The sequence below is a fragment of the Bidens hawaiensis genome, unplaced genomic scaffold (assembly GCF_021521415.1).
Source record: "Bidens hawaiensis isolate Kalapana, Puna unplaced genomic scaffold, B.hawaiensis_p1.1 tig00040684_1, whole genome shotgun sequence".
In the NCBI taxonomy this organism is placed as follows: Eukaryota; Viridiplantae; Streptophyta; class Magnoliopsida; order Asterales; family Asteraceae; genus Bidens; species Bidens hawaiensis.
Window position 1 is genome coordinate 6,254 of NW_027505674.1, and position 122,369 is coordinate 128,622.

Sequence of the window (122,369 nt, forward strand, 5' to 3'; positions counted from 1 at the left end):
GCCCTTAAGGACGCTCTTAGTATTGGTGATAGTTTTAGAGGTTTTTTTTATAGATTTGTAAGTATATAATTGACAGCTAACTCTGACCGGACACTAAGGGCTTCATTAGCATTGTAGATAATCTAATCCTATCATAATTTAATCCTATCAGCACCAGTGTGCACTTATCCCACAACTAAGACCTTAACGGGAAATCTATGACAAAAAGGCCAAAAAAAGCTCACATTTATTTGTTGTGTGCAAAGATGAATTAATCATTTTTAGTTTTTTTTAAAGCGAAAATCCACTTTAAAAATATATTGCCTTGAATTCCGGTACAAATTAACCGGATTTCCGTGTTGTCACGATGTCATTCCCAGCTCTTAACCTTATTAATCTTCCATTTCTTTCTCATGCGAGGGCCCAATTGCTTCAAAAACTAATCTTCCTTTGTTCTATTTTTTTTTGTAATTATTTATTTATATTATAATAAATGCAATAATTATGTTTCGTTTCTTTCTGTACGGAAATTTTATTTAAAGTATTTATATTAAACTAGTTTTTATCCCCCGTGTTACGGGGGTTGTTTTATATTGTTTGTTCTAATATTTATTTATTTTTTGAATTTATATTTTTTTATTGTATGAAAGTTAATAATATACTTATGGTTTGATGATAAATTGTTTCACAAATAAATGAGATGTTATAACCCGGTTTAAAAGCTATATGGTTTTGATGAGACGCAAGGCCCGTTTATTTTTTTTACTATAAAATTGGTTTTTTGAATTATAAATAATATTTATGAAAGTTAATAATATACTTATGGTTAAATGAGACCCAAGATCCGTTTATTTTTTTTACTATCAATTGGTTTTTTAATTTAAATAATATATATATATTTTTTAAAATAAATAAGATATTAATTTTTATTATATCCTATTTTATAGGATTTTTACATCAATAATTTGGTGAAAGTAACTTTTAATTTAATGAGATGTTATAACCCGTTTAAGGAATATCTGGGTTTGGTAAGACCCATACCATGAGTTCGGATTAAATGCATGAGAAGCCTCCATTTAAAAATCAAGCAAATCTGATGACTCCAAAAAAATGGAAGCGACCACATCGCGACACATAGGATTTTTATGTTTTCATTTATATATATTATAGATTAATGAATGGTTCTCCTACAATTCAAGATAGATTTTTGAAACATATCATTTTTGTTATTCAAACGGATTATTATTTTATTTTATTTTATTTTCAAAATAATTTTGTGTTATAAAAGGATAGTGTTTTTTTTTTGTCTTAAAAGACTTCTTGTTACGGATATATATTTTTATAAGATCAAGATTTTCTATTTAGATCTACCAAGCAAGTGAAGCTCTTGGTAAAACTTATTGATATTGTACCACACTACTTGTTCATCAAATTGTTAACATTGTCAAGAGAAAAAGTTAATCTTTTATAGTATAAATAATATCTCAATATAATGAAGAAATTGCACCTCATATATACACATTTATAAGTAATGCATTTCACTACTTTTTCTCTTTACCCAATTTCTGAAGTTATGAAGTTTTAGCACAAATCTTGTGTTAATTCTTGTTAAATTATAATTTATAACACACATTGTCTTGTATATACGTAAAAACATAACTTAAAATTGTTCATGAACACTAAATTTCGTGAGATAACCGTATGTTAGTTTTTAATATATATATATATTTATATATATATATATGGTGAGTATTAGTTAAGAACTCCAAAAAAGCTAAGAACTTCTAGGAACTCATAAGAACTAAACAATTTTTAATTTTTTTTCATATATTAACATTGTTTGAGACTAGTTTTACCATATTTATATATAAATTTTTTATTACATATATAAATCACAAGTTTACATATGTGTAAAATTTATGTAATAACAAATTTACATATATGCAAAAAAAAAATTAGATATGTGTAAAAACTAATTTTCATAATTGTAATCGTAAATATATATATATATATATATATAAATAGTGATAAAACTACACTCAAATAACACTAACATACAAAAAAAATTTATAAAAAACGTTAGTTTTTAAGAGTTCCTTCAAATTTTTAAATAATTTAAGGGTTCCGCAATGATACCCATCCTATATATATATATATATATATATATATATATATATAATGAGGGAAAGATGGGCAAATTAAAACATTTGTTTTTAATTAAAATACAAAATTTAATACATAACTTACAACCCAACAAAGCATGTTGAAAAGGACAATATAGTCTTTTAAAGGAAAAATATCACGTGCAATTTCAAATCATTAAACATAGTTACAATTTTGCTCCTTTAACTTTAAGCACACTTTGTAAATTTAAATATTAATTATAACTTTGACCCTTAATCTTTTACCTATATACACTTTTTATTTTCACTTAACCCAACTTTCCCACATAAATTAAACGGTCATAACTTTTTTATACATTATATTTTTTAAAACGGATTGTACCATAAAAACGAGCATTTTATTATCTTTAGTTTGAGTATCATATTGTTATAGTTTTTTTAGTTAAAAAAACAACATTTTACGTATGGGTGTTTGCGGTATGGTTTTAATGGTTTTTAAATTACACTGTGAGCCAAACTCTAAGTAACATTTTTTTGTCGTCGAAAACCGAAACCATCCCGTTGAAAATTGAAATCGACTGGCCAAAAGTTAAAGAAAAAAAATCAATCATTAAATTAAACCAATGTCCGGTTTTCACGGTTTCAAATCGAACAATGGACACACGTAAACTTGTAGTGAGATTACCAAAGTTCGGGTTTCCCGCGCATCACGCGGGCACCCGTCTAGTATATATATATATATGTATATATAATTAGTGAATATACATTAAAATTGTAACGAAACGTGTTGTTTAACACGAGTTTTTTACGAAAGTGAAATGAGAGAAATGAAGTTACAAGATACAAATCTAGACTTGTAGCTCAAGATTTTTCACAAAGGCCTTTGAGGAAACATATTCCCTTATTATGGATGCGATAACCTTTAGATATTTAATCAGCTTAGCAGTCTCTAAAAATTTAGAAATGTGTCTTATGTAAGTTGTCACAACTTACTTGTATGGATCACTAGACAGTGACATATGTAACATTCAGCAATTTTTTAACCCGAAAACCCGACCCGTTAAAAAACCAAACTTATTTTATACTATTTTCAAATAAATTAATTTACTACAATATATAGTTCTTGAAAGATCAATTTATTTTATTATTGTAATTATAGGATGCTTTCTGTAATTTATAAAAGTTAAACTCTATTTACATTATTATTATTATTATTATTCAAACTTTTCCCTATTATGACCTCTAAACTTTCTTATCAAGTTAGGATTTTAATCCTAACTTAACTATAAACACACCCTCCTCTTGCTCATTAATCTTCACTTCTCTTCCTGAAAAAAAACTTTCACGTAAGTTTTAATTTATGTTCTACTTTCCTTTTGTTTTATTGATAACACCTTAACAAGTTCTTGAATTCTTGAATTTTTGTTGTGTTTAATTTATTTTGACTTAAGAACCATAATGATTTTGATGATATATGATCAAACATATTGTATTCATCATACCACAAGTATTTCATAATTTTCCTTCATTAAAATCCATTCCAAAACATCAACAAAATTCTTATTTTCAATGTTTTAGATTTGACAGCAAGAATGGTCTTCAAAGATTGATCCATACATTGGTCATAAAAAACTGAAATGATGCAAGGCCAACCCCTATCATTAACTTTATTGAGTTACGGTTCTAATGACTATTTATTTGTATTTTTATTCTTTCGTATGGTTTCACAATCGTTATTTCAAAATTAGTGCTCATATATGTACTGTAACAACCCTAAAAATAGGACTAGAAATTTTTTTTTTAAGAAGATTTATCGTTAGAGGCTAAGTGTGAAGTTGGTCGAATAGTCGAAGAGAACTGTACATTAATAGGGTTGGCCCAAACCGAGGAGATAATAACTAATTGGCGCGACCCAAGAATTATGTTGAAACCAATAGAGACAGGGGTAAGCCCCATGATAATATCATGTTTTATATCACGGGCTCGACCCAAATTAATCAAATGAAACCGAGAGTCATTTAGCCCGGAAGGAATCGAATCCGATAACTACACAAATTATACGAGTCATTCCATAACTAGTTAATTTTCCTGGGTATCTAAAATATATAATCCAAACATCAAGCAATTTCTTATATTACCGTCCGGTCACCAAACCAAACGAAACAAAGATCGATAAACAAGAATTGTGATATGTATTATCGCCTACATATATAAACTCATGGATTATATATAAAAACATGTTACCTATATAATGTATATATAAAACATATTATTTTAAATGGATCAAAAACAACAAATATTTAAGAAAACAAAAGATATCATCTGATCATCAAATCTCAACCCCCAATCAGTTCCCCGCGTGTTCTTTTGGTCTCCTCTCAAGAGCCACAACCCCTGCCACCAATCCACATCCATCTCCAATTACAATTCATGCAAAGTATCTTTAAAATTCATTGCAATCTAATCCTCTTCCTAATATACAATCTTTAATCAACATAAAACCCATTTACAAACTTTCATCAGAATACTATCTGGTTTCTCTCCGGAGACTGAACCAGCCAAGAACCACAAGGAACCCGACAGCACTAATCTCTGTCCCTCTGTGCTCGTGGATTTAGGGAAAAGAATCCGGGGCGAAGTTTCTGTTTTTGCTCGTTAAACCGTCCATGAATCAGAACCCGATCCTACTCTTGAACCCTAACGTTACCAGGCACTGCAGCTTGTATTCGTTTCTTTTTATGTATCATTCTAAGCTTTAAGCCCGTGTTTTAAACCTGTGAATGAACCAGCTAAATACCTTGATTAACCATGCTCAAAACCAACACAAAACCTTAATCAAAACTGGTTATTACCAACATGTAATTCGAGCAAGAACAAAACTTTTGTCTGCATAAAATCTTAACCAAAAACTCAAGTTTTTGTTTCTTTTTTTTTAACCAAATCAATGGAATGTGAACTAAATCATGTAACTTTGTTAATAATTCCAGAAAATGCGGAGATTATAACCGGTTTGAAGCTGTAAAAATCATATTGAGTGCAGCCCTTTATAACCATAATCAACTTGGAGACTTTCGGTAACTCGTTTAAGTGAAAACTAGTTTAAAGACTAATCCTTTTTAAAACCATTGAACCTCTGAACTTTATCACACATTTTCCAGCAACTAAGTATCATATTTTGTTTGTATAAAAGTATTTTGATGAAGTTAAAATAGTAATATAAAACCGTGCCTTAAAACACCCGCAAACGACACATAAGTGGTTCGTTTGATCAAGAAACGAACCATGCAGTCTAGTTGCTGTTATGATACCGTTTTAATAGTCCCACATATATTATTCTAATGACATATAACCTGACCCGAACTTGTTTGATGTGAAAACATACATTTAAAACCAGATTATGCCCCTAACGGGCCAAAACCGGGTCTGTACGAGTAAACAACAGCCCAATGTAACATTTTTAAAAATTCTTGAAATATTTAAACAACTTATTTTTATGTATTATAGCATGTCCTAATTTGTTTGTTAACCAAAAATGAGTTCTGTTAAAAATTTAACATAAAGGTGCTAACGGGCCCAAACCGAACCGAAGCCGTTGTTAGGGTTCCGAGCACCCTATAACCAATATGAAACATTTAATAAATCATTAATAAGTATTAAAATAGGTCCAAAACTGTTTTGTGGTAAATAAACCGGATTTGAATCAATAAACGTGGCCAAGGGCATTTTTGGAACAAGAGAAAAACCGGTTAATTCTTAAAAACTGAAAATACAAGAATATGTTTTTAGAACAGAAACTTTTGAGTTAAAATGGCCATAAGTAAGTTACAAAATGTTTAACGGTAAGCGGATTTAGAAAAGGGCCCGTTTACAAGTTTAAAATTGTTGTTTCGTTAAAACCGACGAGCGGGCCAGCTTTTAAAGACTAAAAGACTTCAAATATATAAAATGGATATTTTCCAGTATTTATAATTAAAATAATTTATTATTATGTTATAAACCATTATTGATATTTACAACACCCTTTTTATTAAGAAATAGCGTTTAAACGCAAGTGACGTTAAAACCGGCATAACCCGAACAAGCAATTGAAAAATATAAAGCTATGAAGTTTCTAATTTTTAACAGCAAGTATGAGCCAATAAAATCATAATTTTAGTGTTTTACTTAGTTTACAAACACTGTCTAAGCCTTTAACTCGGTTTTTGCCAAAATAAACGTTAAACGAAGGTACGAGGACTAAAACCGTACAACCCAAAAATTTCTGAGATATCAGACCTGAAAATAACTCATTTTTATGATATATATAATTCTGGAAATGACAAGTTTCAGTTACAAAAGTATTCGTTTATTTAAACTATTCTTTCAAGACATTTCGTTAAAAACCGACAACACCATTGATAACCGGTATTGTCAACGTTTGTAAACACAGGACATGGTTGTTTAAATATGTATCATTAGACTTTTGATATCAATGAAATGTATACAAATTCTATGGTCATATGGTAACCCGAAGCCTAACTGAAAACCGAACTTTCCAAAAATAGAAACTTTATCGAAACCGACACATGAACCAAGGTAACTAAAAATCTCGGAAGCTGAATTATATACGTAAACACAAAACATTAATCTTATTAAGTTATTTAGGTACAAACTTCCCATAAAAGAAAACTTTACTCATCAAGAACCAAATACGTTGGAAAACACAGAATTAACTAGCACACAATACCAATAGTGAATTTTACATTGTTTTTCGATAACTTATTGTTGATTAATATATATACTAGGCGTACTTGGTGATTTCTAGCATAGTTCAAGCTCATTGATTATCTTTCATATACATATTGCATACGGACTGAGGTGAGTTTCGTGCTGCCCTTTTTACTTAAACTTTTTTTGGCTTGATACATGCTAGTTTTACATATGGTGTGATGTTTATCAAGATGTGTTTTAGTGCTAAATTTTTGTCCCAACTTTTACACAATCATTAGCCCGAAGGAATGGGCCGAAGGCTTGTATGGGTAGTACTATTTGGGAGACCCCCACGCACAGCGACCCTATGTTGGGTAAACCACACTGAGATCTGCGGATCGTTGCGGCATATAACCTACGTGTTTGATTATTGCTTTTAGCAGGGTGATAATCCGGGAGTGTTTAACTTCTAGTATGAGTTGGGGATACTTATGTTAGTTGCAGGTTTGATTGTGGACTTGATTGATGTGCACCATGCTTTATACTTACATACACGCAAACTTGCGTGCTTTTATAAATGAACTATTTTATATGTATGTGAGCTAAACTCACGAACTCACCAACTTTTTAGTTGACACTTTTTAGCATGTATTCAGGTATCTTGTGGATAGTGATTTGGATTAGCATTGTAAAGAGCATGACTAAAGATAGAGGCGTAAGTCGAGCAAGAACAAAGAAGATTAGATGCCAATGAGATTAGTAGAACCCAACAGGGATTGCAGCAGTGTCAGAGAAGAGAAGAGATAGTTGTGTAGTTACACCTTGTTTTAAATACATAGTACAAACGTTGTAGCTTATCTTTATCAATAAAATTCCGCTGTTCACATTGGTACCAATTTGTCCATAAAACGACTAGCCCCCACGGCAGGGTGTGACATGTACCCTAAGTGAAGACCGGTTATTTTAGCCCATCTTGGGTCCGAATCTAGGCAAACTTTCTAATGAATACTTGTTCTTACATGATAGTTTAGTTGATTGAAGATTTTTATAATTTAGAGAATTTGTTTATATTTTAAAACATTTATGCAATCGGTGGCAGAAATATGTCCAAAACTCATTTTGTTTTCCTTATTTCTTTTCAAATTCTAGTTATCTTATTTTTATACATATCTTTTTCTTTGACCTTTATTTTTTAAACATATGCTAAAGAAGCTCTATTTACTTGTTTAGGGATTATTCATTATGACTCACCCAAGCTTAACCAAGATCTTAATCTTTCAACTCATCAAATTCAAGATGAGTAATTCACACCCATCTTTTTCATCTTTTACTTTTTGGGGGTAACATGCGTACCCAATTTATTAAAAGTTTATTTATTTACATATATACCTCATCAACCATAATTCGATATTATGCGTTTATGGATTTATTGTTCATCGATGACATGCTATATGGTTATGTGTTTATTTTTATTGTTTGGCGATCGGGCCATCCTCATCTAGCACTACTGCACAAATGGGCAAAAGCGATCGAATTTTGCGACCGACCACAATGGTTGCAAAATTAGCGACCGTTATTTGTGACCGAAATCAAAATGGTCGCATGTGACAATCGTCAATTTCAGGTTAACTCCGTTAACGCAACTCCGTCAATTCAAACTTTAGATTATTGAATCTAAACGCAAACCTCATTACATTTAAACTAGGGTTTAAATGACGCTTAACACTTACTACATGTGTAGTAGTCTTTCGGGATTTGCACCGAAACGCAAACGATTGATGAATAAACGAAAAACACTAAAACACTAATTATGTGATAATTATGTGTTAGGATTATGTGTTATGTGATAATATTATTGTCATGTTAATTTAATGTGCAAGTTATGATAGAATGTTCTAGAAAAAGTAATACTTAATGTTAACTTAATGTGCAAGTTATGATAGAATGTTCTAGAAAAAGTAATACTTAGGAGTTGAGGGGCCAAAGTGTAACATATTCCTTTATAAATACATGGTAAACCTAAACCCTAACCTCCTACCTATTCCCCTACTAAAATCGGCAGCCATCCCCTCCCTTTATTTCCTTGAGATCGATTAATACACACACACACAATCAAGATCTTTCAAGTTTGATTGAAGATTAAGGTGCTAGGAAGGTATACACAACTATTCTATGTATCCTCTATGTTTAATTGTTAGTTTTATTGGGTTAATTGTAAACCTTTATGGCTGATTTCTTGGTATTATGATATTCATGTGATTCTTGATTTAATTGATGATGATTGATAACTAGATTTGATATTGTTGCATGATTATTGTTGTCTTTGAGTTTGATATCAAGTAAAACCCTAACTATGTATGTATGGTATGATTGATAGGAGTTATGATGTCTAGAATGTTCTATGAATGATTTGTGATCTATAGATAGTTAAATTGTTGAGTTTGGATGAAAACAGTTTCTGGACAGATTGTGTTGTTGATGATTGAATGACTGTAACGGGATGTAAAAGTGGTAAATGAATGAGATAATTGATACTACAGTAAACTAGGTTGAGTCTAGTTTCTAAAGAATATAAATTTGTAATTTTTGGACGTGTGAAAGTTAACTTTTATGATTTTACAAAAACGTGGTGCAAAGCTGAGTTGTTAGACCTGCTGTTAGGTTGTTTTGTAAATGTTATATCTCGTGATCTACGTGGCCAATTGGGTTGGTTCCACTTCTGGAAGTTGACTTATTGAGTTAGGAACCTAACCCAAGTGGTCTTGCATTTATTGGATTTTTCGTTTAACGGGAATTGCAAATAACATTCTGTTGCGCATGAATCTGACTGATATGAGTTTGCTGTAATGTTTTGGTCATTATAAGAAAAATATGTGGAATAAAAATAAGATAAAATATGTTCTGGAAACCTAAGATATGTATGCTTCTGTGGTGATTTTTGGTGAATTAATTGAGACGTTATGATCGGTGAAATAGTACAATCTTTCAAGTAGAAATTCTGTCATAATGAAACTAACTGCTGAGTTGTGTAAAAATGCATGAAATATGATAGTTTTTGTATATTTGTTATTTTTTTGACCAAAATACCCTTGCGGGGAATAGTTGCTAATTGATTGCCATGAATTGACCAAATTGCCCTTATGGGGAATAATGGTTAGTTAATTTTGTTTGTTGACCAAAATGCCCTTACGGGGATAATTGCTAGTAAAGTATGTTATTAGTACGTGACACGAAAGTAATTGCTCACTCATGTATCGTATCACAATTGTACTTGTTTAAGTCACACACGATTCACAAACGAAACACGAAATCCGTTACGTGCATAGGTATTATGTGCCGAGTCTAGAGACTCGTTAAACGTACCGATACTTAGAAAATCTCTTTGTTATTTAGAACGCTAGAGAGTTTCTACGACGCGCATCACTTGGTGATCTATATCGGGATATTCTTCGCAAACAGTGAGTTTCACTTACCCCGCTCTTTGAACTGTTTTCAAACGTTTTTCACTTGGGGGAGATAACATACTCCGATAAACGTATTTTCTGAGATAAACGCATATTTAAGATTTTGTTATAAATTATATATCACTTGTAAAGGCTAAGCGGCAAACGTAACATTTGAAGTCCCACACATCGGACCGGTTAATATTTGGAATAGCGAGTCACTGTTGAGTAGTACTACTGAGTTTGACAAACCCCACCCGACGCTAAGCTCAACTGGAGGTTGAGTGGGTGTAATTTTGGCTAACACTTACCATGGTCTGGATTGACCTGGTGACGGGCACTTGATAAACAGTCAGCTTCGGTCGCGAACCACTTAGCGATACTTGTTGTATAGATTAGCTACCTATCGATATATAATTTGACATAACACTATCTGGTAATGCAACACTTAAACGTCGTAACGGGGTTACGCAACACTTAAACGTCGTAACGGGGTTACGCAACACTTAAACGTCGTAACGGGGTTACGCAACACTTAAACGTCGTAACGGGGTTACGCAACACTGAAACGCCGTAACGAGGTTACGCAAAACGCTAAACGATTTATCTTATTTAACTTGTGAACTCACCAACCTTGTGTTGACACTTTTAGTATGTTATTCTCAGGTAGCCGAGGCGGGCGCGCGGTTTAGGAGCATGCATTAATTGAAAACATCTTTATTCTGCAAACTTAATTTTAACAGTTACATTTGGTTTTATGTCGTCCTGCGTGACGCAACTTTTGAATTAAGGTTTTACGCTTCCGCACTTATTTACATTTAAACGTTTTTCTTTGGTTTGATTATAACTAATGATTCCGATCCTGCCAGTTCACACCCTCTGACGGTAAAACTCCGTTAGTGGATTTTGAGGGTGTGACATCGCAAAATTTGAAACCAAAACAAAATCGGTTGCCAAATTAGCAACCGAAGCAAAATCGGTCGCAAAATTAGCAACCGAAGTTTTTCGGTCGTAAATCGGTTGCAAATTTGGTGACCGAAATCGTTTCAGTTGCAAATTGGTCATTATGTTTAATAAAATAAAATAAATAATAAATTAAAATTAATTTGGTCGACAAAACGGTCGCAAATTCACCAACCAAAAGTTTTTAGTCGCAAAATTAGCAACCAAAACCAAATCGGTCGCAAAGTTCGCAACTGACTTTTCCGGTCGTTGTATCGGTTGCAAATGTGGCAACCGAACTTGTTTTGGTTGTAAATATGGTCGCTACTTTTAAAATATTCAAAAATAATATAGCAAAAGTTGACAGACGATCGTAAATTTAACGTTTAAAATTGTTCGTTTTCAAAATTAACAACCAATTTTTTTTCGATTGTTAATAAGTAGAAAATGTAGCGATCGAAAATGCTTTGGTTGCAAATATGGTCGCTAGTTTTCTTAAAAATTGTAAAAGTAATAAAGTGAAACTTAATTTGGTCACATAAGAATCGCAAATTTACTAGCCGAAATTTTCAGTCGCAAAGTTAGCATTTAGTTATACTTTAAATTGTTGAAGAAATAAGCAATTTATTTGGATAATCTTTTATATGGATTTTGTAATGTATTTTGATTATATGAATTTTAAATAATTAGTTGCTGTCACGTTAATATTTATAGTGTCTTGGGAGATACTGTGCAATCAGTTGCGCCGCGGCATATTCCGCCGTAGGTTGGGGTGTAACATTTATATGAAAATCCCGAAGGATTTAAACTCCCCGAAGCATTAAGCTTCAAGCTTAAGGAAATATATTCCATCAATGTAACACCGTGAAATTTTCAAGTTCAAAATGTCAATTTTTCAAAGTTAAAGGACTGAAAATGCCAAATTCCAAACCTTAGTGTTTAAAATGAAAATTGTGATTTCTTGTCCTATCGCGATACGCGATGGACAAAAGGATAAGCCCATCGCGTACCGCGATGAGGCTTCTGACACAGCGTGACACGTGTGCCACGTGGCACACGGTGGCACCACCTGCTGCCACGTGTCACCACGTGGCAACACTGCTGCCACGTGTCGCCACGTGGCAGACCTACCCTGTGATTCGACAGACCTATATCGCGATACGCGATAGATCAGCGCAGGGACCCATCGTGTACCGCGATGGGATCCAAAATTTGCCTATAAATAGGAGGCTACGGGTTTAGTCTATCCACACCACATTTCACACATACAACTCTCTCTCTAACCTCTCACTAGAATTCCAAGTTCATATTAACGATTTTCCTCGATAAGCGTGCCCGATATCTCGTTTGTGTACCAACGTTTCCTCGAAGTTCATGCCACCCTCCACCCACACTCAATCAAGAAGGCATTGTTATTATGACGATGAGTCTCGAGAAATGTGCCAACAAGTGTTGAAGATTGGCGTTCAGTGATTTGCGTATCGAGAAAAGTGAAGCGGCGTTGAAGTGTTGCTCGAGTTCCTAGGGTTTCCAATACGCCAATAAGGTTAGACGTAACGACACATCAATATAATATAATATTATATTCAAGGCTTAAGCCTTAAGTCGAGGTTATACTCGATACCTCGATAAAAAAGATATAAACATAACAAAGAAAGGAATAAAATAATAAATGAAAGAATGAATTGTGAATATGTATATATGAGTGTAAGTATATACGTATATTCTTTGTTATGAAAATATTATTTAAGCAATAATGAGTATTCTTAAATAATAAAAGAAAAATAATACATTTCTTAGAGAAGAAGAAACGTCGGGTTTTTATATAAACTAAAGGTTTATAAATTACTTTTAAACTAAAGGTTTTTAAGTAAAAGAAAATGAACTAAAGGTTTATCGAGGTTGAGATATAAAATAAGACTAAAGGTCTTAAGCCGGATTGTGTATCCGACTAATAAATGTTTATACTCGTACTATAGGTGCGAGATAAATAAGGGAAAGACCCTCGGACGGTGAGTGAAGCCGATCCCAAAGCGACAAGGTGAATACGCCCCAAACTTTTATAAACTTGTTTTCAAACGAGTCAAACATGTTATATGAAATTGTTTACAAGGAACTACGTGTTCCTAAAACCGTTATAAATAAGGGTATAAACCTAGCCCTCAGGCTGTGGTATACGTGTGTCTGGATCCTTACATAGGTGGTACTACGCGATGGGCACATCGCACCACCCTTGGTCGTAGGACGCTCTCATTTAAAATAATTATTAATTTAAATGTACCATTAATTTTAACTAAGCACAAACATAATATGATACTTGAGAGGATCATAAATAATGATAATTTTAGCCACATAAATGGTAAATATTAATGGAAGATCTAGGACGTGAAATAATAACAAAGATCACAAAATGAATTATTCTGCAGTTAGGTTAATTTGAAATTGTATAGCCAAGTTATTTGTAATAAAAAAATTGTGTTCAATTAAATTTTAATTATATCTAATATATACTACAAAAAATATCTAATAATTAATAATTAAAAACATTAAAATGCATTCAACATTTACAGTCTGGTCTGGTTTCATATGGCCGATTGCCAGTATAAACCGCGAACAAACCGTTCACTACGTTTTGAAAATTTTGAAACCAACCATCAAACCGAAAGTAAAATAAGAAAAAGAAAAAAGAAGTCAAACCAATGACCGGTTTAAACGATTTCAAGGTTTTCACCGAACCATAGACACTTATATTTGTTACGTGATTAACAGGTTCAAACACCCGCTGCATCGCGCGGGCACCCGTCTAGTTTTACTATTATAAATTTGTTAAAAAAGGTGAGGTTTAATGTAGGAGTGACAAGTGGCAAAACTTGTAGCCCTTTATTAGAGTGTATAGACAGATTTTATACACACACATATATATTTATGTATGTATATATATATCACTTACAGGATCCGAGCTTTTGTTTCCCGCTGGGTAGAAAAGAATTGTGGGGTACCCATCGGCCTGTAAAACACAAGATCCAAAATCATTAAACATGTTTGGAGTAATAATATCAAAAGATTCAAATTTGAGCAAAAGGGACTATACTAACCTTTGCACGGGGATGTTCATTCGTACTTCCATCCATCTTTGCTATTACCAATGAATCAACATCACGTAAATGCATCGCTAGCTTGTTATATGTCGGTTCCAGAGCTTGACAATGCCCACACCATGGTGCATAGATCTGCACAACAATAATAATAATAATAATAATAATAATAATAATAATAATTCATAATCGATGCAAAATAAATTTCTTTTTCAATTTTAAAAGTACCTCTAGTAGAACATCTTTAGATTCATCCAAGACAATTTCATCAAAGTTATTCCCAACTACTATTTTAACATCACCGTCATTCTGTATCATCAACAATGGACCAATAATAAGTCAACTCTTTTAAAAAAAAACTAATAGACAATAATTGAAAAGGGAACAAACAAAATACATGCTCGGGAATGGGATCCGACTTGTACAAAGGTTTAAGCTTGTCTTCCAAAAAGTCCTCACCGAAAACCTTAAGGTTTTCAACGGTTAAATCTTGGTCAAATACAAACTTCCTACCATCATCATTTCTGGTATATCCAATAACCTAGTTAAAACAATCGGTAAATACTTCTATTAATGGTACTTCAATTTGTGAAAAGTGATAAAAAGTTAAAACAGGTGTTACTTGTGGAGCATCTCCTGTAACGCCAAAATAATCTGCAACGGGCTTCCCAACATCTTCGTTATCCATTTGAACATATACAAAAATAAGCTGCCCAATAAATAATGTGATATTACTAAATCTCTCAGGAGTAACTATTTTGATATTTAAATAATTGCTAATTTCAAATACCTTTCCCTTAAATAACTTTGCAGCATCCTCAATGTTTGTGCAACCTTACTTAAACCCTTTGAAGTGGCAAATAACAAAATCTGACAACAAAAAGTACAGTTTATAGCAATATTATGCTGATCAATACATATACTGTAAGTCTGTAACTGTATTTTATACCTGTTTCTTTATTGGGCTTTCAAAGATCAAAGTTCCAGTTTCACTTGAAAAAGTTGTCACCAAGGGAAGTTTGTTTGCAAAAACAAACTCCTTAATTGATGACTTTTCAAATTCACCATCTATATATAAATTAGAAGTTTAGAACCAATGAAAAGATAGAAAAAAACAGATGCCATAAGTGCAGCAATGAGTGAAAAACTGACCATAATGGGTCACTTTCTCAGCATCCTTCTTTAGCAAGACCAAAGCGGGACGTTTAACATCAGGATTTATATGAAGAAGCTTGGCCACATTAGGGTTTACAGTTTGATAAAAGTTGACATCATCATCAAGCCTTGAAGCTGCAACAAGCTCCTCACTTTCTGTACCCTGATAACAGAACAACTCGATATAAAGAATAATATCTTGATTTTGAGGGTCAAAGTCTCAAAGCTAGAAGTGTAACAGTTTGATATCGTTTGTGAAGTATTTCTAGATAGAAAACAAATGTTGCAAGATAATATGGCGGTTATCAGTTATAAATAATACCACCAAAGAGTCAAGGAAGGCCAAAACAACTCTGTCTTCGGATGTAAGAACTTTCTCTGCATCTTCTTCAGTCGTTATGTTGTACACACCAGGTCCAGTTTTCTTCTTGATCCAAGTTACTATAGCATCTCTAGATTATAATACATCAAAAAAACAACTCAAATTCATTGATCATAAACACCACCCATGATTCAGACCATTGAATTAAGGTTGGATTCATAATCTTTTGATATTACAATTAAGCATTCTCCAAATTCTTTGAAAAACCACAGATTTAAGTGTTATGCTACAGCAATAGATGAATTCAGAAACAATATTATTACTCAACATACAAATTTAATGTGATATCTAGGGGTGCAAATGAGCCAAGCCGTTCACAAGCTACTTAAGCTCGGATTGATAAAATGTTCAAGCCTGAGCCTCAAACAAAGCTCGTTTAGTTATCGAGCCCGAGCCTAGCTTTTTCAAGCCTGAACCTAAGCCCCAAAAAGGCTCGTTCAGTTATCGAGCCCGAGCCCCAAAAAGGCCCGTTCAGTTATCAAGCCCGAGCCCCAAAAAGGCCTGTTCAGTTATCGAGCCCGAGCCTCGTATGGGTAGCTCGTTTAGGCTCGTTGAGCCTTGCTTAGTTTTAAGTTTTGCCTCTTTTGAACTTCCACGTATTATTTTTACACTACACAGTCAAGCTCTAGCCGAGGTCTGGCACGCTTAAGGTACTACACGATCTCGAGCCAAGCTTCGGCTCATCTAAGGTTTTCTAAATATATATAAAACGTAATTATAAACGAGCCAAGCCTGAGCTTGAAAAAACAACTCACAAGCCAGCTCTCATAGGTCGAAACAAGCTGAGCTCGGGCTAGGCTCGTTTACATCCAATTAATTATCAACGAATTACAATATAAACTTAACCAATTCAAAACCGATACTAGACAATCGACACTCACTTAGTACGTGGCCCTAAATACGGCTTATGCACACCATCAACAAAAAAACAAAACCGTGGGGAAGCCTTGCACCTCATACGTCTCCGCGAGCTCACTCTCGTCTTGCGCATCCACCTTCGCCAGCACCACGGGCTCGTCTTTCAACTCGGTAGCCGCAGCCGCGTACTCGGGCGCCAACGCCTTACAATGTCCACACCACGGAGCGTAAAACTCCACCATCACGTAACCGTTACTCTCGATGACGTCAGTACAGTTTCCTTCGGTCAAAACGACGACGTCCTTATCATCAATTAACTCGTCTTGTTCTTCTTCGTATTTGTAATCGGACGGTAGTTCGAAGTCGTCTTCGTCGCCGGCGAATTCGTCGGAATCGGGAAGATCTGGATCGGAAGTGTGGTGGTGTGAGGTGTGTGTGTGTTCTGGTTCTTCGAGGAAGCTGAGGTCTTCGTCATCGTCGTCGGAGATGGAGGTGGTGTGTGTAATGAAGTGAGAGAATATGAGGAGTGTTGAAAGACAGAGGACGGTGGATAATCGATTCGCCATTGAAGTTGTTGACTTAAGTATGTTATGTTAGGTTAGAGCGGAAGTAGTAGTTTGTTTATTTAATAAACGAACAAATATAAGCAAAAGATTTGTGTTTGTTTAGTTTTTTTTATACGAATAATCTTCATATTTAAATAAAAGAGTTAACGGTCATTTTTGTCCCCGTGGTTTGCTACTTTCGCCACTTCAATTCAAAATTTGTAATTTTGTCAATTTAGTCCTCATAGTTTTAAATATTAGTCAATTACGTCCCATTCGTCTAACGGCATCCAATTATGCCGTTAGTTTAAGGGTATTTTTGTCTTTCTCTTTTTTATTTTGAGTTGATGGTCATTTTCGTCCATGTGGTTTGATATTTTTGCCACTTCGGTCCAAAGTTTGTAATTTTGTCAATTTAATTCAGTTTGTTTTGTATATAACCCTAGAGAGCATTATCCAAGCCCAAAACAGGTCTGCATTTACTCTGTCGAAAACAGTAATCATACCCCCTCCTCTCGTATTTAGTTTCTAAACGGTTCCTAAACTCTCCCCGTGGTGGAATTCAATGGTAAAGTGGTCAAAGCAATTCCGTGAAACCGAATTGTACGGAAAAAAAAAACTAAAAATCGTTTCTTTGATGAATGCATAATAGTTAGGGTTTAAAGATTAACATATCATAACGAAAATCTGGGTCGTAATCAACTATTATACATTAATCAACGAAACGATTTTTAGTTTTTTTTATACAATTCGGTTTCAGGGAATTACCTTGACCAGTTTACCATTGAATTCCACCATGGAGAAGATTTTAGGAAATGTCTAGAAACTAAATATAAGGAGGGGGTATGATTACTGTTGTCAACAGAGTAAATGCATACCAGTATTTGAGGTTGCTCGATGGTTTTGGGCTTGAATTATGCTCTTTAGGGTTATAAACAAAAAAAAAATAAAAAATAAAAAAACTGAATTAAACTGAACATTAAATTGACAAATTTTCAAACTTTGGACTGAATTGGCAAAAATATCAAACCACAGGGGCTAAGATGACCATTAACTCAAAATTAAAAGGAGAAAGACAAAAATACCCTTAAACTAACGGCATAGCTGGATGTCGTTAGACGGATGGGACGTAATTGGCTAATATTTAAAACTATGAGGACTAAATTGAAAAAATTACAAATTTTGGACTAAAGTGACGAAAGTAGCAAACCACAGGGACAAAAATGGCCATTAACTCTAAATAAAATGATCTAATTATAATACAGAGGTGGGTAAGCGGGCAACTGCGCTAGCACCCCCTTTTGAATGACAAATATGATACTACTGAAAACAAAGTTATAGTTATTTATTTAGTTAAATAAACGAACATGAACACGAACATTAACGGACCCTAATGGACAAATAACCACACAAACATTAATGGGCGGGAATGGACAAACAGACACTAATGAACAAACATACATAAAGGATCACGTATTAATTTCAAAAAGTATAATAATTAGCGGACGTTACTGGATGTTCACAAACATTATTAAACGAACGTGGTCTTCGTCCGTTAAGCTTACCTAACAAAATTTTATTGTTGATGTCTGCCTCATTTATTAAATATACGAATATAAACGAAGTTCTCGTCAAAGAGACGTCTGGTTCGTTTATAACCCTGAATGAATGAGGGGGTTAAATGAAACTTTTCAAAATCTAGAACCTAAATTTGCCCCTTTCTTCTGGTCTCATCTGATTGGATTCCACCACAGCAGCAGCAGCAGCAGGCATGATCAGCATCCTTGCTCAGGTAACCTTCAATTTCCAACCTTTCATTCTTATACAATTACACAAATTCACGTGTCTCTGTATACAGACACATAAATTAATTAACTTTTTGTTGTGGAAATTAATATTATTATTATTATTATTATTGCAGGAGCGTATTCTAGGGGCTGCCCTAGGAACTGTATTCTCCGGCGTTATTGTTTTCGAACAACGCAGAGACATCTACAAGACCATTGCAGCCATCCAACCGCCCAAATCTCAGGTCTCTTTTTTATTATTTCAATTTGTTGTTTACTTTTTGCAAACCCTAATTGTGCCTACCAAATTATCAAATCCGTGTTGCCATCTGCGATTGTTAGTTGATATGATTGGGTATCATAGTTGCCGCGGTTGGTTTAATCGATGTTTACGATTTGAGAATTTTTATAATGCCTTACATCTAGGGCTACAAATGAACCGAAATGGTCAGCGAACAGTTTGTGAACCGTTTGGTATGCTCGTTCGTTTAATAAATGAACGGACTTGACCAATTTATTTTGTTTGTTTAATTAAACCATGGACAGAGGCCGTGTTTGTTGATTTATGTTCGTGAATGTTGGCAGCAGGCTCATTTTAAGGTTTTTATATTATGTATTTTTGTTTAATTGGTTTTAGTTTTCTAAAAGATATGAAATCCTAGTTATGTTAATTATGTTATGTTCGGAAAATTATGGTAAGTACTTATTTGTATTTTGTGGATTTCGCATAATGTTTTGATGAAGAATGCAGATTTTGTTCTAAAATGAATATATGTTCATGAACGTTCGTTTGTGTTTCTTATGCTCATGAACTTCGGTTATGTTCATGAAATTTTGTTTCATTGTTTGTGTCAGTTTATGTTCATGAACATTTGTTTGTGTTCGCCAAGTTTTCATGAACAGCTCACTAACATGTTCATTTCCTTAATGAACCAACACGAACAAGAAATCTTGTTTGGTAAGTGTTTGTGAACAGTTCATGAACAGGTTCGTTTCTTTAAATGAATGTACATGAACAAGGCCTTGTTCGTGTTTGTGAACAGTTCAAGAACAGGTTCGTTTCCTTAAATGAACGAACATGAACAAGGCCTTGTTCGTGTTTGTTCGGTTCGTTTGAAACTCTACTGGCATCTTCATTGCCCTAAGTTGTATATAGCTAATTGTAGCTACAAGTGTTAATACTGATGTCAAATTCTATAATAGAAAATTGGTATTGTAATGGACACCTGGTTATGTACAGTATATGTATATATATATATCTTGTACTTTGGCTAAGTTTTTATATTGAACACAGATTTTAGAGCCTGTTTCAAGGAAGAAAATTGAGTTTGCACATTATTGGAACAAATCAGTGGATCGGGTCTTTGGACCTGCTATTGAGGCTCTGAGCGCTCGTCGCTGGTAAAGATGCGATACTAGTGTTAAACAACCGATTCATGGTGATGTATTACTACCTAACTTTCAACCTAATATTTGCTAATATGCGTGTTTACAGTTTCTTGATCTTGTCTGCTTTGCCATAGTTACTTTTATCAGATTCTCATGTTGTATTGACTTATATTTTACCATCTTTCATTGAGTTTTCAATTTGTAAGTTTTATTCTCAATTATTAAAGATCAAGCATTTTGACTTGTGGGAGTCAAGTTTTATGCCTATGGCTCGTCCCAAATGACACCGTTCAACAATTTGGACGAAATAATTGTGTATGGTTACATGTAAGCCATATGATCTATAAACATGTAGAGTTAAATGTACTATGTAGCGAGTGATATACATCACATATTGTTGCTACCAAAATCAGGTGGTTTGACTGGGAATTCCGGTAGCACCAAAACGAGTGGTCCACTTTCATTGATCATGTAACATAGAGACACCGTTAGTTTTGTCATAGTGATTAGTGAGCACCTAAGAGTTTTCGTTGTAATCAACCTCCAATGAGAGATTAAGAAAATTGAACGTTAATTTGTAAGTAGAAGCGAGTAATTAAGTTAATTTGTGCAAATATTGTACGCTTTCCTCATAGAAACATTTTTCTTCCGTTTCACCTATTCATATTTTTCGTCAAGCTAAGTGCGTCGTGTTTACTTATTTTGTTTGAGGCGTGTTTTTCTTTCTTCATGGGGTGAGGGGCATGAGACTTGTTACCATGCTCATTGTGGGTACCGTTAAGGGACACCGGATCCACTTTTGGGACATGTTTATTTGGGTCTCTAGGATGCCCGACCCACTTCTTGAGTTCTTGGGACAACCCGATCACAACTCGTTAAGCTTCATTTATACTGAACCTAAATTCCTGAATTTCGTATTAGGTTTGTGTAAAAAATGGCAAATGAAACCCAAATTTGCACAAGGAAAATTTGGAAAAAATAAAAATAAATTTATCTACAACTCTACCCATCGTGTATCACATACATTATGATGTCAATTGTGCCGTCTATAAATTCATTTTCTTTCAATTATGCATTGCTTCTGAAAGAACCAAAGTCGTTATTGGTCACTGCTTTGAGTAGAAAGGTAGTAGAACGCAGCTGCCGATGCGTCTAACGATGGTTTGACCCAGACAATCCACTGCAAAACATTTGATTTTCGTAAGAATTTTCCTACTGCAAATACTCAAAATGGAATACAACAAAGAGAACCGGTTCAAGCAAGAAAGTCTCTAGATCAAGAGGCGGGAAAGCTAACCGATATGGATGGGATGTGATTTCTAAATTTTAGAATTTATTTTATTTTACTTAATCTCATGTGATTTTATATCTTGAATTAAAGAAATTTATGTATTTTTATTTTATTTTATTTACTCCATTTTGTGTTTTTAAATATATAAATTTAGCTTTATATTTAAAAAATGAAAAATAAAAGTTTCTCCATGAATAAATATTTATAAATCTTCATAATGCTTTTAACAATGAGTTAGCAAGTCATCATTGGTCAGCCATTTCATTCTCCATACCTTTATAAATTTCCACATAATCCTAAGTCCTAACATCTATACAAAATTAGTATTTCTTAAAATTTCATTATGTAGATTAAAGAATATTGCTCAAGTATATCAAATAATCATTTAAAGATAATAATAAATGGTCATTTATTTGTCCACTTCTTAGTAGTAATCAATACATAAACACAATTACCTTAGAGAATTTCCAGCTCATCCATTATCCCTCTATCTTTAATTTGTCTCAAAAAATTTATCTATTGCATAGTATGAAAAACTACTATTCATCCTTTATAAATTATTATAAGTGTAAAAAATTGAGAAATATAATAAAATAATTATTTGCGAGTAAAATAGATATAAAAATGATGGATGAGTTAAGAAATTTTTTTTAAATGATAGATAATTTTTAAAAATATTACTTTTAGTTAAATTATAGGGTAAAAATGGTGGAGGGGATGCCAGATGTGAATGCTCTTAGGGGTTGTTTGGCAAGTGCTGAGTCATTAAGTGCTGAACCAATAAGAGGTCTGAATGATTAAGAGGGTCTGAGTCAGTAAATGCTGAGCCAGTAAGTGTTGTTTGGCTAGACATCTGAATGAATGTACAGAATGACTATTTTACCCCTCTTAACTATTTTATGCTGAATGAAATATATTTGTTTAGTCAGAGCTCTTAACAACATATTTTAGAAAATTTTGGCATGACTCGTTTGTATAAAGGGTAATCCATACAAAGAACAAAACCTGTTTAATAATCGATAGTTCAAAAATACAGAAAATTCGATAACACATGAGGCCCATCACTAATTACTTAAAGCAACTACGAAATATGCGTCATAACATGTTATATCTTAAACATGACCAAATAGACATAACGCCATTTATAAAAAAAAAATATCACAATTCGCAACTTCGTTGATCCGCTCCGAAGACTTGATCTCCAGCCTCGCATACCATAACTTTACCTAAAGACGCCTTGTTAGTCCACTTGACTCGGTCACTTTAATAAAACAACCACACTGGCTTTACCTACAATTTATAATCACGAAAGATTAGTTAAGATTAGTCATGGATAAGTGAGGACCCATTATTAATTTCAATTGTGCCATTAATAGTGGATATATTAACTATTAAGAGCACCACAATGCATTCCCAAAGCATAACTCCAAAAATGGCTCAATGGCTCAAAGCTCAACAATAAACACAAAACAACTCGCGTGTCAAAGGCTTTCACCGTAGCTGTACTTAACGCCCAATTTTAGTGATGCACTTTCTGTGCAACACCTGTTCACATTGGATTTTGACACTCTTACGACCCAAATTACTTTAACATGATCAAAGGTAAAATATAGTAGACTCGGAAAACTTTTCAACCATATAGAATACACATTTATCCGAGCTACAGTTGATTTTATTGGGCTAAAAAAAACTCAAAATAAGCCGAGCTATATTGAGCTCGAGCCGAACCTCAAACAAAGCTTATTTAGTTATCGCGCCCAACCTCGAGCCTTGTATGGGAAGCACGTTTCCTTTTCAAATTCATTTATTTGGGTCGCAAACATTATCTTAAAACATTTGTAAGTACCTTAATCATACCAAAGACTCCATAATACAGATAAAAACATTGAAGAATGATGAGTACAGGTAGCATCAAAATGAACATGGCACAATTTTCAATTTGGAAGATGATGTTGACAAAAATTGATGAAATCAAATCTTTTTAAAATCACAAGCTGCTGTTGTTATAAATTTGATATGTTTAAGCAAATGATAGCATGATGAGTACACTGTTAGTTTGTTACTTTGTTTCAATAGTTTGATTATTTTTTAAATACACTTTGTGTAACTTAAACCATTTGGCTCGTTCCCACTTCCCATGGTGTTTCCATTTGCGCCCATTTTGAATGTTTACCCACTTGACCCTTTGCCATTCTATTTTTTTCATATGGCTACGGTATGTTTCTATTTGACCAAAATACACTACCTAATGTAAACCATATCAACAACAATCATGCCCGAAATTGAAAATAATTGGAAGACAGAAACTGAACCCTAAAGACAGACAGTTATTATACCTGGAATCTGGTGATCGATCAACAATTTGCCATAGCTATCTTCAAGCCAACATAAATAACCTGTAAATCACCAAAATTAAATATAACTTTTTGAGACAAATACCGAACCTTAAGGACTTGCTAATTTCAATATATATACCTCAAGGTTAAATTTCGTATGCCTGTTTATCACGTCTAAGCAGTTCAGAAATTTCATCGAGCACACTCATATTTATAGGATCTTGATGAAGAGCCTAACATCCATTATCCCTTACATCAATCGAAATGGATTGTTGTAGAAGAAAAGGTTAAATTTCACATCCATTGTTACTTATTATATCCATGATGCTTAACAAACACCCCCTTAGCCTCTTTGGCATAGAGGTGTATAAAGATCAGTCTTTTACAGAGGTGTGACTTCCATGGCTGCAAAAAAGTGTGTAATTTAGGAGTAAAGTTGGAGATCATGTGAGTTGTTCAAAAATATTAAATAAATAACTTCAATGATTTCTTTAATCCATTCAAAATTTCAAATACATGCGAGTAACCTTCAAGTCGGAGACAAATTTAAGTTCCATAAATTTACAAATTTCGTTCTTTATGTATACATCAAATTACAAGTTGGGGTGAGGCACAAATAGTTATGATTTATGGAAACTTTGGTCTCGTGGGTGTCGACTAGTATAAGCACAAAGGGGGCGATTCAGTTGTTTTAATTAGGGCCCATATTTATGTTTATTGGTTCCTAGTTACCAACCCTAATTAATCTCTATATAAACCAAGCTTTGTAATTGTAATTGGTGGTTATGAGCATAATGAAATAAACCTAGTTTTTGCACGTGAATTTTTCCACTGGGTACGCCCTGCTTGCGGTGCGCGCATATAATGTATATATGTGTGAACCCTCGGGTGGGCAAAAGTAAAATTGCACTAATTTTGACGTTATTTTACTAATCTCGTGAAAATAACGTTAAAAGTGGCGGAAGGTTAATCAGGCATCATGTGGTGGCGTTGATAGCCGAAAGACAAGGGCACATGCACCGATCAGCCGGTGTCTCGATGATTGAGTGCTATGTGCCTTATGTCCAAGGCTTGATGCAAAACTACTATCGAGCCGGGGGTCTCACCGGAAGCAGCCTCTCTATCCCTATGGGATAGGGGTAAGGCTGTCTACATCTTACCCTCCTCAGACCCTACCATAGCATTGCTATTGGTGGGATATACTGAGTACGATGATGATGATGATGATGATGATGAATTTTTCCACTGGGACCGAATCACATTAAGGTTCTTGTGTCGTTCATATTTTCTGATTCTGCATGAATAATTGTTTGTGTGTCTTGTGTCGTCGCTTCCGCATTGCTGCCTAACATTAATGTGTATTACAAAGATGATAGTTAATGCATCATTAGTCATTACGTAGGTATTGTTTGTTAAGAGTTTGCTACACATTTGTTAATTTGTATCTATAGTCATAGATTGTAACTATTGTTCCATTTGCTATATGCCTTGTATTGTACAAATTTATCAATTCAATACAATATAGATTAACACACATCATCATTGATCATACACATCCACAATGCCAAAAAGGGAGAAACAGTTACATATTTTTAATATAATAGATTTTATTTATTTATTTATTATATCACAGTTTGATAATACATAAGTATTTACAATGATTGACAATAGAAAAACCAAAATAATATGAAATCACAATAAACATCAGGCTTGACTTTAGAGAATCAATCACTGAGACTCTACATAAACATATATAGCAGCATATGATATGATTTATGTTTTACCTTGGTTCTTCAAAACCTTCACCTCTTTCTTCCCTAATAGTGGCCAGCCTAGGTGGAGAAGACGGTTTCATTTGAGGGACGATTTGCAAAGGTACGGTCTCTGTTGACCTTACCTGCACTGCCCTCATATCATTCAACGTCATCATTTCGGTTGGCATTGTACAATCTCTTTATTGATACTCGGGTATCAAAGAGAAGGTTTAAACCAAACTTTTTGACGTAAAAAGGAAGTAATAGATAACAGGTTTGAAGAATAATGAAAGCATAGGATTGAGTATTTATAGGTGGTATGTGATATTGATGTATTCATGGGAGGTTGGTTATTAACCACCACTTCAATGGATGATTTTGAGAAAAAACTAGGTTTAGATTGTTTGGTTCTGGTTTTTCTATGAAAATTTTCGTTTTTGAACCTTACATTAAAATGTAGTTTTATTGACGGTCTCAATGAAAGCCGTGTGTCAATCAAGAGTGTAGTTAAAAAAGTTGAAAGCTCACTGGAGCATCGGAAGTAGTTTACTAGTTTTAGCTTACCTGCTCGGTTTTAGTTTGTTTTGGCTTGTTTAAGTTGAGCCCAAACTGTAATCTTAATTTTACTCTTTTCTACCCCACAATTTATGGTTCGAAAATGTACACAACTGATAATTCATTTGATCAACTGATAATTCATTTGATGGCGTGTGACCAAGTTTCTTTTTACAATATTTCTTTGATTTAATGGCATAGTATTCAACTGCTCATGTAATTTGTTGAACCTTAGCAGTAAAAAGAAAGAAATGTGTTAACCTTGGCACTATATGTGTTTTATTGAACTTTATTTATTAACTTAATACATTCTACTTTTAGTTTTAAAATGTTTATCTAATACGTAAGATATATGTTGTTAAAAGTTTTAGTACTTTTTAAGAAAATATATAAAAGGTCTATATGGATTAAATTCAATTCGAAATAAGGTTAAGCGATTCCTCTAGTAAAGGCGAGCCAAATGGAAGCAGCCTAAACTGTGAAAACGGGCAATTTATAAACAAAGCCAATTAGTGGAACCAAGAATCCAAGATAGGGTGGCTCAGCTCGCTAGAGAATAACTTGAGTGAATAACTTCATTCCTAGTTTGGATTGGTGAAGTTAAACACAACTTCATACTATAACTTCATTCCTAGTTTGGATTAGAATGACTTAAATAATCTTTCAATTATATGTCACCATAGATTCAAGTAATTAATGTCAAGTACACAACTATAACTACGAATGCAAACAAGAGCTATCAAGCGTGAGCTCAAGCCTTGCATGGAAAGATTGTTTAGGCTCGTCAATCCTTAACAAGCTTGTGAATCTTATGTTTTACCTCTTTTACACTCCTAAGTATTAGTCTCACACCCGCACAGTCAAACTCAAACCAAGGTTTGGCTTTTAAGGTACTATACGAGCTCAGGCTAAACTTACGCCCATTTAAATTTTTTCACAAAATATATTAAACCAAGTAAAACTTATGTAAATTAAATAACAAATAATAAATGAGTCAAACCAAGGATTAAAAAAACAACTAACAAACCGAGCTAGGGCTTTAGAAAAATATCTCAAAACAAGCCGATCTGAGGCTCTCCTAAGTCGAAACAAGCCAAGCTCAAACCTAGTCGAGTTCGGCTCGTTTACACCCTCCAACTATAACTCGTCAAGAATCTAAAATCAAGTTTATGATATAACTTAACGATCAACAAATAGCGCAAATTCACACATCAATGCAGTTCAAAACAAATATACGATAAACCGAAACAAAAAAGTCTTTAAACCATTATCCAGAACCAAACCAAACATCCCAAAACTATAACAAAACCATCACACACACACACACACCTCAATCCTGCGGAACCTCCACATCACCATCAGCAATCTCCTGCTGCAAGTCCTTAGGATCCTTCCCATCAACCGTACACCCAACCGAAACACACGTACCCAATATCTCCTTAACCGTACCCTCCAACCCCTTAGCCATCGACCTAGACCTCATCACCTTAGCAATCTCAATGACGTCATCCAACGATATGTTCCCACTATGTTTAATATTCTTCACCTTCTTCCTATCTCGTTCGGGTTCCTTTAACGCTTTGATCACAAGTGCAGCAGCTGATGGTACCACGGAGACTTTGGCTTGGCGGTTTTGGACGGTGAGTTTGACGGTGACACGTAAGCCTTTCCAGTCTTTGGCGGTTTCTTTTGCGATGTCTTCTCCGATTTTTTTTGGTTACAGGCCAGTGGGCCGATTTTTGGGGCTAAGGAGCTCGCGATGGGTCGAACTTTGGCGGCATTGTTGGTGGTGTTGTTGCAGGTTGGTTAGGGTTTAAGGTGAGGTGAATGAGAGGAAGAAGGTGGGTTAGGGTTTTGATGTGTTTTAGTGTTTTGAAGGGATATGGGCTTTTAGTAAGTGTGTGGGTCTAGTTAAAATGGCCCAAATGGAGACTAGGTTTTAAAATCCAGTTATATTTTGAGTTCGGTAACAATTACTAGTTACTACCATATTTTCTATTTTTAACCTCTTGGATCATGTGAAGTGGACTAATTTTGGAGGTGGAAGCTAGAACAAAAAGCACCCTATATAAGGCTATGTGTAGTGGAGGGGCTATAATTGGGGGCGAATTGTGACACGTGGCGCCCAATCAGCATGGAGTGGAAATTTATTTTTGAGGTGTAATGGTGTAGGGGTTACAAGTTGGGCCCACAGTGTGTTTTTTTATTATTTTCTTTTTAATAAAAACCAATTTATTTAAATAATTAAATAAAAATGCATTAAAATTAAAAAGAAATACAAAAAAAACATAACTAAAAAAAATACACGAATAATAAAAATAAATTATAATAAAAAAACACACCAAAATAAAAATACACATAAAAATTTCTATAAAAAAACTAATTTATTCGTCTTCATCTTCGTCTTCGTCCCCGTCCTCGTCATCGTCCTCCTCCTCGTCTTCATCCTCGTACTCGTCTTCGTCCTCCTCCTCAACGGGACGATTATAAATAGCCGTTACCCAACGGCATTATTATTATATTATTTTCTTTCCTTCTCCACAGCTACAAATATATGCCGCCCTCGCCCCTTTTCGCCCAATTATCGCCCGGGGGGGGCGGTGTTCCTCCAAAAAATCGCCCCTCTTCACCCCTTATTCCCGCCCACTACACACACCCTAAGGGGGCTTTTTGAAGCTCCTTTTACTTCTCGGGTAAAAGTTTGAAAAGTCATAATTTTGTGATTTTTGGAACTTTTACAATTTATATTATTAAAAATCTTGTTTTTTTACTTTTGAGCAAAGTTGAAAAAGTTATAATTTTGTGACTTTTTAAACTTTTACAATTTACATTACTAAAAATCTAGTTTTCTCTACTCAACTTTTCATTACCAAACATCTTATAACCTCCTTTTACTTTTTTTTTAAAGTTAAAAAGGTAAAAATTGACTTTAGAAAAGAATCCCAAACACCCATACAACACCTCCTGGCCCTAAGTTTTGAGCTTAGTTTTGGTTTGGAAGGTTGTGAATACAAGAGGGGTGAGTCTTGTGTGTATGTTTTCTTTTTTTTTTAAATGTGTGTGAGGGGGTGGGGGATCGGTTGTTCATAGTTTCATACATGTGTTTTTTTTTTACTTTTAATCGTATGTTTATATTTAAAAATAAAAAAAATAATAATTATGTAATAATTGAAAGAAGTTTATGGGACATTTTATTAATACATTAGTATACAAAACTAGCATTGCTAACTGAGATGTCACGTATCACAAAACACCCATATATGCTTAGTTACCACAATATTGACTTTTTGATTTACTAGTTTGTAGTTCTAGAGAAAATAAATTTGGTTAGTTAAATTAACGTAGGTGCGACTAGTTGGAAGTAGTTTATAATGATAATTTTATGGCTTTGGCATATTCGGACACTATGGTTTATATTCGGAAATCATTTGAGCCCTATATGACTTGTATAATGCCACACGGATCATAGAGGTGTTGGGTAATGTCAAATGAGGTTGACAAAAGTCTACATGAGTCGTATAACTTGAGGGTAAAGATTCTGAAAAAAATTGAACTAGAATAAGATATTGTCTCGTACCGGCTTATATGAGGTATATAGTTCATCCTAGAAGAACTATACGAGTCATATTAGGCCCATTTGATGTATGTTGCTCACAAGCGAAGAATTATATAAAGCGTATACGGCTTATACGAGGCATATAGGGCCACAAATAGTTATACGAGATATCAGGGTCTACATAACTCGTATAAACTACAAAAATTTATCACTCTAATTTCTTCATACATATGTGAAGAAACACTAAGTGAACCCTGGGCAGATTATAGATAATCTGGGGGTTAAGTAATGTTTCCCACGAGGATGAGGTCTAGCAGAGAAGGTTGTTCTTCAGGGGACCTGCAAAACAGACACCGTAAGCTCGTCACTGAGAAGGGGGGGGTTCCTCCTTGTGACCACCCTCCGGCGTGAGAATCAGACTAGATTGCTCTGAATATAAGTGTATATTAAGAGATTGCTAGATAAGATTGAGATATCAGATGATCCTTACCATTCCAAGGTGTTGGAGTATTTATAGCCGAAGGTAGGTTTCCTAGAAGGTACAGCAGGCTGAATAGTATTCCTGTTCCACCAACAGTGGACTACGCACAGGCCATGCTGGTTGGTGGATAGGCTACGGCCAACAGTAAAGGTCGGCTGTATACTGTTCCTTTACTGCCGGCTACGCACTGTTCCACCAACTGTGGGCTGCGCACGTCCCATCGTAGGGTTGGTGAGTAGGCGGCGGCTAATAGTGACAAACAGTACTAAAGGGTGCTCATCCTCGTATTGTTGTCGGTGAGCTGTCACCCTGTGATTGGTTCATGGGCTGCTCTGGTCAAATTGTCTGTTCCGCCCATACCTTAGTAGGTATAGTACGAAAGACCTTCCAGAAGCATACGGACTGGCTCATTTAGGCGGGAGTATTCCCGCCTTGTTCATTCCTTCATGTGACTACTGAAGTAGCGAATGCCTTGTGCGTGTAGCCTTGCTGTTAGTGCGGGTAGCCTTCCCTGATGGCTTGTATCCGCAGCTGCGGGAACAGGCGGGGTACTTCACCATTGGGAGGCTTTCCCTGCGGGTACAGCTGGCGTACTGCGCGTAAGGTTCTCTGAGCATGGTGGGTCCTGCTGGAGCAGTTGGTCATTGCGCAGACGTCCCTTTTCAAGGTGAGTCTTGCGGGTCCAACTGGGCTCTGCTGGGACCTACCTCTTCAAGTCCCCCCAGTCCAATGTTCTTCTCATGAATTATTAATAAGTGAGGTGAACTTTTGGACTTAGCAAGGGGTTTTTGAAAAGGGTTTAGTTTTTAGGTTTTCCGTGGTGATTCTTCCCGCGGTTTTCCTGATGTCACGCAGAAATTCCCGACTTTTCTGCTTGATCTTTGGGTGTGAAGCGGGTAGGTTTGTAACCTCCTCGTACGTCAGGAGCGTTGAGTCCCACTTGTGGATTCTCCATGGTGTTTTGGTAGTTTTCAACATACTGATCAATTATGCTAAAACCACCAATCCCATCATGGAGTTTCGAACAATATAGTTCTCGACGTTCCCGTCATGCGGGGATGTTACTCCCGTTTCCGCAAGCATGGCCCAGAAGATCCTTCTTGGTTTGAATTCCCTGCAGAGTGCTAAGTATGTGAAGGGTTTTGCCTTGACACTGTACCCGCACTTGTCTTACGGTTACTTTACTTCCAAGGTATTCCTGGCGTCAATTCCCTGCGGGTGCTAAGTATGTGAAGGGTTTTGCCTTAACACTGTACCCGCATCCGTCTTACGGTTACTTGGTTGCCAAGGTAAGGGGTATTTCCCGCTTACTTTTGAATCTTTTTGAATTTTGAATTTTGAAATTCGAAGAGTTGGTGGAAGGATAAGAACAGTCCAATTCTCTGAAACGTCGTGCGACGGTTTCTTCTGACTGTGTCAGGACGTGCAAGAAGTTATGGTGACGTGACAGTACATGGTCATTCCAGACGCTTTTTCAGGCGCGTGGGCGCGATTTTTCGGGCGCGTGGCCGTGAAATTAATGGTATGCGTCCTATCAACAGCTGTTGCCAGCTTGCTTTTTGCCATGTGTCATTGTTTCATTGCACCTTCGATTTCTCTCTCTTCCGCATTAAATGCATCGCATTAATTGCGATTAGTATATAAAGGGGGAGAGGGTTCTTTGTAATCCACACTTTCACTCTTCTCTTCATCTTCTAAGCGATTTTCGGCGAATACTCACCTTTTCAGGCAAGCATTCTCCCGAAATCGTTTTCTTCTTTCTTTTGCAAGATGTCGTCTCGTGATCTCGATTCTACAGCCGATGACAAGAGTACCGCTGGCGAGTGCCAGTGTGCTTTGCCTGGCGATCTGTATCATTACATCGTCAGGAAGTTCATGCTCGAGTCTCTCGAGCCTGAGTTTCCTGAACCCCACCAGACGGTGTATGATGCCCCCAGAGGCAAGATCGGGGTTTATGCTGCATTCTTTGTTTATGGGAATCTTAGGTTCCCATTGACAAAGTTTGTTTACCGTGTCCTTGAGAGGCACGGTGTGCACCTGACCGAGGTGCACCCGATGGCGATTGCCAAGATTCGGCACTTCGAGTGGGTGTGCCGGATTCTGGGCATTGAGCCCTATGTGGACCGCCTGATGACCTTCTATACTTGGAGGTGCATCCAGGGGTGGTACACGTTGATAACCCGGATTAAGGGTTTGAAGATCTGCGCATCCGAGCGCAGTCTTCGCTCGTGGAAGCGGGAGTTCTTCTTCATATCCGCTCGCGCCATCCCCCTTGCCATGAAATTCAAAAATGGGCAAGCACTTCCTAGCCTTCACGCCTCCAACTACGAGGAGGCGGAATGGTTTTCGAAGATATCCCAAGTCCAATCTCCGGTTTACCGGTTTGCGGAGTCCGGGATGGTGATGCTGGGGATGACCCGGGTGTGGAAGGCTGCGGATGCGCATAAGATCCCGATCGTCCTCGAATACGGTTCGAACTCTGTCCCTTACGGTATGCTTTGTTTCTTTTTGTTGATTCTGAATTTCTTCTAACTTTTTTCCTGTTTATTTCAGAGGGGAACGACTTGCAGTCGCTCCTGAACCCGCGGGAGGCTGACGGTCCCGTTCGGATGGGTACTCGCGCTCTAGACGAGAACGAGCTGCCCATCCTAGAACAAACTGCGGATCGGTTCGTGGAGGTCTATCCGCTAGGCCACGAGATCCTTAGCGCCAGGCGGCCAGGTAAGGCGCTATTCGACCCTCGACCCCTCAATGTTGAAACCTCTGCTGGAATTCCTTTAATCGTATGTTCTGATGAGGAATCCGCAGATGGTCCTCCGTTGGTGCGGAAGAAGAAGGCTGCCGGCGGGAAGGGGAAGGAGAAGGTGGCCTCCACTGCCGATCCGGCGCCTCGGTCTGATTCGGAGACCGAGAGCGAAGAGGTGGCGGGGAATCCCGGTGGTGATAAGACCACCGCTCCGGAGGCTGCGACTGTCACCTCCGGAGAGCCCAAGAAGACGACGGTGAGCGGCGCAAAGAGGCCGGCTCCATCGGGTTCGTCCCCGCCTCTCCGTACCTTTCGGCTCAAGAAAACCCGTAAGTACAACTTCCTTTAGCTTTTATCTTCATAGCTTAATATCATTTAACACTTATCTTCTTTGTGCAGGCGTGGATGTTGACGCATTCCAGGGTGGAGTGCAGAGTAGCACCTTCCCGCTAATGACGGTAGGCCCGGTCAGCCTACCTGAGGCGACGACCCAGGCGCCTGCGCCTGCTTCCGCTGGTTCAGTTGCTCACTCCCTTGAGCCGACTGTTCCAGCTGTGATGACGTCACCGCCGGCCGTGAGTGCTATTTTTACCGCATCTTTCACCGAGCCGGCGGTTACTTTTGCTGCGGATTCCGCGGCGACGACAGCGGCGGCTTCTGCCATGCCTCCGTCATCGGCAACGACGGCCGATCCGTCAGGTATGCATGGGGCTTTTCGCCAACCTCTGCCTCCTTCCCATCTGCCTGACCTCTTGGATGGCTTTCCCTTGGGTTCAGGTGATGGGTTTGGCGGCTATCGGCCTGTAATTGACCCTACAGGTGCGTAGGGTTCTTTTGGCCCATTATATATATATTTTTTCTTTATCATCTTTTCCTAACTGCTTTATGTTTTTTGCAGTGTCGGATTCCAATGAAGTGTATGTTCCACGATGGAACATTCGCCGAGGAACAACCCTTCGCACCCCTGTGGAGTGCGTGGAATGGGCTCGTCACGCTGCTCCTAGTGGTGCGTTGGGGGAAGCCATGGCTAGCTACCAGGAGGGTAGGCTAACCAATGAGCATCGGGTTCTCCTGGCCCGGATGCAGCCGCGCGTCGAGCTGCTTTGTCGTGAAAACGACAAGTTAAAAGCAGCTCGCCTTAAAGAAGTGGCTCAGGCGCGGGCTGTCCGGGAGGAGAACCAAAGGCTTTCCGCAGTGGCTGCGGAAAAGGAGAAGGCCTTCAAGGCCCTCGAGGTTGAAGTTCAGGCTCGACTCGAGGCCCGTTCCAAGGCTGCCCAAGCTGTTAATGAACAGCTTCGGCTGGCTAAGGAAACTGCGAGGAACGCAACCGAGAGGGCCACCAAGGCTGAAGCTGTTGCTGAGCCTCTACGCGTGGAGAATGAAGAGCTTAAAGCCAAATTAGAGGCTCTCCAGCAGGCTCATGATGCCTTGGCGATGGAAGACGCCAAAAAGCTCCAGGAGATCTTGGACCAGAGGGGGTGCTTGACCATACTGAGCGGAAGCTAAAGGGCGTCGAAGAGGCTGCGGCTAAAGAAGTGTTGCTTGCCAACCTCAACAAGAGTGAAGCCGAACGCGCCCGTAACGAAGCTCAAGCTGCCCTCCAAGAAGCTCTGGTTGCCAAAGAATGGCTTCTTCGAGAAGCGTTGTCTCAGGTAAGCTTTTCATGTCTTTACGCTTTTCTTTGTAAGTAGAAAGGGTTCTGATACTTGTATATTTTCTTGTAGGTTGTGCATCGGGTCTTCTCAGAGACGTCTTATGACGATGCTATGAGCGCAGCCCTCAACGCTTCTCATGAGGATGGGGAAAAGGCCGGCTTCCTGCTTGGTCTAGGGTTCGTTGAGAAAGGCATCCCGTCTTCCAACTTCCCTTTGTACAATGTTGATACTGAAGCTGTTTACGACCAAGCAGTGAATCAGTATGCCGCCTTCCCGCATCCGGTGGTGGAGAAGGTGAACGAAGTCGCTGCTGCTGATGATGGGCTAGCTATCCTTAAAGCTTTCCTTGAACCACCACGCTCTACTGATGGAGCGGGTCAAAGTGGAAGTGGTCCTGAAGCTTGATTCTGAAGATCCCTTTCCACCATTAGCGTAGATTTTTGCTTTTGTATAGCTCTTTGTAATATTTGAATTTTGATGAAATAAAGATTGTGTTAGTTCTTTGCCTTGTTTATTTTACGCATGTTTTGATCTAACTTAGCAATTCCTTTAGTACTTTGATAAGTTAACTTTTTAACGTGGTAAGTTATAAGTTTGTTTCGCTTCCTCTTTCATGATTGTGCGGGTATGACCGTCACTTACACTTAGTAGGATGGCTTAACTTTACTTATATCTGACCTGCGTGGAAGTTTTTCTCATCTTTTCCTTTGAAATTTTCTAAGTGTTCAGAATAAGTTAACCTTTGAACGTGGTAGATAGGTTGAAGTTTTGCTTCCTTGTTCGTGATTGTGCGGGTAAGACCGTCAATTACACTTACAAGGATGGCTAAACTTTACTTACATCTGACCTGCGTGTAGGTTTTCCTTATTTTTAGCGTTGTGTTTATGCGGGTTTTGCCGTCTTCCACACGTAACGACTTACTTCTTCCCCCCTTTATGCGGTGAATACCGGCACCAGTGTGGGAAGTTCATAAGTATAAAGGTAAGGCTATCAACACATTGTGAAAGGAGAATCATTTCCATTAGAAGTGGCTCTAGGCCTTTTCTTTACAAATTTGGAATTGATCTACATATAACATTTGCGTAATTGAGCTCCATTCCATGTTCTTGGGATGGGAGTGCCATCGAGCCTTTCGAGCCGGTATGCGCCCTTTCCCAGGACTTCTTTGATAATGTATGGCCCTTCCCAGACCGGGGCCAGCTTTCCTGGGCGTTCTTGGTTCGAAGCCTCGTTGTTACGCAGTATGTAGTCTCCTATATTGAAGTTGCAGAGTTTTACCCGCGTGTTGTAGTACTTTTGCATTTGTCGCTTGTAGTTTTCTTCACGCACTGCGGCTAAGTCTCTGCGTTCCTCTGTTAGCATAAGGTCCAACCGTCTTTCCGCATCATTGTCTTCTGGCTGAATCAAGACCCTTGGTGAGGGTAAACCAATTTCGACCGGGACCATGGCTTCAGTGCCATAAGTGAGACTGAACGGGGTTTCTCCCGTACTGGCCTTCTTCAGCGTTCTGTTTGCCCAAAGGACGTGCGGAAGCTCGTCCACCCAGCCTGATCTATGTTCCAAGAGTCTTTTCTTTATGCCTTCGACGATGCTCTTATTTGCTCTTTCCACCTCACCATTACCTTGCGGGTGTGCCACTGAGGTAAAGGTGTGGGTGATTTGAAGTTCTTTCAGCCACTGTTGTAGCTTCCTGTCAGCAAAGTTGGTGCCGTTATCGCTCACCAAATTCTGTGGAAGTCCAAAACGACAAATAATAAATTCCCAAATAAATTTTTTGATATGTTTCGCGGTTGTTTGGGCTAAAGGTTTTGCTTCTATCCACTTGGTGAAGTAGTCGATGGCTACCACTAGGAACTGAACATTTCCTGCTGCTGTAGGAAATGGGCCTGTCACATCGATGGCCCACTTCTGAAATGGCCATGAAGAGGTGACTGGAACAAGTTCATTCTTCGGGCGGTGCGTGTTGGGTGCGTAGAGCTGGCAAGACCTACATTTTCTGATGTATGCCAGCGCATCCGTATGCATCCCCGGCCAAAAGTATCCCGCGTTATTTAGCTTAGCTACAACAGCGCGGGGACCTGCGTGTATTCCACAGATGCCTTCGTGTACTTTCCTTAGGAGGTAGTCAGCATCTTGGTTGTCCACGCATCTCAAAAGTGGGCCAAGAAAGTTACGCCTGTAAAGAATGTCATCGATGAGTTGATAATTCAGTGCTTTACAGCGTAGTTTTCTTGCCTGTGCTTTTGACTCTGGCAGTGTACCTGCCGCAAGGTATTTTATTATTGGTGTCATCCACGTCTCCGTGCCGGTTTGGATGACACAAATTTCCTTGTGCGGGACCGAAGGTGTCTCGAGGAGTTCAATGCGGATATCCTTTCCTAAGTGGGTGAAGGCTAATGATGCAAGCTTGCTTAACGCATCCGCAGATTTGTTTTCACTTCGCTTGACGTGTATGACTTTGCAGTCGTTGAAATCGCGCATAAGGGATTTTGCTTGTGCGAGGTACAGGGCCATTGTGTCGTTCACGGCCGTGTACGTCCCGTTGATTTGATTGGCTACTAACATGGAATCCACGTGGGCTTCCAAGTTTTTTACTCCCATTTTACGCGCAATTCTCAGCCCAGCCAAGAATGCCTCATACTCGGCTTCGTTATTCGTACTTGGGAAATCCAGTCGAATAGCGTAAGTGTATTCTTGGCCTGCTGGGTTGGTTAGTTTCAGCCCTGCGCCTGAACCCTCGTTACTGGCTGCTCCATCAGTGTAGAGTCGCCAGACATCATTGATGTCTTGTGCTGGAGAGGGTTGAGCCTCTTCCTGGCACTCTTTTTCCCGCGATGCAGGCAATTCTGCAATAAAGTCGGCCAGAACCTGACCTTATATGGCTGGTCTTGGCTTATACTTTATCGCGTATTCCCCCAACTCAATTGCCCATTTGGCTAGGCGTCCCGATAACTCGGGTTTGCCTAGAACGTTTGCAAGTTTGAAGTTAGAGAGAATGGTGATTGGGTGACCCTGGAAATATCGTCTTAACCTGCGTGAAGCGTGTATAAGTGCTAAGACTAATTTTTCGAGGGTAGAGTACCGGGTTTCTACGTCTGTTAGGATACGGCTGACATAATAGATTGGTATCTGGATGCCTTTTCGCTCTACTAGCAGGACTGCCCCGGTTGCTCTATCTGTTGCGGAAAGGTATAGGATTAACTCCTCTCCCGCTTTTGGTGCTGTGAGCGTTGGGAGTTCGATCAAGCGTGACCGAATCTCCTGAAAAGCTGCTTCCGCTTCTGGTGTCCAGCGGAAGTGCGTTTTCTTTAAACAGTTTCTCAACGTTGACACGAAGGGAAACGACTTTTCTGCGTGGTTTGCCAAAAAGCGATTAAGTGCCACTAGTCGTCCATTCAGTGTCTGAGCCTGTTTGATGGTAGTAGGTGATTCCATTTTGATAATGGCTTCGACCTTTTCAGGGTTCGCTCTAAAGCCATCTTTAGTGACGATGACCCCCAAGAACTTCCCTTCTTCCATTCCAAAGGCACACTTGCTCGGGTTGAGCTTCATGTTTATCTTCCTGAGCGTGTTGAAAGTCTATTCGATGTCTTTCAACATCGCTTCTGGGTCAGGGCTTTTGATGACCAAGTCATCCATGTAGACTTCCAAGTTCCTCCCAATTTGGGCATGAAACTGGTTGTCCATCAGGCGTTGGTATGTGGACCCGGCATTCTTAAGTCCGAATGGCATCATTTGGTAACAAAATGTGCCATCGGGCGTCCGAAAAGCGGTTTTGTCCTGATCATCAACGGCCATGTGGATTTGTTGGTACCCCTTATACGCGTCCAGGAAGCATTTAAGGCGGAACGGTGCCAACGAGTCCACCTTAAGATCAATTTCGGGTAACGGATAACAATCTTTGGGGCATGCTTTGTTCAAGTCCTTGAAATCTATGCACATGCGCCATTGTTTGTTATTCTTCGGTACCATAACGGGATTTGCAACCCAAGTTTGATATCTACTAACGCGTACGATTCCTGCGTCAAGGAGTTCCTTGACTTGGGTTATACACGCGTTAGTTTGTTCTGGCCCCATTACTCTGCGCTTTTGTACGATCGGCGTAGCAGCCGGATCGCATTTGAGCCTATGCTCTGCCTTACTTCGGGGTACACCAGTCATGTCAGCTGGTGTCCACGCGAAGATGTTAGCGTTTTTTTGTAATAAGCGCTTGAGTAAGGTGCGTGTGGGATCAACAATTGTTGGGCCAATGGTGACGGCCTGGTCAGGGTACTTGCCGTTGAAGGCCCATCTTTCTGGTTCGGTGATGGTTGGTTTAGCCATCTTTGGTTTGGGTTTAGATGAGACAGATGCGATGCATACCTGGGGAATGCCGGTGATCATCGCTACACCCTCAGCTGTTGGCCATCCCATCATGCCGTGGACTGAGGATACCACGGCGTTGAATCTTGCCATCCCGTCTCTCCCGAAGAGGATGTCGTATGTGTGGTGTGGCTTCCTCATCACGACAAAGTCCACATCTTCTGTGCGGGAGTGTTTCCCATCCGTAAGAGTGACGGGGAAAGATAGGATACCCAGGGGGGTGTTTGTGCTGCCATCAAACCCTTCCATCGAGGCGCAGATCGTTTCCAGGCGTTCCTTGTCTTCGTCATCTAGCTTGTCGAAGAACTGCCTGTACATCACCGTTGACGAGGCGCCGTTGTCAGCAAGAGTGCGAGAAGTGATGTAGTGCCCCAGCTGGCTTTTGATGACGATAGGGCCTTCTTTGCTGGGTCCTCCTGGCACTCGCGGGAAGCGCACTTCAGCTTCCTTCCACGCACATGGTTCTGTCGTTCGCCTTTTTCTTCCTCTGATCTTACCATGAACCATGTTGATGCTGATGTCAACGGGCTTTCGTCCGTTGCCTCGGTACCGGTTGTCGTTCCTTCCTCCCTTCTTGATTGATGCCACCAGGTGTGCCAGTCTTCCATCCTTGACGAATGCTTCAATAATATCCTTCAAGGATGTACACTCTTCCGTACTATGACCTTTTGTCCCGTGGAAGTCACAGGATTTACTCTGATCCGCATTAGGTCGTTGCCGGATCATTGGAGCTTTTGGCCATGGTAGCTTTTCAGTGGCAAATATCTCCGTGACGCTTTTGGTAAGTGGCGTCCACCGGTGCTTTTGGCTTGAAGGGTGTGTGTGATTTCTTCCGCCAACAAGAGGGTGAGAGCTGGATGAGGTGTCAAAGTTTACCCTTGACTGCCAGATACCTAGCTTCCTCTTTTTGTTCTGCGGGGCGATCCGAACATTGTTCTCTCTTGTCCTCTGCGTGTAGAGGTGTGTACTATGGGGAAGATCCCTTCCCAGTTGCTTCTCCGTCTCGGCAAAGCGCTTTGCCGCCGTCATGATGGCATCCCATGTTGATGGCATGCCATCCTTACCCGTCAATGTGCGGATAAGCTCTGGGTATTCGGCGCCTTGGATGAAAGCGGCGCGAACAAGATCTTCACTTATGTTGCCGAGACTTAGCTTTTTGGAGTTGAAGCGGGTGATGAAGTCTAGTAAAGATTCATCCTCCTCTCTAACGCAGTTGAGGATCGTCCACTGTTCTTCAGTATATTTCCTCTGCTGGCTGAAGTGCTGGCTGAACTTATTCTGAAAGTCCGCCCAATCATAAATGTGGTGGACCGGCAAACGATCGAACCATGCCCTGGCCGCTCCAACCAGAGTCATCTGGAACATATAACACCACGTGGGTTCCGTCCAATTACTGACGGTTGCCCCCGCAATGAATCTGTTCAAGTGGTCGTCTGGGTCGGACAGACCATCATAAGTGCCAATGTTGGACATTTGTTTGGCACTTCTCGGGGCGATTGCTTCCGCAATGTCCCTTGCGAACTTTGACTTTCCTGCATTTGTAGCAGTTGGTCTAAAGGTTTTGGAGAAGTCACGCGGGTTTCTCTCCGCATTTGTTGGTTTAAAAGCTTCCCCAAAATTCCTTTTCGGTTGGAAGTCCGTTTCCTTACGCTTCCCTTTCGCCTTATGGCGAGGGTTTGCGTCGGTATCGGATTCTTCCCTCTCGTCGTCTGAGTACTCGCATTCACTGTTCATATTGAGATGTTGGCGAGTACTGCCGAATTCGTCAGCCTGTTGAACTGAACGCAGGCGTTCATCCAATTCAGCTTGGAACTCTCTCTGACGTGCTTCGGCCCACGCCTTCACTTGATCTAGTGTTTAGCGAGGGACCCTCGTTCGTTTTTCCAACTGGGCATCAGTGAACCCCAGTGGAATATTTACTGCACTTGCCCCGGCTTGGGTAGCCGGGGTAGTGTTCGTAAGATTTGTATAACCGCCGGTGTTCCCAGTTACTGGGGTTGTGGTCACCGGGGTTTCTTGGTCACTTACTGGTCTTGGGACCGGAGTAACGTTAACCATTTCTTCAGAAACTTTGAAAAAACTAAGAATTCGTTCTAGCTTTATGCACGGATGACGCCAATGAAGAAACACTAAGTGAACCCTGGGCAGATTATAGATAATCTGGGGGTTAAGTAATGTTTCCCACGAGGATGAGGTCTAGCAGAGAAGGTTGTTCTTCAGGGGACCTGCAAAACAGACACCGTAAGCTCGTCACTGAGAAGGGGGGGGGGGTTCCTCCTTGTGACCACCCTCCGGCGTGAGAATCAGACTAGATTGCTCTGAATATAAGTGTATATTAAGAGATTGCTAGATAATATTGAGATATCAGATGATCCTTACCATTCCAAGGTGTTGGAGTATTTATAGCCGAAGGTAGGTTTCCTAGAAGGTACAGCCGGCTGAATAGTATTCCTGTTCCACCAACAGTGGACTACGCACAGGCCATGCTGGTTGGTGGATAGGCTACGGCCAACAGTAAAGGTCGGCTGTATACTGTTCCTTTACTGCCGGCTACGCACTGTTCCACCAACTGTGGGCTGCGCACGTCCCATCGTAGGGTTGGTGAGTAGGCGGCGGCTAATAGTGACAAACAGTACTATAGGGTGCTCCTCCTCGTATTGTTGTCGGTGAGCTGTCACCCTGTGATTGGTTCATGGGCTGCTCTGGTCAAATTGTCTGTTCCGCCCATACCTTAGTAGGTATAGTACGAAAGACCTTCCAGAAGCATACGGACTGGCTCATTTAGGCGGGAGTATTCCCGCCTTGTTCATTCCTTCATGTGACTACTGAAGTAGCGAATGCCTTGTGCGTGTAGCCTTGCTGTTAGTGCGGGTAGCCTTCCCTGATGGCTTGTATCCGCAGCTGCGGGAACAGGCGGGGTACTTCACCATTGGGAGGCTTTCCCTGCGGGTACAGCTGGCGTACTGCGCGTAAGGTTCTCTGAGCATGGTGGGTCCTGCTGGAGCAGTTGGTCATTGCGCAGACGTCCCTATTCAAGGTGAGTCTTGCGGGTCCAACTGGGCTCTGCTGGGACCTACCTCTTCAATATGCAATGCACGTGATGTCTGTACAAGTCGTATGAACGTATAACAACCCTGCATCTTTACCACAATCTAATACAACAAACAAAATTACAACTCACAAGCGAAACCAATGGGTCTGTCCTCACTTGACACTAGTACATGTTCAACTAACGTACATCCCATGTGGAACAATGACCAAAGGCACACGTGTGCTGATCCTTATCCATGTGCTAGAGAAGCAACCAGCACATCCCCGAGTCGCGACAAACTTGATAACCATAAATTGGTCCATAATAACCAATTTACATTTTTACCCCAGTCCACGAATCCAACTTATTTAACCAAGTATGACACGTGCCGTGTTTAAATCAACCAAATTCGGATAAGACTGGAAAACAAATATGTAGGAGACTAGGAACCACTTGACCCACCCAATCACATCACGCCACGTAATATCCAAACACATTCAAACATTGAAGCCTATATATATATATATATAAAAGTATGAAACCACACTAATTAACACGATCTCTTCGATATTATTCATCATTTGTATAAACAAATTTGTTTCAATGGCAGCATCAAAGACTTACTTTGTTAAACCAAACTACCTAGGCGAAATGAACGGTGTTGGTATTATCGGGACCGATTCGCTATTTGAGCTAGACGAATCGGACGTGTGGAACGTGTCCATGGAGTTGCCTAAAACTGTGTCGTCTTCACGGATAACGAAAAGGCCTTCGGTAAAGAAAGGTGAGTCTAAGATACTGAAAGGGAGTGAGGATTATGAAGATAATAATATTAATAATGATAATAAGTCGGTTAATGATCGAATTCCGCCGCATGAGTTGCTGGCGAGGAGGCGAAACGCGTCGTTTTCGGTTCATGAAGGGATCGGGAGGACTTTGAAAGGAAGAGATTTGAGGAGAGTTAGAAACGCAGTGTGGGAAATAACGGGGTTTGAAGATTAGTAACATTTTTCTAATGGTAATAAATATAACGTTATGTACGTGTTAGTTGTTTTTTAACTGTGTTTTAGCTAGCTAGACATGACTTTTAAATTTGTTGAAATAAATACACACGTACCCTTGTTTATTATACGGATTGTATTTGTATAAGGTTTACACACTACTGTTATATTAGTCGCTTTCAGTATAACTGAATGGAAAGCATAATTTTCACAAATGATTTGTATAAATATTCGTATAAACTTATTTAATTTTAAAAAAAAAATTGTATAAGCCTTATTCACATACCATATATGTGATATAGCATGATACGTCAATACCCGTATAATTTATCACTCGTGTGAATGTGGTCTCATTTTTGGAAGAAAAAAAAAGTAAAAAAGTTGGATGTTTGTGTACATAATGAGTTTGATAACTTGGATATTAAGGTACAACGCACATGCTTGAGTTGTTATCATTGCTGAATTGGATCATCAGAGATTCAGTTAAACTTTTTTCATGCATGGTTTGGATGAAACAAGATCAAGAACATGAACAAGTAGTCAAGTACTATGTTGTCCACCCTTTTGATCAATTTGGTTGGAAAAAGCCAAAAGGTTCCACTAAAAATCATGCTTCAACAACACACCTCCAAGGCCCCAACAACCAGTAACATGATAGTGGTCATCTTTGTCTCTTTGACATCATTCAAAGCAAAAATTGTACTAAACTTCAGAACTAAAGTGTGATACTACTCTAGCAAAGATGAGTAAAAGTAATAATAACACATAATGTGTTTTGTGTTTTGTGTGTGAGATAATAATAACAAAAATAACCATACACTAAACCTCTATTTATACTTACCATAATAATCTTCAACCTCTATCTTAACTATATCTATTTGAACTCAAAACTCTAAATTCAATTAACAAGTTGACTCTATATATCAAAAAATATGTTTCACATGTGGAAACAATCAGGATGAATTCCTTCCAAAATACAAGCACTCCCTTGAGGTATAGGTTATCGGGCACGATACACACCAGAAACCCAACACTCCGTTAAGATGTAGCGTCGACATTGTATATAGAAATTCAAAAACTTCGTTAGAGAATTGTCTTTTAGCTCGTAGGCAATGGAGGTCTTCCAACAAGGCCTTTATGTTTTGTAGTTAACTTTTTATTTGAAAAAAAAAATACTTAATAAAAACGGAGATATAAGGACCAAACATGGTACATTGGTACTTTAGACGTGGACATGATGCTCTATAATTTGTGAAGACAAATGTAGATTACGCTACAAGTGGGCCCATATTGACCCAGGCCCAGTAGGACCAACATTGATTGTGGATTTGTGGGTCATCACTACCGGAAAGAAGGCCAGTGCCAAAATCTATGATTAATTAAACGATAAATTAAAATAAAACAAAATTAAAATAGATTCTTTACTCTTTCAATTCACTGTATATGTGTGTATGTTACTATGTTTTACTATAGAGCAAATAATTAGAAGAAGAGGATTACTTATTATTTTCTTTATCAAACTAAATTTTTATGAAAACTAAACCCTGAATAGTAAACTAGTCAGAATACTACAAAGAAAAACAAAACCAAAACTTGACACCCGAAAACATATGAAACGAACTTGAACCACGAACCTAAGAACTAGGTTGTTGTAGCCTTATAGGTGATCATTCTATTTACTATTGTTATGAAGCTGATGGACCTTAACCCAAATGGCTAGCTTTTGTTTTCGGCTTACTGAAATTGGGCCAAATTGCATTCACATTGGGCTGGGTCCAATATCAGGTAGGGGTGTGAATCGTGTTGTGTTGACAGAGTGAATTGTGGAACCCAGCATGACCCATATTTTTATTCTTGACAAAGACTTTAATCATAATCCGCATATACATAGTTTGGGTCAACCATAAGACGACCCGTAAGGCCGTAACCCAAATTTATACTTTTCATCGAGCCCACAAAGTTATCTATTCTATTCTTCAATCTTCATGGGAGCTAATATGAAATTGACAAGACCGCAACGTGTCACCTTGCATTCTCCTTTGTGAACTGGTCATTTGTTTTTAGCCATGTAGATGAATCGAACAAACAAGGACGAAGCTTGTTCATGCTCGTTCGTTCATTTAACTTTTAAGTTTTAACCGAATAAAAGAACGAACAAGAATTGACTTAAATCAAGATTAACATTTTTTTCACCTTTCACTCACATAACACAAATCAAGATTTTGATCATAAAGAGACTCTGATCATTCAAAAAAACCTACTAGGACAAAGTAACATAAATGGGTTTAAAACTAAAACCAATACTAAAACTGTAACAATGTCACATTAACTAGTAACTACTAACTACTACTACCAACCAAAACTGTAACATATGCTAGATCTAAACCATAACACTAATCACCACCAAATGAATATCATTCTTTCCTTCATCTTTGTACAATATCATCACCATTACTCAAAACATCAATCCCGCTTACATGACCGTCTTTTGCCTCATCTCTATCACCTTCCTATGAGAATTCGAGTGCAAAGCCGGAACAAACGTTGGACTTGCAGCCGGACGGTACTCAGGGAAAAGCCTTCCAGACCGGTACCGGACCCCACAAGCATTGCAAAGCGTTTTAGGGCCCATTGGGCCTCCCCTCCATTGTGGGGTTTTGGTAACTCCACAATGTGCACATTTCTTACTCCCCACAACATTCTCGTTTTCAACATTTGGATACAATTTCTTCCGCTTTTTGTCGTTCTTTAAAAGTACTATGAAACCGGACATTAACCATGAATTAAATGTCGGTCTCAAACGTTTGGTTCGAGTTCTCACGGGAATTGAGAGTTCGACTCCAAACGAGACACCATTGTTATTCGAGCTGGTGCTGCGGCTTTCGAGGACTGAATTTGGGCTAGGTGCTTGAAAGGACTGAGTTTTGTTACTCTGCAAAAATGGGCTAATGTTTATACACGGGCCAGATAATTTCAGAACCAATAATATATTGACACGTGTGAAGATACTTACAAGCATAGGATACTCGAGCTCCGTTAAAACCTCGGTAGGTATAGGCCCGAGTTGAGCCCAATCTTCCGCAAAACCATCTCCTTCCAAACCCTCCATCGGTAAATCTAACATATTCAAAATGTCCCAATCCTCATCGCACGCGCTACGATTACTATTATCATTAATATTATCGTTATTATTATTGTTATTATTATAATCGACCGTCACGCCAGAAAAACCAAATTCAGCCTTGCACATTCTCTTATCCTGGAAGAAAAATTAAGTCAGTTTTAATATAACATTAGTTATAAATGTTATATAACAAGCTGTTAACAAAAGTAATAAATTGGTAAAATTGTTACAAAACCAAAATAGGCAAATAGTCAAATGAATACACATATGAAATAATAACAAAGATTTGGACGTGTGTAAATCTTGTACAGTTGTATCTTTATATCATAAGTTGTATCATGTATGTGTCATGGGACAGACATGAGACAACTGTTCCAACAATGATCTTGCCTATTTATTTTAGAAAGTCAACCTTGTCATTTTTTATAAATAACTTTATTGTTACATATTCACCCACTTTTTAAAAACTATTTTTTAGTTGACAGCCCATTATTTCAATCGTGATATACATGAAAAAAAGGAAATACAATTAAATGATTAACAACCATGCGTGTTTTGGTAACCGAATATTTCCAACTTTCTTTTTGAAAAAAACAAATGTGATTTTATTTATTTCTTTTCCTTATATAAAATTTAAAAATAAATGGTTCATTCATTTTCCACACCTCTTTTTTCTTTTTAATGTGAACAAGTGCAAATGCAATCAAGAAAAATAATATAATAATAACAATTATAATAAAAATAATCTTAAACATATTCTAAATATTATTGTATTTTTTATATAAATCAATTATAAAATATAGCGTTTACATTAATAAAGAAGGCAAACAACCCTTTTTGAATTGCAAAATAGTTAATTTATATTAAATATAATAAAATTTATATAATAAATTTAATAATAAAAAAAGCAACAGATTAAATAAGTTAGTTAACACTTCGGAACATTTTAATTAATTAATTAACTAATAATTAATAAAAATGAAATAACCGAATAACATGAAAAAGAAAATACATATGTTAGTACCAACATTTTAATTAATAAAATAAAGATAAAAATAAAAACGCGTGTTTTGGTAACCGAATATTCCCAAACTTTCATTTTTTAAAAAACCAAAACGACGTCGTAAGAGCTTTCTTTTGTTAGCCCGCCGCTAACAAAACTTACCCTAAACACAAAAACCAAACCCTAAACATAAACACACACCTTACCCATAAACCAATATACAACAAAAAAAACCATATAATAATAATAATATAATAAAGAACACTAACCTGTAACTCCATCGACATAACCGTACCATCAAAAGCTTTTTTGTGTCTAGGTGTTATTATTATTATTATTAATAATTTTTTGTTTTTCGAAGGGTGAAGGTTTAAGAGGAAATGAAATGGTGTTGATATTATTTAGGGTGAAGGTGTATGGAAAGGTGCGGTGTAGGTGATAAAAGGAAAAAAGAAACATATATAGGAGGGAACAGGGATGGAGTAAATGTGAAGCGAGTTATTATTAATAATAATAATATTATTTATTAGTTTGCAACAGAAATGAGAAAGTGGGGTCCACCGTCACATGTAACGCCCGGTTCATGGATTGGGTCCCGCGTTGCTTGTCATTCACCGACATATCACGTTTCACACGATTATTGGTTAAACAATAAAACATATATCTTTTCGAATAAGGTTTTTGTTTAAGTTATGCTAATGGTCCCTGCAGTATCTATGTTTACAACTTTCTTGAATTCATTTAGCATATGTGAATTTAGCCAATCGTCATTTTAGTATTTTACACAAGGTGTTAAAAAAACAAAACTCAAAATTCAACCCTAAACCTGTGTTCCTTTATTTTTATTTTCGGGTTTTGACATCTTAACTAGGAGTACAAACGATCCGAGCCGCTAGCGATCTATGAGATGGGATCTCGATAAAAGCTCAAACAGAATCTCAATCTCAAATAAAACTCGTTTACTTATGGAGCCCAAGCCTGATATGGAAAGCTCTTTTTGGATTTCAATGTACTAATTTCACGCTGCACAGCCGATCTAAATGAGAGCTTTGGCTCGTTTAAGGTACTAAACGAGCTCAAGCTAAGCTTAGGCACATTTAAGGTTTTTGACAAAATATATAAAAGTAATTTAAAACACATATAAACTACTTAATAAGTTATATACCAGTCGAGCTCGAGCTCCAACTCTTGTAAGTCAAAACGAGTCGAACTCTAGCCTAGTCAAGCTTGGGTTTGACTCAGCTACACCCATAATAAGGGATTTTCAAACGATTAGAAAAGTAAACTGATGTTTGGGTGAACATGCTACTTCATTGCTCATACGAGAAAACACGATTGACAATCATTTCTACGATTATTTGAAAAAGGTTGTAGTATGAGTTGCTGATGCGTGTTTGAAAAGTTATTTTTTGTTATAAAATACTCCTAATTTTAATGTGTGATTACGCTTCTTTTGACATTCGAAGTATGATTATCCAACATAAATCGTATATAAAAGACGTGTGTTGTTATATTCCTACGTGTTAGAATCTTAAAAAAATGTGTTTATGAAAAAAGCGTTAGATTTCAAAATCTGATGAGGTTCTAAATCAAGAGCTACCAAACTCCAACTCCTAGTTGGACCAACATGAAATAAGTATAATCGAGTTATGAATGAAGTTACGAGGCCCATAAGCAATGGACACAAAAAATATTGACAAATGACAAGACAAATCATGTGGCAAACAAAAATCTCTTGATTAGAGCTCCAATTTCATCCCTAAAATATTTCTCTATTTCTTTTATCTATTATCTAATTAGGCATTTTTTATGGCTTTAATTTGAGTTGTCATTAGCATCTTGTAATTTCAAAAATTTAAGAATATGGCACTAAAAATTTTAAGAATATCTTTTAAATTAAAAAAAAAATCCCCCCGTAAAATGGTTTCAAGCATTCAGTAAATTATTAACTTTTCATGAAAATTCTCTGGTAGGACACAAAACAAAAGAAAAATAAAGTAGAAGAAACAAAGTAACAAACAAGGAGGACCAAACATGTAATATAAAGAAATGACTAAAACCATTTGACGCGTCAAATCAAAGTTGTATTGTCAAAACTGAATCTTATATTATCTAGAACAAATGAACGTGGTACACTAATGTGACTAATACTTTATTATTATAGGCTGTTCATGTGTCCGTACTAGTAATATCATCATCACCAGATTCACCACCAACAAGATGATACATATCATCAAAGAACATGTGTTAGTTAGTTAATAAACTGTATGCTAAGCAATAACATATTCTTTCATAAGTCTAATCAACACCATGTTCTACAACTACTTCTGTATCGCAATAACTTATGATTTGATCATAATTATATTTTAACTTTTGATATTCTTCTTTTCGCATTTACATATAGGTAAATGAAGAAGAGTAACAATATAAACAAGATCAAGTAAAGAAATTCCCATGTAAAACCAATGTTAGCTTTTACTCTCCTGCAAATAATGCAAATTTCATAAGTCAACATAAAAACCCGGTTTTGACTTCTGTTGACCCAAACAGGTATTACAGAAAAGGAAAATTGGACTTCAATAATAGTAACTTTGACTTATTGACCGATAATAATTCATACCAAGACTTTAACTAATGACAATCCTAACTTTCACTTTTTCCAGCTAGAAGCATACAAGTACTGTAATGCGCCTCTAACTGGTAACCATGTATGTAGGGGTAGAATTGGCAATTTGACAGAAAAAGCAGTAAAAAATCCAATATAGAATATTATTTCCAAAGCCGTATGATACGATAATTAACTGATATCAAAATTTAATGTTGGTTCATTAGAACCATATAAACCGATACCCAAAACTCCTATTAAGAGAAAAATAGACCCCCCCCCCCGGCCGTGTACAAAATAAATTTTGTGGCTGAGTAGAGACGTTTCTTTCCTCCCCACATGTCCTAACTTTCACTTTTGTTGCCAAATACAGATTTATACTTGATTTTCACTCGTTTCTCTCACAATAATGATTATGAACGACATGGAGAAATGTATTAGCGAAATCGAGTATAATCAAATGCAAATGGAGTGTAAAATCTGTGAAGATTATGCTATCGGGAATGCTTTTGGCAACAAAAGTGAAAGTTAGGATTATCATTAGTCAAAATGCTAGTTTGGATTATTATTGGCCAATAAGTGAGAGTTTGAATTATTAAAATCCAAATTTCTTAAAAAGGAACTTACAAGCTTGTCAGAAACAACCAACTTTTGCTCCATAACTTGACGTTGTTTTACATATATCTTCTGAGCATGTTTATATAGTTCAACATCCAGACTGTCTAGCAAAGTGATTTTGTTGAGAACCGCTTCAGAAACATGAAGTCGCGCCTGAATTATACAAAATATAACATAAGTTTCATGTCAGTTTAAAAGACATATACAAGAAAGAAATGTAGAAGCATACCTCTTTCGTAAAGTTTGCTGGAGATATTCTTTAAAAAGAATCAACACGCCTTTTTGACTGAGACGATCTTAACTTAGAAACACAAGTCCCATAAATTTCCATAAGTTTTCCAACTGTCATCTAATCATAAACGCCTCTTAGTCAGCGTGTTTTACATTTAGAGTAGTTAAGGATGCAAAGAGAATGAAGTAATGCTACATTTTCAGTTTGTGCTTCATCGTTTAACGTTTTGTTTCCCTGTTCAGCAAGCAAATTAAACTAATGTTAAAACTAATTTTAAATATTTACATTTGAATGTTGCCGTTTTATGAAATTTACCCGTTTTTACTTACTGCTTCAGTGACCGGATTGGAAGCAGCTAACTGTGAAATCACTTGTGAACCGACTAAGTTTGCAAACATTGTAGCAGATTCTTTGTGGTCCTCGGTAAGTCCAACATATAACATGTCATCCAACCTTTTCTGCATCAAAAAGTCAAACGATCAACTCTTAAACTACGGGCCCGTCCGTTAGCCTTTAAAAATTTAATTACCTTTGCAACTTTAAGTACATATTTTCCAAGAGTCTGATGTGTCATGACACAATGGCGAACTTCATGCGCCTCCCGGTTATTAGAATTGTTTGTCAAACCTGCAACCTATTTGCAAGAACATTAAACAAACACAATAAGTTGACCGAGTTTGACCGGTCACCAAAACTTATACCTGGAAAGTTGCACCATTGTGAATGATGTCTAAAGCTACCGGGTGATTAATGTATTCATGTAACGGCATAACAATTTCCTTCATGTTATACGAGTCATTCCCGTAAGTATAAGGCAAACCTTTTATTTTTCTAGCATCCCTCTGTTCATGGTAATGGTAATAAAAAAAGTTACTCATTAGTAAATTCTTAAATAGTAACAAAAAGATTTATAATTTTATACAAACATACCCGAGAAAACAAGTCCTCCATCATCCAAGGAACTAAATACTTCCACGGCCAAATCTCGAGCGTGCTTATAATACGTTTTCTTAAACGCAGACGTGCAGATGTTTTTGATGCTGATGTCATGTTAGGATGCACCAAAAACCGAGCTGCAACTTCTATTGAAAACTCATATGCACTAAATACACGCTCAATCGGACATCTAAGTAACGTTACCACTGATGTTTTCTCCCGGGGCAGTTTGGTCATTATGCTATAGTCATCATGAGTCGCCAATAACCTGCAATTCCGTTTTCTGCACAAAAACATGTAGCTATAAGATTTAAAAACCAAAAAGGTCTAAACTTTTAAATGTATATAAAACATACCGAGGATCAAAATGTAGTTTATCATAAGAACCCGGGCATTCCAGAGAGCTAGTGTAGAGTTTCTTCAAAAAGCTGTATATCAATACATATCTTAATCAAATTACATTGTAATATAATTATACAAAGGCTGATGTATAAAAGGTAAAAAATTTTACCAATACAAATAACTTCGCCCTCCGGTTCTTGGAACATGAAGGAAAAACAACAAATCTTTTAAAATGTGACTATCTTTGGTATCAGAGTGAAGAGATGATGATGCCCATTGCTTGACAGCAGCCGTGCAATGCTCGAAATCAAGAGCGTTTGACGGCGGGTAAACTGAAAGCCAATGAAACAACAGTAATAAAAAATAATAACGATTATCATGACAATTACACATATTTTAATAAACTTTTAAAATAACAACTAATATTAGGGGTATGCATGGTTCGGTTTGGTTATTAGCCTCAACCAAATTAACCAATCGGTTTTCGGTTAATCGGTTCAGTTTATTCGGTTAGTTTGTCGATTTTTGGTTAGGTTTGGTTAATAACGAAAATCGAACTTGGGCTAAAACTTTTACATAGAAATACATGAAATGAAGGTATAAATGCATAAAACAGGCCTTATACAAAAAGTTCAGATTTTTCAGCCCGATTAAACATAAACAGACTAAATTCTAAATTACCAGGCCCTGATTTTTTTGCCGAATTAAACATAAACAAACTAATTACTAAATTACTAGCCCTTTTTTCAGATTTTTTAGGCTCAGCTCCATTCATTAATGTTTTAAAAAAACATGTTATATACAAATATATATTAAAATTGTGCCCCCATCGAACCGTGTCCTAAACGCCTGCCCATAAATGGAGGTATAAATACATGAAACGTAGGTATAAAGCAGATATGAACATACGAATAGTTCGGTTCGGTTCGGTTAAGCTAGGGTACAAAAAAACCGAAAACCGTTTTTCGGTTAATTCAATTAATTTCGGTTCATTTCGTCGGTTTTTGGTTCGGTTATTACTGATTACTCACCCCTAACTAATATACTGATGTTGGAATACCGTATGCCCGAGACACATAATTAGGTTAATGTGGCTAGCCGTGTTTGATCCAAGTCGGGTCATACCCAATAACGAGTTAGACACACACCAATTATATATTTGTTAAGATAAGATCTATAAAACAAATACTGAACACGACACATTCAGAAAATCGGGTTTCTGAATATTTACTTGAAAGTGTTAGATAAATTAATTGGTTAATTTATTTATTCAAATAATTATTATTGGAATGATTATTTAACTATGTATTCTTTTATAAAATGGTTTATAAAAGATGGGGTGTTTATATATTTTATAAAGTATAAAATAAAAAAAAAAAAAATAATAATAAATAAATAAATATATTGGGGCCGGTTTTGGGTGGGCCCCACACCCCATGTCTTGATCAATAATATTGTCATGAAAAGGTTGAGTGTTGACTAAAACAAATACCAAACACCATGTTATGCATGATGGTGTATAATGATGAAAAGGAAAAGAAAAGATCAAGATATATACACTTTCAAGTAAACAAAAAATAACAACTCTTCCTTTCTTTCTTTCTTTCTTGTTTACGGCCAAAAGAAAAAGGAAGGGCTCGGGTCTCGGGTTTTTTCGTGTTCAAGCTTCCTAGCATAGCTCGGTGTGTGTTGGAGGCTCGGGGTATATTCCGTTTGAGGGTTTTCCTTTGAAAGTCTAGCATTCACATCATCATCTTCTTCAACCATCTACTAAACTCTTAAAGGGTTAAGAATGTAAGTGTTTACAAGCTTGATAGTTTAGCTTTTCCGTATCATTTGATCCTTGCTTCGGGTTTCTAGTAAATAGATTATTGGTAATCTTATAACATGAATAAACTAGGTTATTCATGAACATATACATATATAAACACATGGATACATATGTTTAGTTTGTAAATATCACGCTTCCGCCTTAATTGTGACTAGTTAAATGGTTAACTAAGCTTGTTAATTTCATAGAAACCCAACAAATGGCATCAAGAGCCGGGATACGGGAAACTAAGCTTCGGGTTCTCGGTTTTATATTTTTTCCCCTTGAAAGATTTTATACAAAAATTAACATGCATGTTTTTTTTTTTGTATTTAATCTTGTTATTGTTTTTGGCTTTGTTCAAAAAAAAAAAAAAAAAAATTAAAACCGAGTAAATGGGCCGAAGCCCAATTCGGGTGAATTTGGGCCGAAGCCCACTTTAATATGGTTATTGGGCTAACCGGAAATTAAAGGGAAAAACTATATGGGCCGAAGCCCATTTTTGGTTAAATGGGCCGAGCCCATGAGTTTTTTAATTGGGCCGAAGCCCATGTGTTTTGCACATGTGGGCCGAAGCCCATAATCACGTTATTGGGTCAAGCCCAAAATTGGGTTGGGCTAGGCCCGATAAAGCCAAGGGGTTTTGGAACGGGTTCCTAAGACATAACGGGTTATGTTTGAAAATACTAGACCGAGCCGTAGACCAAGTGGATGTTTGTTTGTGGTTGATGTTGTGATTGTAGTTAATTATTCAAGTTTCGGTTTGTAATAATTAATTAGGGGCAATTTTGTAATTTTGTAATTATTTATTCATATGGGTATGTAATAAATAGGTTATTTGTAATATCTTTATTTTATAGAAAAATGTATTAGGACATTTGTTTTGTAAAATAAAGAAGATTGCAAAATTGGAAGTTTGGGCCTAATTGGGCCGGGTATGGTAATAATGGGTCTCACAAGCCCATTAAGGGATTCAAGCCCAAAAGGACCTAAGCCCACCAATTGAGCCCAAATGGAAGCTTATGGAAGCTAAGGCCCAAGTTCAAGCCCAGTGGATCACAACGGGGTTGAAGAAGATGCTCGAAGCATTTGGATGCGGGATCGAGTGGGAGCTACAACATCCATGTGTCATGTGTCCCTTAGGATTGGACCTAAGACACACACTTGTTTCGGCTAACAAGTGTGGTCTAATTTAGTGGCTCATGTCTAGTATAATTGTGTATGCTTGTTAATTGATTGTTTGATTGTGTGGTTGTTAGATATTAGGATATCAACTTCGTCACATAGAATTAATTAACAAAGCATAAAACGGGTTCTAATAATTATCGGTAATTACGTGACACATAGTTTAATAAAATGGATTTATTAACTAGCCGTCTCACGCCCATAATAAAATGGCTTTATTATAAATTAGAATTTTGAAAAATGGTTTCAAAATATCGTGTTACTAAATGCATGTTAGAACATGATTTAAAGTTTTACAACTAGAATTATTAAAACTAAAAATTCCCTTTTAAAATTAAGGATAATAAGTTAAAACACCATCCTTTTGTATAACGCTTAACATATTAGTAAGCTCTTAGTGGGAAAAAGGTCACCTAACCACGTAGAGTAAATTAATATGTTGAGGTAATATTGGCATATAAATGGGAAAAAGGTCACCTAACCGTTTGTATGTTAATATTACAAGTTGATACAAGTAGGACGACTTAAATTAGAACCATGTGAAGAGGGTCACCCAAGCATGGGGTCTAATAGGTGTTGATGGGATAAACATGCCGACACGAAATATGATTTCGAACCGGTCCCATAAACTCTAGAAGTTGCAAAAGGGTTTGCAATTGTTATGAATAACTACCTTGATAAACCGACAATGGGAAAAAGGTCACCTAACCGGAGTCGGGTTTATCGTTGGATTCTAGATTTTAATTATTAATTATATTTGGTATATATAAAAAGGGTATTAATAATTAAAAGGTAAAACACTAAAATGAACTTAATTAAAATTCTGCAGATGGCCGCACACGTCGACGACAACATAATCCCTAACGTCCAAAACGTATCTCTCCGATCTATTCTCGCTAAAGACCGTCTTAACCACAATAACTTTTCGGATTGGTTCCGAAATTTAAGGATTGTTCTAAAACAAGAAAAATTATATCATGTTTTGGAAACACCTATCCCCGAAGAACCGGAAGAGGGAAGTGAGGTCGAATATATGAATTGGGTCAAACTCACGGAAGATTCCATTCAAGTGTCATGCCTCATGTTGGCGACTATGGTTCCCGAAATCCAAAAGGATTTCGAAAACCATAATGCGTACGACATGATTACTCAACTTAAGGAAATGTTCCTTAAGCAATCAAGAGTTGAAAGGTTCGAAACGGTTCGAGCCTTGCATGCATGTAGAATGGATGATAATCAACCAGTTTCAACTTATGTACTTAAGATGAAAAGTTACATTGATCGCCTCGCCAAGCTCAATTGTCCCATCTCAAAAGAGTTAGCAACGGATTTGATCCTTAACTCTTTGTCGAAAAGGTTCGACACTTTCGTATTAAATTATAACATGAACGGGTGGGACAAAACCATTGGAGAACTTCACTCAATGCTTAAAACAGCCGAGGCGAGCATGGGCAAAAGGGTTTTACCCATGTTTGCGATCAATGAAGGTAGATCCAAGAATCGATCTCAACCCAATCTTAAGGCTAAGGTAGCCAAAAGAAAGGGTCCTCCTGTGCATCTTAAGGGTAAGGGCAAATCACCGGTTATGGCAAAGAAACAAAAGGTTATGGAACCGAGGGGTCATAAGGATGATCCTTGTTTTGGTTGTGGGGAGACCGGACACTGGAAACGCAATTGCCCGGTCTACCTAAAAGAGCTAAAAGACAAGAGGAATGCGGCGCATACCTCGGGTAATGTCTTTATGATTAATGTTGAGCTAAATCTTATTTCTTCTAACACATGGGTATTGGATACCGGATGTGGAACTCATATTTGCAATTGGTTGCAGGGGTTCAAAAAGAATGAAGACTTAAAGAAGGGCGAAGTGAATCTTTTCATGGGCAACGGTGCAAGGGTGCACGTGGTCGCTAGAGGAGACTTCACTTTATCGCTTCCAAGTGGTTTGGAAGTTGTTTTGAGAAATGTTTTGTATGCTCCTAGTTTGACTAGGAACATTATTTCTGTGCACCTTCTTAGACAATGTAATTTTGACTTTAAATTTGTAAGATCAGAAATGCATGTATCATCTAATGGTATCTTTTATTTTAAAGCTGTACCAAACAACGGTATTTATGAATTGGTTCATGATAATACCTTAAATAGCTCATTATATCAAACTTCTACTAAAAGACTCAAAAAGGATTTGAGTGATTCCTACATTTGGCATTGTCGCCTTGGACACATAAACAAGAATCGTATAAATACTCTCCAAAAGAAAGGTCTTTTGAAAACAAACGAGTTAGGTTCGTTTGATGAGTGTGAATCTTGTATTCAAGGCAAGATGACCAAAGAGCCTTTCAAAGGTACAAATGAAAGGGCTAAGGATTTGTTAGGTATCATACATACGGATGTATGCGGACCTTTCAAGCCAACTAGTAGGAATAGTGAAAGGTACTTCATTACCTTTACCGACGATTTTAGTCGATATGGGTATGTTTATCTAATGAAACACAAACATGAAGCCTTTGAAATGTTCAAAGAATTTCAAAATGAAGTACAAAATCAGCTCGACCGAACAATCAAGGTACTCCGCTCCGATAGAGGAGGCGAATACCTAAGTGATGCTTTTCAAGGTCATCTTAGAGATTGTGGAATTATTTCACAGCTCACTCCTCCTGGAACTCCTCAACATAACGGAGTATCCGAGAGGAGGAATCGAACACTGTTGGACATGGTTCGATCAATGATGGCATGAAGCTCACTACCGCCATCATTTTGGGGATATGCGCTACTCACAGCGGCTCGTATTTTGAATATGGCCCCGACCAAAAAGGTGGATCGAATACCCTATGAAGTGTGGCATGGAAAGGTTCCATCCTTTTCATATTTAAGGGTATGGGGATGCATAGTTTATGTTAAACGTGACACCCCAAATAAACTTGAGGCTCGATCCATCAGGTGTATCTTCATAGGATACCCAAAGGATGATATAGGATATATATTCTATGATCCTAGTGAACAAAAAGTGTTTGTTTCACGCAAAGGATACTTCTTAGAAACTAGGTTCCTTATGGAAGGACCTAGTGAAAAGAGAGTGGAACTTGAAGAGGTTCAAGAATCACTGGATGATACACAGTTGGTCGATACTAGCTTTCAACACGAGGATGTTGAAGATGATCAAATGGTTGATCATACACACGTTGCTCGCAGATCTAATAGGATTAGTCGACCTCCCAAGAAATATGGATTTCTTGTGGATGATTGCTACTTGGTCGATTCGGATGAACCGATCTCCTACAAAGATGCTATGTCACAACCTGATTGTGACAAGTGGCTTGAAGCCATGAGCGCCGAGATGCAATCCATGCACGATAATCAAGTTTGGGAATTGGTTGATCGTCCACTTAACTCCAAACTGGTTGGATGTAAGTGGGTCTTCAAAAGGAAGACCGATATGCATGGAAATTTAGATACTTACAAAGCACGACTTGTAGCAAAAGGTTTCACGCAAACTCAAGGGATTGATTATGATGAAACCTTCTCGCCGGTCGCGATGCTTAAGTCGATTAGGATATTATTTGCCATTGCAGCTCATTTTGATTATGAGATATGGCAAATGGATGTCAAGACCGCTTTTCTAAATGGATATCTTGAGGAAGATGTCCATATGGTTCAGCCTGAAGGTTTTGTCGATCCATCTAATCCAGATAAAGTTTGTAAGTTAAAGAAATCAATCTACGGGTTGAAACAAGCATCACGGATGTGGAATCATCGTTTTAATAAAGAAATCAAAGCGTTTGGTTTCGTCCAAAACAGTGATGAGGCGTGTGTGTATAAATGGGCTAGTGGGAGTATAATCATTTTCCTTATTTTGTATGTCGATGATATACTTTTATTTGGAAATGATATACCAAGTATGGAAAACGTTAAAGCGTGGTTAAGTAGTCGTTTCTCAATTAAGGATCTTGGAGAAGCGACATATATCTTGGGAATAAAGGTCTATAGGGATAGACAAAGGAAATTGATCGGACTCAATCAAAGTGCGTACATTGATAAAATCCTGAAAAGGTTCAGGATGGAAAACTCTAAGAAAGGTTTGGTACCTATTCCTAGAGGAACCGTGTTAAGCTCATCCCAAAGTCCTAGCTCTAAGGAAGAGCAGGATAGGATGAAGCATGTTCCTTATGCTTCGGCAATAGGATCTATTATGTATGCAATGATGTGCACTAGACCGGACGTCTCGTATGCTTTAAGCATAACGAGTAGATACCAGCACAACCCAGGTGACAGTCATTGGATGGCTGTCAAGAATATATTAAAGTACCTTAGAAGGACTAAGGATATGTTTTTAATATATGGGTCTGGTGAGGAGGAACTCGTCGTAAAGGGTTACGTGGATGCGAGTTTCCAAACTGACCGAGATGATTCTCGATCACAGTCGGGATATGTCTTCATTTTGAATGGAGGCGCTGTCTCTTGGAAGAGTTCGAAGCAGGATGTTGTCGCGTTATCCACTACAGAATCTGAGTACATCGCCGCTTCAATGGCAGCCCAAGAGGCTGCATGGATGAAAAAGTTCATCATGGATCTAGGGATTATCTCTACCATTCAGGAGCCCCTAGAGATATTCTGTGACAATGAGGGTGCTATTGCACAGATCAAGGAGCCTCGTGCTCATCAGAAAACGAGGCACATTGAGCGCAGATTCAACTACATAAGGGATGAAGTTGAAAAGAGAAAGATATGTATTCATAAAGTTCATACCGATCAAAATATTGCGGACCCACTCACGAAGCTCCTCGATAGGCCAAAGCATGAGGGTCATGTTTGTGCATTAGGACTTCGGTATTCTAGTGAGTGGATTTAATCTGTGTTTAGTGTTTGTATAAGAACGAATATAATGGGTATCTCATGAAAATTAATTATGTTTAATTATTCAATGAGTTATGTTCTATATTTGCATGTTTAATCCATGAATGACTTATGTTGTTCTAAACGTCCGTAGTCGATCATGCTTGTGGGAACAGGCATGAAGGTAAGACTATTATGAACTGGGATTGGTTGATATTCATGTGATGAATATAGGGCATAGGTTTGCCACCAAGGTTTATAAATATTTGTGGGATACAAATATTGGACATGATCCGCTCTCAAGGATCACTGCATAGAGTTAGTGCAACTGATCATAAGTAATCCTTGAGTAAAGGCGAGTATTATTGTGTCCTTTGACCTGAGATGCATATTGGATCTGGTTTTTCATCAAGTCTGATAACTTGACTCTCTTCTTTGTTTTTCGGTAACACGATGACGTAAAAGAAAGAGCTCAGATATCATACGAGATGTCAACAAGGATGTATGCAGTCAAGATGGGATTTGTTCCTCTTATGTGTTGAGAGTTTAGATGTCTAAGGCCTGTTAAGTTAAATCATTGAGAGAATGATCACTCTGTGTCTCTTCGATTTAACAGGACATCTAGTAACAAAGGGATATAATGATAAGACTTACCTATATCATATCAAGTATGGACTTGAAGGGGATGATGTTATTGAATGGCACTTAGTCAAACACACTAGTGGTGGTGACCTGTTGTTAGGCGGTATTCACCATTAGCATTAACTTCTTATGAGTCACGTGCAAGTGGGAGATTGTTGGAATACCGTATGCCCGAGACACATAATTAGGTTAATGTGGCTAGCCGTGTTTGATCCAAGTCGGGTCATACCCAATAACGAGTTAGACACACACCAATTATATATTTGTTAAGATAAGATCTATAAAACAAATACTGAACACGACACATTCAGAAAATCGGGTTTCTGAATATTTACTTGAAAGTGTTAGATAAATTAATTGGTTAATTTATTTATTCAAATAATTATTATTGGAATGATTATTTAACTATGTATTCTTTTATAAAATGGTTTATAAAAGATGGGGTGTTTATATATTTTATAAAGTATAAAATAAAAAAAAAAAAAATAATAATAAATAAATAAATATATTGGGGCCGGTTTTGGGTGGGCCCCACACCCCATGTCTTGATCAATAATATTGTCATGAAAAGGTTGAGTGTTGACTAAAACAAATACCAAACACCATGTTATGCATGATGGTGTATAATGATGAAAAGGAAAAGAAAAGATCAAGATATATACACTTTCAAGTAAACAAAAAATAACAACTCTTCCTTTCTTTCTTTCTTTCTTGTTTACGGCCAAAAGAAAAAGGAAGGGCTCGGGTCTCGGGTTTTTTCGTGTTCAAGCTTCCTAGCATAGCTCGGTGTGTGTTGGAGGCTCGGGGTATATTCCGTTTGAGGGTTTTCCTTTGAAAGTCTAGCATTCACATCATCATCTTCTTCAACCATCTACTAAACTCTTAAAGGGTTAAGAATGTAAGTGTTTACAAGCTTGATAGTTTAGCTTTTCCGTATCATTTGATCCTTGCTTCGGGTTTCTAGTAAATAGATTATTGGTAATCTTATAACATGAATAAACTAGGTTATTCATGAACATATACATATATAAACACATGGATACATATGTTTAGTTTGTAAATATCACGCTTCCGCCTTAATTGTGACTAGTTAAATGGTTAACTAAGCTTGTTAATTTCATAGAAACCCAACAACTGATACATACCATTGACAAGAAGCATAAGCAGCAGAGCTAATCTAAGAACATGATCCATTCACTGAACTCCTAATAGTCAATCAGTCAGTCAACTTCAATCCAATTAATTACTGTTAACAAATGGAAATAATTTAATAATAATTAACATTTAGGTTTTATCTGTAAAACTAGGGTTTTTGGTGATTGAATACCTGTATATAAAGTGAAGGATCTCGTGCTGCACAATAACGCCGTCGATTTGCGTACTCCGCCGCAGGAAGCTCAGGTGGCCGGGGAATTATATTCAAATTAAGCTCTCGGATCGTCCAGAACGTTCGATTCTGTCTGAAATATTACTAGTTCCAGCTCGCCGGAGTCAACGGTGGCGGCGAGAGTGATTTAGAGGTTAGGTTAAGATAAATAAACTGTAACGGATCTGAAAGTAACCGATACAGTTTAACTGGCCGGCACGTATTCCGACCGATGGCCCAATGCTACCGATTTAAATAATTTATTATTATTTAAAGGCAGTATTTTTATCATTTTACTCACAATATGTTTTCTTAACCGATTTCACGCTGATTTTAGAATTTGGTTTGGATGTTTCCCTGGAAAACCATACCGTCAGTAGGCACTTAACAATCGTTGTGTCATTACAAGAGCATGACTCTCTGACGTAACACACGATGGGGCTAATACTCAAGTAGCATTGGGATTTGAATTGACAACCTCACATCATATCACTAGGCTACAAGTGAAGGATAGCTGGCAATTAACTAGTCATTAAATTACAAATTACGAGGGTAATAATATGTTCACAACATTGAACTTACACCAATTTTCCCAACCAACTCTTACTTTATTCGATCTTGATTCCACCCGCAAATAGCTAATTATTAATGGTTAAATCAATAATTAAATTAGAAGACCGATGAGATTTGATAATATGTGGATTCGGATTCGATTAGAGTTTGAAGATGTAGCTCGCATTGGGTTTAAAAGGAAGTAGACTAGCTCAAATCGTCGTGATCCATATTGATGCACTCATTAGGTTTAAGTACACTATTAATCAACTAAGCTAATATATATAGTTAGTTAATCATTTACAATCATCCCGTAATAAAACCAATTTTAGTCGACTGTCGACAACTCATGGTTAAATATGATCATACTTTGTAACTTGTACGTTTAAAAAGCTAGCTAGATCAACTGTCAGTATTTTATTTTTCATCGGCAAGAGGTCTCATAACATGTTAACTTGTACAATATGTGGTAAAACAGTAAAATATGATCATACTTTATAACTTGTACAATTTGTATGGAATGGAAAAACAACATAAGCCCAACCATCTATAGTCTCATGCCTTAATTATTAAGCTCATACCATATGAACTTTTGATAGACCAGTGAAAAAAATCAAACAGCCATATTCTACACATTTCAATTATTTTTTTCAATTTTTGTATAATCGAGTGTAGTTTTTTATGATCACCTTTCAGTTTGGACCTATATGCCTATAACACCTTTCAGGTTGAGGATTAAAGAACTCGTATGGTTTAAATAATTGGTTTGCCCAAACAGCCTTAGAGAGATCGAGATGGCTTAAACGACATGCTCCAAGTAGATTCTCTGGAAGCTCGTCTCGTGTGTTTGCCTGCACAAGTTGCATAAATTTTTAATTACTTGAAAACCAAATGTATGTTAGTGTCGAGTTTGGTAAGATTTGGTTTTGAGTTTAAATACCTGTATAACAAATGCGAAATCAATTATTATACTACTGAAACAACTGAAAGTCTTGACGGCTAACCCCCTTGCAAGTGCCGATGAACCAACATCAATATCCATCTACAACAACTTTCAAATGGTTTAAGTTTATAAACAATAAAACATAACTCTAGAGTTGATTTAATAATTTACCTCCAAGTAGTTTTCCCCGCGAATGTAGTTGATTTTTAGGACATGACCGACTAGAGTCGGCCTATGAATAGCATGCCGGAGAATCCATGGTCCCTAAAAAAGAATTTTGTGTGTGTAACAAACCATAAGTTTAATATATGTTTTAGTCTATTTTATCATACAATGATACAATAATGTCTACTCACTTTAGTTACAAGAGGGATGATCTTAAATCTTGAATTCCTAAATGCATCATCTCCTTCTATAAATCTCTCTAGCAAGGGTATATCTTTGATAGGTGTACGCGTTGCATAATAAAAAGCAAGATTATATGTTGTTGAACCCGGGATCTGATTCATCATAACATTCACACAAATATTAATCAAGTCGAGTTTGAAAATTTGAACTACTCTTGTTTTGTTGAACACTTTCTAAGGTTAGTCGAATACGTGTTTTACAAAACATAATTTTTACTTTAACTACTTGGAAGTTAACAACAATGAAAAACTCTGGACGACCATCAGCTGCATATTTCTGAAAAAAAAAATCTAGTGAGTTTCGTAAATTTCAAACCAAGAAACAAAAATTAAGAGACAAACTGATGTGAGCCCAAGTGTAGAAGACTGGGCCATGATGTTTCTGGAGGCCTAAGATCGCACTTCAAAATGGGCTGCACGAAAATGGGCTTAACTTGGGCTATGGGCCTCCGTTTCAGGCGTGCTACCAATCAAAACGACCGTTGGAATGTGGGCTACGTTGTGGTAACCGGCCGTAGGCGGGTTATCCCATTTATTTTTCCAAAATAAACCTTCTAGATACACTTTTGAGGCATTTTTATGTTTTTGTCTACTTTTCGGGTTTTGTTTTAGGCTGTTGTTGGGCCTATGGTTGTTTGTTTCGGCCCAAGCCTATTTTGAATTCTCTATTAATATGTTATGAATGTATTATGACTAATCTTTGATCAGAATTGAATAAAAAACTTTTGGCTTTTCAAATTTCTGCCTTTTGGGTCGAGTTTGGGGGTTTGGGAAGGATCATCACGGGTATTCGTAGAATCAACGTGATTAGCCTTCAATCTCTATTAATACGCTGCATCACAAACCTGAACAATGTTTTCGGGTCTACTAGCAAGATGATCTTCTCGTTTGTCCGATTTTAGCCAGTCAACCGCAACAGTTTGTAGCAATGTATTTTCTGCTACAATCTGGAGGACCAATACAAACATTAACAAATAACAATTTGAACTAAACACATGACTATTTTCTTTTTATTAAAAACATTAGATGAATGCAACATAATTTGACTAACTTTCTTATGGTCTTCAAAAAAGGTTTCGCCCCGAACTTGAAACAAAGACGGTTCTGGTGTCGACCAACTGTTTGGCAGATCACCAATTTGCTCTTCAGGAAGAGAGATTATGTAGTTGTGTGATACACATTCATTCCATACAATTGTGTCAGAATCCGAATAACTCTTTTTCTGCTTTGATAAATTCATATGTTAAAAACCTTTAAATAAAATATGATCAGAAACCTTTAAATAAAATATCAAGTACCATACTATTTACCTGAGAGTATATTCTAGAATTATTATCAGCAGCCCGGTTACCTTCTGATTCGTCATTGTATAAAGGTTCCGGGAAATCAAAGAATTCATCTGACTCATCATCTATTTTACCTTCTGATCCATTATCCTTCTTATGCAGCACACCGTCTTTCTTCAATTCTTGTTCCGGGAATTCAGGTAATAAGTTATCGGCTAAGTTTGTTTTGAAATGTTCTCTCAAAGCTAAAAGTATATGTTTAACTTCTTATAGCAGTTAGGATTAGCGGGTTAACGGGTTGATCCTGGAAATAGTGTGACATAAGAACCTAACCTTAACACAATACGCATGTTCATGGGTTGGTACGAGCACGTCGGTTACCTACAAAAAAGTTTATATTATTTTGTATATTAATACATCAAAACTGGAAATTTACAAAAAATAAAAATGTGTATAAAATAATTATCCCAAATTAATTCTCAGTTTCTAAAAGAAAGTATAAAGTACACAGATCAGCCCGCAAATCAATCAGGGCGACCCGAGTCTGCTTAATATAAACCTAATCCTATGAACGTTTTCGCTATGTTTGTATCGTGTCAGAAATTTGTATCTCTAATATTACACCACCAACAATGGTACATAACAAAACTTTACTCTACGACAATAATTATAAAAATAAAAAAAGATTAAACAAAACATGAGTTGTATAAAAAATAGTTACATTAATTAATTTATTAGTTAGGTGGAATGAGTGCATCTTGAATGATACTCCTAACAGCTTGGGTCATGACTCAACAACCTTTGCCTACCAATAATTCAAGTTAATTTTGACATTGATGTAATCCTCTTAACACACATTTGCACTAAACAAAATCTAGAAAAATAAGACCATACAATACTTCCGATTGGGCCAGAAGATCAAACACAACTCATGTCATTTCTAGTCCAACTAAAAGTATATAAGATTATACAAAAGTATTACCATCTTTACAAAACACCAACCACAAAGGAACTATGCACAAAAACTGACACATTCTCATCATATCGTGGGATTATATGCTACAGTACGGGCTGAACCGGGTCAAAGCGGGTCAATAAACAAACGAAACAATGTACACGGCTTCCTTCCGCTCTATCCCATCTGTTTAAAGTAAGCTTTATCTGCATTTGCAAGCCGATCTTGAAACAACGCCCACTCGCTTTTGCATCTATCTCTTACCCCTTTCCATGGAGCTTCACCGTTCTCAGACTTACCCTGAATTTGTTAAAAAATAATAACAATAATAATATTAATCGATCGCTGTTTAGTATTTCAAACAAAATGATGACTCACCTGGCTACCGAGAGAAGGAACGACTTGATGAATGATCCACTGTGAATCAACAACGCCGATTTTCTCGTGTGCAGGCTGTGAGGTCATAAAGTTGATATTAGTATAAATAATAAGTTACATGACAGGAATATAAAACAGATGATTGACTGATTGACTGACGTTAACGCATCTTCGAAGTGCAAAATCCAAACCCCATCCATGCACCAGATCGTTCTGCAAAAACAAATAAAGTTAATGTTAGAATTATTGTAAATGATAAGATTCGAAGGGTTCTAAGATTCGAACGCATCTTCTACGAGCCAAGCCCGGCTCATGAGCTACTCGAGATAGGCTTGCTAGAAGCTCAAATCAAGTCAAAGTTAAACGAGCTCGATCCTTTAAATAAGCTTGTTTAATAAACGAGCCCAAGCTGAGTTTCAATTATCAAGCTCTTGCAAGCCTAATAATTATATGATTTTCAATTTATGTATTAAATTTATATTTATACAAAACTATTTATTATACATAAAATTATGATAAAATAATCAATCAATCAATCAATCATACCCAGTAAAATCCCACCGACAGCAAAGCTATAGGTAGGGTCTGGGGAGGGTGGGATGTAGGCACACCGTACCTCTATCCAAAGGAATAAAGAGGTGGCTTCCAGAGAGACCCTCGGCTCTAAGTACATGTGTATGAAGCAAAATAAAGGAAATCAAAGTTTAACAGTTATATAAAAACTACTACTAATTATAATAATATTAATAATAAGGTCACAGTTTAACAGCAATATAAAAGCTAATAATAATAATAATAATAATAATAATATTATATGTAAGGGAAATACCATTATGGTATGTGACCTAAATAAGTTAAGTCTAAGCCCTAAGTTATTCAATTCTCTCTACAAATCCTTAACTTTAATTCTACTTCTCCACGAATTCCTATCCTCAACCATGTCCTCGGAGAGGTTTAGGTCTATCAAATCATGCCTAATCCTCTCATCCCAAGTCAATTTAGGTCGTCCTCTACCCCTTCTCCCCTCTATAGTAATGATAAAATAACTAGTAACTAAATAAAATATATTATGTTATATATCATCATCATCGTACTCAGTATATCCCACCAATAGCAAAGCTATGGTAGGGTCTGAGGAGGGTAAGATGTAGACAGCCTTACCTCTACCCCATAGGGATAGAGAGGCTGCTTCCGGTGAGACCCCCGGCTCGATAGTAGTTTTGCATCAAGCCTTGGACATAAGACACATAACATCAACCATCGGGACACCGACCGATTAGTGCATGTACCCTTGTCTTTCGGCTATCAACGCCACCACATGATGCCTGATTAACCTTCCGCCAACGTTATTTTCACAAGATTAGTAAAATAACGTCAAAATTAGTGCAACTTCACTTTTCATATATATTATGTTATATATGAAAAATATATAAAAAATAATTAATTTGTATAAATTAATTAATAATAAATAAACATTAAGCCGAAAAAACGAATCACGAGCTTGAAAAAAAGAATAACGAGCAGAGCTCGAAAAATAAATAACGGGCCTGACGTATTTGTACGGTCTTATTTTTCTTGAAAGAACGAATCACAAACTGAGCTCGAGCTCTCGTATATCAAAATGAGCGGAGCTCAAGCTTGAGCTCTCATGAGTCAAAACGAGCCAAGCTCAAGCCTAGTTGAGCTCGGGCTTGGCTTGTTTACACCCCTATACTTGATATGTATCTTTACCTGAACCATATGCCACACACACCGCCACGCGGACCGAGAGAATACAGGAGCCATAATCTCTACAAATCTGAATAAAACAAGTAAAAATTGTAGTGAAACCAAATTATCATGCATTACAACTCGTGTGTGTGTGTGTGTGTGTATAAAGAGAGAGTACGCTGCACATGGAGGCAAACGAGGATCACTGCACCATCCCGGTTTCTCTTCTGTATCCCTATAAACCAGTAAAGACATATATAACTTAAAGCATGGCCCACATTAAAGAACTATTTCATGAAACATTATACAAATATAAATAACTAAACAATCATAACCTACTTGTGAACTTCCTTATCACCTCTCCGCTTTGTCATTTGCCAAGTTAATCCATTATTAGGTTCAAGACCCGGTTGAGAAATCTCCAAACCATGCTTCTTTATCAACTGAATATACCTAAAACACACACATAATAAATTGAATTCTCAATTTACAATCAAGAAATAAACGACAAAAATACCTGTCTGCGTTAAAGTGTTCAACACCGAGGTCTTCATCCCAAATGAAAATATACTCATACGCTGCTACAACATCAGGATGCAAAAACCTCTTTGCATACCACCTGTTAAAAAAAGTTAGATACAATAAAACCTTAAAAAGTAAAACATGTAAATAACAAGTTTGTTATAACAGAAACTCAACCATACAGTCCATACCACTTGGTTTGTTTCCGAACGCTGATGTGGATTGCCTGCTTTGACCACTCATATTGGTCCCACTCGGTGACTACGCCATCATAGTGAAAAAGCAAGATTTGGAAATCCCCAGAAAACTACAAAGAGTCATATGATCAAACTTTAGTATCCTCAAATAAGTATAAGATTTAATAAAAATGGATATATTTAATATTGTGGAACCTTTTTTATTGATGCATCAATATTGTCCCTTTGACCCCAACCGACAGTGAAAGTCACCAAGTACTTTGGTTTTTTCTTGAAGTCCTGAAAATCCCACATTTTAAAATACAGTTCAAGTTATAAAAATATAAACCGAAGTAAACATAAGAAAGCATACTTCACTAGGTTCGCCCCATAATCTTCTCAAATATAAGTCGGTTTCTGCAACCACAATTCCCGGAGGCAATGTCTCAGCACCCCGAGGATTTGTTGGAACATAAATCTGGTACACAGGCATAATGTAATTAAAGTGCTCAATTAAAAACCAATTTTTCTGACTAATAATTCAAATGGTGACTAAAATCCTTAGAAAATATACCTTAGGTGTATTACTAGAACCAAGATTTTCAGGGAAACTGCGTTCAAGGGCTTTAGAACGGTCCTCACGCATTGTTACATCAAATGGTGAATAAATACTAGAAGGTAAAATAACCTGCAATGATGTTATTACAGTAAATTGAAATTCAAATAAATGGTTTATGTGGTGAAAATATACCCAAGATTCAGAAGTAAACAATAAATGGTTTATGTGGTGAAAATATACCTTGGTGAGAGAGACAGATGGGAAAGAAACACCAATAAAATATCCAACTACAATTCCCATAATTGTGGTTATAATTAGTTTCCCGCCACCATTTGACTTCTTGAAAACACCACTAGATCAAAAATAACAAAAGTGATTACTCAATATGGCTCAAGTGACTCAGCCAAACAAAACTCACATCTTTTTAGAAAAATCAACGAGTGTGATCCAATGTTTAGTGTGTGTGTGTGTATGTGTGTGCGCGCGCGCATCAACTGACCTGCGATACACGCCTTTCATTGTGTTACAAGTGACAAATGCTAAATGTCAATCTCCAGGTAATTATAAGAGCAGCTCCCAATGAGCTTACAAAATCCACCAAAATGCTAGAGGGCTAAATAAAAATTTGGAACACAGGCTAGAATACCTGAAAAGTTGAAACCATGAAAAAATACATATTAAATTCCAGATAGTGTCAATGCATATAACAATTAATTATACAAAACAAGGGATGAATTGTTGGATTTAGTAAAACTAAGTAAACTAAACAAATTGCATTCTTGATGGAGCTAAACAATAAAATGAGCTCTAAGTATTTTATCCTTCATTTTATCCAAGAAAGTATCAGTCATTTTTATTTTTAATTCTCTTTCTTATATTATAAAAGATTTACTGCAATTTCAATTCTTCTCAGGTTTCAAAAGGATGATTATTTTGATATTATATGCATGGGTCCATTACATTTTTGTAGGTTGGGCCAGCATATTGCTCTTTTTCAGGTACCTAACTTGCTCTATAAAGTTGGTAATACTTGGTACAAATTGGAAGTTTTTCATTCAATAATCATTATACACATAGTTATTAAAAGCGACAGGCGCAAAAAAAAGCGAGGGCCTGAGAAAAAAAAAAAGCGCACTTAAATAAAAAAAATTAAAGATATATTGTGTATATGAAAAATAACATTATTCTTTAAATAAAATTAATAAAGGCTATTATATAACATTTAAATCATCTTTTTATTTAAAGGCAACATTTAAATCATCTAATTAGTACCAGAAGTTCTAAAGTAGTCAAGATTCAAATGCAATTCCAAAATTTGAATAACAAAATGTTGAATGTAATTCCTTTGACCTCTCCTAGATCTAAGTTTCAATCGCAGTCCTTGCGTTTCTTTTGCTAGGTTTTTACCTTCTCATGTTCCTGTCCTACACTATGCCGAAGCACTCGCCTAGGAACTAGAAGCCCATTTATTGAGCATCACCTGAAATAATGGACCTAGGTGCAAGAAGCGAGGGCTTTTAATAACTAGGGGTGTGAGTGGTGCGGTTTTGGGCTAAAACCAAACCGAAAACCAAAACTTCGGTTTTTGGTCTTTTAAAATCGTTTGGTTTCGGTTTCGGTTTTTACGGTTTTTGCCATTTGAGCTTGAAAATTTTAGGCCGAAAATAATGAATTTAGGTAGAAATAATTCTGTTAATTGTTAACTAATAGACTATTATACATTTGGCCAAAAGTTTTTGAGTTGCATATTTATTAAATTCTTATAAATTACTTTAAAAAAATAAAAAACTAAAAAAAAGTAAAAATCTAGAAATTAGGTCCGGTTATTTCGGTTTTTATCATAAGCAAAACCAAAACCGAACCGTACCGTTAGTTCGGCTTTTACAAACACAAAAACCAAACCGTCGGTTTTTGTTACGGTTCGGTTTGGATTTTTCGGTTTCGAATCGATTTATTCCTAATTTCCTATTATCAACTATATGATTATACATAAATAAAAAAAACAAATCACTATCCATAAAATAAAATGTAGCAATAAGCATAGGCATAAATTAATCCATTCTATCATTCTCCATATCAGCATTAATTAACATTAACACTAAGCAATAATAAGACATAATAAACTCAGTTTACTATTAGCTCAAACTAGATCCACATCTAAAACGGATCCAAATTCAAATCACACTGATCCAAACTTACAGAATCATAACCATAACTGTATCAATAGATCGATCAAATTCATACGAAATGTGAAAGAAGAACACGTCAGCAAGTCAATTAAGCACAAATTGGTGTACAGTGAAGCATAATAATAATAATCAATTTTGAAAATAAATGAGAAATTAAATTAATTAGGGTTTGCAGATATACTTACAGTATGTTTGTTTGTTTGTTTGTTTCAGGTGAAAGCGACGCCGTTTTCCGGTTCCTGAGAAATCGGTATGAATATGATTATATATCTATGTTTCTATATAATGAGAAGTATTTTGATGTGTTGGTTTTAAATTAAGACAAAAAAAAAGTGAATAATCAGCATGTTCCTATTCGAATATTTATTTAAGATTTTATCAATCAATCAATCAATCAATCATGCCCAGTAAAATCCCACCGACAGCAAAGCTATAAGTAGGGTCTGGGGAGGGTGGGATGTATGCACACCGTACCTCTATCCAAAGGAATAAAGAGGTAGCTTCCAGAGAGACCCTCGGCTCTAAGAACATGTGTATGAAGCAAAATAAAGGAAATCAAAGTTTAACAGTTATATAAAAACTACTACTACTTATAATAATATTAATAATAAGATCACAGTTTAACAGCTATATAAAAGCTAATAATAATTATAATAATAATAATAATAATATATGTAAGGGAAATACCATTATGGTATGTGACCTAAATAAGTTAAGTCTAAGCCTTAAGGTATTCAATTCTCTCTAAAAATCCTTAACTTTAATTCTACTTCTTCACGAATTCCTATCCTCAACCATGTCCTCGGAGAGGTTTAGGTATATCAAATCATGCTTAATCCTCTCATCCCAAGTCAATTTCGGTCGTCCTCTACCCCTCCTCCCCTCTATGGTAATGTTTTCTACGGATCTAACAGGATTCGTCGTCTGTCTTCTCTTTACATGTCCAAACCATCTCAATCTCCACTCTCTTATCTTGTCTGCTATGTTCGCCACCCCTAATCTCTCGCGAAACACATCGTTTCTTATTCGGTCTAGCCTTGTGTGCCCACACATCCAACGTAGCATTCTCATTTCTGCTACCTCCATCTTCCGCACTTGTGCCTTCTTGATGGCCCAACAATCTGTTCCATATAGCATTGCAGGTCTAACTGCCACCCTATAGAATTTTCCCTTTAGTTTAGTCGGGAAACTCTTGTCGCACAATATACCTGTGGCTGCTTTCCATCTACACCATCCTACCTGAACTCGGTGGGTCCCATCACTGTCTAATTCCCCATCGCTCTGTACAAATGATCCTAAATACTTGAACTTCGTTACCTGCGGGACCACCTGCCCTTCAATTGTGATCTGTGCGTCTTCATTGTCGTTTATCCCACCAAAATCACAGTGGAGGTACTCCGTCTTAGATCGGCTAATCTTTAAACCTTTTGTCTCTAAGGTTGTTCGCCACTCCTCAAGCCTCATCTTTAGATCTTGTTTTTTCTCAGCAAGTAACACAATATCGTCTGCGAACATCATGCACCACGGGAGAGTCCCCTGAATCGACTTTGTAACACAATATCGTCTGCGAACATCATGCACCACGGGAGAGTCCCCTGAATCGACTTTGACAACTCATCCAAGACTACTGCAAAAAGGAACGGGCTCAACGCTGACCCCTGGTGAAGACCTACCTCTACAGGAAAGAAATCAGTATCCCCCACTGGCGCACGGACACTTGTTTCACTCCCGGTATACATATCCATAATTATCTCTATGTATTTCCTGGGCACTCTTCTACCCTCCAAGCACTCCCAGAGCACCTGTCGTGGCACACTGTCGTAGGCCTTTTCTAGGTCAATAAACACCATATGTAGATCACGTTTCTTCTCCCTATACTTTTCCATTAATCTTCTTATAAGGTGTATTGCCTTGTGGTGGAACGCCCCGGCATGAAGCCAAATTGGTTGACCGTAACCTGAGTTTCTCGTCTAAGTCTAACCTCAATCACTCTTTCCCATAGCTTCATAGTATGACTTAGTAGTTTGATTCCTCGGTAGTTACCACAACATTGGGCGTCTCCTTTGTTCTTATAGATAGGAACTACAACGCTGCTCCTCCACTGGTCTGGCATCTTACCTGATTTAAGAATACTATTGAACAGAGTAGTTAACCACATGACTCCTTCCTCCCCCAGACACTTCCACACCTCGATGGGTATGTTGTCTGGGCCAACCGCCTTAGACCTTCCCATCCTCCTAAGTGCATCCTTCACCTCTTCTCGTGTGATCCGTCGGCAGTAACAGTTATTCGATTGTTGTCGTTGAAAGTTTGTGTTGTCATGTTCTTCTTGGTAAGCTCTCCCATTGTTAAAAAGATTGTGGAAGTAGGTTTGCCATCTTAGCTTGATGTCCTGCTCCTTGACCAGTACATGCCCATCTGTATCCTTTATGAACTGCACCGGTCCTAGATCTTGCCTTCTACGCTCCCTGGCTTTGGCAATCTTAAACATAGCATGTTCCCCCTCTTTTGTTTCTAGACTTTCATACATCCGTTTAAAGGCCGCCTTCTTTGCTTCCGCCACTGCCTTCTTCGCCTCTATCTTGGCCGTTTTGTAGCTGTCCCTCAATTCCACTCGCTCCTCCTCATTCGTGCACCTCATTAGCTCCCTAAAACATCCTAGTTTGTCCCTTATCTTGTCTTGCACTGCGTCATTCCACCACCAAGACTCCTTATACCCACTTGTCTTTCCTGTTGTGACCCCGAGAGTCTCCTTTGCTACTTGGATGATCTTTGTCTCCATAGCTTCCCATATATGAGTTGAGTCTCCATTTAATCGAGCCCGCGTATGCAGTATGAGTTTATCCTTAAAAAGTAGGAGATTTTCGTCCTTCAAATTTCCCCATCGAATTCTCGGTGTACCTTTCTTCTCTCGAACAGTCAGCTTATTTCTGAAGGCTATATCTGTCACTAGAAGTCGATGTTGAGTCACAACTGCCTCCCCAGGTATGACTTTGCAATCCTTCCACCAACGTCGGTCTTCTTGCCTCATCAAAAGGTAGTCAATTTGCGTGTCGCGTCCGCCACTGCTAAAAGTGATTAAATGAGAATCTTGTTTCCTAAAATAAGAATTTATAATACCTAGGTCATGTGCCACCGCAAACTCTAGAAGATCTGTTCCGGTCTCATTCCTATCACCAAAACCGAAACCCCCATGTACGGCTTGAAAACCATCGTTAGCCTTACCAATGTGTCCATTAAAATCACCTCCTATGCAAATCCTCTCCCCCTAGGTATGCCCCCTACCACTGCGTCTAGGCAATCCCAAAATTCTCTCTTTTCCTGATCCCCTAGGCCTACATGAGGCGCGTAGGCGGAGACTACTGCCACAACTTCCTCTCCTGGTACTAATTTCAACACAATAATCCTGTCATTATGTCTTATCACCTCCACCACACTAGTGTGTATTTCCTTAGCCACTATAAACCCCACTCCATTCCTAGCTCCATCAGACCCCGAGTACCACAACTTATACCCATTACACTCAGCCCCTCTATGTCCTTTTCACTTAGTCTCCTGGAGGCATGCTATCTGAACCCTACGTCTTTTAAGCACATCTACCAATTCTAGCAACTTACCATTTAATGTTCCTACATTCCAAGAAGCCAAACGCAATAAACGCTCCCTATCTTTACTCTTTCCTACACCCCTCGTTTCAATTGATTGATAATCAGAAGGCTGAGGTGTCCACGTTACTGTCTTCTGTCCATCGCTATCTGTTTTTTTTTATTATTCTTTGCTAATGATAAGTGATATCACTATTAAGTTTTGATTAAAAGTTAAAAAGACTTAAAACTATGAGTTCGTTTTGTTTTTCTTCATGACCATTTGTAGTGGATGAAGCTTCTTTGTGGACGTTATGCAACATGTAGCGTTAGGTTAACATAAGACTATAAGAGTTTTTTTTGCTAAAATTGGTGTAATGGATGAGCCATTTCAATCATTGACACATCAATATTTTTTTTAGCTTTTAATAAGAATAAAAATAAATAAAAAATAATTAGATTATAATCTTCTGATATGAATTTTGGAATACAGAGGCTAATTCTTTGGCCCAAAACCACTACAAAGTGAATGGTACTATGACCATTTCGCTATATCTACTCAACTGATCACTAAACAAACACAAGGGTTTTGTAGCTGCTTTTCTACTTCAACTTGTTGCCGGAAAACCTGGGGTGCATACATCCACTTCTACTTTATTCTTCTTTTTCTAAAACCATTTCTTTTATTTATCAAAAAAACATGGTCTAATAAAAAACAAGTGTTGATTATAAGACTTTATAAGACTATGAATAATGACGTATGCCCGTTAAAAGACATTTTTGTCACATCAATGTTAACAGTCAACACTGAATTTTTTAGAAAAATGTGTAAATAATTAATGTTTTTTTAATCGTTACCCAAATTAATTTTTATTTCAATATTATAAATAATATAAAAAGATATGTTTTTATGCCACATTTAATTAACATTTAAAAACATATATTTTCATTAATATTTGAAAATAGAGTATACATATATATATATAGGTATATATATGTAGATCTAGACCCTTAGATTAAAGATCTAGTGGTTGAGATTGGTGGTTTTCAAAATAGCAAATAGTTTCCTATGATCAAGGATTTAGGTCACATAGTTTCCTAACTTTAAATTTTATGCCCTTCCTACTCTTCCTACAAAACTATGTATTTTTATTTTAACCATTTTCTATATATGGATATATATATACACACATAAGTAACAAAAAACTTGAAAATACTTGAAAATGTTGGTAAGTTGGCTTGTATGGTTGTCCCCATCGTAACATTTTGATGATATTGCTTAAGAGATTTTATAAACAATTAAGAAGATTAGAGAATAATATACGTGTGTTGGGGTGAAGTGTGATATATGTGAAGCTCAAAAAGTAAACGTTTAAAATTTGCATGCTCAAAAAAATGACCGTTAATTGTGATGGATTAATTCTTATCCCACGTGGGTTTTCTATTTGACCGTTATTAGCCGTTTGTTTTGTTGAGAATAAGGTGGAGCTGGAATGTTCAACGTGGGATGATTTATTCAAGCTTACCAAGTCTTTAGTTTAAGTTGTTATTTGCTTTTTATGTTTCCTATTATTTGGCTTTCAGTTATTTCTTTTCATGTATTTAAAGGCTATTTGGCCATTATCAATGCAGTAGATTTACGTTCTGTTTTCTAAGTTATAACTACCAAATATCAAATTGCACATCAAAAAGGAAATAATCAATTGTACAAAAATAACCGTTCATTCATTGGTCAATACTATGTTGGTATCGTTATAAAAACGCCATTGACACATAAAGGTGGTACTACTAACATTGAATTCGAAATTCAATGGCAATGATGATTATATAGTTGATAAAGATAATTAGCTTGTTTACCTTGTTTATGAACTATCAAAGTGTTAGTTAATCTCTAACTACATTCACTTCAGTGTAACATCCTACATACCACTTGCACTACCAATATTGTTCAATTGTTCGTTTTGCCCACAATAGATTGTCCGTCTAAGAAGTAGAAACTCACAATTTTTCGTTTAACCCAGTAGAGACTTCAGACTTCCCATAAGGATACTCGCCATGAGCACGCTTAACTGTAGATATTTCATATACGCCACAACCAAGTAAATGTTGGAAAACTTGTATTATAAATTCCAGAAAATAAAACGAAAATAAACGAAACAGTAAACCGGGCTTGTGTTTAACACAATTCCCTTAAACAGATTATCGGTCTGTTCCCACGGTACTCCGGTTTGAAACAGAATCGGTGCTCTACCGGACTCGTACACTTGCCTGAAACAAAATCGGAAATAATATTGCTGCAGAGAAGTAAAAGAAGAAGTGTGTTTGATTTTGGTGTGTCTACAAATGAATAATGGTCATGGTATTTATAACCAAGAGTCATAACCATACAATCAACTCTTAGTTATGACCATTAAAGAATATTAAATAATAATAATAATACTCATCTAATGACCATAATCAAAAAGAATTGAAACTGAAACACAATAATCATAATCATTATGATTATTATTAATGGTATTGACTAGACCAACATACGTTGGACGCGGGCTCGGGTTTTCGGACTTGCATTCGTGTGGGCACGCACGAGTTCGATGAATTTCTAGTCCAGAAACCCAAATTTGCACCCCCCCTGCGCGTGCGTAGAACTTGTGGTAAAACATGTCACAAATAATTCAAATAGGTGTAAGGGCTTCACCTTATAAACCATTCATTATTTTGTGCCCAATCCGATGGGACAAACATTAACAACTTCCACCACTTCCTTCATTCACACACTTAAAACTTCCAACAGTAAATACCTTGTATTTAAATTTTAGATTTAGAGGATAAACCCAAACAAAGTGAGAAAAATTGTCGATTAACACCCGACAATATTTATAATCCGTTAATACATTAGCGGGCTGCTTGTTACGTTTGTTGTTTTATGTTTCTCATTTATTTCCTTGTTGGGTCGCTTAGTACATTAAAACATAGTTTATGGGCCGTTTATATTAAGTTCTAAGATTGGGCCCATTAGATTGATTAATGTGTAATCGGGCTGCTTGTTTGTTTGGGCTGTAGGCCTACAAACAAACCAAATTGGAGAGATGACTTGTGTTTGAATCTAGGGATGAAAGTCTCGATCATGAAAAATTGTAAATTTTTGGTACCGGTATCAGAATGGTACCGGTATTGAAGGTAAAAAATCAAGAAATACCATTATCGGTACCGAAACTTAAAGTATCGGTACCAGTACCGAATTTGCTCATCCCTATGAGTCCCTTTAAATCTTGAAAAGTGTGACAACTAATATAATCGAACAAGCTAACCATGAAAATTAAAAAACCAAACTATCAATAATCATATATTAAATAAATATTCATAAGATTCAAACTTGTTAATATTCTTACATTACTTGTTCACTTAAAACTAATCAAAACCAATTGGAATAAATATACCCAATCTTTTTAAAGCTATAACGAAAACATAAACTTATATTAAAAAAGTTACCTACTCCCATCATTTAAGCACTTTTTATTATTGGATGATGTAGTAATGGGATTAACCATTGATGTTGAAGGACATATTATGAGATACGTTAATCATGTCCACCATTGTCTGTGTTTGGTAACTGTGTATCTCACTTGTCACCTCGGTCGAGTCACCCCTAGTCGTGGGCCGCTGCCACGAGTGCGAGCTCAAGCCCGACAACACATAAGCCCGACCCGAATACTCAAACATAGCACGGTTCACCATTCTCACTTTCATTTCCCTCAACTCAGCCATCAAACCAACAACTAACAAATCACCTCCACGGCCCGACACAGAATCCTCCATCTTTTTTACACAATCTTCCAGTAACGACACTGCTGATGTTAAATTACCACTTTCGGCCATCGTTTGGGCCTCAGCTACCGCCTCAGCGGCCCTAAGCCTATTCTTTTGTCGGTCAACTTCTATTGATACTTTTTGCTATCCCAAAATTTTCTCGGGCCTCGAGATCACCACGTCTTCGTTTCCACCACTCATGACCATTGTTTTCTTTATCGGGTCCACATAAATAACACTAAATTTCACCAATGACATTTCGTTACCCAATTTTTCAACCGGAATATCCATTTCTACGAGAAAATCTCTCTGTTCTTCAGCGAATAAATCGCCAACTTCAATATAACCCAATCTTCTATTATCATCCATACCCGCTTTGTAACTCCCGGCTTTAATAGACCCAAGACGTAACACGGGATGAACACACTCGACTTCAACTCGCAAGTCTTGAACCACAACACTCAAAAGCCCGCCGATACACTGAGCAAAAGCATCTTGTATCACATTCTCGTCTTCTATAAACGAAAACATCCCTCCCGAATGCTCAGCTATAGAGTGTAGCGAACGAGCATCATGATCCACACCAAACCCAAATGTGTGAATGGGTATGCGAGTTTCGCCTTTTTTAACTTGAATAGAAGATAAAATAGCCCGGTAATCAGTGAAGATTCTGTCTTGCCCGTCCGACAACAATATCATGCTACTAACGGGATTCTTGAATTTTCGATCATTCATCACTTCTATAAACGAAAACATCCCTCCCGAATGCTCAGCTATAGAGTGTAGCGAACGAGCATCATGATCCACACCAAACCCAAATGTGTGAATGGGTATGCGAGTTTCGCCTTTTTTAACTTGAATAGAAGATAAAATAGCCCGGTAATCAGTGAAGATTCTGTCTTGCCCGTCCGACAACAATATCATGCTACTAACGGGATTCTTGAATTTTCGATCATTCATCACTTTGGCTCCCTTTACTAGGCCCTCGGTTATATTGGTCCCACCGTCAGCAACCAACGAGTTAATCATTTGTAAAGATTCTTGTTTCCCACTTTCAGTCATACGACGAAGTGGGAAAAGGCGATGAGCTATAGAAGAAATGACTATAACCGAAAGTCGATCACATGGACCGAGATGTTGTACTAAAAAACATATAGCTTGTTTTAGTAACACAATCTTTGTGCCCCCCATGCTACCACTAATATCAAGAATAGTCACTAGATCTATCGACGCACGATTGTTGAGATTTCGTTTAATGACAGGAGCTTTGATATTAATCAAGATACCAAAATCATCAAAGGAAGATGATCTTGCTATTTCAGAGACTTCAGGATATGTTTTCATCTCTATTTCTTCATTAAAATCGGAATCACTAGATAATATGTTGTCCTCTTTCGGGACGACTAGTTCATCATCATCATTAAAGATTGGAGGCTCTACAACTTGGGATAAAAAGTATTCGTTACTACCAGCGTGCAATTGTTGTGGCGGTATACCACCTTGGGACCATGGATTGGAACTTGAACTTGAATTCACACAAGAACCGGGATTCTTTAAGGGGATTTCTTTCCATTTTGCACGACAGACGGGACATACTCGGTTTCCATGTTTTACATTTGATGTAATGCAATGGAAATGGAAGGAATGTGAGCATTCCGCTGTGAAGATTGCGTGGCTGTTGGTTGTTTTCAATCCAAACAAAATTTGTTTAATAAAAATTACAAATTTGGAAATATAGGTATACTAATTTGTAAACATTGGAAAATAATAATGCATTTGATGTATTAAAGATTACGCGTATATTATAGTATGCATCATACTTCAATGATCCTTGTTATCGACATCTTATCGTTAAGGTTTCGTAGTGATGCTTGTTGGTTCACTTTATTCCAAATCTGTTTTTCCTAGAAAAGATTGTACATCTCATGAATGAACATCAATTCGAAGCCTAGTGAAGAAGTAACAATATTTTGACCTCAAATCAAACATGCTTTATACAAAATACAAAAACCTTTTTTATATGATTTTTTGATATTGAACAATTAAGTACTGATCTTTTGAAAGTTAAATAGAATATCACTTAAGATCGATCAAGATCACGCAAGTTGTTAATCACTTTCGCGTAATGACTAGATGTCTTTCGGGCCAACTAGTGTTAAAAGTTATTATTCTTAGTGATAAGAAAACTAGAAGCTTTTTAAAGTGAAGAACATTAAGCAAATGATGTTCCATCAAGGAACTAAAGAAAAGCATATGCATCATATAGTCAAAAGCTAAAGAATTTATACTCTTTTCAAAGATAAACTTACTTTCATCATCTATTCATCTTTATGCTTCACAAGTACTAAAGCCAAAAAGTCTTAATTCAAGTATGAAAAAGAGACAGGTAGGTTTTGTGTGTGAAAGTGAAGGTGTTGACCAAACAATTGTTCTATATCCATCAATAAGGCTATGCGTAGTGAAATGGCTACAGATTGGGGAATTTTGCGCCATGTGACGCCCAGTTAGCAAGGGGTGAGAATTTGTTTTTGGGGTGTAATGGTGTAGGGGCTACAATAGTAATATAATAATAATATATATATACATATATATATATATATATCTTACACACATATATATATATAATAATATATATATATATATATATGCAAATGACAGAGACATGAGGGCGAGAAGAACTCCCCGCCCCCGCCCCTTTTCGCCCATTTATCGCCTGGGGGGGCGGTGTTCGCGCCCTTCTCGCCCCATTTCGCCCATACTCGAGCCCCACTACACTCGGCCTAAGTACTATATATTAATTTTATGATTTTATCAATACTAGTAGCAAATTTAAACCAGTATGTAACTTAAATAAAAAATTGTTGTACATGTAAAAATTGATGTGAAAGAAGATAACCTTAAAGGGTCCATCACACCATTAAGATTTAAAAACTACATGATAAAAAAAACAAAACATCACTATCTACATGTGACATCCCCACCATATGATGTACAAGTAAAGATTTATCATAAGTCATAACCACAATAACCAGCCACTAGTAAAGAATCTCTTAATCACAATAAAATATTGTAATAATTAATCAAACAACTAACATAATCTTTTTTTTTTTTAATTGAAATTTTACTCGTACTATACTTTTACACCGATAACTCTATATGATAAAATCATACATAACAAGGGAAACTAGATTCAAAAGTACCTCTGACGAAGATATAACGCCAGATTTGGACACCTAGATACCGGAAGACAAAGAAGTCGGAGTGGTCGCCTTTCGACGAAGAACGTCTGAGCTTCTTGGCAGCGACTCGGCGTCGTAGGTTGTTTTAAACACGTCAATGCATGTGCTTAGCCCTAGAGCAAGCTTCATCTTCCTCCATTTACTTTCACCTCCCATGATTTGAATGATACAAGTTATAAAACAAATCTTATATTTATAGAATAATATTATGATGAGAAGAATGGACAGATCTTAAATGTTAAGAAACATTCTTATTCTTGATCAAGATTTGATGAATGAAAATAAGGTGATTGCTTTGAACTTATATATATAGTAAAAGGGGTGAGAGGAAAACCACTTTTATGGGCAATCTTCTGTCACCAAATAATTAATTTAATTATGCATTTAATAATTTTAACAATTATATTGTATTAACTTTTTGTAACTTGTATCGAATTTGACTAATTAATAACTGTTCAAAAGTCAAAACAATATTGGCAACTTGATTTTTTAACAAAATTTAGTAACTTTTATGAATAAGTAACAAACCTAGCTAACATTTTGTGTCTTCTGATACTAATCTTGTAACAAAATTTGTAAACAATTAGTTTATTAAAATATACCTAGTCACTAGGGGTGCAAACGAGCCGAGCTGCTAGTGAGCTACTCGAGATCGGCTCGATCGAAACGAGCTTAAACGAGCTCGAGCCTAAAAGAAAGCTTGTTTAATAAACGATCCCGAGCTTCACTTATCGAGCTAGAACCGGCTCGCGAGCCTAAACGAGCCTCTCATATATATATATATATATATATATATATTATAAATAGATATATAAATATATACATATATATTTATGAATTATTAATTGATATATAATTTTATGAAAAAAAAAATAACATATATTATTTTATATACAAAGTTATAATGAAAACAAAAACTACGTAACGAGCCGAGCTCGAGCTTTATAAATAAAGAATAAAACGAGTCGAGCTCGATCTCCTTATAAGTTAAACGAGCTGAGCTCGAGCCTGGTTAAGCTCGGGCTCCACCGGCTCCTTTGCACCCCTACTAGTGGTCACGAAGTTGCTAGGAAGTTATACTCAAACATGTTAATCATGAAAATAAAAAACCAAACTATCACTTATCTGATAATAAACAAATGTTCATAAGATTCAAACTTATTAATATCCTTACATTACCAATCAAATCCAATTGGAACAAATATACTTAAACTTTGTAAAACTAAAATGAAAACATAAACTTAAATTAACAAGCATACTTTCTCATATCATCTAAGCACTTTTTTTGTTATTACTTATTAGGATTAACTGTTGATGTTGAAGGACTCAGGTTAATACTCATTGTATTAGATACATTAATCATATCCACCATTGTCCATGTTTGGTAAGTTGTTATCTCACTTGTCACCTCGGTCAAGTCACCCCTAGCCGTGGCCCGCTGCCACGAGTGTGAGCTCAACCCGGACAACATATAAGCCCGACCCGTATGCTCATACATTCTACGGTTCACTATTCTCTCTTTCATTTCCCTCAGTTCCGCCATCAAACCGATAACTAACCGATCACTACCCGACACAGAATCCGCAAGCTTTTTACGGCATTCTTCAAGTAACGACCCTGCCGACGTTAAATTACCACTTTCAGCCAGCGTTCGGGCCTCGGCCATCGCCTTGGCAGCCCTAAACCTGTTCCTCTGACGGTCAACTTCTAACTATACTTTCTGGTCCCCCAAAATTTTCTCGGGCCTCGAGATCACCACGTCTTCGTTTCCATCACTCATGACCATTGTTTTCTTTATCGGGTCCGTATAAGTAACTTTAAATTTCACCAATGACATTTCGTTACCCGATTCTTCACCCGGAATATCCATTTCCACGAGAAAATCTCTCTGTTCTTCAGTGTATGAATCGCCAACTTCAATATAACCCGATCTTTTATCATCATCCATACCCGCTATGTAACTCCCGGCTTTAATACACCCAAGATGTAACACGGGATGAACACATTCGACTTCAACACGCAAGTCTTGAACCACAACGCTCAAAAGCCCACCGATACACTGAGCAAAAGCATCTTGTATCACATTCTCGTCTTCTATAAACGAAAACATCCCTCCGGAACGCTCAGCTATATAATGTAACGCACGCGCATCATGATTCACACCAAACCCAAACGTATGAACCGGTACGTGAGATTCAGTTTTAAACCCGGCCTTTTGAAGGCGGGCACTAGTGTAACACGGGTCTTGCCCGTCCGACAACAATATCATACTACTAACGGGATTCTTGAACTTGCGATCGCTCATCACTTTGGCCCCCTTTCTTAAGCCCTCGGTTATAAACGTCCCACGGTCAACAACCAACGAGTTAATCATTCGTAAAGCTTCTTGTTTCCCAGTTTCGGTCATACAACGAAGTGGGAAAAGGCGACGAGCTATGGAAGAAAACGCTATAACCGAAAGTCGGTCACAAGGGCCAAGATGTTGTACTAAAAACCCCATTGCTTGTTTTAGTAACGCAATCTTTGAACCCGTCATGCTGCTACTAATATCAATCACGGTTACCAGATCAATCGACGCACGATTGTTGAGATTTCGTTTAATGACGGGAGCTTTGATATTAATTAAGATGCCGAAATTATCAAAGGAAGTTGATCTTGCAATTGCTGAGACTTCAGGATATGTTTTCATTTCTATTTCTTCATTAAAATCAGAATCACTAGATAATATGTTTTCTTCTTTCGGGACGACTAGTTCATCATCATCATTAAAGATGGGAGGTTCTTGAACTCGGTATAATAAGTTAGCATTAGGGCGTGCTAAATGTGGCGGAACTGGTGTACCAACTGGGAAAACCATTGTATAATCATCTTGTTGGGACCATGGATTGGAATTTGAGCTTGAAGTCACACAAGAACCGGGATTCTTTAAGGGGATTTCTTTCCATTTTGCACGACAGATGGGACATGCTCGGTTTCCATGTTTTCCATTTGATGTAATGCAATGGAAATGGAAGGAATGTGAGCATTCCGCGGTGAAGATTGCTTGGCTGTTGCTTGTCTTCATTGGCATCAAGCATATTGCACAAAATTGCTGCAATCCAAACAAAAATTCTTTATTATTTATTAAAAGTTAGAAATTTCAAAATATAGGTATACTAATAATGCACACTTTGTTGATCCTTATTATCGACATGTCATCGTTAATAGATTTCCTTAATGAACTCTCAACACGATTGTGTTTTCGATTACAACATGTTTAATATTTAGTTTTATAAAGTGTTGCCATAGTTTACTTAGAAAAGAGTGTATATCTCATGAATGAACATGAGTTTGAAGCCAAGTGAATTTTTACTTCAAATCAAACATTTTGTTTCCAAAATACAATTAAACTATTGATCTTTTGAAAGTTAGATAGAACCCGATCTATGCATCCCGGTTTAAATATATTTAACCACAACTTTGTTAGACAATGTGAAAAAATTATCATGTAAAATCAAGATCACGTAAGTTGCGAATCAGTTCGGCCTTATGACTAGACGTCTTTCGGGTACGTGGCCAACTAGTATTAAAGGTTATTCTAACAGATTAAAAACTAGGAACATTTTAAAGTAAAGATCAATAAGCACATGATGTTCCAAGCATATGCATCATATGTATGAAAAGAATTAGGAATCAATAAGAGAAAGCTAAAGAATTTATACTATTTCAAAGATAAACTTACTTTCATCAAGTTCATGTTTCACAAGTAATTAAAGTCAAAAAGTATTAATTCAATTATGAAAAAGAAAAAGAGAGGTTTTGTAAGTGAAATTAAAAGTGTTGACCAAAAAAATACACTTTACCAGTTTACCTTGGAAGTAAAACTGTCAATCTATAAACATATATTAATTTTGTCAATATTAAAAGAGTTGACCAAACCAGTGTGTGACTTAAATAAAAAAATGTTGTCAAAAACCAACAAAGATTGATGTGAAAGAAGATAAACCTTAAAGGGTCCATCAAACCATTAAGATTTGAAAACTATATCACAACAAAAAAAATGACATCGCTATCTACATATGACTCTATCCCCACCCATATAATGTTATACATGTAAAGATCTATTATCATCACAATAAGAATCACATTAAAAAAATGTAACAATAACCTAATCAATTGACCCAATAATTTTTATGTTACTCATACTCTACTTTTACACCGATGATTCTACACGACAAAATCATATATAACTAGGAAAGTGAAACTATATTAAAAAGGATAAAATACGTCAGTCGACGAAGACATAACTTCGGATTTGGACACAAGGAGACCGGAAGACGAAGGAGTTGAAGTGGTCGCCTTTCGACGACAAACACCCGAGCTTCTCGCCAATGGTTCGTCTTCGTCGTCGGATGTTTTCAACACATCAATGCATGTGTTAAACCCTAGAACAAGCTTCATCTTCCTCCATGTACTTTCACCTCCCATGATTTGAATGATACAAATTATAAAACAAATCTTATATTTATAGAATAATAATATTATTATGAGACAGATCTTAAGCGGAAAAACTAATTGGTGTATACAAACATATATTCTTGATGAAGATTTGATGATTATAGTTTCCTTAAATATTTGTGTGTTGGTTTAGGAACCAATTGCTTAGAACATATATAGTAGATGAGAAATCTTCTGTGTACCAGATAAATCAATTTGATTTAATTATGCATTTAATATTTTAGCAATTATATTGTATTAACTTTTAAGATTGTAACTTGTAAGTATCGAATTTGACTAATTAATAACTCTTCAAAAGTCAAAACAATATATTGACTACTAAAAATGTTGATATTTTAATATAAAGTTTATATGCTTTAATTAAAATCTAGATTTGTTCGTACAATCAAAGTTTATCTGTTTTAATTAAATACATTGGTCATTGGACGATCAGTTAATTATTTGTATTTCTAATTAGAATAGTCAACCCAAATCAACCTATTTGAAATGCTTTGATTCAAGATTGTCACCTCTAAATATACCCGAGCTTCCAACCCGATTAATTGAAACCAAGGTTGCAAAAGTCGCTATGCGGACTCTAGGCAGTTGACTGAGGAGTTAGGTGTACTCGGAGTACTCGGGGAGTACTCGAAAATTGTAAATATAAAGAAAATTATTTTTTGAATATTATATGCATGTCAAATATCATTATTTTACTAATATTTTTAACAAAATAAATGAATATCAATATAAATAAGATAAATACAATTTTAAATAATAAGTTTTTCTAAAATTTGCTAATCATTAATTAAAAAAAAGTGATATTATTTTTTAAATATTATAGAAATATGAATTATACTTTTAAGTCAAAATTTGCCCAAGTTGTCCGACTAGATGTGATTCTGGTTGAGGTTGACCACATTTGATCAATTATTAGTAACTAGGCGGAGTTAAAGAAACTTCACTCGGCGTCATATCTTATAGCGAGTACTCAGAGAGTACCGGCCTTGTAGAACTACTTTTACAACATAGATTGAAACTGAAGTTCGTTTACGGTTATGGTAAATAAAATCCCGTAACTTAAGCTAGTACTTATGTTATGGTTAATGGTAAATACCGAACCAATTTATGTTTGAATTATGAGATTCATGCTAGCTATATTACTAAAATCTTACTTGAGTTTAAAAAGTGTGTGCATTGTTGCTTTGTGCTTACATAACAAGATTGCATATAACGCTTTTGTGTATATATGAAAACATTATTTCATATAAAAAGTAACACACTTTATTTGGTAGTCAAAACTAGTGAAATGGAATCATGACTATTCATGCTAGTTTAAATTTACGAAACATAAAAAGTAAATCTTCACCTAATTTACAACTTTGACAATTTGATACCACTAATTAAAATCATTAACATATATATAAAATATGTCTAAAAAGGTAATAGTATTTTCATATATTATTTCGTCTATTCTTCTAATATGTACATTAAATGCTAGAGGTTATAATAGAGTAACTCAGTAGCACCACGAGTGTATAAACTACCAAATTTTATAAATTGTTCTTGTGATTGTAAAGTCAGCAACATAACACATGCATATATAAATATAAGTAGACTTTACCATATGAAATTTAATATTGCGTTCTTTTTTTATTTCTTTCTGTCTAACTATTTTTTTAACTTTTTTGTTCTGTCTAACTATTTTGTTAACGGCCAGTTATATAAAAACTAGCAAGAAGTTAGAAAATAGAAAAAAGTTAATTACATAACAATGAGAGGATTTTTAATTCACTTTGACCAACTGACATAACAAGCTCGATCACTATTACTTAGCCACCAACACGAGTAATTGATATAATATAATCTATGATGACATTTTTCCTCCATTTTTCTGGCTAAAAAAATGACATCATTCCTTTATCTCCAAATGACCCACCAAGAATTGCCATGAATAAGCTTTCTCTTCTAGCTAGAAGCGGAGACCGAAAGTCAGAAACAGACCAATTTAAAATTTCTGATTTTGAAAGAGTCTGAATGGACGGTAAATCTAGTAATTTCGTAATAGCAACCCCACACTGTATGCAATCTCAGAATCTCATAGTCGCCAAAAACAAATGGCTGACGACACATCAATTCCCCGGCTCACCAAATTTGTTTTTTTATTAACTATTAAACCCGCCTACAACTACCGACATTGGTATATTAAAATTTCATGTGATATTATTGCTTAACAAATTTGTTGAAAAACAAAATCTAGTGGATTTATTACCAAGACACTTACAACTTCAACATGTGATATTAGGTTGTGCTACAGTACTTAATGAACTCAAGTGGTGTGATACTCTAGAGAGAAATACGCGTTACACCTTTCGCTTTTGCTTTAAGGCATATTTTGGCAACAATTCTTACAATACAATTTTTTTCGAATATAATAATAAAAAAAACTCAGTCTTTCTTCAAGTGCGTTAAGTTTGCCTTATAAGACATAATCTTTATATAATGAACATCCATTCGAAGAGATGTTATAAATAATTGTTCAGAAATGTCATTGATATTAAATAAATAAGTTTTAGTTATTTGATGAGACATCTTTCCAGGAAAATACTTAATAATTACCTCTCAACTTTTTTTTTTTGAACATTCAATCTTTCCTCCTACTATTTACATTATACCGCCAATGCCAGGACTCGAACCCTGGACCTCTCACCAAAAGGCCAAAGCCTTTACCATCCCACCAAAGTGGTGATGGCATTACCTCTCAACTTAATAATATAATTCTTTACCTTTTTCTATTTAGGGAAATTGTTGAAAATGAAAAGAGTCAAGTCTTATACTAAATTAAGAAAGGAGGAAAATTGGTCGGTCAAAGCACTCAAAACCAAGATAGAGCCAGCTTATCTTAACAATAATTTCCTTGTAAAGAAGAAGCAAAATAATACGCAATACCACGCAAAAATATCAGTCAAATTACTATTTTTGAAGTTTTCTTCTTAATATAAATTTATTCCAACTTTGAAATATGAATAATTTTACAATAAATAGTAAATATTGACTCAATGATATTTTTAACGGATGGTTATACGTACACCATTTATTTTATGCTAACCAAATCCTTATTGATTTTAAAGATCTATAGGGCTATATGTCTGTATATAACGAATAGTCTATACGTCCGTATACATGGAGCGTGCAAAACAAATCATCAAGAGCTATACTCACTTATACAAGGAAACCTCCGACTCTATAAACATATAAAAGAAGTTACCAATAGCCTATACAAGGAAATGTCAAGACCTATACACATATACACGTGAAGCGTTTGATGTAACAAAAATGAGGTGTACATCTAGTAAAAACCAATTTTAGGTGTTCCTTTAACATCACCCTACTTAATTTTGTGATAATATCGCTTTCAGGCCATGTGATATATTCATGTCCCTTAACTTTACATTGGCGTCATATTACTCACTTTACTCCATTTTACTCAACCTCACATAAAAGAAATTGTTTTACCTTGCATAACCCGACTCATTTAATTTAAGAACAATACATAAATTATTGTGTGTGAGTGTATTGTAGAGAGTTTTAAAGTTCGTTAACACTCTAACACAACTTGTCTTTAACGCTCTGCAACCCATGAGGAAAGTGGTGTCACACTTGTTAATATTTGCTAATTTAGCTTTAACGCCCAAAACGTTAATTAAAGTATACCCTAAGGCCTTATGAATTTAAATTTAACTAACAATAGTCTTAAAAACATGTTTATTGTTAAGAGCATGTGACCTACCATTTAAAAAAAACTAGTAGAGTGCCCGCGCGATGCGACGGCGGCGACAATTTACAATGTTGTAATCATTGGACATCCAATCTTCAATCGAAGTTTATGAGGCGGAAACCACTAACATTTAGTTAGTTTAGGAACTCGGTCGGATAAAAGTTGAGGTTATCGCCCTCAACTTCGTAGAAACTAAAATAAACCTTTCTTTAACTTAAAAATTGTCGATCATTTGATATTAATAAACTTTTGGTATATATTGATACGTGGATAATTTTGTGATTCCACAACTAAATAGAAGTTTATGTGTAGATTGAGTTTATTTTATTCTAATGGTTTTGAAATTGAATTATATAATTGGGTGGGTTGGGTTTGAAATTTCATAGCTGATAATGTAAAATAAAACAAGGGTGTTTATAAACATTTTATAGGTTTCTAGTTGCATAACTAAGTTGTACTTTAATGCTTCATTGACTTGTACATTATAATCTACAAATCGGTTTTGCAATTTTTTTATATCGAAACGTCGATAAAAATAAACACGCCATAAGGTTGGTTCGGTTTTTTTTAAGAACGTTATATATTTAAAAATACAGACGAAAGCAAAAAAAAATGAAAGTTTGTCATTTTTTTTGATAAAGATGAGGGGTAGTATGTGTAAACATTTCTAGATATTACAAAACTTAACAAAAGTTTAAGGGTATATAGTGTAAGTTTTATGGGGTATATATTGTAAATATAGAATCACAATTAGAAGTTACGGTTAGGGTTTAGGGTTAGGGTTAGTGATTGGTGTAAAGTCAAAAATGCCCTTATTTATTTAAATTTTATACATTTGAAACCTGTACATGTTGCAATATAGATTGAACCTCTTAAAATTTAAGAGGTCCCTAACTTTTATATTATATATAGTATAGATTAACTAAACTAATTTTATTTTTGGAAATTTCTTGAAACTACTTTTTATTTGTCAGACTTCATATGCGCTTAATTATCTAGTTGTCACGTTTGTATTTTAACATAAATAATTTTGCAAACGTTTAATTAATTATTTAAGAAAATATAAATCTAGTTTAAAAAGATTTAAACGATAACAAATAATATATTGGTCCCATTATAGACAAAAGCAATGATTTAGAAGTAGTTTAAGACGTGTGAATTTGTCGATTTCAAAAAGTATCGCATTTGATGGCCTGTATAGATGAAAAGAAACAAGGGTTGAAGTCGTTGGTATGGTCAGCATCATGAGATATCATCAAATGTGACCTCACCACCTCGGATCCAAATGATTCAACGCGGGTTCTCATGTTGACCCGAATGTATCTCCGTTCTCTTTTATTTATATGTTAAACAAAATTACAACTTCTATTATTTAAACATAGATGATTTATCGTTCGGATACATTAAAAAGTTTACCTTTATTCTCTATCATTTCAAAGACAAAGTACCTCGCTTTTGGTCATTTGACTAGCACAAATATCCAAATCCCTCGTTAAGTGATTGCATGTGACTAACACGTGATAGGCAGTTTAGTCGTTTAACATTTTTTTACAACCGTGTCACGTCTTTTCTTTCTCAACCCCAATAAAACACAAAACTTTTTAACATTCCAACCCCGATTTCAAAAGGAATCCTTAACACGGTAACACCCGAAATCAAAAGTCAATCGATCACATTCAAGTGTTCAACTGATCATCCGTCACAATCATTTGAACGAATAAAAGAATCATACGAGTAAAACTAGTGATAAACTTTAAATGGTTTCTTCCTCCATTTGCTTGTTGACTTGTTTTTACATAACGCGGTTGCGAATAATGTGGTTGCTAAATATGAACAAAAGGACATTTCAAAGTAAAACAGATTTGGCATGACACAATAATTGAATGGAGTGCAATAGAATTAGAATGGAATGATGACTGCTCATAACGTTTAAAATTTAACAAACATAAAAGAAAGATTTACCTAAATTATATTTTGAACATTTGATACCGCTTCGGTAAATACGTCTTAGAAGTTTTAGGTATATTGATTTTTATTATTCCAACTATATCCTTTTGGTCGTTGTCGGTCCCAACTAACGAATTGGCGGCTGACGGTCCTAACTTTAAACGTATTTGTTCCCAACGGTCCGCGGCTAACAAAATCCAAACGTCGTTAGTTGTAGGTCGCCGGAAAACTCACATTTTTTCTCGGGAAACACCACCTGAACACCGCCACCACCACCACTTGAGCACCACCACTCGATTCCGACGATGGTTCTAGGGTTCCGACAACCTCAATAATTGGGCTTTTACTAGAAAAAGGTTCCTAAATGTCCGATACAAAGTTACAAAGATGTTTTGGATGAAAAGGTTGAGCTTTTCGGAAAAAATGTGTGTTTTTCGGCCAAAAATGTTTTTCCAGTTACCTGCAACTAACAACGTTAGGATTCTGTTAGTCGCGGACCGTTGGAAACAAATACGTTAAAAGTTGAGACCGCCAGCAGTCAATTCGTTAGTTAGGATCAACAACGATCAAAAGACGATAGTTGGGATTAATAAAAAACCAATATACCATAGTTTTATGATACTTATTTTATTTCGTCTATTCCTCTAATGCAAACCCTCAACTTACCAAATAACAACGCAAAAATGATTATACTGTCACAACATAAACGCTAATTCGCTAAAGGTTATACTAGAGTAGTACCACAAGTGTATATAAACATAGACCATACCATGCATAATAAATTACACAAAAACATTCATGCAAATTGCAAAGTATCATAGAGATATTATTAAGGAATGTGTATATCCTATATTGAATAAATAAGTTTTAATTATATTATATGAGACAACTTTTTTGAACTTGAAAGAGAACTAATCTTTACTGTCGTTAAAATAAATAATTTGGGGACTTTTGGAAACATGAAAAACAATAATACTAAATCAAGAAATGAGGAAAACCAGTCGGTCAAAACCATCAATATCGACTTTTATCTTAACAATAATTTTCATGTGAAGACGCAAACTACATAATACACTTAATACCACGCTAAAATGTCATGTCATTATTGTCAACTTACTGTTTTAATTATGTATCGTTAACTTGTACGATTAAATGTGTGCCAAACAATACTTTAAACTACTGGAATTTGACCATCCGTTGCGGCGAAAAGGAACACCAAATTGAACTTAAAGTTACGGAAACATAAAAACGAGCTTACATACTACTAAAATACGTTTGTTTTGAAAAGGAACACCAAATTGTGTGCCAAACAATACTTTAAACTACTGGAATTTGACCATCCGTTGCGGCGAAAAGGAACACCAAATTGAACTTAAAGTTACGGAAACATAAAAACGAGCTTACATACTACTAAAATACGTTTGTTTTGAAAATGAGCGACTGAGCGTTAAGGAACACCAAACTTAATTTAAAAATAAAAAAGATATTATATTAAGGGCTTGGTTTGGTTTTTGAATATAATTTATGCCGTATAGTAGAGAAAAATATTAAATAATTATAATACTAATATTAATAATGATGATGAAGAAGCCAACTAGCCAAGGTAACTATATACTTATTTAAAAAGTTTGCTGAAAATGAAAAAAAAAATTGTTTTTTAAGGGATCATAGTGTAGCTTCTTCATTTGTGGAAAAAAAATGTGCAAAAAAGGATGAAGTATTCGCAGAGTTAAGAAATTTTTTTCAGCTGACAGAAACTTTTTTATATGGCTACCGTTCACAGTGGTCTGTCAGGATTTTTACATTATAAGATGAGAACTAAAAATTTGAAATTTATTATTGTTTGCTGCTTCATTCGAAAATATATAATATCACAATTTTTTGGATGAGATGGCATACAAGGATGTAGGTTAAATAAAAACACAATTTTGCCCTTCATGAGAGGGCATTGTTAGAATAAAGTGTAACACCCCGACCAAAGGCGGATTATACATCGGGGCGCCACGTATTGTTTCATTACTCGTGACACTATTGGGTGTCAATATTTAATAAATACATTCATTCGCGCACACGCAAAGTAGACAGAAGATAACATAAATCATCATAAATCAATATATTATAAATCATAATATTCGAACAGCAAAAACTTGTCTTGATACATTTTAATCTAGGTCCAAAATAAAGAAAACTTCCTACGTGTCCACGAGCTCCAAAACAGCTACTGCAAACCTGAACATGTGTTAAAATAAAACGTCAAACACTTGCGTGTTGGTGAGAAATCAAGTTTAATACAATACATAGATAACAATAAATCTGCGCGCAACACGTGTATGTCTGGTGTTTAACAAGGGTGCAATCAGATTGTGATCAAGCCTAAATAGATCATAGCTCATAGTTCATAGTTCAATCCGTGCTCCCAAATGAGCACAAAAACAAGAAAACATCTGTGCAAGTGTAAACAAAGAAAACCGTAAACGATAGGTCTCCCGTGTTCATCTAATGGATCCATGAAAACTTCGGAATAGGCCGAACAAAGCGGTTAATGATACACACATACAAATAAACAGCCAAGTAAACGTCCTCAACACATGGGATACTGCGCGACTAAAGTTCATAAACAAGTTTAAGACTCTAAGTTTGTATGAACACATGAACATTCCAAAACATTAAAAATAAAAAGGGATTAGGTACGAGATTACTCACTTGATAAAGATGCGGTGAAAGATAATGCAAGAACCAACTTTAAACAAGTACAAGTTAACCTATAATTAAAGATTATTGTTTTAGCGATTGGTTTTAAGTCTTGAATATAAGTTAGCATAATTAATAAGTAAATTATTATATATAATATATATTACCGGAAAAGCAGGGCAGAACAGGGAGGAAGACGGAGGCAGAGAGGAAGACGGCAGAGAGAGCAAGGAGGAAGAGAGAATAGGAGAGTTTAAGTGCTTTGTGTGTGTAGTGTTAGGAAAAATAACATTATTATTTATAGAGAAACCCTAGGGAACACAATCCCTAGAAAAAGGGGAAAAGATCTCAAAAAGCAAAAGATATCAGAAGATATGGCAGCTGCAGGGGGCAAGATAAAGCTGACAGGGAACAGTAAACAGGCATGGGCGGGTCAGATAAAGGTACTGGTCAGGCATGGAAAAAGCAGATCTCAAAAGATAATGTCAGAAAACTTTTTCTGTCAACCAATGGGGTTGGTGCGCATGCTGCGCCGAAAGTAACTTTTCAGACATAAGATAGGTCAGGTCAACAACACAGGAGATAAGACATCACAAAAGCAAACGGCTAGATTAAACAGAAGAAAACTCAAAGGGTTTAGCGCGAGAAGGCTTGAGCGCACGCGCGAGGGCGAAGGCAGACAGAACAATCCTTAGCGCGCCGCGGGAAGGACTATTATCCTTAGCGCGCCGCGGGAAGAACTACCATTCTTAGCGCGTCGCGGGAAGAACTACCATTCTTAGCGCGCTGCGAGAAGAACTACAATTCTTAGCGCGTCGCGGGAAGAACTTCCGTTCTTAGCGCGCTGCGAGAAGAACTACAATTCTTAGCGCGCTGCGAGAACAGTTCGCCTCGCGTATCGCAGGAACAACTGGTCTTCACGCAGGCTTCCCTGTAAGGAGTCTGGCGCGTGGAGCTGCGCAGACAACCTTAGGCGGGAAGAACAAAGGACAAGGAGAGAGGGAAACAAGGCTTAAGGGCGGGACGGCGACAAGAGGGAAAAGAAGGCGGAAAGAGAGAAGAAGAGGGACAGGACGGCGGAAAGAAAGAGAGAAAGATGCGGAAAGGAAAATATATTATTATTATTAAAAGTAAAATATAAGTATAAATAAATATTAAATCATAACAGAAAGAGATCGGATCAGAGAAACGGGTACCTGGGTCGGGTCGGATCGGGGCAGATGTCACAGTCTCCCCTACTTTAAGAAATTTCGTCCCGAAATTTATCTCGAAGTAGGTTGCGCAGAGAACAGGTGCGGGTACTTGATCTTCATTTGATCTTCCCTTTCCCATGTAAACTCGGCTCCGCGCTTGGACTCCCAGCGAACTTTCACGATAGGGATGCGACTGCGCTTGGTTTGCTTAACCTCGCGATCCATAATCTCAACAGGCTTCTCAACGAAATGCATAGATTCATCAACTTGAACTTCATCAAGTGGAATGTGAAGGTTCTCGTCAGCTAAACACTTCTTGAGATTGGATACATGGAACGTTGGATGCACATTACTGAGCGCGGGCGGCAGGTCAAGTCTGTAGGCAACTTTTCCTACACGCGCGAGAATCTTAAATGGTCCAACATATCGAGGAGCAAGTTTACATTTCTTCCCAAAGCGGACAACACCCTTCCAGGGCGACACTTTGAGGAGAACAAGATCACCAACTTGAAATTCGAGAGGCTTTCGCATGCGATCTGCGTAACTCTTCTGTCGGCTTCTGGCAGTCAGCAGATGATCACGGATCTTGGCGATTTTATCGGTTGTCTCTTGAACAAGTTCGGGTCCTGTGATTTGAGCTTCTCCCACTTCGCTCCAACAAATCGGGGAGCGGCACTTACGACCGTAAAGTGCTTCAAATGGGGCCATGCCGATACTGGAATGATAGCTGTTATTATAAGAGAACTCAATCAAAGGCAGGTGTGAATCCCAATTACCTCCAAAATCAATAACACAAGATCGGAGCATATCCTCAAGAGTTTGAATAGTTCGCTCAGACTGACCGTCAGTCTGAGGATGGTATGCCGTACTCATGTCCAAGCGAGTTCCTAGCGCAGATTGGAGAGATTTCCAAAAGCGAGATATAAAACGGGCATCACGATCGGATATGATGCTCAAAGGAGTACCATGGCGGCAGACAATTTCCTTGACATAAAGCTGCGCGAGTTGCTCAACACGGTAGTTTTCACGAATGGGCAGAAAGTGAGCAGACTTAGTCAAACGATCCACTATTACCCAAATGCTATCATGTTTGCTTGCTGTCAAAGGTAACTTGGTAATGAAGTCCATCGCTATACTTTCCCATTTCCACATAGGAATTTCTGGTTGTTCGAGCAAACCAGATGGGCGTTGGTGTTCAGCTTTTACCTTAGAACAAGTCAGGCATTTAGCTACGAACACAGCAATATCCTTCTTCATACCGGGCCACCAATAAGTAATGCGCAAATCCTTGTACATCTTATCAGCGCCGGGATGAATAGAATACCGAGATTTGTGCGCTTCACTCAAGATATCAGCGCGAAGATTCTCATCAAAGGGAATCCAGATGCGATTGAGATAGCAGAGAATTCCACTCAGATTAGGGACAAAGTGCGCTTCCGCGCCACACGCTAACTCGGCGCGAAGGTTACCATTACTGATGGATGCGCGCTGCGCGTCACGAATGCGCGATTCAAGGTTGCTTTGGATCGGCGCAAAGTGAAGCTGCGTGCGCGGCAAGATACAGTTAAGCTGGCAGGGTTTTCGGCTGAGCGCATCGGCTACCACATTAGCCTTACCAGGATGATACCGGATCTCACAATCGTAATCGCTGATGAGTTCGTTCCATCGGCGTTGCCTCATGTTAAGTTCCTTCTGATCAAAGATATGCTGAAGGCTTTTATGGTCAGTGTAGAGGATACACCTAGTACCATAAAGGTAGTGTCTCCAGATCTTCAAGGCAAATACGACTGCACCAAGTTCGAGATCGTGAGTCGTATAATTCTTCTCGAGCCATTGGAGCATCACGGTGGCTCCTTCAAGACCTGTGAACTTTGGAGGGTTACCCGCGTTAAAGGACTTAATGTTGTAACCAGAGGTGTTAGCATTGTTTTGGTTTAAGGCTTGGGCTATTGCGGCGGCCATTTCCTGGGAACGTTGCTGCCTACGTCTGCGCGAGGCTTCTCTCCTCTGATGGCGGCGAGATAGCGGAGGCATTCTATAAAAGTTTTAATTTTAGTTAATATCTTGGTTTTAGCGCAAAGTATAACCTCGAAAAGCTTGGTTTCGCGGAGTCAGTTACTGTCAAAAGTTAAAGTAAAATAAATGACCCTAAATGCAGACTTAATAAAGGTAACAAATTCGAATCAAGAATCGACAATTCATGTATCACCATGACTTTCCGAATTCCCAATTTAAAACATACGAGCAAACGAGTATTGGAGATTGACGATTCATGTATCACCATGACTTTTCAATCTTCAATATAAAATATACAAGAAAATGAGTATTGGAGGTTGACAATTCATGTATCACCATGACTTTTCAAGTCTCCAACCTCAGAACATAATCGTAAATGGAAATTGAAAATCAACTATTCATGTATCACCATGACTTTTCGGATTTTCAAATCCAACAAACGAATATGTAAGTAAAATCAATAAAAATCGAAATTCAACAAAAATCGAAATATCGCGGAATAGAACATAAAATCATATACTGCGCAAGCGCGAGCATATTCATAAATAACGAGTAATTAACAATAAGCGCGCAAACATGAGATTTCTCTCATGCGCGAGAGGGGACTCTTAGGTATTCTAGGCCGTTACGTCTAACCACCTATCCTAAAGTCAACGAGCTCTGATACCAATCTGTAACACCCCGACCAAAGGCGGATTATACATCGGGGCGCCACGTATTGTTTCATTACTCGTGACACTATTGGGTGTCAATATTTAATAAATACATTCATTCGCGCACACGCAAAGTAGACAGAAGATAACATAAATCATCATAAATCAATACATTATAAATCATAATATTCGAACAGCAAAAACTTGTCTTGATACATTTTAATCTAGGTCCAAAATAAAGAAAACTTCCTACGTGTCCACGAGCTCCAAAACAGCTACTGCAAACCTGAACATGTGTTAAAATAAAACGTCAAACACTTGCGTGTTGGTGAGAAATCAAGTTTAATACAATACATAGATAACAATAAATCTGCGCGCAACACGTGTATGTCTGGTGTTTAACAAGGGTGCAATCAGATTGTGATCAAGCCTAAATAGATCATAGCTCATAGTTCATAGTTCAATCCGTGCTCCCAAATGAGCACAAAAACAAGAAAACATCTGTGCAAGTGTAAACAAAGAAAACCGTAAACGATAGGTCTCCCGTGTTCATCTAATGGATCCATGAAAACTTCGGAATAGGCCGAACAAAGCGGTTAATGATACACACATACAAATAAACAGCCAAGTAAACGTCCTCAACACATGGGATACTGCGCGACTAAAGTTCATAAACAAGTTTAAGACTCTAAGTTTGTATGAACACATGAACATTCCAAAACATTAAAAATAAAAAGGGATTAGGTACGAGATTACTCACTTGATAAAGATGCGGTGAAAGATAATGCAAGAACCAACTTTAAACAAGTACAAGTTAACCTATAATTAAAGATTATTGTTTTAGCGATTGGTTTTAAGTCTTGAATATAAGTTAGCATAATTAATAAGTAAATTATTATATATAATATATATTACCGAAAAAGCAGGGCAGAACAGGGAGGAAGACGGAGGCAGAGAGGAAGACGGCAGAGAGAGCAAGGAGGAAGAGAGAATAGGAGAGTTTAAGTGCTTTGTGTGTGTAGTGTTAGGAAAAATAACATTATTATTTATAGAGAAACCCTAGGGAACACAATCCCTAGAAAAAGGGGAAAAGATCTCAAAAAGCAAAAGATTCCAAAAGCAAAAGATATCAAAAGATATGGCAGCTGCAGGGGGCAAGATAAAGCTGACAGGGAACAGTAAACAGGCATGGGCGGGTCAGATAAAGGTACTGGTCAGGCATGGAAAAAGCAGATCTCAAAAGATAATGTCAGTCACTTTTTCTGTCAACCAATGGGGTTGGTGCGCATGCTGCGCCGAAAGTAACTTTTCAGACATAAGATAGGTCAGGTCAACAACACAGGAGATAAGACATCACAAAAGCAAACGGCTAGATTAAACAGAAGAAAACTCAAAGGGTTTAGCGCGAGAAGGCTTGAGCGCACGCGCGAGGGCGAAGGCAGACAGAACAATCCTTAGCGCGCCGCGGGAAGGACTATTATCCTTAGCGCGCCGCGGGAAGAACTACCATTCTTAGCGCGTCGCGGGAAGAACTACCATTCTTAGCGCGCTGCGAGAAGAACTACAATTCTTAGCGCGTCGCGGGAAGAACTACCGTTCTTAGCGCGCTGCGAGAAGAACTACAATTCTTAGCGCGCTGCGAGAACAGTTCGCCTCGCGTATCGCAGGAACAACTGGTCTTCACGCAGGCTTCCCTGTAAGGAGTCTGGCGCGTGGAGCTGCGCAGACAACCTTAGGCGGGAAGAACAAAGGACAAGGAGAGAGGGAAACAAGGCTTAAGGGCGGGACGGCGACAAGAGGGAAAAGAAGGCGGAAAGAGAGAAGAAGAGGGACAGGACGGCGGAAAGAAAGAGAGAAAGAGGCGGAAAGGAAAATATATTATTATTATTAAAAGTAAAATATAAGTATAAATAAATATTAAATCATAACAGAAAGAGATCGGATCAGAGAAACGGGTACCTGGGTCGGGTCGGATCGGGGCAGATGTCACATAAAGTGCCAAAACCACTATCAAAATTAAATGTTATAGGTTCATTCGTTTTAAAATTACATTTTAGTCTAAATGAATGATAGAAGCTAAATCACATTGATCAAAATGGCAATTTACTCTAAGATTAAACAAACTTACAATATAAATCGCCCTTTCTTAAGTCCATTAATATTTGACGAATGAAAGATTTTACGATTCTGCTATCAACACAACTAGGTCATATACGGTGTTTATGAAAATTAATTAAGTTTTTGTCAAATAAAATCATAAAATGGTATAATTTTAAAGTTAAGATAAAATTTAGTTAAGATCTCATTTGCAGTTAAAGTTAAGATAAAAATTAATTATGATCTCATTTGCATCTTAAGAGCCGATTCTAACGATTCAACTGTCCTATACGAGACGAAAAAGGATCCTTAACAATAATAATCATACTTCTATTAATCATATATGTTCGAAATCACTAAATTGAATAGTTTGAATGAATTAAAAATGCTTACCAAATGTAATTAAACCATAATTTAAAATAGATATTCTTAAAGCAATATATCAAAAACTGAGATGTTACACATCATGTCTTATTATACATTTATTTATTATTTATATACACAAAAATATACAAAGGAATTTGTGATAGCCTACATTGGCAACAAATATTGAAACTCAAATTCATATGGTAGCTTCTCTACAATGGAAGAAACCTTTGCATTACTGACTCCTCTAAAGCATTCCACCATTGATTTCCTTAAAGAACCAGAAGTAGGCAATTCTTGGCACAACCATTCCACCAATCTTTCCAAATCTTGAGCAAAATCATGCATGTTTCTAAGCAAAAGTTCCGGCAGTCCGATTTTCTTTGCACTTGTTACAACTATTGAAGCTTGTAGGTACTCTAGCTTTGCTCTTTCTAACTCATTCACAACCCCATCACCGGTATACACTCTTATCTTTTTACAAAAATGTTAATTAGGATACAATTACTAGAAACTATAATGAAAAATGTAAGGTTTTTATAAAGGTTCATTTACCGAGGGAGAAGAGCGTGTGCCACAACATAGCGCAAATGTGACATTTGGATCTGTTGAGTCGAGTCCATGAAGTTTGCGAAATATTGCATCTTTGTCATCTCTTTCTGGCTTACCATAGTTCTAATCGACAAACGATAAATTGTTAAAATAGTTAAATACCAATTCAAATTTATATGATGTGGACTTATAATGTATCAACTTTAGCATGTAGATTTAATTAGCATAACTTTGTTATAACTATATAGAGTTTGTAACCAAATTAAGCGTGTTTACCTTGTCTATCATCGAGGCTTCACGCTTTCTCAATATGATGTGTTCTATAGCTTGTGCATTTATTGTGTGGCCTCCTATCTTTAGGGTTGCCTGGTTCACATTCAAGTATTGAGTCATTTGTAATTGCTTTTAGAATACTGAAAATGTCTAGAGAGACAGATTGGTTCCTAGCTGTTTGAAACAATTATCGCCCAAAAACAGTTTAACGAAAGTTCTGAGAACTTTTTTAAAAGGGAACGATTTTGGTTAGAGTTTTAACGTGTGAGAATATGCATGCTAACACACATTTTTTGTATGTGATTTCTGAAAGGCACACAAGTATTAAAGTTAGTGTGAGTTTTAGTGAAATAAAACTCTTTTCAGGTATAATACTTCTTTGTTGTTTAAACCCCGGAAAATATATAACGCTCCTGCTTCCGGTCCGAAAGACAGTAACTTTACTTGTTACTCAATAATTCATAAGAATAACGACCAACCTTGTTCATTAGTGTATGTAGTTTGTCAGGACTCGAAGGAACTCCATACTGAAGAAAACCCTGAAATTAATTTCAAGAATTTAATTTGAGATAAAACAACATTGCACAATAATGATTCTTTAAGACAGTCAAAATGCAGGCCTTAAAACATTATTTAGATGATGAAATGAGAAGTGGATGAACTTACTTGCATGACACAAGCATTGTACATATTGATCCAGAATGCCAGCTTCTGTTGTGAAGTCAAAAACATCAAGTCCACCTTTTGCAGCCCATTCATGTAAGCCCTTTAAGTACAACATTATTAACATTTAACACACCATGCAACTCACCAATGTATGGGTCATGTGGCTAAATTAATGTCAAGTACCTCAACTTTTGTAGCAAAGGAATGTAACTTGAACTTGAAATGCATTTAGGGTCCAAAGAAGTAGATGTAAACCTAACCAAGTTCTTGTAGCATCCAATGTCTCTAGGAATTGAATCTTCTTGGTTAAAGATCCCAAAAGGGTCTTGCTGCCTAGACTCCTTTTGAAGTAATAGGCTAGCTTTTGAGTTCAAGCATGGTTCAGCCCTGAAGCTCAACGAAAAGTTGGCTGATCGCGAAACCGGTCCTGATTTCTCTAGCTCTATTGTTCTAGACATTCTTAGGAGCCTTGTGAAGATGAAGATCAAACATTTCATAATGTTTTCGGAAAGCTTGTTTGGTGACCACTTTGCAATGTTCTCTTCTTCAGATTGGCTTGAAGCCGGATCCGAAGAGTGTGCTACGTTGCGTTCTCTCTAAAAATAGACAGAAAGCAATAGTTAATAGTTTTACAGGATATCAGTGATACTCATTGGTTTAGTATTTATGTACTTTTAAATTATATAGAATATAATAGCATACATACCTTAGGAGTAGTAACATGTCTTGTATCTCTTGCAGGTGAGGGTGGTTTTAGAATACCACTTCTTCTCGGGGTTCGGTCACGAACCCCAAGATCCCCACTGTTATCACGGTTTTCTTTTTGTTCAAAAAACGTGACATTTTTAGTTCTTGATTTCTCTTGTGAAGTGGAGTCTCTAAGATTATAATCACCCTTTATAGCTTTACTAATGAAATGTAATGCCTTGGTTTCAAACGATAATTTGTCACCGTATCCTCTATCTTTTGGTAACGGTAGCGGTGTCTTTGGAGCTAACAATCCGTCGGGAATTTGACGAAATTGCCCTTGTTTCATTTTATACTCCCTTGTAGCTTCTTTCTCTTTGTCTAAGTCAGATTGTAGATGACTGATTTGGCTTTCTAGTCTTGTTATTTCATTCTCAACCATGGCTAGTTCCGTCAATAACTCCTTCATCTAGATTGTATATCAAACGGTTTGATTTCAACATGTGTATTATTAATCAAATATATATAGAAATACAATATAATGACTACTAACCAAATAACTTCTATTTATGGTAAAGATGGTTACAATAAACTCTAATAATATATTTTACAAGCGAGTTAGAATCCGCACTAAAATGAAAAAAAAATTAAGAAAAGTACCTTTGGAGGAAGGGATTTTGGGATATGAAGAGTGGACTGGTCTTGTTGTTGATATGTACGTTTAAGAAGCTCCCCAACTTTTTCTTCGTGATCTAGCATCTTTTGAAGCGTCGATACCTAGGTTATTAGCACCCGTCAATGGATCGAAATGGTTAGTTACCCGAAATCCGTCAGATCATGTGGATTTATTTCTTGAAAACATGCAAATATTGAGATCAATGGAGGATGGTGAGCCATGACTTATGCATGCATGGTAAGAAGGTTTTAATGATTGACAATATGTCTGTAGAGTGTGTCAAGAAACATATAACATGCAACTATGAGTACTAGGGTACCTTTATCATGCCCACAACTTAGTTAAGCTATATATAGGCATATATAGAACTCAAATTGACTAAAGCAAAACATGCTATTTCATGACATTTGATTATTGAGTACGCACATCTTATGAAAACGGGGAAAATTTTGAAAAAAAAAACAAAAATAAAAATAAATTAAAAAAAACTCTCTAGTCGTTCCACGTCCTCTCTCAGGACACAAGATTTAATTTGTAAATGGAGGTATCTCATGCGTTTAACCCGAATTCGTGGGTATGATGTCATCAAACCCAAATAGCCGTTAAACGGGTTATAACATCTTAAAAATTAAAAATTAGTCTCACCAAAGATTTGATATGCAAATCCTGTAAAATATGGTATGGATATACTAAAAATCAGCATCATATTTAAAAAAAAGATATTATTTATAATTAAGAAACAGTTTTACAACTTTTACTCTTAATTATCATTTAAAAAATAACTAATATCACCTTATAAATCATTACTTTTATTTGAAAGAACTAGGAAAAATAAAAGAAAGAAAGTTACCAATTTTTACGGTACATTTCTTGAGTTGGGATTAATCCCAACCAATAGAAGAAAGTTGTGATTATTAAAATCCAGTAACGATAATGGAATTAGTTAATTAGTACCTCTCTTTCTAATTCTTCTTTCTTCTGGTGTCCATTATTCAGTTTTTTGGTCTTCTGATAACAAGAAATTAATAGTATTACTATTAATATAAGTTTATATCACAATCTTGAAATGATAACAATACTTACACTAACGGCGGTGTCGGTGGCGGCGGAGGCAGTGGGAACATTGGCTGCCATATTCCACATGACTAGAAAAGAAGTACGTGAATATAGAAGATAATAATATGGTGAAGGTTTGTGAAATGAAAGTAATTAATATGGGTTAAGTTGATGATGAAATAATAAGCAATGTTGTTGGTGGTGTTGCTTTGATCGGAAGGGTGTTTGGTGGGTGGTGTTGACGGTGGACGGTGGTTGTGAATGTTGACGTTTGGATTTAGAGGTAAATTATTATTAGGATGAAAAAGAGCTTTCATAATGAAAGAATCATGAGAAAGAGAAAGATAGCTTATTCATGTTATGCTTCTAATTCTAGTGTTAGGTGCTGTTTGTTTTTTCTCAAAAGCACTTCTTCACCTCTTTTGTCTGCGCCGCGCAGACCACGCGCAGACATTGGGTTATGCAGTGTGTGTGTTTTTCCGAAGACGTTTTATTAAAAAACGTCTGCGCGCCCTCTTCTCCTAGAAGTGTTGCCCCTGTCACTTCTCACCTCTTCTTCTTCTTTTCCTCATTATCAACAACACAAAACACACCACAGACTCCACCCTCCTCCTTCTCCACCCCAACCCTAGCTCCACCTCCACCGCCGCCGGCGGCCTTCCACCTCCACCGCCGCCTATCTCCGTCGCCACCGCCAAGCCTCTCTCTCTCTCTCTCCACCGCCAAGCCTCTCTCTCTCCACCGAATTCAACCAGATCCTCTCACGGCTGTTGGGCATCCGGATTTCGGTCACCCATTTCCCTCGTTTTCTCTTTCGCACGCCTCTGTACTTTGGGTCATGTGTGGAAGACTCTGATTCGGGGTTCATGGTTACCGATCGAGTGTTTAGTGTTTGCTGGTGGAAGTGACAGTTGACCTTTTTATATATGTGTGCTTTAATTAGGATTGTGCAAAGAGGACAAATAGTGTTGACTTAAAAGTTAAGTAGGATTTGCACGGGAATGTGGTGATTGGTGGAATCGTGGAGCATATCGAGCAAGCGGGTGTTCATTCCGGTGATTCCGCGTGTATGATTCCAACAAAAATGGTTTCAAAGTCTAGCCTTGAAATGATCCGATCGTGGACCCAGAAATTGGCTAAACGGTTAAACGTATGCGGGCTTATGAGTGTCAGTATCGATTACAAAACATTGTTAATGGTTGTTGTTAGTTTTGTTAGATTGTTATTAGTTGTAGAAAGTTTAGGATTGATGAATATTGTTATTAGTTTAAAAAAAGTTTAGAAAGTTTAAATTTCAGTTTATTTTAGCAGTTTGCAGATGTTGAAAAACAAACAGTCTTCTTGTTGCAGATTGCAGAGGTTTGGTCCACCTCTTCTGTTACAGATGTCTGCAGATGTGGTCCCCGGACTGCAGACGTTTTACCTCTGAAAATACAAATAACACCTTAGTCATGATTTGGACACTTGCAATATAATGAACCAAACATAAAATTACATAAAGATTAAAGTTATTTCATTTCCCTAAAAAAACAATCTTTTTGGGGCTTGATAGAACATTGTTTTCCATTCTAATCCACTACCAGAAAAATCTAGTCACACTCTTTATCGACGAGATATGTCGTTGGGATAGAAGGGCTTTATCGACAACATGCTGCCAGCATAGGCTCCGTCAAAATTGTTGAGTTTTGACCGACCCATACCGACAACATGTCGTTGCTAAAGTCACAAAATTATTTTAATGAATATTTGTTTTTCAAAAACTGTAGCGATGACATGTCGTCGGTAGAATTTTTTAATTTATTTTTTGAAAATTATGATTGTCGCTATAGACCATATTTTAGCGACAAGATTTATATGGACCACAATTTTCAGTTGTTGCGGCCAGATTCTAGCGATGAACCTATACCGATGATTAATCATATGACTTATAAAATAACGACTGCACGCGATCGGAAAAATTTTCAATAAAACGTTTTTCTCTATTATCTATATTATTTATAAAGTTTGGATCAATACAAATGAATTAAATTAACATGCTAACTGCGTGAATCAAATAGTGTAATTATATATACAAGTAGTGTAATTATGTTTTGTTACGTAATAACATTATTTTGTATATATAATTACACTATTTGCTTCACACAGTTAGCGCGTTTTTTTTTAATTTGTACCTTAACTGTCCTCTTATTTATATTAGTCATTATGATTAATACACAACTTTTTATTGAAATATTTATAAATACTTTTAATAATAATTATCATTAGTTATCTACCAAAGCAACATATAGGCTTTTTTAAGATTACGTGGGAGTGGAGTATCATATCTTTATTTGGTGGGTTTTTAATTGAAAGTGGTATTTGGCGTAGGTTTCACTCGTAAGCATTGGCCATTGGAGGCTATTGAGGTTAGTTCCTTAGTGGGTAGTCAAAACATTTGTGTGACACTTGTTCGTTTTTACCATGGTCGAGTAACAAAATTTGGTAGGTCTCATGAACTCTCACGTACTTGCCCTTATATAGGATATTTGTAAAATTAGAAGATATTGTTATGTTGTTAATTCAAATAAACAACTGTAATCGTCATCACATTTTTGTGAGCTTATCAGAAGGTTTTACTTAAGGTTTCATTCAACGGGTCCCGGTTTCGATTCTTGGCTCATCATCATCATTTTGAGATGAATTGGTTTCGGTATCATTTATTTCCTTAAGTTCATTACTCTCCTTCATGCTAACATTTTTTCTCTCCTCCAACATTATGGACTTCAACATTTGTAGCTTGATACGACACATCATCATCATCATCAAACCCACTGGTCTTGACCTTGGAATTATCACCAGGATGTACATATTCCTTGTGAAACGATAAAGCGTTATAATGGATTGACCTCTTCATTTGACACGTGGTCAACATTGACGACTAGTTCCACCAATGCCTCCATTATGGGGATGTTGAAAAGACCATAGTAATCACCTTTGTGATTTATGTGGATGTTTACGCAAGTGACACAACTTATGGCCTTGACGTGTGGTTCTTTACTAAAGTTTATGGATCCTAGATCTCACCACAAGAATACGAAGATTGATTTTTTGATTTTATTTTAACAATTTGTTTCATCCATATGCTAATGAGCTCTAATGCAACATCTCGTAAATTGAAAAACGAAATAAAGTTTAATAACACTTAATATCCGAGAAAACACAAATAAAAGTGTCTAAGAAATATATGATATTATTAAATTGAATCCCGACACTAATATATATTAAGCTCCATCCATATTACGAGGAAACTTTAAATCTACCTATTCTAATAATGTAAAATAATTGTGACACATGTCAGTTTATGATTAATCCTCACAATGTTTTTCCCTCCAAAACTAATATATGGCATATATCAATAATTATTCATTTTTCTTTTACACTTCATTTATATTGTATCTAATTAAATTATTCACTTTTCTTTAAACTCTATTTGTATTATATCTATATATTTTTATACAAATAAATATTTACATATTATACTAATGTACATTGTTAGAATATATTCCATCAACAGAAGAAAAATGATTTTGGCGGGAATTTGATAATGAAAATTAACCTCATAATGGCATATGTACATAATTATTTTCTTCTATTAGTATTAGTAAATAAGACTGTTGTAATAGTTGAACAACAATGTGTTTATAAGGACAATATGAAAGCTGCTCTAAAAGAAAATTTTGATGTCTTTTTTGTCTATGGCCGGGTATGGAGTGTATAGCATTTTTATGAAAGATTTTAGCTTCATTATTATATACCGATGGTAGAACAACTCATTCTCAATTTAAAATTCAAATATATTTGATGACATAAAACGACTATTTGTAATACATTTTTTTTCCACAATATAAAATTACTTAATTATATTTTTTATTTGTTTTAAATTATTCATTGTAGTTCATACATTAATTTATCCCGTGTAACACACGGGTTTCTAAAGCTAGTATTATTGATATTGTATGATCATGTCAATTTAAAATTGTTAGCTAACTAGTTTTTTGGACCCCCGCGTTGCGGGGGCTGAAAATGCACATGCTGAAAATGCAAGTGTTAGAAAAGGAAAAATAAACTCACCACGAACACTCATGTTGAAAATGCACGTTTTGGAAGGGGAAAAATAAACTCGCCACTAACACTCATATTGTTATTGTAATGTGAACACTCATATTGCTAATTTGCTATTGTGATGCGAACAGTCATATTGCTATTGTAGCGCGTGGTTATTGTTCTAAGTGTATGATATATAACATAGTATTTAGAAAGTCATATTATTTAGAAAAAGATGTTAATCCACTTACTTATATTAACCATATAGGTAGAGGTAGTAGTTTAAAAATGCTGCAATTAAGCTTAAGTTTTGATAATAAAGAGTTATAGGGGTATACATATAAATTCTATCTTTGTTAATAAATATTAAAATACTAGATGGGTACCCGCGCAATGCTGCGGGTAACCAAAATCATAGTAATCATGTAACAATTAAGGATGTTCACAGCTCATTTAAAATCTTGAAAACGTTTAAACCAATCACCACTTTTGATTAGTTGGTTTCTGAATGTTCAAACCATAGAAAACAGTTCGGTTTACGGTTTATACCAAAAATAGGCCATATAAAACCGGACCGGACTGTAAATTTATTATTGAAACTCAATGTGTGAAATCAAACCATTAGTAACGATTCATCGACTCTTTAGTTTTCGTTTTCAATGAAAAAAAATAAACAACGGTTTAGCTCACTATTTAACTTAGAAACCGTTAAAATTGAATTGTGAACGCCTATATGTAACATGTTAATTTTTTAATTGAAAAAAACTATAGCAATACCATACCCAAATTAAAGACAATAAAATGCTCGTTTTTATGGTGTAACTTTTAAAAAAATGTATTAACGTATGAAAAAGTTACGGACATTGAAAAATCGTTGGTGGGAAGTTTGTTACAATTAAAATAAAAAAGAATACACAGGTAAAGATGAAGGTTCAAAGTTGTAATAATTTTTAAAATTTACAAAAGTTAAGTAAAGATGGGGGCAATGTTGTAACTTTTATCATTGTCCTCATCTTACATGCTATAGAAGGTGTACCTTAAGCTTTATAAGTTGTGAATTACTTAAAATAAAGGTGTCTTAATTTGCCCATATTTCATACATTATATATAGTATAGTATAGATAATAACTTTCTTTCCCTGGCACAACGACCAACACAACTCCTCTACTGCCAAATAGCCACCGCAACACAAACATCAAAGTATCAAACCGTCAATGTCTCTATTTAACAAAACCATATTTGAAGGTATGTGTAGGCGGCCAACCAACATGTCTCTTATTCATTATCGACACCATCACCATCACCATCTTAGGGTTTCATGGGCACCACATAACCACACCTGTGGCTACTGAAGTTTCATATCCCTCTATCTACCCAAACCTTAGATCCATCTGTCTAGTCCATTCTTGAAGAAGAAGAAGAAACAGAGATCTGGTTAAAGGTTACAGATATGATTTGAGATCAATCGAATATCGAATATAAGATCATAATCATTTGGTAACTGCTACCACAGATAATTTTGATGATTCCATCCATATAAACTTGGATTACATGATGGTTTAGCTCGATTGAATGGTGGTCTGTCATTGAGGAAGAAAGCTGACGGCGACCGGCGTTTAGTGTTGTGGTGTGGTTGTCATAATAGGTTTGAGAGAGAGATACTCGTGACAACCGGTTGATGGTGTGCTTCCAAAGGAACAACAATTAATTAAAGGCTTGAAGCAAAGGAGGGAAAAGACACGTTTATAAAACCAAAACCAAAACCAGACACGTAGCAAGGTTGCTACACCTGGCAAGCCAAAACATTGAAAAACATAGGTACAAAGAATAAATTAAACATATCGACATACAAAGAATGATAGACGGTGGTGAGTGCAATCAATGGGATGGTTGGGTCACAACTCACAAGGTCGTAGTTAGGAATGTTTAGAACTTCTCATTCAATATAGGATATCAATTTAATAAATTATGAATATCCAAACATCTGAAAATACAAAACATAGCATGAGTAGCATTGTTTGTGATGCAATTTTGAAAGCGACTCAAAAACTCATAATTAATCAAAGACAATAAATATAACTGAAGGTTCTTTTCAATAAACTTAACTAAACAATAAACCCTAACATCCAATTTATAATAGTAAAAGAGATAAACATAGAAATTAGATAATAACAAATAATAAAATATAAAATAACAAAAATAAAAAATATTGCCGATGCTCCTATATCATACTTTCCATCTTTGAAAAAAAAAACTCGTCATTGAGTTTTGCTTTTAGAACACAACCACCTAGATCAAAAGGAATATCAACTCGATTCATAATCGCTACCACCATGACCCACCCAAAGAGCTAAACTTCATAATACGACGCACCCTAGTCTAAATCGGTACTACCGGAGTGTATTGGGTTGTCGAGTCTCTCTACCTCCTCCTCGTCTTCGAAAAAGACTCGTCCTCGAATCTTGAGAACATCGAAAAGATCATTGATAGCCCGAGATAAAAGGTAGGCCTCGTTCTTTTTCATTGATAATATTTAAAAAAATACATTGAAAACTTCAAAAACAAGCCACCAGGTTCAAACGGAATATTAACTCGATTATTACCCAAAATTGCATCCAATATAAAATAAAATAAAAAGAGATAAGCATAATAACAAATAATAAAATATAAAATAACAAAAATAAAATATATTGTCGATGCTCTTGCATCAGTTTGGTAAGAAAAAACGACCGCTTTAGATGCTCACATTTACAAGGCCCCAAATTTCCTAGGGCATTGGTATGCAACGAGACTAAAAGTTTCATATTTTCAATGTATGGTTTTGTCATTTGTGAATTGAAACATTTTAGGCCTGAAGTAAAGAACAAAAATCCATCAACTTTGTTAAATTCAATGTGAAATATTGAAGATAATAAGAGTTATCATTTGACAGTCTATCATAATCCGATAATATATGCATATTCTTCTCGTATCTTAAGTTTTTCAATTGTAGCATGGGTATATCAAGATAGGATGATTTTGATATTTCGACTTCTAAGAATCCAAGTGATGTTATAACATGGCTATATTAGATCTCGTCGAGGAACACAAACAAATCGATAGCGGAAGCTATTGTTATGTAAGGCCCCGTTACCGGTACCCTACATTTGGTGTTGGATTTACTCATAAACGCAGTTCTAAATATCAAAGTTAATTAAAACTTCACGCGGAATATAAACTTCAACCATAACACATTACATAACTTTCAAATCTTGTCTTATCAAACATTCATGGTTATTTAAGAAAAACAAAACATAGTCTTTTAAAACATCATAGCATTTTCATGAGACGCCAGTGTCTTCAATTCGATGCCATGTGTCCCCATCAAGCAAATTGCCTCAATTTACTCACCTGCGTGCATAAAAGTCAGCTACGCTGAGTGAGTTATAGTTAATCACACATTATACAATACATACACTTACCTCCAATTATGTATCCGAAGATACATAATAATTACTTTACTAATTTACTTTAATTACTCAAGTCATACATACGTTCGTACTTTATTACTTTCATACTATATAAATTACTGTCCTTTTCTATCTCAGATATTATTAGGGTCTGGTCCCTCTTTCCTTTGTCTATCTTAGATATTATTAGGGTCTGATCCCTTTCTTGTTTATCTCAGATATTATATTAGGGTCTGGTCCCTTTTTACTTCTCTATCTCAGATATTATTAGGGTCTGGTCCCTTCTATCTCAGATATTATTAGGGTCTGGTCCCTCTTTTTTCATCTTCGTACATACCGTCTTTACATACCCATAACATACATACTTGCTTTAATCATTCATACATACTCATATATTGTACGTATATCTATCATACACATTCATCTATCATAAACATACCTCCCTTGTTAGCATGTGCAATATCCGAAGATCGTTCACATACCGACAAGCTTTCATTCACATTTAAGATATACATACATAACATATAAACCATATAAGGCATACACTTACCAGTTAAGGTAAGTGTATTAACTATCACATCGAGTATGCATACAGCCCCGAAAACATAACAAGGAAATAGGGCTAGAAACTCACCTGAAGTCGGTTATGTTCACCGTTTATGGTAATCCCTTTCTTGAGTTGTGCACGGCAAACTTTATAATATATACATGTATCAATTAACTATTGCTACTCATATCGTATTTCTATCTTTATATAACCCACAACGAACGGGGGTCCGGGGTCAGCGCCCCTGGCAACGAGGTTATATGGGTGGCAGCCCCTAGCGGGGTCCAAGGGGCAGAGCCCCTTGCTGGAGTTAAGCTGCCAGGTTAGCTTGAAAAAATTTTATTTTCATTAGTTGTCTTAACACATTTTCCATTAAGATTTTAAATTATTTTCTAAGTTGGGCTTATTCGTTAAGCCTAAGATAATGGGCTAGTTTGCCTGAATTGGGTATGGGCTTAGTTGATTCAGGCCCAACTGTTCATTATGGTATCTGGGCCCAGCTGGTCTCAGACCCAAATCCAAACAGATAACAGATCAGCCGAGAACTCTTTGGCAGAGAACTCATGACCGAGTGATGTATGAAACGTATATAATATTAAAAACCAAGTTTTACCGAATTCACCTAAAAAACCACACACAATCGGCAAGTGTACCGGACGCAATGTAGCTAGCAAGTAAGAACGGATATCGAACCTTGGACACTATGGGTAAACTCTTATTATTAAACCTAAAAGATTACTAACCTCGACTTTCTTTTGATTTTTTATAATTTTTTTATATTAATTAAACTAATAAAACTTAACTAATTATAAATTAACTAAAAATAAAACTTTATAAAAATTTGGTTTTAAAACAAATATGAGAAACAACTACCTAGGTAATGGAATCCCACTAGTTAAATAAATAGTTAACGAACTTGACTTGGTTGAAAAACAATATCTTTAAAAAATATGAAATTAAAGACCACTAAAATAAGCTAGATCGCCTCCCAGCCTCACCAACGAAACCTTAGAACTCTAATGACATGTGAAGCTCACTTGTTAAAAGTTTGGATCACCTCCCGGTCTCACATTGCCTTATAATATTATGGTACCCCAAAACCCGAATCACCTCCCGGTCTCTTCGAATACAATATATATTAATATAAAGAGGGTATTATTAATTAATTTGAACACAACTTGTATCACAATAATCTTAAAGGACCTAGGATAACTCACTCCCGTGCAATTATGACCCAAACCCGCAAAAGACAAAGATGACACAACACTAAATCACCTCCCGGTCTCTCTAGTGAAAGAACAATAAAATCTAATAAACCTTTTATAAATTACTCCTACGGTTGTTTCGACCATAAACCGCAAACAAGTTGAAAACACAAAGTAGACAATCTAATCATGCATCTAACAATCACCAAAAAACTATTAAACACAAGTGGAATAAATATTATAATAATAAATTAGATTCAATCACTCAACAATATCATGAACAAACCAATAAAAAACTTTACCATACTATTAAATCAACCAACGTCAAATAAATAATTCATCAAACCATCAAATCTAACATAGTGTTCAACTAAAACCTAGGTAGTATAAAGTATTTAGCTACTCATGATAAAGTATGAAACTAAAATAAGATTGTTCATTGAAAAGATATAAGAAAATTACTTGTTTCTTTCTTTCTTTCTTTGTTTGTTGCCGTGACCCACAGAACCAAAAGTCCACCAAATAGTTTTCTTGTTATGGCTCACGAATAATGATAATTAAAATTCTTCTTATGTTGACTTACGTTCCTCCTCACGTAGCCTCACCCAATCAGAAAACCTCACAAACAAATATTAGTCTTTTCACGTGCAGACTACCACACAAAAAACCCAAAACCCTCTCTGTTGACTTCCTCGACCCAATGCAACAAGGCACCGCACACCTATGTAGCTTTTGCAAAAACCAATTTCCAGTTATATCTTTTCTTATCTGCCGCTGCTCTCTGTTAATATTAATAATAATGTAGGGTTTTTTTATTTTAGCTCTCACAAATATTAAAGCCCACATACGCCCTTTTTTTATTGATCCATAGCCATTGTTAATTTATTCTTTTGATCATCTTGTGGGCCCAGCCCATATGTCTTGTAAAACTTAAAATCCAAGACTTCAACACCTATAATGCATTCATACAATCATTTATTTAGTTTTAAACTTGTTGTCTCATGAAACCTTTAAACTTTAAATATGAGTCAATTGAGAGTAATATTAAATAAAAATAAAGTCAAAAGTTATTTAAAATGTAGGAAACATTTATAATATTTATATATAATTTAGCTCATATCACCAAGAACCATGTTTGACCGAAAACACGTGTTTGCCCGAGAACTCGTATCTGACCGAAAGCTCTGGTCTGACCGAGAACTCGAGTTTGACCGAACTCTTGTTTTGACCGAAATCCCATACATGGCCGAGAACACGGGTTGGCCGAGAACCCTCAATCCTGGCCGAGAACACCCAATTCAGCCCATTTTTCCATCTTTATGTTTCTACCATGCCTGGTTACTGTTCTAAGGTTCGATTCATGAACCTTTAACCCCTTTTTGGCCATCATTCAATGCTGTTATACACCCATTACTATCACGGCTTCAAGATCTAACCCGTTTTAGACATAAAGTTCAAACCTTTATAGGGTTAAAACGTTCTAGACTAGATCTAGGGTTTATCTATAAGCCGAATACTACCATAAGTCTATTAAGTTCATTTTAATCATCAAGTTTGTATTTTTATGGAATATCTAGGCCCGATCTACTCTAGAGTTAAGTTTCATGGCTGACCGTCCATAAAAACGTAATCTTTAAGGTAAAGAACATACCTTTTTGATGTTTCTAGGTTACGGCTAGGCTTGATTATGAACTCGGATCGTGTAGCTAGCTTGAATATCTAGGATAGTTCAAGGACTTGACTTGCTTGACCTTGGATCCCACTTTCTCTCTTACGGCCGAAAAGGAAAGGTTGCGTGTGTTTATGGAGGTATAGGGAGAATAAGATGGAATATGGATGGAAATGGAAAGATTTAGGGTTTAAGGGGTATTTATACTCCCTTAAACCCATGGACCTAAAGCTCATATTTCCTTTTTAGTCCATGATTAATCCATCTAATTAACCTGCTTCTCTTTCCCTCTTTTGTTATTTTATTTATTAATCCAAGTAAACTCTTTCATTAAGAATAATATATAAAATATTATTATCTGAAATTCGGGATGTTACATGTTATGGCGACATGCTGGGTACTGTGGTGGTATCTAAATTGGATTGTTTTTAACGATAATGATATATCGAGAGAAACTATGTTTGGTTCTATTGTTAAAATCTCCTATTTGTGGGCTGTAAATATGAATCCTGAGATTAACATTAATTGGGCGGTTTGGTTACAAAACCCAATCATGTCTCTAGAACATTATTGGTTCCCCGGCTAGTTTCTTGCAAGTCGGTTATATGGAATTTAATATTTACTGGTTTTAAAAGTCTAAAGTTGACTGGTTATAGCCTCATGTATGCATGCGCTATGTGCATGTATAACAATATCTAAATCTTTTTAGTTAATCTTCTATCATCAAAATTGTTAATTACAGCCGATCTACCTTATTAAAATTTACACCATAAAAGGATAAACTACAGTTGTTCGCAAAACGTTGAAATCAACCAAATCATTTAAATCAAAGCAAGTCAGTCGTTTGGTTGATTTAAAACCCAAACAGTTCAATTCGATTTGACGGGTTGAAACCTGAAACCCTACAATTAGGTTTGAAACCTGAAACCAACCGTACAACTACAACCAGCATTTAACATGTGTTCCAATCATAGCGGCATTGCAACTCAAACCAGTTCGACCAATCCCTCCGGTTCAAGTTTCGGTTTCTAAAACCACAGTTAGAAATCTCAACCTAGATTTTTTGTCAAAACCGTCCAAACCGTACCACGAACAAATCCAAATTAAAAAGAAAAAAAAACACATGTGTTATTTTTATTTTAATAATAATAAAAAATAAAAAAAAGCGGTACCCATTTTGAGGAATTGGGTAGAATTGAAAGAAAGACACTATTGGGAAAGCGAACCGGGTGGCCGGATGTGGATTCCATTCCATTGCACCCAAAAACACGTTGTTCATATTTTCATGATTCCATTCCATTCCATTCCGCTTTTAAAAATTAAAACTCACTTTCCGTTCCGATCGATCTGCAATAAAATATCTGCTACTTCTACAATCCAGGTAATAACTAATAATAATAAATTCTTTCTTACAAATGCATCTAATCCACAATCAAATCAAGCTTATTATTATTATTATTATTATTTTATGTGGTGTTTATTCTCATCGTTCTATTTTAATTTTGTTAATTGTGTTAGATTCACGTTAGGTCATTTAATTCTCGTTAATTGTTTGGTAGTTAGTTTCCGATCGAATTAGTGAGCTTATGTGTTGTAAACTGCACTCATGCATATCGATCGTTAATCGTTATTGTTATTCAATTGAATTAGACTGTTTGTTTAGGGTTATGTAACTTGTATGCTTTGATTTTGATGAATTATTAGGTTATTTAGTTATAATGTAGGATCGAATCTAGGCGAAATGAATGCTTATTCTTATTCATTACTAGGTTTACTTTCCCTTTTTAGCGGTATATAATAAGTTTATTCGGTCTGGTTCGGGTCGGGTTATATAAATAGGGTTTGGATCATATACAAAGTAAATTAACGTGCTAACTGTGCGAGTCAAGTGGTGTAATTATATATGCATCATAGTGTAATTATAGTGTAGTGTACTTACAACATAGTGTAATTACACTTACACTACGGTGTAATTACATAATTACACTACTTGTATGTATAATTACACTACTTGACTCGCACAATTAGCACCCTTTTTGAGTTTGTAAGTTAACTTTCCCCTATATAAATAAAGACAATCAACCTAGATTTCGTATAGTCAACAAAAGTATGTCAAACGTTATTAAAAATTTATTATGAAAATACGATATAGATGTAACCATTTTTTTGGACAATAGGCCTAATTCCTTGAAAGTTAAAACATTGAACATTGGGCCTATTATTGAAAATTTATAAATTTCTAATTTGGTTTTTCCTTAGGGGTCGGTTTCAAATTTGCATGAGGGGTGATCGCAAAATTTTAGAGGGGGCGATCGGGATTTTAGCAAGCATATAAAACTATTTTTAGCCAGATTCATACTTCATACATGATGCTGATTGAAATATGTGCTTGGATAATCGCACTGCTAAGTCCAATATATAGTTGTTGTCATGATTAATAAGATATAATATTAATCTTAAAATAATTATAATAATGTTCTCTATATGCTTTGCTAAAATATATCGAGAGTAGATTCGATTAACATCTTCACTTTTAAAAAAGAACAATTAGAAGAAAGTGGATTTATTGTTTAAATAAACCCAGAAAGCTCATTTGTCCAAGTTTAGCCACATAATAAGTCCATTATGATGATCTTTATAGGGACCACTAGTGGATAATATTATTTTCTCTCTTTACAGCCTCATGTTTTGATAAAGTGATCTCATATTTGCAGCGAGCCGAATATGAATTAAGCAGTCAGATATTAGCAAAATGTTTTCATCCAGTCAAGATCCTGATGTTGTTCGGTGGGGTCACCTGCTCTTTGATAGTGGGCCATCCATTGACAACAGCTATTCCAGCTATGGCCCGCAAAATTACGCAGATTGTTATCAATATCAGTATTCAAGTGAAAACCGTTATGACACAGAATGTATCAACACAGAAAATGAAAAGGATAATATACTTACCTTTCCGGAGGACACATCGTCATTTTCAGTTGCAGAAGCATCTGCAGATTCTTGTGAATCGGTTGATCATTCGCAAACATCTTTTTACCTGCAGGATTCACTTAATCAATCTATGGCAAACTGCAGTCTTGGTAACAGATACAAATTCACTCTTATTTGATATATTTTATTAGTTAAGTTAGTTTATGGTTCAGTGATGTGTATATACATTATAGGAGATGATGAGGTCACAAATGATATGCCACCGTGTGAAAGCCCTACAAGTGAGTTGAACTATGGTGAAGAATTGTCGTACTCATTAGAGCTGAGTGATGAGTATGCATTAGATGATGAAGTTGGCAATAGGCTGAACCATATGGCTTCTGTTCCTGTAAGTGTTTTATCTTATATTTATGCAGTAATGACTTCATTTGTTTTAAGTAGTTTATTTATGTTGCATAATGATATTAAGTCAAATAGCTAATTTTGTTGCATAGTTACCATATAGTGTTGTTATTAATTAAATAAATAATAAATTGCTGCTGGATGTTTTGTAGCATGTTCCCAAGGTCAACGGAGAAATACCTTCTTTAGATGAGGCGACTTTAGATCATCAGAGACTGCTCGACAGGTATTAGGCAACATCTTAATTCATAGGCTTGCAAATGAACCCGAACGAACACAAATCGAGCGTGTTCATTCGTTTAACTCTAATCGATCTCAAACTGTTAAAACGAATGGGTTTTTCTTGTTCGTGTTCGTTTGTTAAGAAAATGACATGCTCATTTGTGTACAGTATAAAGTATAAACGAACAGCTACTGAACATAGATGAACGAATATAATCGAGCCAAAACCAGTAAAAAATAAAGTGAAAAACAATGTGCCGGGCCTAAAAACTTTCTATAACTAAACTAAGTTGTAACGGGCTAAACTTTTTTAAATGAATATGTTAACATACGAACTTAAACAAACGAACATTAACAATTAAAATAAGCGAACGCTCATGAACATAAACAAACAAACAAACAAGACATGTGTTCGTATTTGTTCGTTTAACTAATGAACGAAATTTTGTGTTCATGTTCGTTAGTATATTAAACAAATGAACATAACAAACTTTTTTTTTAATTATTAGCATGATGATTAAAGTTACGTACACATTTGTTATACAGGCTGCAGCTGTACCAATTAGTGGAGTCCAAAGTTATAGGGGACGGAAATTGCCAGGTGAAAACTCTCAGTTATCTTGTTGTTGACCATGCTGTTTGACCTGGTTTCTGAAACCTAATAATAAGTCTTAACAAAAGTGTATTTCATTTCTCAGTTTCGAGCTCTTTCGGATCAAGTTTACCATACAACCGAGCACCATAAATTTGTTAGACAACAAATTGTAAACCAGGTCAGTCTAGACACATTAATTCCCATTTGATTATTTTCTTTATATATTTATTTATTACCGTCTTTTAAATATTGGTTTTCTTTTCTAAAGCTTGAACTATATTCTGAAAAATATGAAGGATACGTCCCCATGGATTATGGTGATTACTTGAAGAATATGTCCAAGTATGTTACTGCATCTTTTCTTTTAATTTGGTAATATCGCTTACTAAGTTATTATCATGGTTTATGTTTATGATATTTTTGGATGTGATTTAGGGTCGGTGATGGGGTGATCATGGTGACTTTGCAGGCGGCTGCTGATTTGGTATGAAAATGCATGTTAACCGTGTTTCTTTTGAAGCATTCTACATAATTTTGGTCATAATGTTGATTTTATGATGCAGTATGCAATCAAAATCTGTGTATCACATCGTACAAGGATACCTGCTATATCGAGATTGTTCCAAGTGTTCAAAGGTCGAATCGAGGTAAAATCTAAAAACTCTATATAAATATGTATCATGTGTGGTTGATGATAATGCTGCTTTATCTTATAGTATAGCTACTTTGTTGCAGTTATATTATTAAGCTTTTGGGCAGAGGTTCACTACAATTCAATATATCCTGTGGAAGGTAAAAAGTCCGTACCGAATAGTCAAACTTGATGAGTTGACTTATGTTATCATGCACCAAAATCAAATATATTAATCTTACTATTTAACCACAGATGTCCACAAGTGGAGGACTGAGGTGGAAGATGAGTGGCTGTTGCAACTCGCTTATCTTTCTGCTTATATTATTGGAACCTTCGACCCTCGTTGGGTCTTAGTTCCCGTGATTATAAACGAGACAAAAATGGCCCGAGGACGTTACATGGGGCCTCGCAGAAGGCTCGGTGACAATACTGTGTCTTTCTCAAAGAGGTTTTATAACGATTTTTATTGCAAGATTTTCTTTGTTAACTAATAAGTTGTTTCTTGTTTGGGTTAACTTTTGAGCTGATTTTATCATAAGTTAAGTCTAGAGATTGATTTACTATAAAAATATGAAATCATAAAGGAAGTATATCATCCAATCTGAGTAGTGCAAACATATGTGAACTGATAATAGCAGTAACATGTTAAAAGAAGTGTCGTCACAATAGTCGATAATAAGATGGCCGTACTTTTGTTGGCCACCCTAAATAAGTAAACATAATCTCTTACAAATATGTTAGAAGGAACTGCCCCCCTGGATCGGTTAAAGTCTCGGTTTAAAACCCTACCTATAACTATAGCGTGACGACATAATGTGATGATGAAGAATATCTAATGGTGCTCAAGCTCAGCTTTTGAAGAAGCGCATAGCCTATTCTCTTTGAGAAGATAGGTATTAAATTCTCATCACAACTACTTGCGAATGCAATTACCGCCTTTTTTAGGTTTATCTACCAGCAAATCTTTATAATCATGTCCGAGACTGGTCACACTCACAAGTCACAACAAGAATCCCAGAGCTCACTGTAACGAGACTAAACAATGTTTGTTGTTGCATAACTAAACCATTTAAGGAAAAATCCTCAACTTGATGCTACTTGTCTATCATCTCACATTAACATAGACGAAAATTAAAGACCTTTTTTTATAATTATTTTTATTTACAGTTTAAACCTTTTAAATTTAAAGGGCTCTCAAAGCTAGAGACTTGGATCATTTATTTTAGCAAGCTACGTTATAGGGTAATAGGGTTCGTATGCTGTAGTTGAGTAAAAACTTTAAATAGTATTTTAAAAGTGTGGTCCAGTATATAAGCAAACCATTCTCCATTTGGTAGCAAACGAGCCGAG

General features: G+C 36.3%; 5 protein-coding genes, 1 long non-coding RNA gene and 5 pseudogenes across 8 annotated transcripts; 3 read left to right on the forward strand and 8 right to left on the reverse strand.

Annotated features, from left to right (window-relative positions):
* Positions 1-14,126: 14,126 nt before the first annotated feature.
* LOC143614671 (protein disulfide isomerase-like 1-4) lies at positions 14,127-17,234 on the reverse strand (annotated as a pseudogene). Its single transcript, XR_013150328.1, has 10 exons — positions 16,690-17,234; positions 15,749-15,878; positions 15,424-15,589; positions 15,221-15,339; positions 15,062-15,141; positions 14,894-14,980; positions 14,669-14,812; positions 14,500-14,580; positions 14,272-14,406; positions 14,127-14,183 (listed from the first exon to the last, which is right to left on the reverse strand). The product of XR_013150328.1 is annotated as a protein disulfide isomerase-like 1-4 (transcript).
* A 1,743-nt stretch (positions 17,235-18,977) lies between these two features.
* Positions 18,978-20,564, forward strand: LOC143614674 (uncharacterized). The gene is made up of 3 exons (XR_013150329.1): positions 18,978-19,003; positions 19,133-19,243; positions 20,293-20,564. It is a non-coding gene; the product is annotated as an uncharacterized LOC143614674 (long non-coding RNA).
* A 22,193-nt stretch (positions 20,565-42,757) lies between these two features.
* On the forward strand, positions 42,758-43,156 carry LOC143614663 (protein S40-4 pseudogene; annotated as a pseudogene).
* Positions 43,157-45,493: 2,337 nt separating this feature from the next.
* Positions 45,494-47,725, reverse strand: LOC143614673 (GATA transcription factor 11-like). The gene is made up of 3 exons (XM_077088042.1): positions 47,552-47,725; positions 46,169-46,414; positions 45,494-46,087 (listed from the first exon to the last, which is right to left on the reverse strand). The coding sequence occupies exons 1-3, from the start codon at positions 47,567-47,569 to the stop codon at positions 45,629-45,631; spliced, it is 723 nt and encodes a 240-aa protein (XP_076944157.1). The 5' UTR covers positions 47,570-47,725; the 3' UTR covers positions 45,494-45,628.
* Positions 47,726-50,424: 2,699 nt separating this feature from the next.
* LOC143614664 (protein-tyrosine sulfotransferase-like) lies at positions 50,425-52,790 on the reverse strand (annotated as a pseudogene). Its single transcript, XR_013150326.1, has 9 exons — positions 52,697-52,790; positions 52,185-52,347; positions 52,030-52,101; positions 51,668-51,956; positions 51,439-51,579; positions 51,267-51,371; positions 50,933-51,195; positions 50,735-50,854; positions 50,425-50,658 (listed from the first exon to the last, which is right to left on the reverse strand). The product of XR_013150326.1 is annotated as a protein-tyrosine sulfotransferase-like (transcript).
* Positions 52,791-62,847: 10,057 nt separating this feature from the next.
* LOC143614665 (protein ENHANCED DISEASE RESISTANCE 2-like) lies at positions 62,848-65,386 on the reverse strand. The gene is made up of 9 exons (XM_077088038.1): positions 65,365-65,386; positions 65,061-65,281; positions 64,802-64,972; positions 64,596-64,697; positions 63,977-64,027; positions 63,700-63,843; positions 63,515-63,607; positions 63,341-63,442; positions 62,848-63,251 (listed from the first exon to the last, which is right to left on the reverse strand). The coding sequence occupies exons 1-9, from the start codon at positions 65,384-65,386 to the stop codon at positions 63,093-63,095; spliced, it is 1,065 nt and encodes a 354-aa protein (XP_076944153.1). The 3' UTR covers positions 62,848-63,092.
* A 774-nt stretch (positions 65,387-66,160) lies between these two features.
* On the reverse strand, positions 66,161-71,787 carry LOC143614672 (uncharacterized). The gene is made up of 14 exons (XM_077088041.1): positions 71,711-71,787; positions 69,836-69,982; positions 69,577-69,688; positions 69,352-69,465; positions 69,151-69,255; positions 68,994-69,077; positions 68,793-68,908; positions 68,597-68,698; positions 68,419-68,532; positions 68,258-68,314; positions 68,101-68,167; positions 66,529-66,582; positions 66,370-66,444; positions 66,161-66,291 (listed from the first exon to the last, which is right to left on the reverse strand). Exons 2-14 carry the CDS (start codon positions 69,853-69,855, stop codon positions 66,169-66,171), a joined length of 1,143 nt encoding a protein of 380 aa, XP_076944156.1. The 5' UTR covers positions 69,856-69,982; positions 71,711-71,787; the 3' UTR covers positions 66,161-66,168.
* Positions 71,788-78,649: 6,862 nt separating this feature from the next.
* LOC143614666 (E3 ubiquitin-protein ligase WAV3-like) lies at positions 78,650-82,311 on the reverse strand (annotated as a pseudogene).
* A 1,135-nt stretch (positions 82,312-83,446) lies between these two features.
* Positions 83,447-86,635, reverse strand: LOC143614667 (E3 ubiquitin-protein ligase WAV3-like; annotated as a pseudogene).
* A 14,833-nt stretch (positions 86,636-101,468) lies between these two features.
* Positions 101,469-105,360, reverse strand: LOC143614669 (uncharacterized). The gene is made up of 10 exons (XM_077088039.1): positions 105,310-105,360; positions 105,181-105,234; positions 104,211-104,327; positions 103,570-104,019; positions 103,047-103,459; positions 102,864-102,963; positions 102,677-102,736; positions 102,201-102,290; positions 101,928-102,047; positions 101,469-101,846 (listed from the first exon to the last, which is right to left on the reverse strand). Exons 1-10 carry the CDS (start codon positions 105,358-105,360, stop codon positions 101,538-101,540), a joined length of 1,764 nt encoding a protein of 587 aa, XP_076944154.1. The 3' UTR covers positions 101,469-101,537.
* Positions 105,361-118,709: 13,349 nt separating this feature from the next.
* On the forward strand, positions 118,710-121,467 carry LOC143614670 (OVARIAN TUMOR DOMAIN-containing deubiquitinating enzyme 10-like; the record flags this gene model as incomplete). The annotated part of the gene is made up of 10 exons (XM_077088040.1): positions 118,710-119,315; positions 119,400-119,554; positions 119,721-119,794; positions 120,337-120,391; positions 120,489-120,563; positions 120,654-120,727; positions 120,821-120,869; positions 120,949-121,032; positions 121,102-121,177; positions 121,272-121,467. Coding segments are annotated over exons 1-10 (1,166 nt in total), but the record flags the coding sequence as incomplete, so codon positions are not given.
* Positions 121,468-122,369: the final 902 nt, after the last annotated feature.

What these genes read in the sequence shown, in the direction of transcription:
- LOC143614665 (XM_077088038.1), bottom strand. Translation starts at nt 65,386, where the DNA reads ATGCGTATTGTGTTAAGGTTAG. An exon ending in GCGTATTGTGTTAAGGTTAG is followed by an intron (nt 65,282 to 65,364) that starts GTTCTTATGTCA and finishes ATATACTTTTAG; the next exon opens with CTTTGAGAGAACATTTCAAA. An exon ending in TCATCCCTCTTGTAACTAAA is followed by an intron (nt 63,608 to 63,699) that starts GTGAGTAGACAT and finishes ATTCTTTTTTAG; the next exon opens with GGACCATGGATTCTCCGGCA.
- LOC143614669 (XM_077088039.1), bottom strand. Translation starts at nt 105,360, where the DNA reads ATGGCAGCCAATGTTCCCACTGCCTCCGCCGCCACCGACACCGCCGTT. An exon ending in CAAAATCCCTTCCTCCAAAG is followed by an intron (nt 104,020 to 104,210) that starts GTACTTTTCTTA and finishes TATACAATCTAG; the next exon opens with ATGAAGGAGTTATTGACGGA. An exon ending in CCTTTGCTACAAAAGTTGAG is followed by an intron (nt 102,964 to 103,046) that starts GTACTTGACATT and finishes TTGTACTTAAAG; the next exon opens with GGCTTACATGAATGGGCTGC.
- LOC143614673 (XM_077088042.1), bottom strand. An exon ending in AGCTCGAGTATCCTATGCTT is followed by an intron (nt 46,088 to 46,168) that starts GTAAGTATCTTC and finishes CCATTTTTGCAG; the next exon opens with AGTAACAAAACTCAGTCCTT.
- LOC143614672 (XM_077088041.1), bottom strand. Translation starts at nt 69,855, where the DNA reads ATGAAAGGCGTGTATCGCAG. An exon ending in ATGAAAGGCGTGTATCGCAG is followed by an intron (nt 69,689 to 69,835) that starts GTCAGTTGATGC and finishes TTTTTGATCTAG; the next exon opens with TGGTGTTTTCAAGAAGTCAA. An exon ending in CACTTCGAAGATGCGTTAAC is followed by an intron (nt 66,445 to 66,528) that starts GTCAGTCAATCA and finishes ATGACCTCACAG; the next exon opens with CCTGCACACGAGAAAATCGG.